General features: G+C 50.5%; 7 protein-coding genes and 1 pseudogene across 11 annotated transcripts; 3 read left to right on the top strand and 5 right to left on the bottom strand.

Moving 5' to 3' along the window:
- The first annotated feature begins 16,351 nt into the window (after positions 1-16,351).
- Positions 16,352-28,099, top strand: LOC127238379 (cytochrome P450 2F2). Its single transcript, XM_051206967.1, has 10 exons — positions 16,352-16,415; positions 17,682-17,872; positions 17,973-18,135; positions 20,172-20,321; positions 23,659-23,819; positions 24,289-24,465; positions 24,841-24,982; positions 25,666-25,853; positions 26,944-27,085; positions 27,667-28,099. The coding sequence occupies exons 2-10, from the start codon at positions 17,702-17,704 to the stop codon at positions 27,846-27,848; spliced, it is 1,476 nt and encodes a 491-aa protein (XP_051062924.1). The 5' UTR covers positions 16,352-16,415; positions 17,682-17,701; the 3' UTR covers positions 27,849-28,099.
- Positions 28,100-36,735: 8,636 nt separating this feature from the next.
- Positions 36,736-39,959, top strand: LOC127238924 (cytochrome P450 2G1-like; annotated as a pseudogene).
- An 80-nt stretch (positions 39,960-40,039) lies between these two features.
- Positions 40,040-47,474, bottom strand: Egln2 (egl-9 family hypoxia inducible factor 2). 2 transcript variants are annotated; one of them, XM_051206969.1, is made up of 6 exons: positions 47,390-47,474; positions 45,454-46,523; positions 43,588-43,707; positions 43,075-43,211; positions 42,796-42,863; positions 40,040-40,568 (listed from the first exon to the last, which is right to left on the bottom strand). In XM_051206969.1, exons 2-6 carry the CDS (start codon positions 46,288-46,290, stop codon positions 40,513-40,515), a joined length of 1,218 nt encoding a protein of 405 aa, XP_051062926.1. In that variant the 5' UTR covers positions 46,291-46,523; positions 47,390-47,474; the 3' UTR covers positions 40,040-40,512. The 2 variants fall into 2 exon arrangements, with proteins under 2 accessions (XP_051062926.1, XP_051062927.1); XM_051206970.1 differs by lacking the exons at positions 43,588-43,707; positions 47,390-47,474.
- Positions 47,475-49,139: 1,665 nt separating this feature from the next.
- On the bottom strand, positions 49,140-59,565 carry Rab4b (RAB4B, member RAS oncogene family). Of its 2 annotated transcripts, XM_051206974.1 has the most exons (8): positions 59,337-59,557; positions 57,630-57,710; positions 57,257-57,371; positions 54,781-54,843; positions 54,533-54,687; positions 53,511-53,606; positions 53,273-53,403; positions 49,140-49,519 (listed from the first exon to the last, which is right to left on the bottom strand). In XM_051206974.1, exons 1-7 carry the CDS (start codon positions 59,350-59,352, stop codon positions 53,288-53,290), a joined length of 642 nt encoding a protein of 213 aa, XP_051062931.1. In that variant the 5' UTR covers positions 59,353-59,557; the 3' UTR covers positions 49,140-49,519; positions 53,273-53,287. The 2 variants fall into 2 exon arrangements, with proteins under 2 accessions (XP_051062931.1, XP_051062932.1); XM_051206975.1 differs by lacking the exon at positions 54,781-54,843 and having other exon boundaries at positions 59,337-59,565.
- An 865-nt stretch (positions 59,566-60,430) lies between these two features.
- On the bottom strand, positions 60,431-62,279 carry Mia (MIA SH3 domain containing). Of its 2 annotated transcripts, XM_051206976.1 has the most exons (5): positions 61,573-62,279; positions 61,354-61,487; positions 60,860-60,970; positions 60,670-60,741; positions 60,431-60,528 (listed from the first exon to the last, which is right to left on the bottom strand). In XM_051206976.1, exons 1-4 carry the CDS (start codon positions 61,694-61,696, stop codon positions 60,709-60,711), a joined length of 402 nt encoding a protein of 133 aa, XP_051062933.1. In that variant the 5' UTR covers positions 61,697-62,279; the 3' UTR covers positions 60,431-60,528; positions 60,670-60,708. The 2 variants fall into 2 exon arrangements, with proteins under 2 accessions (XP_051062933.1, XP_051062934.1); XM_051206977.1 differs by lacking the exon at positions 60,670-60,741 and having other exon boundaries at positions 61,573-62,276.
- Positions 62,280-67,703: 5,424 nt separating this feature from the next.
- On the bottom strand, positions 67,704-77,766 carry Snrpa (small nuclear ribonucleoprotein polypeptide A). The gene is made up of 6 exons (XM_051206971.1): positions 77,622-77,766; positions 73,054-73,226; positions 72,122-72,298; positions 69,791-69,964; positions 68,972-69,060; positions 67,704-68,070 (listed from the first exon to the last, which is right to left on the bottom strand). The coding sequence occupies exons 1-6, from the start codon at positions 77,692-77,694 to the stop codon at positions 67,911-67,913; spliced, it is 846 nt and encodes a 281-aa protein (XP_051062928.1). The 5' UTR covers positions 77,695-77,766; the 3' UTR covers positions 67,704-67,910.
- A 1,275-nt stretch (positions 77,767-79,041) lies between these two features.
- Positions 79,042-86,074, top strand: Actmap (actin maturation protease). 2 transcript variants are annotated; one of them, XM_051206973.1, is made up of 6 exons: positions 79,042-79,432; positions 81,765-81,833; positions 82,196-82,320; positions 82,921-83,050; positions 83,142-83,212; positions 84,166-86,074. In XM_051206973.1, exons 1-6 carry the CDS (start codon positions 79,125-79,127, stop codon positions 84,501-84,503), a joined length of 1,041 nt encoding a protein of 346 aa, XP_051062930.1. In that variant the 5' UTR covers positions 79,042-79,124; the 3' UTR covers positions 84,504-86,074. The 2 variants fall into 2 exon arrangements, with proteins under 2 accessions (XP_051062930.1, XP_051062929.1); XM_051206972.1 differs by lacking the exons at positions 82,921-83,050; positions 83,142-83,212 and having other exon boundaries at positions 84,166-86,072.
- Positions 86,075-91,301: 5,227 nt separating this feature from the next.
- On the bottom strand, positions 91,302-110,450 carry Itpkc (inositol-trisphosphate 3-kinase C). The gene is made up of 7 exons (XM_051206963.1): positions 109,232-110,450; positions 102,088-102,190; positions 100,307-100,520; positions 97,231-97,435; positions 95,861-95,962; positions 95,215-95,286; positions 91,302-91,681 (listed from the first exon to the last, which is right to left on the bottom strand). Exons 1-7 carry the CDS (start codon positions 110,363-110,365, stop codon positions 91,478-91,480), a joined length of 2,034 nt encoding a protein of 677 aa, XP_051062920.1. The 5' UTR covers positions 110,366-110,450; the 3' UTR covers positions 91,302-91,477.
- Positions 110,451-111,388: the final 938 nt, after the last annotated feature.

Below are 111,388 nucleotides of genomic sequence, written 5' to 3'. Positions count from 1 at the left end.
TTCAAACATAAGCTTAGATGTTGTTGGCTATTTTCCAGAAAGTTGGAGTGTGGGCGTGTTGAGAAACATTAAACCTGTGTCTTATTTTTCTTAACAAGATCAGAAGTCAACAAACACTCCAGCTGGACCACCAGCACCTTCTTGTGAGAAGTCTGAAATTCTTTTTATGTTTGTTTTTGCAAGTGGGAGGGGCGGGGGGGGTAAAATGCACAGGCGTGGGCATAAGTGTAGGTGTGGGTGAGTGTGCACATGTATGTACATTCATGTGGAAGCCAGGGGTTGACATCCTGTCTCTTCCTCAATCTCCAATTTTTTAAAGAATTTTTTTTTCATTTTTTTATGTATATTTGTGTGTGCGCACCTGCGTGTGAGCATATGTGTGTGTGTGCTCACGTGCACATGTGCATGTGTGTTCCACATATGTATAGATATGTGCAGACACCAGAAAAGAGCACCAGATCCTCTAGAGCTCCAGTTACAGGAGCTTGGGAGCTGCCCAATATGGATGCTGGGAACTGGACTCCGATCCAGATGCGCTCTTAACTGCTGAGCCGTCTCTCCAGCCCTGATCACTCTCCACTTTATTTTACCAAGATTTCTCACCAAACCCAGAAATCATCAATTTGACTAGTGTGGCTATCCAGCTTGCCCTAGGGATCCAGTCTTCTCTGCCTCCTGAGTACTTGGATTGCGAGTGGGCTGCCCAGCATACCCACCTTCACCTGAGTCCAAGTTCACTCTTCGCAATGGCACATACTTACAGAGAGCACTTTACCTGGATTCCCCCTCCCTGTGTCTGGCAACCATTGGTGCAGAGGCATTTCTGTATTGGAAATATAATGAATGTTAGCAATAATCAAAACCTGAGCTGCTGAGATCACTTCCAGGTCAGCAAGTTGGCTCAGTCGGTAAGGGCTTGCCATCAAGCCTGGTGGCCTGAGTTCCATCCCTGTGACCTGCATGGTGGAAAAAGAGACACAGCCCCCACAAATTGCCCCCTGACCGCCACATGTGTGCCGTAACACATAACATATGCACCCACACACATACAAACACACACACAGACACACAGACACAAATAAATAAATGTAATAAAAATTCTAGATAAATGTAATGGTGTTTGTTTAAAGAAAAATATTTTAAATCATGACCCTTGCAGAAAATGAGTGTTACTGGAAATTATCACATAAAGCAGAATATTCCAGACCCACAGAGACACATAAGTACTAGCTCATATCCTAGATTTTAATTTCCATTTATCTGTTGGGCCTGCTGCAGATCATGAATCTAGAAAAGAACAATGAAGAGGAAAAGAGGCCTTGGGCATAGTTAGAGAGGAGAGAGAAAAGAAGGGGAAGAGGGTCACTGGGAGACAAGGGGCAAAAGGGGAACCAGTTGGAGGGGGTAAGGAGCTCAGGGAAGCAGTTCAACAAAAACCAAAACAGACTGGAGAGATGGCTTAGCGGTTACGAGCACTGGCTGCTCTTCCAGCAGACCCAGGTTCAAGTCCCAGCGCCCACATGGGGGCTCACAACTGTAGGTAACTACGGTACTAGGACACCCAATACCCTCTTCTGGCCTCTATGGTCATTTACATACAGTGAAGGCAAAACACCCATACACGTTAAATATCAAGTATTAATCTCTGGACTGGATACGGTGGTGCACACCTCTAATCCCAAGCACTGGCAGGAGGATCCTAATGAATTCTGGGATCCTGGTCTACATAGTGAGTTCTAGAGTAGACAGGGATGCATAGAGAGACCCCCCATCTCCCTAAACAAATAAGTAAGTAAATCTCAAAAACAAAGTAATACGTAAACACCTGAATGAAACCCAGCAGTTTATATAAAAAGGGAAAAACATAATAAATGCATAAACTTTTAAAAGAAAAATATATCATCTTCCGCTATAATTTTTTTTACCCACTCAATTAAGCTGTGTTTAGTTTTCACGATGCAATGATAAAATCAGAGATTCTTACAATGTTATACTTTCAAGACAGAATTTGCCTTTTGTTTTTTTTTGTTTTTTTGTTTTTTTTTTTCTTCAAGAACAGTTGTCACATCCATTTGGTTTTGAAGCCAGGTCTTGAGATATGTCATTCTGTAAATATGTTTCTCTTATTGGTTAATGAATAAAGCACTGTTGGCCAATAGGAAAGCAAGATAGGCAGGACTAGGAGACAAGGAGGATTCTGGGAGAGTAGAGGAGATTTCAAGATGTAGGGACTAGAGAGAAGAGGTCCGGGCCCTCTCTCCAGTAAGATAAGAAATGGGTTAATATTTAAGACAGAGCTAGCCAATAAGAAACACTAGTAACAGACCAACAGCTTTATATCTAATACAGCATCTCTGTGTCTTATTTGGGGTTGACACAGCTCTGGGACCAGGCTGGTAGGAAAACTGCTCTTAACAAAAGCAATTAAGAGCAGAGGTCTGAATTCAGTTTCCAGCACCCACGTGGGTAGCTCTCCACCATGAGTAACTCCAGCTCTGGGGGGATCCAATGCCTTTGGCATCTGTAGGCACACATACTCAGACAGACATGCACATAAAGCATAATCAAAAATAAGTTAAATGGATGGGTGGTGGTGGCACACGCTTTTAATCCTAGCACTTGGGAGGCAAAGGCAGGTGGATCTCTGTGAGTTTGAGGCCAGCCTGGTCTACAAGAGTGAATCCCAGGACAGCAAGGGCTACACAGAGAAACCATATTTCAAAAAACCAAAAAGTAATAATAATAATATAAATCTAGAAAAAGAGGAAGGAGAGAGAGAAAGAGAGAGAGAGAGAGAAAGAGAGAGAGAGAGAAAGAGAGAGAGAGAGAGAGAGAGAGAGAGAGAGAGAGCTATGTCTCGGAGGCGAGGGGGTAAAACAGTGCCCGGAGTTACCCCACCTCCGCCTTACTTTTTGCTGCCATCTCTGATTCTGCACGGAGCAAATACAGTCAAGGGTGAAGCCCTTGACTCCCTGGGGAATGAGGGTCTCATGTGGGCTCTGTAAACAAGCTGCTTCCAGGTCTGTTCCCGGGGCTTCAGTTTTGGACCTGTGCAATCCCCCTGCCTGGGCAGAGGAGTGAGAGGCCGGCAGAGAGCCTGGGTCACGTAAGTTCCTTAGCGAACGTAATGATACCAAGTGCTCCATCAGTTTTCGACTGTGCTCCAAGCACCAGGGGGAAGCCCTCTGCCCCCCTCAATTGGTTGTGGTTATTTTCACTTATTCTTTGACAAGTTCATACACTTGCATAGTATATGCCGATTAAATTCACCCTCTAGTGCCCTTCTTACTCCCTCCCAGTCCCCTTGTCCCCTCCTGATTGCTCTCCTCCTTTTCTTCTTCTTTTATTTATTTTTGTTTTGGTTTTTGAACTCACAGTTTCTCTGTGCAGCCTTGGCTGTCCTAGAACTAGCTCTGTAGATCAGGCTGGTCTCAAATTCATAGGTCCACCTGCCTCTGCCTCCTGAGTGCTGGGATTAAAGGCGTGCGTCACACTGCCCAGCTTCTTATATTTTTGATCTTGTTTTAAAACAAGCTATCGCTGTGCAGCCCTGGCTGTCCTGGAACTTACTGTGTAGACCAGGCTGGCCTCCAATTCACAGAGATCTGACTGCCTATATGCTGTCATCAAACGCCAGCCAGGTTTACGTAGTGAGAACCCTACCCTATTCAAAAAAAAAAAAAAAAAGTTTGTAGTTTTGTGTGGTGTGTGTGTGTGTGTGTGTGGTGTGTGTGTGTGTGTGTGTGTGTGTCTGTGTCTGTGTCCGTGTGTATGTGTGTATGTGTATGTATGTGCCACTACCATGGCACTCAGGATACTAAGGCATGAAGATTAGGAATTTTAAGCCAGCCTGTATTATACAGAGATCTTATCTCAAATATATATGTTACACAGCATATTATACACACACATACACACACACACACACACACACACACACACACACACACATATATATATAACAATAAAGAAAGCAAGCCTGAATCCAGCATGTGCACTTTGGCCTGCCCCACATAAGGAGTCATGTTCTATTTTTGCCACTTGAGTTGATGTAATTGATAATTCCAGAACTTGGGGAGGGTATTGTCAAATTCTGTCACACCCTCGTGCCAGATCCCAGTGCCACCTGAGCTCCAGTTAGATAAATCCGGCCAGTGGCATTTCCTAAAAGAGCCCACGATCTCCCTAGAAGCCGTATAAGCATCCTCTCCCCCCCCCACCCCATGTGAGATTATGACAGTGTGCAGAAGTTGTGAACTGCTGAAAGAATTCTGTAGTAAATTGTCATCGGTTGACCGTGATGGACCTAAATGTTATCACAATCGCTGTGTACCATGTAACCACATTTCACTGACCAAACACTGTCTCGCAGCATTTGTCTGGAGATATGTAAAAATTGACATTTTCCCTCGTACTGGGACTGCATGACTAAAATGGGTTTATTATGGGTTATCACAGAGACTGCAGACACCTACATTTTCTCCATCTCCAACACCCTGCTTACTGAGACCCCACTTTACCTAACGCTGTGGAGTTTATGTGAACCTGGGTTCAGAACACCACCCAGTGTTAAAGCAGCCCCAGGCGTTGGGCTCAGACAACACAAGGCACACAGAAAAGAAAGGGTAGCTTGTTTTGCTGCAGTGCAGTCTAGGGACTAGAATAGCTAAGTGGTGGTTTGCTCTGAAATGGAGTTACTCAGCAAGGAACTGGAAGGCCTGTGTGTCGGTTCTGTTTATGCTGCTGTGATCAAATACCCTGGCAACAATCAGCTTGGCAGAGAAAAGTGTTTGTTTCAGCAGGTTACAGCCCATTACTGCCCAGCAGTCAGTGTGGCCAGAACTTAAAACAGCCAGTCACATCACAGCCACGGTCAAGAGCAGAGAGAGATGCATGCACTCATGTCCATTTGTCTGCCTGTGCCCCGCTCAACGCCTCCACTCTTACAGTTCAGGACCACTTGCCTAGGGAATGGTGCTGCCCACAGTGGACTGGGAATTCCTACATCCATTAACTCACTGAAGACAATCCCCACAGACATGCCCAACAAGCCAGCCCAGAAACAGACAATCCTTCTTGAGTCTCTCTTCCAGCTGATTCAAGGTTGTGTCAAGTTGGCAATTAAAGCCATATTGTCTCGCTGCAACCATACACACAGTGGTAGCCCCACATGGCTGTGATGGGGCTGGAAAGTTCTGATCCCCCACTTAAAGTTATAACACGTTTCCTGTGCTTGGTGAGATTGGTATAAATAAACCAAGCGATCTGCCAGCCACAAAAGCATTATATCCCAGGAGCTAGAGGCAGGGCTTAGTGGTTAAGAGCACTCATTCATCCCTCTTGCAGAGGTCCCAAATTTGGTTCCCACCACCCCCTTTGTGGCTCACAATTGCTTGCAACTCCAGTTCCAAGGGATCCAACATTCTTTTCTGGCCTCCTCAAGCACCAAGAATACATATAGTGCGTGTGAAAATAAGTAAACATTTTTAAAGGAAGTATCATAATGAAACCCATCATCTTATACAATGAATGTATGCTGACGAGAACAAAATATGCAGAGACTCAACTGGACAAAGTTGAGAATAAGGTGCTATTGAGTGCCCAGCCCTAAATGGGACATCTATACACACACACACACACACACACACACACCCTCAAAAGCTCAGGGAACATCGTGAAGGAGGAGTTGGGAATAATGTAAGAACTTCTACACATGACACAGGTGTTGCATGCACCCATGACCCCACTGCAATAGCAGCTACCAGAACAAGACGGGCGCACCATGAGGCATTGGGCCTGTGGATAGTCCATCATGGAACGGGGCGCCATCATAAGATCCCGCTCCTCCCAGAGGAGCTACAGGCACTTCGGCAATGTAGTCTCTGATAAATTGTCCATACTCAAGTAAATAGCTCCCCACCCACACTCAAATAAGAAATCCTAATGAAATGCAGTGGGTCACACACACAACACACACACACACACACTCATCAAGACATGAAAGTAGAAGGGGAAACAGTTTGGAGGATGAGGATCGATGCACAGGGAAGCAATAGAAAAGATGTGATTGGACTGGAGAGATGGCTCAGTGGTTAAAAGCACTGATTACTCTTCCAGAGGACCCGGGTTCAACTCTCCAAGTACCCATACGACAGTTCGCAATTGTCTTTAACTCCGGTATCCAGGGAATCTGACACCCTCCCACAGACATACCTGCAAACAAAACACCAATGAACATAATTAAATTTAGAGATGTGGTCAAAGGGTGTGTAATTATGAAAAAAAAATAAAGTTTTGCAAAAGAAAAATAGCATCTCTGACGGCCCTGCTGTTAAAATCGGGGACACCTAACACTTTAGAACTGAGATTATTGTGTGCTCATGTTCACAGGCAATGCCATAACCTCTCCATGGAAACGAGTCTCTCCAAAGAAGCTGAGGTTTCTCTCCACCCATCCTGGTAAACATTTGCAACCACAGCTTGCTGAGGGAGGAGAAGGTGGAGCCAGTTTATTGGAAGCTTGTTTTGTTTGGAAGAAAAGGTTTCTGGTTGGCAAACTGCCTCCCAGGGGAGGTGATAGAGAAGAGAGAAGAAAGGTCAATCCCTATAGTCCAAAAGCTAGCAGAGAAAGTAGGCGCGGCTGCACACAGCACCAGAGAGTAACAGAGAGCTCGCCCTTCAGCTCCCAGATAGTACTTGTCCAAACCAGTGTTGTTTATTCTCATTCAGCAGCGGAGCCAAACTGGACTCTCAGCCAAAGCCTCTGGCATTCCTAGGGCTCAAAAGAGATGAGGTGTAGAGTTTTGTTGGGGTTCTGCATGTCTCCTTATGTAATCGTACAAATGATGATGAGTGTAGCTCAAACATAACGGCCACACGGACACACAGCAGGTGGCTGCAGAGGCAGGAGCGGTGTGTATGCTGGGTGCACCCCACAGGTCAAGCGCTGCTCTGAAAACATGTCAGAGGCAGAGCCTCAGGGCAAGAGATGACGCAATGATGAAGAGCGCGTACTGCTCTTGCAGAGGACTGGAGTTCCTAACCCAGCACCCAGGTCAAGCAGCTCACATATGCCTATAACTCCAGCTCCAGGGATCTGACACCCTCTTCTGGCCTCTATGCATGCCCGCACAAACAAACAAAAACCAAATCAATATTTTCTAAAGAATCATTCATAGTGGCCTCTGCCTCCTACATACACTGGGATTAAGCACAGCACCTAGCCTAAAAACTCAGCATTTCCTCACTTAGTCCCAAAGAACAAACTCAGATCCCTCAAATTCTCTCTTTGCTTCCTCTTTCTCTGGGAAGCAGGGTGGTAGACAATGGGGACTTACTTCTGGCTCAGCACCAACCACCAAAGCCAGTCGCCCCCCCCCCAAGCCCAGCAGAGCACCTGGTGCTCACATCGTTGACATTAGCCAGGGTTTCTGCAAACAAGCCAAGCCCAAATATTACCCCAGCTACTTTAACGGGAGTGGGAGTGGGGGGGGTGATCCTATTCTCCATGACTCTCTGTGACTTCTCCATGAACTCACGGTTGGGCAGCCCAGGTGTGACTGAACCCAGAAACCAATCGAATGGGATTGTTGGCAACTGCCTTGCTCCGTGCCAAGTTACAGATGGTCTGAGGGTCTCACCCCAAGACCTCCTTGGTTTGCTCTGCAGACTCAAAGCCAAGCAGCTCACCAGATACTCATGAAAATGCAAGCGTTCACTGTGCTAAAGGCAACTGCTAAAAAGAAATAGACTAGTCAGGCGGTGGTGGCGCTCGCCTTTAAGCGCAGCACTTGGGAGGCGGAGGCAGGCAGATTTTTGTGAGTTCCAGGCCAGCCTGGTCTACAGAGCAAGTTCCAGGACAGCCAGAACTGTTACACAGAGAAAGCCTGTCTGGAAAAACTAAAGGAAGGAAGGGAGGGAGGGAGGGAGGGAGGGAGGGAGGGAGGGAGGGAGGGAGGGAGGGAGGAAGACTATTTTCAGTCCAATTTAGAGACTAGATATAAATAAAAGAGCCCACATCTAATGAAGTGACACAAACGAGGGGAGTTTGAATAGAAAAAGAAAGACAATACACAGGAAACACAAAATAAATCCAGGGGCAGTGGCATGCGCCTGGAACCCCAGCCCTTGATGGCTGAGAAAAGTGGGTCAGGAGATCAAGGTCAGCCTGGGCTACAGAATGAGCCCTTACCTAATTCAACTAAGAGCTTTTCCAATACGAAAGAAAGCACACAAGTTTTTAGGGATAAATCTATGTGCTTCTGTGTTTTGTTAATTTTCAGGGTGGGGGGGATTGTTTGGTTTTGGGTTTTTTTGAGACAGGATTTCTCTGTGTAGCTTTAGAGCCTGTCCTGGAACTTGCTCTGTAGATCAGGCTGACCTCTAACTCAGAAATCTGCCTGCCTCTGCCTCCCAAGTGCTGGGATTAAAGGCATGCGCCACCACTGCCCATGTATTTTGTTAATTTTAAATGATTACAATCACCAATGAATGAACTCCAATGGGAAATTGTGTACTAGCCTTTGCTGAAGGAAATGCTATTTCTATACTTATGAAACAAAACTTGACATGATTAAAAGAAAAATTACCAGCAATGGCCAGTGATCTTGTGGGGGAAAAGACAATATGCAAGATGATATAAAACTCCTTACAGTCTGGGAAAATGACTCAGTGGTAGAGCCCCTGCCTAGAATCCCCCAGTGAGGGGCTGGGGGTGTGGCTCAGAGGTAGAATATCTGCCTAGCATGCGCAAGACCTGGTTTCAGTACCCAACACCACACACACACATACACACACACAATAATAATAATAAATAAATAAAAACAGAGAGAAAGCCTGTTATTCTCTCGCAGTTCTGTTAGGTTGTCAACCCTCTGAAGAACTGTGTTGCAATATGCTTTGTTCCCTCATACCTAGTGGATGGAATTGCCACAAAATCAGTACTGTGGGAATTTTCACAAAAGAAGGCCTCAGCCCTCCCAAACTGGATCCCACTGAAGTGCCAGAGAAGTATTAACTACCAGGGAGATACATTCAAAGAAGATACTAAGGGACTTATTTACTGAGTGCCATGTAGCTTCTTGCCATGTATAAAGGAGGAAAAGAAAATGACCTAGGTGTGTCTTCAGGAAGGGAGGCAGAGAGAGGCAATTATGGGGTTTATTTAAAACTTAAAGAGTTTGGCTCGGGACCAGGCCAGACTCTTTAAGTGTTTTGGACAACCTAGATCCCTTTGTCAATGCCTGCCTTTCAAGGCTCAAGCATGGGCTCAGGCCTGTTAGGAAAAACATAAAGTTGGCAGGTCACAGAATGGTCAAGCCACTCCACACGTGGTTGTAAAAGAGTAATCAAAGTGAGGAGTTTGGAATATAGCTCAGCGGTAGAGCATGTGCTTAGCATGCAGGAAGCCCTGAGTTTCACCACAAGCGCAAAAGGAGGAGAAGAAAGAGGAAGAGGAGACATGAAGGGAGGAAGGCAGACAAGTAGCTGTGAGCTAGAGGTACCTGCTCTGGCTTTCACAATCTCCCATAGGTGCCTCTTCCTGCTGAGAAGGGGAAGGTGGGGCCACCTGTAAATTCCTTTGGCCTAGCTGTATGAGGGCACTGCAAACACAGACCCAACACCTACAGTCAACACAGGTGGTACACAGACCAAGGACCAGAGTAACCCTAAAAGGCTACTATGAGGGCTTGCCATGGAAGACACCGTCCTGGGAAACATGGCTTCCTTGTAGAATTCCATGAATCGTCTTCTAAGTGGTCCATCAGCTTTAGTTGGGATGTTGCCTGTGGGATGTATGTATGTATGTATGTATGTATGTATGGATGGATGGATGGATGGATTGCTTTTGAGACAGGCTTATGTTCCATAGCCTCTTGAGCACTGGGCTTCCAGGCATGAGCCACTACGGCAAGCTTGCAGTTGGTTTTGCAAATGATGACGATGTTGGCTAACTTCAGTTTCTTTGGGGTGCATACACAACACTCATTTTTCTAGAGGGCCTGGGTTTCCCTTCATTATAGCTGCCAGCACGTCTGAAGCCTGTAGACTTTAGTTCCATAGGACTGCTCCTGCTGTGGCCGTTTCAGTGTCCAGGGCATCCAAACCATGCTCCATTCCACTTAAAATTGTGGGGATGGCTCTTTGAAGGACTTCCACACTCTTCGTGACGTCAGCAGAGACAGCTGGAGACCCAAACACAGCTAATGACCTCAGCAAGTGCAGAGGGGTGAATTTGCATCCATCATGCATTTAGCCCTGGACTCTTCTGGGCACTTTCTTGGGAAACTCAGAGCTGAATCAGGGCAGTAGAACTCAACCACTCAGCACAGACTCCAACAAATCAAAACACAGACCAGACTGCTCTCGCTCTCTGAGCTGCCCTCCTATTTCCCTTTCTCTCTCCTTCTTACTCTCTCCTGTCCCAAGAATATAGGATTGTCACGTTTATAGGCTATCTGTACCAAAGCTTCATGAGAGCTAAATAAGACAGACATGGTTTGAGCATTAGTTTTTCACTCCTCCAGCCTTCAGCCAAGACTGCACCACCGCCCTTTGGTTTGTACCTTAGGCTTTCCCTTACATATCTTTATCCCACCCACCTTTTCTCTGTTAGCCCAATGCTAATCTGTAGCCGAACATTAAGGCATTGCTTCTCGACCTTCCTAACGCTTCGGCCCTTCATGTCGTGGTGACTCCAACCATAAAGTTATTTCGTTGCTACTTCATAACTGTAATTTTTGCTGCTGTTAGAAATTGTAATATAACTGTGTGACATGCAGGATGTCTAGTGTATGACCCCTGTGAAAGGGCCATTCATTCCCCTCCACAGGGGTCATACCCCACGGGTTGAGAACCACTGCAATAAGGGCTTTTGTTTGTGTGTCTGTTCGTCTGTTTGTTTGGGATTTGGTATGTTCAATTGTTGATGTTCAATCTTTGTTTGTTAATTATTTTTTATGTGCCTGGGTGTTTTACCTACATATGCCTATGCACTATATGTATTTGGTGGCCTTGGAGGTTGGAAGAGGGCAGTAGATTCCCTGGAACTAGGGTTACAGATGACGGTAAGCCAAATATGGGTGCTAGGAATTGAACCCAGGGCCTCTGGAAGAGCAGGGTCATCTCTCTGCCTCTCCCTTTTATTCTTTCTCTTTTGTTATTGTCTTTTCACTCATAACTAAAGCAACTCAAATCTTAATGTACACAGCACCGCCAGTAACTGTAGTGAGATATTCACTTTGTCAGCATCTGTGTCACTGACCACGCCCATTGGGGGTGGAGCCAGGGGCGGAAGTGACCTGGGGGAACTAGGTCTGAGCAGGAGCCCAGGAATGCTCTCTGGCTGGTGGGATATGGAGAGGAGAGCATCTGGTGGAGCCTGCTGGTGTTCATCTGTCTAGGTTGTAAGTTATTTCTCCCTGAATAAACATGTGTTCAGCCTATTTGTTTATCCTGGCCCTTATTAAACCACAATAAGCACATAAAATGCTTGGCACACACACACAAAATAAATGATTCAATTTTATTGTTTGTCTCTGGCCTGTCACTATGTTCTTGGCCTTTGGTAATCACGAGTGCAGGTGCCCTCAGAGTTCAGAAGTGATGGCTGAATCTCCTGAAGCTGGGGTTATGGGCAGTTGTGAGCAGTTGTGATCCAGCTAACATGAGGACTGGGTACCAAACTCCTCTACAAGGGCAGTTCGCATTCTAAACCACTGAGCCACTCAAGCCACTTCCAGAGTCCTTCTTGAATAAGTGCAAATACTGCTTGTGAAATAATAGTGGTGATTTTTAACAAATAAATATTTAAAACTTAATAAATTCAACCAATGACCAAACTCCAGATAGCCATGTCCCAACACAAAACATAAGTAACATGAAAAAAAAAAAAAAAAGGCAATCTAAATCCTTCAAAAATTGTCAATACCACAGTAATGGCCTCCGGTGAGAATGATGGAATCTCAGACAAAGAATTCAAAAATAATTATTATAAACATGCTCAAAGAAAGAAAATTAACTTTAGAATGAATTCCAAAAGGACACAAGCAGCTGGATGAAATAACAAGTCAATGCAAGATATAAGAGAGGAATTCAACAAAGAGCTCAAAATCTTGATGAAATGCAAACTGAAATATTGGAAATGAAAGACACAGTAAGTTGAGCAAAAGCTCCATGGGAAGCATCACCAACAGAATGGATCCAAGAGAAGAGAGAAGGTCTGAAACTGAGGACAAGAGAGGGGTTAGAATGTTCCACCAAGAACAGACAGAATGATAAGGAGCTGCAGGGGCTTTGAGTCCTTATGGAAAGAGCAAATCCAAGAAGCATGGGTATAAGACACAGAAGGACCTCATTCTAAACTCACAGAAAAGCATTTGAAACAAAATCATGGCAGAAAATTCCCGAACATTAAGGAACAAGATGCCAAGCCAGACATGGAAGAGAGAATCGCCCCTCGTCACGTTACAACTAAACCATTAAGTACAGAACAGTGAACATGTACACTAAACAGCAGGAAGAGGACTGGCGTGGCGGCGTGGTGCACGCCTTTAGTCCCAGCAGAAGCAGGCACAGGCAGATCTCTGTGAGTTCGAGGCCAGTACGGCCTCCAGTGTGAAACCCAGGACAGCCAGGGCCAAACAGAAAAACCCTGTCTCAAAAGAAGAAAAAGAAAAAAAAAAAAGGAGAAAAGAAAACAGAGAAGCACACAGCCAAGTGTAGAGAAGTCCCATCAGATGATTCAGCTCTAACTTCAAACTCTAGCAAGGGCTTACGAAGGGTGCATTTCGAGTTTTGAAAGACAACTACCAATCCAGACTGCTGTACTCAGCAACGCTCTCTGTCACAACTGATGAAGAAAGGAAACCAGGTCAAAGGAATTCATAGTTGTCCAACTCGAAAGAAACTCAACTACTTTTGTAGTCTTTTTGTTTCATTTTGCTTTTGGGGTTCTTTGGTGGAGGTGGGTGTTTTGGGTTTTGGGGGTTTTGGTTTGTTTTGGTTTTGTCTCATTGATCTTTTTTGCCGGTTTGTTTTGATTTCTGGTTTTATGGGTTTTGTCAAAAGGTGGGGTTGTTTCTTACTTCTTTTTTCTCGTTTTTGTTTTTGAAGAAAGAATGTAAAGTTGGATGTACAGAGAGGTGGGGAGAATCAGGGAAGAATTTGGGGAGGGGAACAAACATGATCAAAATATGGTGCATGAAAAAAAATTAATTAGGAAAAACCCTTCTGTTGCAGAGGACTAGCACCCACATCAAGAAGTTCCTGTAACTCAGCTCCAGGAAATCTGATGCCTCTGGCCTCTGCAGACACTTGAATTCATGTACAAACACACACACACACACACACACACACACACACACTCAAAATTAAAAATAATAAAATAAATATTGTTAAGGCCAAATTGCCAGGCAAAGTGGTGCGTACCTTCAATCACAGCACATGGGAGGCAGAGAGAAACAGATCTCTGTGAGTTCAAAGCTAGCCAGGGCTACCTTTTGAGACCCTGTTTCAAACAAATAAATGATCATGAGGTCTTAAATAACCTAATGATGCACTTCAACCTCTTAGAAAAACAAAAATAAGTCAGTTCACCAGTGATGGGCTGAGTGCATAGCTCATTGATAGGGTATTTTCCTAGAATCCCCCAGTGAGGGGCTGGGGGAGTGGCTCAGTGTAGAGCTCTTTTCAGTAGAGTTCTTGCCTAGCACACAAGACCTTGGGTTTGAACTCCAGCATCAAGATAGAAAAAAGAGGGGCTGGGGAGATGGCTCAGTGATTAAGATCACTGACTACTCTTCCAGAGGTCCTGAGTTCAATTCCCAGCAACCACATGGTGGCTCACAACCATCTCTAGTGGCATCTGATGCCCTCTTCTGCCTTAAAGGTGTATGTGAAGATACAGCACTCATATACATTAAATAAATATTTAAAAAGAAAAAGAATATACCTAGGGCTGTAGTGATGCTTTTGTAGATGTGGTTTAGTTTCCAGCACCCACATGGTGGCTGACAAGAATCCATAACTCTAGTTTCAGGGGATCCACCACCCTCTTCTAACCTCCCCAGGCACCAGGCATGCATGGGCTACGCTACACAGATGTACAAATGGGAGAAGCATATAAAATAGAATAAATCTAAAAGGAATGTTTAGAACAAAAACCCTCCAGGGCCACTTGGTGTTATCATGACTGGGTGGATGGAGAAATGGATTTGGCATCCAAAAACCTAGAATCTCACCACACATGGCACAGCCTTCCACGTGAATTAGTAGCCCCAAAACATCATCGATGCCAAGTTCAGAGACTACAGTATATCCCTCCCTGAGGCTGAGTTCCATTTGGAACAGGCTGGCAAGTCAGAACACAAAATCCCTGAAAACAGCCCTTCATAAATCCTGGGTTTACAATGCCCCCCTCCCCCTACCCCCCACTCCACCCCCATCCCTGTGAGGCCAGCGCCTGCCCGAGATGCCTCCCAAACCAGTTTCAGAGTCAAGGGACTGGAGTGGATTCAGCACTGTACCCCACCCCCACCCCAGAAGTAGAGGCTGATGCCATGGGAAACAGGAGGCCTGTAATCCCACAAGGAAGTTTTCACCCCTCTCCCAGGACCTGCCCTAACCAGCCTTTCCAGAGCTGTAACAATACCACCCGCCCTACCTCCATTCAACACGTGCCTAAGACCTGAGGTATTGACTTGCTTCCTCCCCCATCTCCCACAAGGACAGCAAAGATGGGTGCACTTCCCAGACCCTTGGCCCCATGGTACCTCTCCCTCACTCTGTCCTGGCTTTAGCTTTGACACTCCTTCTGACCCAGACACAAGTTGAGAAACTTAGGCCAGTGTCCAAAATGAGAGCCAAGAACAGAGGTGGGTAGTGGAGGGGGGGGGGGCTCGGAAGAGCTAAAGGAGGGCCCTACGGGCCTTATATAAGATGGGGAGGGGTGAGCACAAGTTGAGTCCTTTCACTGTGGCCCTGCATTTCTTCCTAATTGTCCTTCATCCTCAGCCAACTGTATTCACCATCACAGAGACATGAGCCACAGAGATGAAGAGAGACGAGAAGAGGCAGCAGCCTAGAAGAACTCACTGGGGGATAAGGATGGGAGAAACGGAGAGAAAGAAAGGCATGTCTGGGGACCTGGCTATGTTGGTGGAGTGTCTGACGTGTGTGTGTGTGTGTGTGTGTGTGTGTGTGTGTGTGTGTGTGTGTGTGTATAGTGAATGTGCATGCCTTAGTATCTACCATCCATCCAGAGGTGGGAGATGATGAAAGACTCGGAGTTCAAGGTCACCCTTGGCTACATCGCAAGTTCTAAGACAGTCTGGGCTACATGAGACCCTGTCTCAAGAAAAGGCACAGGCTAGAGAGACGGTGCGTGTGGTGGTTAAGAGCCTGGTCCACTCTCACAGAGGGTCCAGTTTGGTTCCAACACTGGCGGCTCACAACTGCCCGTAATTCCAGCTCCAGGGGATCCGACGTCCACTTCTGATTTCTGCGGACAACTACACTCACATGCACATGCGACATCCATACTATACATCACCAAAAGTTTAAAACAAATCTTAAAGAGAAGGAGGCCTCCAAGAGCTTCCTTTCCCACCCTCCCAGAAAGACAGCAAAGTCGGACACACTTCCAACGGCCTCCCAGATCCTTGGCCTTCCCTTTTATTCTCTATTTCTTCTTCTTTTTTTTTTTTTTTTTTTTTTTAACTTAACAAACAGTAATTGTGTGTGTGTGTGTGTGAGAGAGAGAGAGAGAGAGAGATTTTAATACACATCTTTTAAGATCTTTTATTGTGACGGTGAGAGAGAAAGGATAAAATTCATAGAGAATTTCAGAGACAAACCACAAGACATGGAGGGCCACAAGAAGAGTCCGGTGAAATGAGGACTCTATGGGGAGGGAATAGACCTTACGCAATGCCTCTTGGCTGGGGTGGAAAACTGGACTTGAACCTAGAAACATAGACCAGAAGAGCCCAAAACAGGCCTCAGTCCAGGACTGGATCCATGCCCTCCCTCCCTGGCCCATTATTTTATTGGCCAACACCCCATAACCTCCTCCTGGAGGACCAGGCCCCGAGTTGAGAAGCCTTTGCCTCTTTCCTAGGCAAATAGCAAGCACTGGTCACAGGGAGAGCATTTAAGGTCAATTTTGGGGCCCTGAGTGACAGAGGTCTCTAGAGGTGTGGCTCTCACTCACCTACCGTGCCAGCTGGCTGAGAGCCCAGGGTCTACAGGAAAGGTAGGATGGGATGATAGGAGGGGATTAAGCTCACTGGAAGAATAAGTAAGTGGGCAGGACAGAGGAGGGGCGTGGAAAAGGACGACTTAAGAGCAGGAACCCCCCCATTCTCCCCAGCACACACAAGAGCTCCAGAACAATCGTGTAGAATACTGGGACACAGGTGAGGGGTAGCTTCCAAGAGAGGTCACCGGCTCTGTCCTTGAGGACCTCTTCTGGGACTTCTGGTCTGTCTCAACTTGTGTTGACCTTGCCGTCTGTCCTCCTCCAGGTCCTGTTAGGAAGGAGCGGGGCTCTCATTCGGTCATTCCCCCATCCCTCCCTCCATTTTATCGCCTATTTTTTCTTCTTTTTAACTCGACAAACAGCAACATCACGTGTGTGGTTTTAATATGTCTTTTAGGAACCTTTATTTTGCAGTACGTGTCTCTGGGTGGTTTCAGGTTTTTTGGGTTTTTTGTTATTGTCTGGTTTGATTTGAGCTAGTTTGTTTGAGTTTGTTTGGGGGGGTTGTTGTGGTTTTTATTCGAAGGGGTTGTTTTGTTTTGTTTTGATGCATAGCTCTTGACTGGCTGGAAACCCGCTATATTAGGTTAGGGTAGCCTCGAGCCTTTAGGGATCGCCCCTCTTCTGCCTCCCCAATGCTGGATTGCAGGCATGCAGCTCTATGTTTGGCCTGTCTCTGATTTTTGGTTTGCATCTCTGCATGCCTGCAATCCCAACACTCAAGAAGCTGGGGCTGGAGGATTAGCATGAATCTAAAGCCAGGATGGGCTACAGAGTGAGACCCTGTCTTAATAAACCAGCAAAAAGAGTGTGTGTATCTGTCTCTTCAACTCCATCTCTCTTCTCTGTCTGTCTCTGCCTCTGCCTCTCTCTCTCTCTCTCTCTTATCTGTCAGTCTTTCTCCTGTGACTTTATCTCTAGGTCTTCATTTACCTGTACCTGTCTGTGTGTCTATCTTTTGTTATTTCTCTTTGTGAGAGCCAGTGCTTTGATAGATGGCTTAAATAGATGATAGATCATTGATAGATAATAGAAATAGATAGCTAGATGATAGATAGATAGATAGATAGATAGATAGATAGATAGATAGATAGATAGATAATACAGCTACATGAACAGATACGATATGGATTTCACTGTTTCCCATTTCCTTATCTGCGCGTTCCTCTGGCTCCGTTTCTTTGCTAGCTGTCTATCTCCACCTGCCTCCACATTCCTTTCTCATGTTCACACTTTGACAATCTGCCTGCATCCTCAAACAGCCTTCTCCTTTTCCCTCCTCCTCCTCTCCCTCTTAGCCTTCTGACCTCACTCTGTGCCTCCTTCTCTCCTATACCCTCATTGCCTGGACCCTGGGGAAAAATTCCAGAAAAATCTAAGTAAAGGGATTGCACTCTCTCCCTCTCCCTCCTGGCCCTTCCAGGCACTGCGGCTACCTTCAGTATGGATGGTGTGAGTACAGCCATCTTGTTTCTCCTCCTGGCTGTCATCTCTCTAGCCCTGACCTTCAACTCTTGGGGCAAGAGCCAGCTGCCTCCAGGACCCAAGCCTCTCCCCATCCTAGGAAACCTGCTGCAGCTTCGCTCCCAAGACTTGCTGACCTCACTCACCAAGGTGCAAGGGGGGGGGGCCTCGCCTTTGGTAAAAGGCGATGGGGAGGGAAAGGGGCCCCATGAGCACCAAACCCCCAGCAAACTCTTGCTTCTGCTTCCAGCTAAGTAAGAAGTATGGGTCTGTGTACACGGTGTACCTCGGGCCCAGGCGAGTGGTGGTCCTCAGCGGATACCAAGCTGTGAAGGAGGCTCTTGTGGACAAAGGGGAGGAGTTCAGCGGCCGTGGCTCATACCCTGTCTTTTTCAACTTCACCAAGGGCAATGGTAGGTCCGCCCCCATCCCCTCCATCCTCTAGTTTTTTGCAGGCGGAGGAAGGAAGCAGGAATGAGAGAATGTCATCTCCGTGGCATTCAGAGAAGCGGGTCTCACGAATGGCCTCCTCCAGGAGGCCGACAAGCAGTGCTGGGGAGGGAGAGGGATCTACCCTGCCCCCACTCACGTTCCCACCTCCAACAGAGCAGCCCTACCAACCTCCACGTCGGCTGGGTCCAACCTCATGTTCACCCCAGTCCTTACTCTATCTCAGCTGCATCTTCAAACTTCCACTCAGTCAAGTAGCCAAGTATTGAGCTCTGTCCACACCTGTGGACCTCAACCCGACCCCAGTCTCTATCAGGCTTACTTACCTCCATGCCCCCATGTCAAAGCCCATCTCATTTGGAGGAGAAGGGTGTTTATTTGCATGTTGTTTGAGACAGGGTCTGTCTCCACCTATCCCCATGCCCCGATACTGGGAATACTGTCATGGTCACACCCAGCAAACGTGGGTGCAAGGGCTAGAACTCAGGTCCCCATGCTTGTGTGGCAGGCTTAACCACGAAGCCATCTCCTTACCCTGGTCCTCCTCCTCCTTCATCTTCTCTTTCCCTCAATGGCTAATTCTTCACTATGTCAAAAGAAATCCAAGACTTTATCCCGTGATTCCTAGTTCAATGAGAAACACCGGCCATCATGAGACTGTGACATTCCAGCTTGGTTAGAACTGGGGGGGTGGGGCTGCAGAAACCCAAAGGAAGTGCCCGACCCAGCCAGGGAGGGATTCCTGCCGGAGAGGCGCTCCTAACTGGTTCTTAAAATGAGGAAGTCAGGTCAAGAGGGGGTGAAAGTGTTCTAGGGCTGGGGAGATGACTGTGGGGATAAAGCGCTTACTGCAGAAGCTTGAGGTTGGGAGTTCGGATCCCCAGCACTCACATAAATGCCAAGTGGACATGGCTGCTGTCTATAATCCCAGTGCATGGGAGGCAGAGATAAGGGGCCAGAGCTGGATAGCTAGAGTAGCTGGGTTAGCAGACTCTGGACTCAAATGAGAGGCACTGCCTCAATAAACAGACGGGAGGGTGATTGGGGAAGACAGATGATTACTACTAATAATAATAACAACAACATAGGGCCAATGAGATGGCTCAAGAGGTAAGGGTGCTTGCTGCCAAGCCTGACTGATTGAGTTCAATCCCTGGAATCCACGTGGTAGAAAGAGAAAACTGATTCCTGCAAGTTATTCTCTTGGCCTTCATGGCACATATATACCCACACTCATACAAACAAACCCACACATACACACAATAAATACATGTACTAAATAATAATAGTAAAGGTAAAGAAGGCCAGGCATGGTAGCAAACGTAATCCCAGCAGTTGGTGGGCAGAAGCACAGGAATCTTCAAAAGTTCAAGTCCAGCCTGGTCTACATGATGAGTTCCAGGCCAACCAGGGCTACATAGGGAGACACCATCAAGAGCTAAAGTAAAAGGGGTGTTTGAGAATTGGCTCAGTGAGAGAGAACTTGCCTGATGTCTGTGTGGACCTTGGTTCAATCAACCTCAGGACCAAAACTAAAAAAGCAAGGGTACGGAACTGACTATGGAGGGTTGTGCAAAAGCTCAGAGATCAGGTTTGCTCTGGGGTGATTTCCTGGTGTCTAGTATTTATTTTTCTTGCTTATCTCTCTTAGTTGTGTACTCGGTAATCAATAAACAATCAGCAGCTGGTCCACTAACAATACCAAGGTCTCAGTGGCATCAAATACAGGTCTTCACCCTGCCTTTCTGATAGCCTAAAGTGACCAGGTCTTTTCAGGTGAACATGGGGGCGCAGTCATCAGGTAACAAACATCCAGAGTCCTGCAGAGCCCAAAGGAGGCGCCTGGCCTAGTCCCAAGGTCAGGAAGGATTTTCTGGAAGAATGGGAAGAGCTTCCAAACTGAACTCTCCTCCCAGCAGGCCATCAGGAAGAGGTGGTGGCTGTGGTTTGGGATGGGTTGATTGGCAGTTAAAGTTGCCATTCTCCTTCCTCTTCCCAGGCATTGCCTTCTCCAATGGAGAACGCTGGAAGGTCCTCAGAAGGTTCTCGGTCCAAATCCTGCGCAACTTTGGGATGGGAAAAAGGAGCATCGAGGAGCGGATCCTGGAAGAGGGCAGATTCCTGCTGGAGGTGCTACGGAAAACGGAAGGTCAGACACACCCTAGGATGGCATCCATTCTTCTTACAGGTTCCAGAGCCTGAGTGTGGACAGAAACTCCCGCTCACTCTGTCCGTGGTGGGAACTGTCCCTCCTGGGGGTTCAGGCATGGGGTTCTGGTCACAGCTTTGTTATGTTGTCTGTAGCGTTCAGAGCCCAGATTGCTTGTTTCTAGTGGGTAACGATGACAACATTCTCAAAAGCTCACCACAGGGCTGGAGAGGTAGCTCAGCAGTTAGGACCAGTTGTTCATGCAGAGGACCCAGGTTCAATTCCCACCACCTACATGGTGGTTCACCACCATGTATAACTCCCATGCCAAGGAATCCAGTGCCCTCTTCCAACTTCCACAGGCATCAGGCACGCTTATGGCGCTTATACATACAAACGCTTACACACAAAATAAAATGAATAAATCTAACTGAAAATGTTGGGGAGGGGGGTAGGGAATGCCTGTAAGCCCAGAATTTAGGAGGTGGAGGTAGGGGCAGCAGGAGACCAAGATCATCCTTGACCAAATAGTAAGTCTGAAACCAGCCTAGGTTACATGAGATCCTGTCTCAAAAAATAATAAAAACTCAGGGGAGTTGGACTGGAGAGATGGTCCAGCGATTAAGAGCACTGGCTGCTCTTGCAGAGGACTTGCGTTCAGTTCCCAGCACCCATGTGGTACTTCCCAACTTCCAGCTCCAACATCCTCTGTGTCTTTCTGTGCACACACACAGAAAGACATACACAAACATATACTCAGCTAAAACTAAACAATAATTATTTTTGTTTTTAACCATTTTATTTATTGGAGGGTTTATAATCTAATAATGATAATCTAACACATGGTGATGAAGGGATTGCATGAGTTGCAAGTGAGACGGAGCTGCTTATATTGGTTTCTTAATGCTCTGACATCATTACCGCAACGGCACCAGTGAAATGTCTCAACAGGCAAAGGCACTCACTGCCTAGCCTGATGGCATGAGTTCAATCCCCGAAACCCACGTCCGCATGCCGGCACGCACAAAAATGTAGGAGCTTAATATAACACAAATGTTTGTTTGTTTTAGCTAGGTTGTCACTCTGTAACCCAGGCTGGCCTCAGATTCGGAGTTCTCCTGCCTCAGTCTCCCATGTGCTTGGATTAAAGCCGTGAGACTCCATACCCAGCCAGGTTCGTTCTCTTACAGGGTTCTACAGGTCTGAAGTAAACAGTGGGTCAGCAGGGTGGTCTCTTGTACTCTCTCCCCTCTCCCTCCCTCCCTCCCTCCCTCCCTCCCTCCTTCTCTTACTCTCTTCTATCTTTCTTTCTTCTTCCTCCTCCTTTTTTTCATGGCTCTGGCTGTCCTGGAACTCGCTCTGTAGACCAGGCTGGCCTCAAACTCACAGAGATCTGCCCGCCTCTGCCTTCCGAGTGCTGGGATTAAAGGTGTGTGCCGCCAACACCTGGCTAACACACTTTGTTTTACACCCCCTTAACTCTTACTTATAAGGACCTTCCTGGGGTCCAACCCAGGTAATTCAGAATAGCTTTCCTACTACAACATTAATTTTTGAGATTTTTAAGATTTAATTACAGGGGGCGGGGTGGAAGTATGTGCAGGTGAGTGCAACTGCCTGAAGGGTCCCCCTGGAGATGAGGAACAGATAATCATGGGCTGCCCAACATAGGTACTAGAAACTGAACTCATGTTCTTTGCAAGAGCAATACATATTCCAGACCATTGAGCCATTTCCCCAGCCCCCATCACAAATTTCTTAATAACATCACATCTAAAGTAAGATTCTGAGCGTGGAGATTTGGACACCCATGGTGTCTATTTACCACAGCAGTGTGTTTTGTGATGGCCCCAGAATGGCTAAGGCCTCAGCTATGGATTTCCCAGTTCCACATTCCCTAACTCTTCACAACAGCTTCATGAGGAGGGGACTGTCACCAAGCCCATTTCACAGATGAGAACTGAGGTTCGGAGAAAGGGAAAACATAAAGACTAAGTTAAGTCCACACCAGAATCGAAGCAAAATCTACTTTCAGATCCTACTTTCTGGGCTGTGCCCTTACGTCTTAGATGTTATGTTAAATATGGGGCTTGTTTGTTTGTTTTCAAAACAGAAACCGTGTCTCCCAGGCTGGCCTGAAACTCATAATGAACCTCCTGCCTCAGCTTTCCCAAGTGCTGGGATTACAGGCCTGCACTGTTGCTTTTATTGTATCCTGTAGTATGTTTGGCTGTTAGCTGATTCGAGGCTAGACTCGAATGTTTGTGGTCTATACTGGAATAAGGTTGTCTGTCCTTGGGCATTATGTGTGGGATTACACTTTGTCATCTGCTGAGATCCAATGTTGACTTACTGTGTGTCATCTCTTCTGTGGCGTAGATGTGTGCCTCACGATGTCACAGAGTGTTCTGCCCTATCCAGTGAGCTGCCAGGAATTAGTGTTGTGTGCTGTGAGGCAGGAGGATGGAGCCATATGCTGACATCACAAGGCAGTACATTGTGATTATGTCTTGGGATGTTTGTGGACCAACGGTGTTGGCATATGTTGTGTTTGTCTGGTTGGTTTGGAATGTTTCCTTTCCTGTCTTTAGTGGAGACGAGGGCCAGAGGTGATCTGGGACTCCTGATCCCTGCCTCCACCTCCCAAGAGTTGAAATTGCAGATGTCAACCACTATAACCAATTGTTTATTTTGTTTTTAATGTAGCATTTATTTATGTGTACATGTGTTTATGGGAATGCATGCCAAGTGTGTGTGCTGGGGGTGCCAGGTGTCCACGGAGGCCAGGAGGAAGTACCTGATGTCCTGGAGGCAGGCAGTTACAGGAAATTGCTACCAGCCTGATGTAGTCTGCCTGAGTCAATGCTCCAGTCCCCAACTGTCTGATTTTGAGACGATTTTTGAGCATATAGCCCAGGCTGAACTTAAACTTGCAGATCCTCCTGCCTCGGCCTCTCGCCTGGGTTTACAGGTGCTTGCTGCCCTTGCAGATGCTTACTGGTGGTTTTGTGAGCGAGTGTTTGTTGGGATTCGTAGTGATGGCATGTGCCGTGTTGAGGGTTTGATGAGTCCGAGAACAGCCTGTCCTTGTGTTATAAGTATTCTTGTTCTGCAGGACATGGTGAGTTCTGTGTGGTGGGTGACATTGCCAAATACTTTGGAAGTGTTGTCATATTGCAGGCTGACTGGCCACATGTGAGAGTTCTGGGCTGCAGGACACAATGTCATGGGTGGGTGAACCCTGAGTAAACGGGAGTTGTGACATCACTCGGTCTGGCTGTTGCAAATGTTGTACTGCCAAAGCTGGACACTGACCCACTCCATCTATGCACCTCAGGCAAGCCCTTTGACCCTGTGTTTATCGTGAGCCGGTCAGTGTCCAACATTATCTGCTCCGTCATCTTTGGAAGCCGCTTTGACTATGACGATGAGCGTCTGCTCACCATCATCCGATTCATCAATGACAACTTTCAGATAATGAGCAGCCCCTGGGGTGAGGTCAGTACTCGGAGGTCAATCAGATGCGGGTTGGGGGTGTCCACTGGGTCCAACCATGGAGAAAGCAGCTGCAGGGGCTGGGGAGGTCAAACGTGCTTATCATCTCAGCACCGAGATCGAGGCTGGAGGATTGCCATGAGTTCCAGATCAACCTGGAGAAACCCACCAGGGAGGGCTGAAGAGCCTTACCATGTCTCAGAATAATAACTGAGTAAAACCAGCAGAGATGAGATTGAACTGGCCTGCCCTGCTCCGCCCCCACTCTTGCTTGCCCCCAGCTCAGCCCACCCACACCCTCCACCCTGCCCCTCCCTCCCACTCTCTTTCCACCCTTTGCAGAACTTGGCTGCCCCTGCCAAGACCTGGTCAGAGCCTATGTGATCTGCTTACCTTACTTAGCCCGTGAGCCCCCAAGCACACACCCTGCTGAGCAGTGGCTTCATGAAGCCCCTCCAACTCTGGTCCACAGATGTACAACATCTTCCCGAGTCTCCTGGACTGGGTGCCTGGGCCGCACAGACGCATGTTCCGGAACTTTCGAGGCATGAAAGAGCTCATCGCCCGCAGCGTCCGGGAACACCAGGACTCCCTGGACCCCAATTCTCCCCGGGACTTCATTGATTGCTTCCTCACAAAGATGGCACAGGTAGCTGCGAAATGAAAATCCTCCCTCTGGGCTGGTTCGAACCTCTTCCGGCTGCCCGCAGGCCTCAAACCTGCCGGGATCTCAGCTTGGGCAGAATCAGACACTTGTTCCCAGAAGGGTAGCTGCGACACCTGGCCCTGCTGAACTGCAGCCACCGCCAATTAACAACCCATTAAGCTGTTGTGGTTTGCCAAGTTGTTCACCAAGGGCCTTGCCCCTTTTAATCTCTCCCTTCACATTCTTCTGCTCCCGGAAAGAGAAGTCAGCTCCAGACAGGGACAGAACTGGCGCCTGGTCCGCAGCAGTTGAGCGGGTCATACAGGCTCCAAAGTGTAGGATTCCCAGAGACCCTGGCTCAGCCCCATTCTTTGACAGGAGAAGAAAGACCCACTGAGCCACTTCCAAATGGATACCCTGTTGATGACCACGCACAACCTACTGTTCGGTGGCACAGAGACCGTGGGCACCACGATGCGCCACGCCTTCCTTATTCTCATGAAGTACCCCAAAATACAAGGTACACAGGCAGCAAAGGGGGCTCTCTACACTCCCTGTTCCTTCTCCCCCCCCCACCGCCAACTCCCTGTCCAGAGGGTATATTAAACCCTCTACTAACGCAGCTTCTTACATATAAGACACACCCACTGAGAGGCCGACCCACACACACACACACACACACACACACACACACACACACACACACACGGTCCACACCCTGAGTGGTGATGTCTTTCAGATCACGCCTGTGTAGTTTTGGCAACACACAAGGTTGTCAGGCCTCTGAGTCCTGCTCCCTCTGCCCTCTCAAAGCCCCACCCACCCCTGAGCCCCAACCACAAGGCCAGCTAAGGACACTGACCTCTCCTGCACAACACCACCTCTAGTAGCCCTGAAGCCCACCTTTATAAAACCCACACCCAGAAACCTTTGCAGCAACCATTATTTGCGCTCTCTCTCTCTCTCTCTCTCCCTCTCTCTCTCTCTCTCTCTCTCTCTCAAAACAAGCGCTTAGAAACCCCATAGTAGCCAGAACTCGCAGCTCTCTTCCTGCCTCAGCTTCCTTGGAAAGATTTTAAGTCACCGCATGCAGATAAGGAAAGCTTTGAATTGAGCCTTTCCCGTGCACTCGCACAAACCTCTTCCGGTCCCAGCCGCTCCTCTGGAGCCATCGTCCACACTGCCTTCCCCTACCACCTCTAGCCCGCGTGCAGGAAGAGATCGACCGCGTGGTGGGGCGCTCGCGGATGCCGACGCTGGAGGACCGCGTGAACATGCCTTACACAGATGCCGTGATCCACGAAGTGCAGCGCTTCGCAGACGTCATCCCCATGAACCTGCCGCATCGCGTCATTCGGGACACGCCTTTCCGTGACTTCCTGATACCCAAGGTGTGCTGGATTCCCAAAACGACATGGGGTGACCTAGGAAGAGGTATCTCGGGCTCTTGTACTTGGCTAAAGAGTAACCCTGGCCTTAGCAATCAGATCCCAGAGTTCAAAGCTGCAGAGGTGAGAAGTTGCTTGTTTCTGGAAAAAAAAAAAATTAACACTTTTTTCCCAATTTTATTTTGTATGTGTATGGCTGGGTGTTTTACCTAAAAGTATGTCTGTACACCATTATTATGCAGAGTCCGAGGGCGCCAGAAGAGGACCTTGTGCTCTCTGGACCTGGAGTTACATATTGTTGGGCACCATGGTGTGGGCGCTGGAACCCAGGTCCTCTTCAAGAGCAGCCCGTGCCCTTAACACCTGAGCCATCTCTGCAGCCCTGTTTTTTACTCTTTTGAGGCAGACGTCTCTTGTAGCCCAGGCCTCATATTCCCGGTGTGACTAAGGATGGATCCTCCTGCCTCTACCTCCTGTGAGCTGGGATTGCAAGCGTAGGCCACCACCCCGGATCGGCTTAACCATTTTAGACTCTTAAAAACAGAATCCTTTCCCAGAACCCCATCTCATACCAGAGGGGATTGGAATGCCATACTCATTCCCTATCTCAAGCCCCTTCCTTGGACCCCCTGTCCAGAATCTCCAGGGTCTGGGACTTCACCAGAACATCTCTTAAGGCCAAACTGCCATCCTTGGAGGACTCCTCCCTTAGAAATCCTGCATCTGCTTCTACAAAGCTCAAGGCCAAGGGTGGCCCCCTCCAATTTCTCAGACCCCAGCCACAGCTTCTAGCATCCCTGCCCCACCCTGGCCTCCTTCTCGAGCTCCTAGAAGCCCCATCTTTGCAGCATGGAAACTCGAGTTCGAGGGAAAGAAAACAACCCTCTTCCAGAATGGAGAGGTGGTTTAGCAGCTTCCAGGGGACACAGTTTGGATTCCCAGCATCCACAATCGACTCACAATCTCCTTGGACATTGCACCCATGTGGTGCACATATATACATACAGGCAAACACTCATACACATAAAAAAAAAAAAGTTTTTTAACTCCTCAGTGAGTCTACATCATTGACTCTGTCCCCTCACCCACACAGGGCACAGATGTCATCACGCTTCTGAACACCGTGCACTATGACTCGGACCAGTTCAAGACTCCTCAGGAATTCAATCCCGAGCATTTTCTGGATGCCAATCAGTCCTTCAAGAAGAGTCCTGCCTTCATGCCGTTTTCGGCTGGTAAGAGATGGAGTCACTCCTTTGGACTGTAATCCTAACTCTACTCGCCAAGCCCTCTCGACCCCATCCCCTTCTTAGCTTTGCGTGCAGAGATTTCTCTTTCCCAGTTTGGCTGTTAACACCCAGGTGGAAGCCAATTAATTAAGGGTGATTATTTTCAGGCTCGCCTCTAGGTGGCGAGGCTGGGTCTGGTTTTCCTTAAACTCTACCTTGCCCGGCTGGCACAGAGAATCCTATTTATTCAGCCGGGAGGAGGAAGTGAGGGAGAATGTCAGGTAAGTTACCTTTTGGGTGCCAGAGGCTGCCTCTGAGAAGGGGCAGCGGCTGAGAGGTGGGCTCCGCAGCCAGACCATACTGGATTGCACCCCAGCTGTGGGAACCTTCAAATATAGGATTTGAACCCAGGCAGTTGCTCTCGTATTGGCAGCTACTTCGGCTTCATTTCCCCCCAAAACTTTGATGTCTCTGTCGGTGACATCCCCAACCGTTATCTTCAGCCCCACATTTCTCCCTCTGAGCACATGGGGGTGCAGCCCCACACTCTTATCTCACGGTGGCTCTTGGCCCTCCCGCCCACGCAGGACGCCGACTGTGTCTGGGGGAGCCGCTGGCGCGCATGGAGCTTTTCCTATACTTCACCTCCATTCTGCAGAACTTCACGTTGCATCCGCTGGTCGAGCCCGAGGACATCGACCTGACCCCGCTGAGCTCAGGGCTGGGCAATTTGCCAAGGCCTTTCCAGTTGTGTGTACGCGTCCGCTGAGTACCGCACCCAGGGACTGCTCTGTCCCTCTTCCCGCTGGTTGCTGGTTTCACTGTCGTGGGCCTCCATCAGTATCTCTATCATATTCCCTAAACCCTAGGCCTGCCACGTATCGGTCCTTTACCTATCTTAAGCCTGCCTCGGGGGAAAGAATGACGTGACAAAGGTTCTTATACCCACAGAACCTATTCTGTAATGTACTCATTTCCAGGCTTTTTGTACCATTTCCTAATAAATACCTTGACAACAGATTTGTACCTGACTTGGCTGAATTAATAGAAGAGAAAAACCCCTCATGGCAGCAGTTCTCAATCTGGGGTTTGAACGACCCTTTTACAAGGGTCGCCTAAGACCATCTGTGCATCAGATATTTACATCACAATTCATAACAGTAGCAAAATTACAATTATGAAGCAGCAACGAAAATAATTTTGTGGCTGGGGTTATCACAACATGAGGAACTATATTAAAGAATCGCAGCATTAGGAAGGTTGAAAACTACTGCTTTACGGTGAGGCAGTGGAGGTCTGGAGTGGAGACAAGCTCTCCTTAAGACCCGCCCATCCTAAGCTCCGCCTACCCTAAACCCCTCCTGGAGTCGAGGGTTGCAAAATCAAAGAGTTCTGCACTTCAGATTGAGTTCAAAGCCACCTTAACTAGACCTTGTCTCTTGGTTAAGTTTTTGAAAGAGTGTTGAAGATATAGCTCACTGATATATCTTGCCCACATGAATGATGCCCTCGGTCGGGTCTCCAGTACAGCAAGCAAAAGAGGGAGGGCTAATGTTTCCTGAAGACCAGCTCGAAAGCAAAGGGGTCCTAAGAATAGAGAGGCAGAGAAGCCAAGAAAGAGGGGAGAGCCTACCAGGACAGATACCAAGCAAGGGGCCTGTGGGATTGAAGCCTGAGATGCTGAGGAACAATTGCAGTCGCTTACACAGCGCTTCCTAGGGAAGCAGTTCCAGGTGACACCTTTAACCCTCCCTACGGCACAAAGACGTGTTGTTATTACCTGTTCACACACCTAACTGAGTCTCAGAAAGGCGAGGTGGTTTGCCCCAGATCACGGAGTCAGAAATGAGTGGAGCTGGGTCTGAACACGGCCACAGAGATTGCTGTTCTAACCACTGCCTTTCAGTAAATCAGAGGGCTCAGAGAGACAAAAGAAAACACTGTCAACCACGGAAGAGAGCAGAAATTTAAAAAAAAAAAAAAAAAACAGGGGCTGGAGAGTTGGCTCAGCAGTTAAGGGCACTGGCTGCTCTTCCAGAGGACCTTGGTTCGAGTCCCAGTACTCACATGGTAGCTCACATGTTTGCTCCAGTTCCAGGGGATCTAACACCCTCTTCTGGCCTCTACAGGCACTAGCCATGCACATGGCACACAGACATAAACCAGGGCAAGACAGCCATACACATAATAAAGATTTTTTGGTTTGGTTGGCTTTTTGTTGTGGTTGTTTGGCTTTTTTGGTTTTTTCCAGACAGGGTCTCACTGTGTAGCCCTGGCTGTCCTGGATTGAACTCACTCTGTAGAGCAGGCTGGCCCCCAAATCACAGAGATCAGCGTGCCTCTGCCTCCTAAGTTATGGGATTAAAGACGTGAACCGCCATGCCCCACAAAGATTTAAAAAGAAGAGAGATCGAGAGCTAGGAGAGAGGGAGAACACCAAAGAGAGGCAGGTGGAGGAGGAAAGAGCAAAGAAAAAGAAAATCAGACCTGGACCACCATCTCAGTTACTCAGAAACTGGGCAGGAAGATCGCCCCTCAAAGCCTGCCAGGCTACGGAGTGAGATCGAGAACCACCCTGAACAACAAACACAGTGAGATCTTGTCTTAAAAAGTACAAGGGCTTGGAAGTGTAATACTCCATGTCTGTAATCCCAGTACTCAGGAAGTAGAGGCAGGCAGATAGCTAGGAGTTCAAGGCCAGCCTGCTCTACACAGTGAGTCCCAGACCAACCAAGGGTTACATAATAAGACCCTAACCCCACCTCCCAGAAAAAAAAAAAAAAAGTTTGAAATGTTACTCTACAGTACAGAGCTTGCCCAGAATCTACCAGTGAAGGGCTGAGGTGTGGCTCAGTGGTAGAATACTTTGCCAGAATCCACTTAAAGGGGTCTAGTGTCATGGCTCAGTGGTTAGCCTCTACCTAGCATGTGCAAGGCTTTAAGTTCAATTCCTAGTACTGGAAACACAAGATAAAGAGCAAAGATGAGAACCATGTGTGGAAGTGTTGATATAAGGGAAGACAGACTCTCACCTCTCAACACACACACACAGAGAGAGAGAGAGAGAGAGAGAGAGAGAGAGAGAGAGAGCCCAATTCGTTTGCTCTGCTATTTCTCCCAGCAGGGTGGGGTTGCCATCTCAGACATGAAGCTTCACAGCTTAGCGCCGACCCTGACAACTTGACATTCTGATGATGACAGCTTTCCTCCCAAGCTGCACGCACAGCGAGGCTGGCTCCCAGCCACAGGCAGCACACAGGTAGAGAGGCCTCCCTTGAACAGAAGTCTCCCCAAAGCCATCAGAAGTCAGGACACGCACTGCAGAGCCTGAGGCTGGCCTGGGTGAGGCCTCTAAATGATCTTGACGTGAGGCATTGAGTTCTTAATCTTTACAGGGAGATCACAAGGTCCAGTTCAGAACCTGAGCAGGCATGAAGAAGCTTGGGGAGAGATGACAAAGAGAAATGCATGAAGGTAAACATGACCGAGGTGTGGTGGTCCACACCTAGAATCTTGGCACTTGTGATGCCAAGGCAAGTGGTCCTGACCTCAAGGCCAGTGTGGGCTACTAGAGTGAGTGAGGCTCAGTCTCGGAAGCCAGGTCTGTTGGTACAGGCCTACAGCCCCAGAAATGCGGGAGGCTGGGGCAGGGTCACAAGTTCAAGGCCAGACTGGGCAACATAGTGAAATCTTGTCTCAAAACAAAAAGTAAAAAGAATGCTGAGCCTTTGCCTAGAATCCCCCAGTGAGGGGCTGGGGCGTGGCTCAGTGGTAGAGCCCCTGCCTAGAATCCCCCAGTGAGGGGCTGGGGGCGTGGCTCAGTGATAGAGCCCCTGCCTAGAATCCTCCAGTGAGATGCTGAGGGCATGGCTCAGAGGTAAAGCACTTGCTTAAAAGCCAGATGTAAGGGGCTAGAAGGATGGCTCAGTGGAAGAGCACTTACCTAAAATTTACTGGTGAGGGGCCCAGACATGACACAATGATGGTGTGCTTTGAGGAACTGGATGACTAAGTAATAGAGCATTTGTCTAGATTGTGCAGGCTCTAGGTTCAGTGCCTAGTACTGCAGTGGGAGGGACTTAAAAAAAATGGAGACAAGAAGTCATAGGAATAGCAGAGAGAGACATTAGTTAAGGAAGTCTGCTATTCTGGAATGAGAAATCTAACTGCCACCACTCCAAGGCCAGTATTCAAGAGACAAAAGTTGGTAGAAGACACGTTTACACAAGGGACAGAAATATCTGGACGAAGCAGGGCTGCTGCCTCAAAGCTCCATCTTGAGGTGCTCAGGGACACAGAGGGTTTTGTAGAGGCTGAAGGAGGTGCAAAAAGAAGGCTGTGTCACTTAGCCAAGTCTTGGTCATCCAGGGCCTACGTTCATCTTTTTTCTTCTTCTCCAAAACATGGCGAGGGACTTTAACCCTGGGGCCATTCCTGTACCTTCTTCAGACAGACATAATCACACAACAGAAGACGTGACGACTAATATTTTTATTTATTTTTTATTTGGTTTATTTATTTTATTTGCTTTTGTTTCGTTTTCGAGACCAGGTCTCACTCTGTAGCACTGGCTGCCCTGGAACTCGCTCTGTAAACCATGCTTGCCTGGAGCTCACAGAGTTCTGCCTGCCTCTACCTCCCAAATGCTGGGATAGAAGGCGTGCACCACCGTGCCTGGCTCTGATGACTAATCCCAATTGTGGAATTAATTACTAAAAAAGCAACTTGCTGGGCAGTACTAGTACACGCCTTTAATCCCAGCCCGCTGGAAGCAAAGGCAGGAGGGTCTCTGTGAGTTTGAGGCCAGCCTGCTCTATCTCTTCTGGCTTACAGTTTGAGGGGACACATTCCATCATGGTTGGAAAGGCATGGCGGCAAGAATGTGAGTCTTGCTGGTGACATTGCATCCGCAGGCAGCAAAGGATAAACGGAAAATAGGGCCAGGCCACAAAACTTCAAGGCCTGAGCCCAGTGTCCCACTTTCTCCAACAAGGCTCCAATGCCTAATGGTGATACATTTTCCCACACAGCACCGCCCCCTGAAGGCCAAACATCGAAATATGCGGGAGGCTACACATTCAAATTGTAACTGCCAATTCGATGAGGTTTCTAACAAGTCCCAGGAAACATGCCTTTGGGAGTTTCCAGAGATGTGAGAAGCATCCCCATGGGCCGCGGTCCTACACTAAATAAAGCGTGGGGAGAGGTGGGGGAGGGCGCCCAGCACCAGCATTCATCTCTTCCAGCTTCCTGACCGTGAACACAGTGCGACAGCTTACATCATGTCATCACGTTCCTACCACCATGACGAACTGCGAGCGTCTCTCAAACTGTGGGCCAAGCCCCGTGGCCAACAGTCTGGTCTGAGGAAGAAACCTATTCTGCATCTAAGAGCATTGATTCTCAACCTGGGGATCCAATTACCCTTTCACGGGTGTGGCATATCAGATGTCCTACATGTCGGGTATTTACGTTATGAATCATAACAGTAGCAAAATAATAGTTATGACTCAGCAACAAAAAATAACTTTATGGCTGGAGGTCATGCCAAGGAGAGGTGTTAAGGGTTCTCAGCATTAGGAAGGTTGGAAATCACTGATCTAAGAGCATTCGGACAGTTGGCACACTAAGGACAGGAACAGGGAGAACTCCCCAACAGCCTTTCCCCCTCCAGGAAGCTGGAATGCGCTATTTCTTTTGGGGGAGGGGTGGGCCTTGAGACAGGGTTTCTCTATGTAGCTTTAGTTGTCTTGGAACTCGCTCTGTAGACCAGGCTGGCCTTGAACTCACAGAGATCTGCCTGCCTCTGCCTCCCAAGTGCTGGGATTAAAGGTGTGCGCCACCAGGCCCAGCTGAATGTGCTATTTGTTAAGACCTAAAGGCTTGTTTTGTTCCTGTGTGCCTTCCCCGCTAGACTGCCTTGTCGTTCTATCAGTCATGGAAACTAGAAACATAAGACGGAAGGTCAGTAGCGCGGAGCAGGGTTAATGCTGTGACAAAATGGGGACCTGTGGCTCAAGGGCCTTGTGAACTGCTTTGTGGGAGAAATGTGGGAGAGCCTGGAGCGGAGCCTTCCTGGAGGGAGTTTGGGAGACAAAAACAGTAATGGAGGCTGAGTCCACAAAACTTTGTTACCAAGCTGTTGGTTTGGGGTTGTTGTTGTTTCAGTTTTCTTATGTTTATTTATTTTGCTTTAGGGACGAGTGCTTTGCCTTCATGTGCCTGTGCACAGCATGTGTGCCTGATTCCCATGCAGGTCAGAAAAAGGCATCGGGTCCTCTGAAACTAAAGTCAGGGATGGTTGTGAGCTGCCACGTCCACAGCCCCAGCAAGTTCTTTATGGCAAAGCCTGGACTCCAACGGCCCCCAAAAGCTAGGTTCAGCCTGGCATAATGGCATAATAGGGCCTTTAACCCCAGCACTTGGGAGACAGCAGGCGGATCTCTGTGAGTTTCAGACCAGCCTGGTCAACATAGTGAACTCAGAACAGCCAGAGCTACATAGTGAGACCTTGTCATGGGGGAATAAAAGGGGGAGAAAGAAAAACAGGAAGGAAGGAAGGAAGAAAGAAAAACAGGAAGGAAGGAAGGAAGAAAGAAAGAAAGGAGGGAAGGAAGGAAGAAAGGATGGAAGGAAGAAAAGAAGGAAAGAAAGGAGGGAGGGAGGCAGGCAGGCAGGCAGGCAAGCAGGCTCAGCCACTGTTCCACAATTATCAGAGTGAGAGGTTTACTCTGTGTGGCCGCATTGGAAAGAGGAACAAATAAAGACTTCACGTCGCTGGCACACTGACTTTAGCTTTAGGCGGAAAAAAACCCTCAAAGACCAAGTTAGGGAGACAAAATTGGCACAATTATAGCACGATTAACCTGGCCAAGGTGTGGTCTTGTTCGTAGCTGCTTCAATCCTCACTCTGCAAGGCAGTCAGTCCTAAAGACCCAGCCTCACTGCCATGCCTGCCTGGAGCCATCTGACACTTCAAGATTGATCCGTCAGTCACTGCTGCCCAAGCGCAGTGCTCTCCAATAATCACTGTCCTTTGAAGGATGGTCCGTGCGTGGGACAAGGGTGCGAAGACAGCATTAACATTCAGCTATAGTGTGAAGACTTCACTTACACATACCCTATCTCAGGGGGTAACAAAAGATTGTAGGGGCTTTGGGGGATGAACTGCATTTTACATTTTGAGGTAGACAGGAGACTTCAGGGACACGATATCGAATGTTCTGACTTAAACATTTGTCTAGGGCTGGAGTTAAGAGTGGACTAAGTTCTGTTTCCAGCACCCATATATGCTGGCTCACAACCTCCCGGACCCCAGCTCTAGGGGGTCTGCTCCAACGCCCTGTTCTGGCTTTCCTTTCTTAAGTTGCTTCATGTTTGGTTACATGGGTGGTAGAGTGGGTGGGTAGAGTGCTAGCCTAGCATCCACCTGTGAGAGCACTGTTTTAGAATGCATAAGGCACAGGCTGGAAAGGTGGCTTCAAGATTAAGAGCTCTTGCCACCTTTTCAGGGGACCTCAGTTTGCTTCCCAGCATCATGTTGGGTGGTACATAACAGCTTGGAACTCCAGCTCTCGGGGACCTGGTGCCTCTTTTGAACTCCATGGTCACCCGCACTCACGTGACGCACATGAACACACACATACACGTATTTTTAAAATAACAATAAACTGTTTAAGATTTATTTTACAGGTATGAGTGTTTTTGTCTCCATATATTTATGTGCATCGTGTGCATGTCTGGTGCCTATAAAGGCCAGAAGAGGAGTCAGATCCCTTGGTATGGAATTGCAGGCAGCTGTAAGCCATGTGGATTCTGGGATCCAAACCTGAGACCTCTGCAGTGCTCTTAACCACTGATCCATATCTCTAGCCCCCATAAACCTGAGGGGGGGGGTCCTAGACTCTGTCCTTGGTGTGGGAAGAAAACTCTAAGGATTATTACAAAGGATTATGAAGGGTACCAAAAGTTCTGGGTTTAGCACATCTAAAGATTTAAAGACTTAGCAGTTAACATCTTAAACACCTAGGTTGGGCTCCCCTTCAGCCAAGGGATTAGTCAGGAGCAACAACCCTGCAGGACTCTGCCAAAAAAAAAAAAAAACCATTCCCCAGCACAGCTGCCCTGTTATACTGGGTGTGAGCTGCAGAGGGAGGGTAGCCAGAGGGCAGAGAGGCACTGAGAAAAGGGAGGCAGCGATGCCTAGGGAGAAGGGAGACAGACATTCTAAACAGAGACCAAATGATGAGAAGGACCAAGATGAAATGCAGTGGTTTGGATGAGGTGTTCCCCACAGGCTTGGCCATCTGATATTTGCTTCCTCCGTTGGTAGTACTGCTGGACAAAGCTTGGGAGGTGCGGGCCCTGCTGGGATAAGTGTGTCACTGGGGTGGGCTTTGGGAGTACCAAGACTGGCACCAGTCCCAGTGTGATCGCTAATTCTCACTTCCAGTTCAAGATGCGAGCGTTCTGTTTCTGCTCCAGACGCCAGGACTACTGCTTGTTGCCATGCTTCTGTGCCAAGGCCGTCACGGTGGCTTTTATCCCAGCAACAGAAGAGTAACTGATAAGGATGGAGACTGGAGAGGAAAAGGAAAGGGATACAGACGCTCTGAAGCAGAGAAGTTGAGTGTAGAGTCACGCAAGAGACTTACTTTGCACTGAGCCCTATTTTGGACACTCGAGGTACAGAAGTGGATGGCACCAGCCTGGCACAATGGATCGTATTTGTGATCCCAGCCCTTGACGGGCTAAGATGGGAGGATGGAGAATTCATGGCCAGGGTAGTTAAGAGCCCTTGCTTTTATAGAGGGCTCAGGCTCGATTCCCAGCATTAACTTGGCGGCTCACAGCCATCTGTAACTATAGTTCCACAGGGTACGATGCCCTCTTCTGACCTTCCCAGGCACCAGGCACACATGCAAGCAAATCACACACATAAAATAAGTATCTGAAAGAAGAATAAAAAAGATAAAACTGGAGACACAGAGAGAGGGGGAGAGACATGTTGTGGGTGGGGCGATGAAGGAGAAGGAGAAAGAAGATGAAGACAGAAACAGAGGCCGCCAGAGAGAGATAAGCAGGTACAGACAGCAGAGGAACACGGAAATCGGAGGGAGACTGAGAAACGAACTAAAGACAGAGATGCTGAGTCTCTCCCAGAAACAATCAGCCCCAGCCTCTTACAGGGCCCCTACCTTACCCCCCAGGTCTGGGCTCCCTGCCAGGCAGGAAAACTGGATCCAACCGGCAAGGGAGGGGCAGGAAGGTGGACCACATTCCCGAACAGTCTGTCCTCAAGAACTGACAACGGCCCCACCCAGGGGCTACTGGAGGCCTGAGTGTGTCCCTCCAGCCTGTGACCCTAGCACAAGGAGGATAATAAGGGGACTCATCTGCTATCTTGGCCTGGTCTCAGATAGGACCCTCCCGTGGAGCTGGAGACTAGGTGACACAGTAAGAGACTTGGGACCTTGGCAGGGCATGTAAGGCGGAGCCTGGGGACAGAGGTGGCCCAAGTCCTGGGGCAAGGTGTAAGCCGAGCTGCATGTGAGAAGGCACCCAGAAGCTACAAGGCTGGTGGCACCAGGAGCCTAGGGAACAGCAGTAAGCATCAGGGGACAAGTACAGGGACAGTATACAGGCGTCTGGGAACAATGCAAAGAGCCAGGCATAGTGGGGCACACCTTTAATGCCAGCACTTACGAGGCTGAGGCAGGAGGGTCATGGATTTGAAACGTCTGGACTATATGATGAGGGGGAAGTGGGAAGGAGAGTGGCAAGGTGGTTAAGACCATTGGCTGCTCTTCACCCAACCAACCGTGGGTGTTCGATTCCCAACACCCGCTTAGCAGCTCACAATCATTTGTGACTCCATCCAGTTCCAGGGGATCTGATGCCCTCCTCTGGCCTCCCTGAACAGCGGGAACACATATGGTACATAGACATATAGGTAGTCAAAACCCCCATACACATAAAATAGAGAGATGTGTGTGTGTGACAGAGAATATATATATATATATATATATATATATATAGTGTGTGTGTGTGTGTGTGCGTGCGTGTGTGTGTGTGTGTGTGTGTGTGAGAGAGAGAGAGAGAGAGAGAGAGAAGCAATAGAAGTGCCAGGTGTGAGTTTCTAGGGCCTCTGGGCCCAGAGCACAGGCGTGACAGGCCAGTAATCAGGAGCGCATTCAGGAAGCAGGAGATACACCTGTCTGTCATTCCAAGCCTTGTATGGTTCAGAACACAGAGGCCTACAGGTACTGGGGTCTCAGGAGGATGCAGCACCTGGCTAAGTATCTACATGAACAGCCTGCCCTGGAGCACACACACACACACACACACACACACACACACACACACACACACGGGGGGGGGGGTAGTTATTGCACCTGGAGAACAGATGTGAGGAGAGCTAGAAGTATTCCTGGGTGCAGGGTGGAGATGTGAGTTTAGGCATCAGGGAACAGAGAAGCCCCAGACACTCACCCCTCCCACACCGGTCTCCGCCCGCTTCTTCCCCCCTCCCCCCTTAAAATTCTCTGCAAATCAAACAGCTGCCAAGGGCTCCAGGCATCGAGAATCTCAGACACGATGGCCACCTGCGTGGCAGCGCTGCTGCTGCCAATTCTAACGCTGATGCTTGTTTGGGGAGGTTGGGTGGTGGGCTGAGCTCAGCTGCAGAGTTTTACCCCCTGGGCTCGAGCCGCTGCCCTTGCTGGGGAACTTGCTACAGGTGCAGTCTGGACGCCTGGACCGTGTGCTCCTGGAGGTAGCTCCTGCGGTGGGTTGGGAGAGCAGAGCTCTGGATTTGGGAAGGAGCTACTGTGCCAAAAGAGGGGGTAGGAATCCTGGTTCACCGAAAGGCAACAGCTGAGGATAGGGAGCCTGGACCCGTGTCTGGAGGGAGGAGGGTGGGGCCGGACCCGTGTCTGGAGGGAGGAGGGTGGGGCCGGACCCTTGTGTCTGAGGGAGGAGAGCTGTGGCTGGATCCCTTAGTCCGAGAGCAGAGGACTAGGGTCTAGACCCCTGTGTCTGAGAACTGGGGCCTAGACTTCTGGGTCTAAAAAGAGAGTAGGGGTTTAGAATTCCTGAACCAGTGAAATGAGGGACCGAGACGGAAACTTGGGTCTGAGGAAGATGAGGACTCTGAGGTCTGCACGGAGATCAGAAGCCTGGGCTGAGTCCCATAGCTCTCCAGCAGTGCTCACTGCGTGGCTGGGCCTGTGCCCAGCAGTGGTGCTGTGTGGCTACAAGGCACTACCGGATGCATTAGTGCGGCAGGCGGATGCATTCTCCGGCTGTGGGGCCATGCTGTCTTGGAACGCTTCACCCACAGAAACGGTGAGGCCCAGGGTGAAGGAAGGGAATGCAGGGCAATCCGGGCAAGATGGGCAGGCCCCAGTAGAGACCGCCGCTAATGAGGGCGAACCTTTAGGCTGAGGTTCAATCTCCGTTCACAACACAGCCAACAGGAGCCTAAGTACCTAAGCCCTAGCGAGCAAGCGCTGGTCAGGAATCAGACCCGCAAAGGCAGGTCACTGCACATGGGCTGGGAAACCAGCAAGGCAATTTAGAAGTCCTGAGAGTGGCGAGCGACTGGGCCCTGTGCGGCCAACTTGAATTTTGGTTCCCACTGTAGGCATAGTGTTTCTAATGGTTGCACTTGGGGTGCTGTGGGAGCATGGTGTGGGTACGAGGACCATCGAAGATCACATCCTGGAGAAGGCAGCATGTGTCCTGGATGAATTTTAAGCCACCATGGGTGCGGCCTGGCAGAGAAAGACTAAGTACCTGGTTGGGGGGTGGGGTAGGAAGTGACTGATGGATCATCAAAATGCTCTGGGTGCAATGCAGATCCCAAGAAGCTGGGTGGAGGGCCACAGCTTCTGTATGAGAGTATCAAAGCTCTTATTCAGAGGTTTGAAAGTAAGGGTTCGCCTCCACAGGTCTTTCTATCCTTAGGGGACCACACTTATTACCCACAGCTGATCTCACCCCCAGGAGGTCCATTTAACTCCCGGCAGCTATTGGAAAATACTGTAATCAATGTCATTTTCTTCTGTGGTCTTCAGAAGTGCCATAACTATGGGCACCTGGAGTCCCTGAGGCTCCTGGGCCTCTTCAGTGACAATTTCCGCATCATGAATTCCCAATGGGGTGAGGTGAGAGGATGGGCTCCAGTTTTTGCCCTTTAGGAACAGCCTGTGTCAAACCCCAGGGGCATAAGTACCCTACCTGCAGTGGCTTATTAAGATGAAGTCTCAAGACTGTGGATTGAATGATAGAGTTCTATAACCCACAAAATCCTCATTTAATCTCCCCATTGGGAAATCCAAGGCCTTATTAAGACTATTTCAGCAGGGGGTGGTGGCACATGCCTTTGATCCCAGCACTGGGAATCACTAACAAAAAACAGAATAGAGTGGGTCTTGGTAAGATGCTCACACTAAGTCTGTGTGACCGCCCCCCAAGGGCACATTCCCCTGCTTGTGTCTGCACACCGGGATCCCATGCAACTCAAGGACCCCCATTTCACTCCCACCAATTTCCTGGATGCCCAGGCCCAGTTCCAGAACGATGCCTTCATGCCTTTTGCCCCAGGTCTGGGCCAGGTGGAAGGGAACCCAAGTGGCTAACGATGGGGCACTGGCAGGAGTTGCTAGCTCATCCCTCACCTGCACCCATGTCCACGGGGAAGTGGGTGTGCCTGGGTGCTGGCCTGGCCCGCTCTGACAGACATCTTCCCAGTATTCACTGCCATCCTGCAGAATTCTGCCTGCTCCCTGTGGGAAGTCCCGACGACAACCTTACTCCACAGTGCACTGGTCTGGCCAACGTGCCACCAGCCTTCCGGCTCCACCTGGTGGCCCGCTGAGGTTGGGCTCCAATACCCAGATCTCCTTAGCTGCCCTAACTGTATGTGTCAATCTCTTTACTGAGAGGAACACACGTGTCTGCAGCTCTGAGGTAAACTTTTATTTCTTGGCTGGCAGGACCTCCATACCCATGCTCCTCATGGCACCTTACTCTGCCCAAGCAGTGGCAGCCCAGTCCATAAAGTGCCTAGCCAAAGGGGTTGGGGAGTCACTTCACATCCAGGCTGGAGGGGTGGGACCTTTGCCAGCAAGAGGCCATGACTCACCTCAACCCCAAATCCTGCCTCCTCTCAGCTCAACAAGCAATGGACCAGACATGGCAGGACAGCAGCCACTGCCTAGGTCACAACCCAGCCCCGATCGTCGGGCAGCAGAGGCCTCTCCTTGTTGGTCCTCGGTGACGCTTATACCCTCCACAGCACGCAGTACGGAGGCAAGCCAGAAGCAGCAGCAGCGCAGGGAAAGGCGGGCACTGAGGCTAGTGAGCTGCAGCTGGGCCCGGGCTCCCCTGAAGGCAGGGAGCTGCTGATCCACACAACTCTGGGCTGGCCATTAGGTGGGTGTAGTCGGCTGTGATACAGGAACCTGGACACCTTTCTGTCCCGACGCTGAGGATGAAAGGAAGACGAGACCCTGAATCACTAGGAAGGGGCAGAGAAACCAAAAGAACGTTGGGGAGGAGGAGAAAACTGAGGGGGGAAGGGGAGAACTGAGGGGGGATGGGGAGAAAACTGAGGGGGATGGGGAGAAAACTGAGGGGGGGGGGAGGAGAAAACTGAGGGGGAGGGGGAGAAAACTGAGGGGGGAGGGGGAGAAAACTGAGGGGGGATGGGGGAGAAAACTGAGGGGGGATGGGGGAGAAAACTGAGGGGGGAGGAGAAAACTGAGGGGGAGGAGAAAACTGAGGGGGGAGGGAGGAGAAAACTGAGGGGGGATGGGGGAGAAAACTGAGGGGGGATGGGGGAGAAAACTGAGGGGGGATGGGGGAGAAAACTGAGGGGGGATGGGGAGAAAACTGAGGGGGGAGGAGGAGAAAACTGAGGGGGGATGGGGAGAAAACTGAGGGGGGATGGGGAGAAAACTGAGGGGGGATGGGGGAAAAAACTGAGGGGGGAGGAGGAGAAAACTGAGGGGGGATGGGGAGAAAACTGAGGGGGGATGGGGAGAAAACTGAGGGGGGGATGGGGAGAAAACTGAGGGGGGAGGAGAAAACTGAGGGGGGAGGAGAAAACTGAGGGGGGAGGAGGAGAAAAACTGAGGGGGGATGGGGAGAAAACTGAGGGGGAGGAGGAGAAAACTGAGGGGGGATGGGGAGAAAACTGAGGGGGAGGAGGAGAAAACTGAGGGGGGATGGGGAGAAAACTGAGGGGGAGGAGAAAACTGAGGGGGGAGGAGGAGAAAACTGAGGGGGAGGAGGGAGAAAACTGAGGGGGGATAGGGAGAAAACTGAGGGGGGAGGAGGAGAAAACTGAGGGGGAGGGGGAGAAAACTGAGGGGGGATGGGGAGAAAACTGAGGGGGGATGGGGAGAAAACTGAGGGGGGGATGGGGAGAAAACTGAGGGGGAGGAGGAGAAAACTGAGGGGGGATGGGGAGAAAACTGAGGGGGGATGGGGGAAAAACTGAGGGGGAGGAGGAGAAAACTGAGGGGGGATGGGGAGAAAACTGAGGGGGAGGAGGAGGAGAAAACTGAGGGGGGATGGGGAAAAACTGAGGGGGGAGGAGAAAACTGAGGGGGGATGGGGGAGAAAACTGAGGGGGGAGGAGAAAACTGAGGGGGGGATGGGGGGAGAAAACTGAGGGGGAGGAGAAAACTGAGGGGGGGAGGGGGAGAAAACTGAGGGGGGAGGAGGGAGAAAACTGAGGGGGGAGGAGAAAACTGAGGGCGGGATGGGGAGAAAACTGAGGGCGGGATGGGGAGAAAACTGAGGGGGAGGGAGAAAACTGAGGGGGGGGGGAGAAAACTGAGGGGGGAGGGGGAAAAAACTGAGGGGGGTGGGGAAGAAAACTGAGGGGGGGAGGAGGAGAAAACTGAGGGGGGGATGGGGAGAAAACTGAGGGGGGAGGAGGAGAAAACTGAGGGGGGATGGGGGAGAAAACTGAGGGGGGAGGAGGGGAGAAAACTGAGGGCGGGATGGGGAGAAAACTGAGGGGGGATGGGGGAGAAAACTGAGAGGGGAGGAGAAAACTGGAGGGGAGAAAACTGAGGGGGGAGGGAGAAAACTGAGGGGGAGGAGAAAACTGAGGGGGGATGGGGAGAAAACTGAGGGGGGAGGAGAAAACTGAGGGGGGGATGGGGGAGAAAACTGAGGGGGGAGGAGGAGAAAACTGAGGGGGGGATGGGGAGAAAACTGAGGGGGAGGAGAAAACTGAGGGGGGAGGAGAAAACTGAGGGGGGATGGGGAGAAAACTGAGGGGGGATGGGGAGAAAACTGAGGGGGGAGGAGAAAACTGAGGGGGGGATGGGGAGAAAACTGAGGGGGGAGGAGGAGAAAACTGAGGGGGGATGGGGAGAAAACTGAGGGGGGAGGAGAAAATTGAGGGGGGGATGGGGAGAAAACTGAGGGGGAGGGGGACAAAACTGAGGGGGGGTGGGGAGAAAACTGAGGGGGGAGGGGGAGAAAACTGAGGGGGGAGGGGGAGAAAGCTGAGGGGGGCCTCTTTTGGGCAGGAGGCGCCAGGAAAGCAGGCAAGTGAGAGGGCCATGGATAGGGCTGCCGGCAGTGCTTGCCTAGTGTGCCAAAGGCCCTGGCACCACTCAGCGCCAGAAGAAAGGGTAAGGACTGAGGCCTGCAGCGCACAGGGTCTAGGAAGGATAAAGAACGCAAACGGGTACCTAGCTGATACTTGTCTCTGGCTGCTGCCCGCTCCTTGGCATCAAAATACCAGACAGTGATGGCGTACCTAGGAAACCAGGCAGTTAGAGTCTGTTTTCTGCATTTCTAGTTGCCACGTGCGGTGACACCTCCACCCTTTTAGGCCACTTGATTCTGGATCCCACTTGGGTCCTCTCAGCATCTTGTCAATCCCCTACCACTCTGACGGTTGGGGGAAATCTAGGAAATCTCTGGCACAGGGGAAGCAGCTGGGCACATTCCTAAAGTACAGGTCATACCTGGTGGCATAGGCTGGTTTCACCTCATGTGGGTTCCGTCGGTCAGACCAGAAAATGAGCAACCGGTCAAAGAGTGGCTCGATGTTGGCTACCACTGGCCGACCCTCAGGGAAGATCTGCAGCAGGCCACCATGCACCTGGGGGGCAGGCCAGATAAGGCTACTGGTGAAGCCTGTAGCCTCTGCCTTACACTGCACCCACACGCCCACCAGGGGGAGCACTAGCTCGCATTACTCCCTGCCACCACTCAGGCGCTTAAGATGAATGGCAGCCCAGAGTCTACATTACCATGGAGATGGGCAGGAAGCTACTAAAGACAGGAAGTGTGTGTGTGTGTGTGGGGGGGGGTTACAAGTCTAGGTGGGGCTAAGGACAGCACCATTCCCGGAAAGTAGGGAGGGCCCACAGTCAGCTGAAGAGGAGCCTGTAGATCTCACTGCCCTGTGAGCTGAGGAGTGGAGGACAGGGTCCCAGCTGGAAGATAAGCATAGCATCCCAACCCCCAAACCCTACCTTGACATCCCAGTTCTGATTCAGGTAATAGATACAGGTGATGCAGCGCCCATCTCCATGAGGGTTGTCAACATGCCTCACGTACCCAAGCCCATTGCCTGGGTAACACGCCACCATGGCCTGGTGGAAATGGAGGAAAGGGGTTTACTGAGACCACAGGGACCCCTTGAGGAAGCAGGCTTCAACACTCCTGCCCCTGGTCTGTCCTGGACCACTTTAGGCTATGTGAGCTACAGCGCAGGAGACTTTTCCTGAATCCAGCCACACTCCATTCTCTCCGGCCTCAACAATCCACGCTCCCACCTCCATCCCCAGCCCAGAAGCAGAGGGACTCAATGTGTAAACCATGGCTTATAGTTTCTGAAGAAATCCTAACCCTAGCCAGGTGTAGAGGAGCATGGTGCACACCTGTGATTCTAGCACTTAGCAGGTAGAAGGAGAAACACAGGTTTGAGGTCAGCTTCAACTACTCAGTGAGAGCACAGAATCTCCCAGTGAGTTCTGAGAAATGGAGGCTCCATGGGGAATTCTAACGTGAGGTCATGCTGACAACTGCTACACTCGACTAGATACTCCAACTACATAATCCGTCCCATACACACCTGACAAGAACCTGACCTAGAGTTCCAGCTCCAAGCACCCTGCACACTGCTGGCAGACCGGTGCCAGAGCAGCCCTCACGCTCCCGCTGTAAACGGGCTGACAAACCTTCCGTCCCCAACAGTAACTACTCTTGAGACACGGTGTTGCCAGCATCTCAGAGGCAGGCCTCTGTCAGGCTTGGTTTCTGTGGACGAAGATCTGGCCAAAGTTCCAGATTCCCCTGCATCTCAACCAGGCAGCCAGGGCCCTATCAGGACAAGGTCCAGCCGCCTGTGCAGACCCAATCCACAGGGCCAAGTGCCTGCAGTGAGTGGGCTGTGGCCCTGGGGAAGTAAATTAGGTAACACCGCTTCACCTCACAGGCTGCTGTGAGAAGGGGACCGATCATGAGTTATCACAAAGACACACTGCCTGTTGCCACAGGATAGAGAACTGGAGCACAAGCTGAAATGCCGGCCCTCTACCCAAACCCACTGGGAGAGTGCATACTAAGCACAAGCCCTTTGGTTTTTGCCCACCCAGCAACCATCTGACTTGAGCCTGCCATCCAGGTACCCCTGGTTCTTGGATGGACAGCCTGACAAACACCCACAAACACCAGCCAAGTGTGCGCCTTTCCTGAAAAGGTCTATGGCTTCTGGCAGATCATCTGACAAGTCTTGGCTCCAAAAATGTCAACAACTACCATTCTGCAAGAAGACAAGGGAACGGAGAGGAAAAACATAAAGGCAGAGTGTCAAGGAAAGGGACCAGAGGAAAGCAGGTAGGACGTGACCAATGGGGAAGGATGTGGACAAGGGCTCTACCTGGGCCAGCACACTGTCACACGGTGTCACCTCCAGGAAGTTGCTCTTGACGCAGATGCCAAGAGTAGGCTCACAGGGCAGAATGTCGCCCAGGCCAGGTGCTCAACTAGACAAGCAGCACGCCATCTTCAGCCTAGGCTACCTCAGCATTGCCACCCTTCCCTTCCCCTCCCGGCCTGCCATCTTCGCACCAGCAGACAAGAACACACGACCTTAACCACCCTCGGCCTAAGGTAGGTTAAGACAGCAAAGCAAGCAGCTCCTGTCTCTCAAGGGCAAGGGCCGCTCCACTCCGGGCTGAACTACTTTTAAGGTACAAAAATCAGAGCCCAGTGGGCGGATGTAACTGTAGGCCCCCTACAGGGTGGAGCTGCCTACACAATTCCACAGAACCCCAGAAACCTGTCTCCAAACCCACATGCCGGAGCACTAGGCACTCACCAAAACAGTGCCTTACCTTGGTGCGCCCATTGATGACGTAGTTGCCCAGCCGCCCTGCACAGTGGCGGATTACTGTGTCCACATGAGCCATGAGGGCACCAATGCTCCTGCAGCCCGGCTCGTGGCCTTCCACCCAGGCAATCTGGTCCCCACGAATGCTGCGCGGTGGGATGGCCCGCTGGCTCACTAGCTGCCCATCGCGCAGGCGCCCGCCCCACTTCAGGGCCTCCACCTCAGCCAGCACGCGGCCACCCAGTGTGGCCCCCAAGAAGTTGTCCTTGACGCAGATACCATAGTACCGCATGCAAGGCACAATGTAGTCCAGGGCCAGGCGCTCAGGGGCAGAGGGCTGGGCGCCCTCCCTCAGCCTAGCACCTGCCTCGCCGCTGCCAGTGCCGCTGCCGCAGCCCACGTCACTTTCCCCCTGGGCTCCCTGGTTCTCTGGCCGGGCCCACGGTCGCTTGCTGGGTAAAGGGGCGTCCCCACCATCCTTGGCCCACTTGCGCTTGGGGGCCTCAGGCCGGGCACCCTGGGCCGCCAGTCGCTGGCACTCCTTGGTGACCAGCGCGGCAGCACCTTCACTCTGCAGTGGCCACAGTTCGCCACCATCCTGCCCACCAAAGCCCTCCCGAAGGGGGCTGGCAGTGGTAGCGGTGGCTGTGGTTCTGGGAGTCCCACTGCCAGCCGAGGCCTCACCAGATGCTCCTGGGTGGCGGTAGGAGGGTAGCAGAGGGCAGGGCAGGTAACTCTCCACCCCCATTCTGGCTCGGCTAGGCTCCAAGGACTCTGACACAGACCCTGGCAACTGAGGGAGAGACTGATTCAGGGCCTGCGGCTGGCACGGGCTGTCCATGGTAGCAATGTCTTCATCCCCCGGGCATGGAGGGCACGGCCCGGGCCCATGGTGCCACCCTCCTCCGCCTTTTCCTCCTCCTCCACTTGATGCAGCCCGGGGCCGCTGGGCCTGGTGTGGGGCAGGGTGAGGCAGGGCAGGCAGCAGGGGCTCCTCTCGTGCCCCGGGGGTGCTCGCTGGTCCCCAAGTCCACAGTTGTCCCTAGGAGCTTGAGACGGGACTGGTGGGGGTGGCTAGAAGAGAGAAAAACAAGGACTTAAGAGGAGTTAGAGACAAGCAGGTGGGAAGGGGTGGAGGTGTACCAGCCGTAAGCAGATGACACATCCACGGCAAACACGTAACACACACTGAGGCAAGATGGGGCGCAGAACCTGGGAATCTGAGAGCGAGCGGCTGGCAGACAGAGGACCACAGGGAAAGTGCAGAGGAAAAGCTCTGCAAGCAAGGCCCAGGGGGAGGAAGGCAGTAACACCAAAGAGATCTGAGCAAGAAAAGCGACAGTGAGAAGCGGGAGACGGGTACCTGCCTGAGGGTCCCATAGAGACTCGGAGAGACGAGAATGACACACAAAACGGGACCGAGGAGTGGAGGGTAGAGTCGGGGCTGTGGGGAGCCAGCGGGCACTGCCGCCGCGCACCATCTGCGGGAACCAGATCGCCCGAGTGGGAGGCCGGGGCCAGGGCAGGCGGGGGGACCGGGAGTCCGGGGACAAAGAGCAGGGAGGAAAACAAGACGGCGGGGGGCGGGAGGGCCGCTGGGGTCGACCTGTGCCCTACGGGAGGAAGCCTAGGGGGCCCACACACACCCAGACGGAAGGGAGGTCCGGCCGGACAGACGGACGGACGGGAGGAGGCCGGGCGGAGGGTCGGACCCGACGGCGCCCTCCCTCCCAGCCCTCCGCCGCGGCCCCGCCCCGGCCCCGCCCCTCGGCGCTGGCCGCGCGCCCCCGCCGCCCCCGATGCCCCGCCCCGCCGCGCCGGGTGCGCGCTCCCCTCCCCACCCCCACCCGCCCGGCGCGGGGTCGCCGCCCCGCGCCCGCCCGCCCGCCCTCGGGCCCTTCCTCCTCCCCGGGCCCTTCCCTTCGCACGACCCTCCTCACCGAGCTTTTTCCTCCGGCCCCGGCGCCGCCGTCTGTGCCAGCCGCCCTGCGCCTCACCGCGCGCCATGCCCCGCCCCCCGCCGCCGCCCCGCCCCCGCCCGGCCGGCACGTGACCGCGGCCCGGCCGAGGGGGCTGCGCATGCGCGAGCAGGACGTGGCCAGGCGCCTCGGGACGCCCTGCGGGAGGAGAGCCGGGACAGGGCGCAAGGCTCGTTTGCATCGTGCGCCCCGCCCCCCCCCCCATGCCAAAAGACCGGAACGCGGACTCGGGAAAAGGCGTCCTGTGAGCTTGTAAGACGGCCGCTCAGAGGTCGGGGGGCAGATGAGGCCTCTGACGTGGAAAGGCGCACCCCGAAGAGCAGAAGGTGCCAGAGGACGGCTAGTGGCTGGGCTGTTGCTGTTTGCTATGCAAATATTTCATTTACATAGGCAGCTCCTCCACACAACCCGAGAGAGGATATTGAGAAATGACTGCGCAGTTAGTTGGAAAGTGTATGTAAATTCCTACGTCAGTAATTTACATAAGCGCTTACAAAAAAAAAAATAACGGTGAGTACGGGATGTCCTTAGAGAAGCGAAGAATGAGCAAATATGTACTATTTACATGACCCTCTCCGCGCTGCTCCCTCAGGGCAACGTGGGAGTCAGATTAAGCCACCTGGGACAGCCTCCTCATGGAGAAGACCTTTGGAAAACCCGGCTCTTCTATAGTCCAGGCAGATTATTTTTTGTTTGTTTATGCAGTACTGGGAACTGAATCCAGAGCTTCGCACACGCAACGCTCTACCATGAGCTACACACAACGTTGATGCCACTGTTCCTGGGAGGGCTATGTGGACAGGCTTACTTGAATGCCCCCATCCCTTCCACCAGTCCCTGGGCCTTCCAGGTGGACAATCAATGGGTTGTCGACATTTTGGGAGAGCAGCTGAAGCTGTCCCGAGGTGGCTGCACTAATCCCCAAAAGCCCATATAAAGATTTCAGGGCACGAGGAGACACACATCAGCAAAATGAGCAGGAGTCCGGGTTACAAAAAAAAAAAAAAAAAAAAAAAAAGCCACAAAAATAAAAACAAAGAAACCCACATTGGCACAAAGAGGAAGTTTACACACACACACACACACACACACACACCACAGCACACACAAATCTCAGGAGCACTTGTTCCCAGGAACACACAGTGAGCCACTGTCCCTGCAGACAGGAGACATATATATAGGAATTGAACCAGGCCCAGGGTCAAGCCCCCTTATAGTTTCCAATTCCTTGGTCTTGTTGCACACAACAGCAGCCTCACAAACACAGTCTCCAGGACAAACCACTCATGTGCCACAGAATCACTTGTCCCCACTAAGACTGCCCCATACACAAATCCCAGACACACACACACACACCCACACTCCACATGCCAGCTTGGATCGATTGTGCACTGCCATGCAGTATGTACACAAGCTGGGCATACACTTGTGACCCCAGCATGTGGGAGGTTAAGGCAGGGAGACTTCAAATTCCAGGTTAGTCTGGGCTATAACAAGGCCCCGTGTAAAAAAAAAAAAAGGGGGGGGGTGTAGGAGAAACCAAAGACAGATACACAATGACAAACCCTGGTCTCAGTGAGATGTGTATACCCCAATATGTCCACAAACCGAGCCCCACCAGAAACATGGTCCCTCGCACAAAGACCCACTCATATTACTTCCATTAAGGACCTCTTCTGTCTCCTCATCTCAGAATGACAGAGACCAGAACACAGGTGTAAACGATGCTTTATGGAGGGCCGGGACAGAATGGAGCAGGCCTCCAGGTAATAAATAACACAGACTTGCAACAGCAGGGCCAGGCAGGAAGGAGGGGCCAGGAGGCCCTGGTCTCGAGCTCTGGGAGTTCTTCAGGTATGGTTAGGGGCTCAGGAGGAATAGAATTAGCCAAGTCAGAGGACACAGCAGCAGGTATGGGTTCCCCCTTCCCCTCTGGCTCAATCTTGCCCCAAAGCCAGGCCCCACCAGGCCAGGGAAGGGATGGGTGATGGGCCAGCTTTTCTGGGGCTGGGGCAGATTGGGGCCTAGCCTTTTGGGGCCTGGTTCTGGGCCCCAGCCTTCGGGCAGGGCTGGTCCAGGAGAACAGGTGAGCTGAAAGAGAAGGGTATTATGACCTGGAGGGGTTCTGGGTCTGTCTAGCTAGACTCTCATCTCCTTGCTAAGGATCTTCAGGCTCTGTGTCCATCTGTACCCTTTTTCTTTCCCAGTCTATGCACTGTCTGACACTGTTGGCCTCTGCAGGGTTACACAGGGTCTCATTCTCTGAACATCTCCCTGTTTGCCTCAGATAGCTGTATGCGTCTGTAAAGGGACACTTTGTTATCTAACAACCATGGCCCTTGCCAGGTGATGGTCCACACATAGAAACCCAGTATTGAGAGGTACAGACAGGAGATGATGAGTCTGAGGCCAGCCTGAGGTACATAGTGAGGACCTATCTCAAAAACACAAAACATGACAGGCAGTGGTGGTACATGCCTTCTAGCACTCAGAAGGCAGAAGCAGGTGGATCTCTGTGAGCTTGAGGCCAGCCTGGTCTACAGAGTGAATCCCAGGACGGCAAGGGCTACACAGAGAAACCCTGTTTCTAAAAAAAAAAAAAAAAAAAAAAAAAAAAAAAAAAACAAAACCAGAAACAACATAAAAAGGAAAATCCCAACACAAATCATAAACTAAATACATGTCCCCACCTTTGTAAATGTTTGTGTCCCTTTTTATCCCTAATGGTCCAGGCTAAGCCTCATTCCAATGCTTTTCAAACTGGAGAGATAGAATACATTAGTGGTCACAGCTTTGACTGCTTACGGCACTACCTAGGCATGTCTAGAAATTATCTGACGTAAATCCTGGCACCAGTATGTTGTAATCCTTCTTCCCACCTTATTCTAATGGGTGCTATTTTAAGAGAGGGCAATGTTGGTAGGCCCAGACTAACTTTTTGTCTAAATGAAGTAAAATCAGAGGGTACGGTGGCTCATACCTATAATCCCAGCACTCAGGAAGTAAATTAGAGGCCTCGAGTTACAAGCCTGTGTTACATACTCTCAAAAAAAGAAGAAAAAGAAAAAAGCAAAATGCAGCTCAACTCTCAGCTGGTATTGCTTGCTTAGCCTGCATGTGGCCCTGGGTTCCATCCTCAGCACTCCATAAATTCAGTGCAGTACTGTAATTCCAGCACTTGAGAGGTAAAAGCTAAAGGATCAGAAGTTCTAGGTCACCCTTGACTATTACTACATAGTTAAGTCTGAGGCCAGCCTGAGCTGTATGTTTCGGAGTTTAAAACAAAAAAAAAAGAGGAAGAGGAGGAAAGGCTTCGTGCTGTGCAGGGACAATATACTTTTCTTATAAAACTTTTAGAATAAAAGGAAACATTAGGCCAACATGGTCGCACTCTACTCCCAACACCGAAGAGGCAAAGCAGGAGGATCTCTGTGAGTTCTCGGTCAGCCTGGTCTACAGAGTCAGTTCCAGGACAGCCAGAGCTATGTAGAGAGACCCTGTCTCAAAAATAATATAAGATTTATTGGTAACCAGGCATGGTGGTACAACTTAGAATCTTAGCCCTTAAAAGGCTAAGGCAAGAGGACTGATGCAAGTTTGAGGCTATCCTGGGGTATATACAAGTTCCATGTTAGCCTGAACTACATAGCAAGACCCCTCCCAAAAAAATTAATACCAAAGGGAGGTTTTTAAAAAAGTAAAAGGAATTTTCTTTGAGTTTCTCTGTAAGTGTGACTATGATGGATAAGTATATGATATAATGGTCAACAGAGTCTGTACACGCATTGGTTACAGGTGACCCACTGTGGAAACTGTGGAAAAGACACTATGCTAATTTCTGGGACACCCGTTTATCTCCACAAGGCCAAATGTTCCTTTTGCTTTGTTTTGTTATTTTTTTGTGGTGCCAGGGACCACACCCAAGAAGGCCACCCGCATGTGAGGCAAACACCCTACTACTGAGCTACACAGCCAACACACATATCCTCCCTGAGTCTTTAAGACGGGCAAAAAGCAAAGTGGCGAACAGCCCTGCGGATCAAGCTTTCAGCAAGTGTTAGGTTCTGCTCTAAACACTCTACATGTCACTCTCCTCCACACCCATGAGGACCAATAACTGACCCCACTCTACAGACTCGGGGTTAGGAAACAGGCTCAGACCAGCATGTGCAGAGACTAAGAACACTGTCTAAAGGGCTCACCTGGGACTTTTCTCTCTTTCAAATCCTATGATGGTCTGGGCTGGAGAGATGGCTCAGTGGTTAAGAGCACTGGCTGCTCTTCTAGAGGACCCAGATTCAATTCCCAGCGCCCACATGGCAGCTCACAACTGTCTGTAACTCAGATCCAAATCTAAGGATTTTCCCCCATAGCATCCTAGACCTGCCAGCAGCTGGGAAGGGATGGGAGGGGGTAGACTTCCTAAAATACAGAGGGAGAATTAGCAAGGACACCGATAGTCACCGAGGTAAGAAGGGACCAGGCCCTGCAGGTCCTGCAGGTCTGTCAAGGAGTCTGGACCATGCATGGAAAAACCAACAAGGCTTCTGGAGGGGGAGGAGGTTACCAGGGCAAAGGGGAAGAAAACACAGGCTGGAAAATAAGACCCAAAGAAACAAAGAACTTTCTGTGACTGGGGCACTCAAAGGAGTAGGGAAATATGTAAGAGCTGTTTGCGGGCAGGGAGACAGGGTCCAGGCCTTGCAGAGGGTCAAGCACCAGGCTCAACAGCTTCAGCAGAGTCCTATGGACCCCAAGAGCCATGAACAGGTCTCAAGAAGGGACATGAATGAGCTTTAGACAGAGCCACTGACTGCCACATAAGAAGTTGGGACTGGAGAGAGGGAGATTAGGAAGAGAGAACCTAGCCACTTCTCGGTGCTCCTTCTACTTCCCTATGCCCAGCAAGGGATGCATCTCAGGCTGGCCTCCAACTCGCTCCCATGACCACCACCAGTTAACACAGCTCAGCATGGAAGCTGGTGTATGCACACTAGGCAAGCACCCTCCTCACACCAGTCCCCAGCACCCCCTTCCCCAGCATCCAGCAATCAGCCCTGATCCGTCTCTTCCTTCCATCTAGCTAGAGGAATCCTGTGATGCTGGGAGTCTAATCCTCTCCCTCCTCCACTCAGAGGTCCCCTCTGGCTACTGTAGCATCCAGGGTACAGATGAGAGGCCTTCTCAGAGCCTTACAGACTTCCTAGCCAGTTCCCCGACCCCATGCTGTACCCCCAGTGCACACACACACCCCTGCTTGGCCACGCCATGAGTGGTCCTACGCCAGGACCTCTGCACGCACTTTTCACCTGCCCTCTGTGACTCCCCTGCTCTGGATTTTCACTTTAATGTCACCTTCTTGGGTGTCCTATTTAAAAGGGCATTCTGCATTCTAACCACCCTATCAGACTGTTTTTCTCCATGCTCTTTGCCCCTAACTACTATATAATTTATGTAAGTACCTCATCTATGGTATTTCTCCCAAGGCAATGTAGGTACGGTACAAACAAGGATTTTTTTTTTGTCTGGTTGGTTTGTGTCTGTTCTACCCACTGCTGTTTCCCTAGAGGTGTCACCAGGCCTGAGCACACAACATGGGTTCATTACGCCAGTGAGAACCATGAATGAAGGGTCAAGTGTAAGCTGAGGCTGGCAGCGGTCTGGAGTGCAGAGGGCCCCTTGGTCCCCTGGGGCTGGGAAAGTGGCTCCTTTGCTTCGTGAGCTTTTGTGTCTCTCTTTGTCACCGTTTTTCTTGTCCTGTTTTCCAGGTCTTGATGGCTGTTCTGTGCCCTGTCCCGCCCAATACGAAAAGCCCTCTTGCCTCCTGAGCCCCCAGCATCCCACCTGGCTCTGCAGGTCTCAGCAGCCACAGGGCTGAGGGGCCACGGCCTGGGCGCTGCGAGGCTGCCGCAGCTGTCGAAGGGATACATCACCGTACTGAATTCCTGAGCCCATCCTCTCGGGGTCTAGTTCACCTGTGGTTGGGGAGAAGCCAGAAGTGTTCCTCGGTGGCCAGGCCACGGAGACGGCCTTTAACCAGCCCCGGCCCCCCAATCTCTCACACGGAGCAGATGGGCCTCACCTGAGTCGATCTTATTGAGGATGGTGCGCGCGCACTTCAGGAAGGCTTCTTCCACGTTCTCACCCGTGAGAGCGCTGGTCTCCAGGAACATCAGCTCTGGAGGGGCAGGGCCTCTATCAGTTCCCCCCTCCACTCTGAGTCCCTCAAAAGCTCTACCCATGCTTGCCCTCACCTCGGGCCCTGGACACATCTTCCCCTGCAGGGAATGCTGTCTCCCTACCTACACAACTCATCCACCTCTCCCTTCCCAACTCGGCTCCCACGCCCTTCCCCAGAAAACCCTGATGGCCAGCCTGAGTCAGGACACCCCTCTGGACTCCAAGAGTCTCCTGTGCCTCCCCTGTGCTAGCAGTGACTTCCCTGTGATGTCGCTGTCAGCAAATGGGTCTGCCTCCCTGCCCCTACCCCAGCACTGTGAGCCTCATGAGTTTCTCAGTGACGCCAGACTCACTGAGCACAGTCCTAACCTCCTCAGCTACCCAGAGGTCACATGACAGGGCCTCACACAGAAGTTACCCGTAAGATTCAAACCCACAAAGCCTCTTCTAAACCTGAGGTCTGAAAGGCAGGAGGCCATGAACTGGCCATGCCTGTGCACCCTGAATAGTCGTCATGGAGGCAGAGACCACACAGAATGTCAGGAGAGCTGGGTCAGCCTGGGCAACATAGTGAGTCTGAAGCTAGCCTCTATTCACAAAGCTCCCTCTCTCCACTGCCTCCTGGGATTGCAGGAGACACCTTAAAATCCTGCTTTATGCTGCCTGCCCACTGTGTAGACACCAGCAGCTACCCTGTACCAGGAGCAGCTAAGGGTGTGATGGGCAGTTCCTGTGGCCAGCACACTGCTCATCCTCTTTCTAGCTGAACCTGAAGACCACTCAGTGCTTCAAGTTAGAGGAGGCCTGCTGAAGCCTCCATGCTTAAGGTCCCACCATCCCACCCACAGCTAAGAGGCACGGGGCGGGCCACAGTGGGCTGGCCCATCCCTCCACCCGTCACCTGGTCCACAGCACAGCCCTCACCATTCTCCTGGGCAAAGCGGGAGGCCTCGAGGAAAGTAACCTCACGCTCAGGATCCAGGTCCTTCTTGTTGCCACACAGGATGACCACGATGTTGGGGCTGGCCAGCGTTCGGGCATCAGTCAGCCATGCAGCTAGCGAGTTGTATGTCTCTCGGCTGAGGAGGACAGAAAAGGGAGGCAGCACAGGACTGGGACCATCCATGCCCGGCGTCTCCCCCTCTCCCATGCCACCCAGACCCTGCACCCACCTGGTGATGTCGTACACCAGCAGGGCTCCAGCTGCCCCTCGGTAATAACTCCGCGTCACCGACCTGTGGGGCCAGGGGACCCAGTCACCCCGAAGGCTGGGATCTGCCCCGGGAATTCCCCCCTCTGTGGAGAGAGGCTAATGGTTCGGAACCCCCCCATACCCCTAAAGCCTGACCTTGGTCTTCCTGAGATTTAACTCCTCCGCCTCACAGTCTATCTCAACCATTGTGACCATTTGGGTTTGTTTTTGAGACAGTCTCACTCTCTAGTCCAAGCTGGCCTGAAGCTGACTAAGCAGCCCACCTGGGTTCAGCCACCGCACCCAGGGGCCTGGCACATGCTGGGTCGTGCTCTACCCAGAAGGACACCCCTACCCTTTAGTTTAGTTTACTCTGACGACATGCTAACTTACCCAGGCTGACTCCCAATTCACTGTATCCCAGGCAAGCCTGGGACTTTCTTTCTTTTGTGTACCACAGAGCATATGCAGGGGCCAGAGGACTCTTGTAGGGACTGGTTCTCTCGGGTCCTCGGGTAGACACCAAGCACTTTTCCCCCCTGAGCCATCTCTCAAGAGCACGTCATGAACTTGCAATCCTCCTGCCTAAGCCTTTCAAGGAACTGAAATTATAGGCATCTACCGCCACACCCAGCATCATTTCCCATAATTTCCTTAATTTTCTCTCCTGTCTGTCAGTCTTTCTTACCCTGTCTCTCCCTCCCATGCTCACTTTTGCCTTCCCTCATTCTTCCCTTCAGTGAGTCGGTCAGCATTTTCTCAGTGTCTCCCATCTGCCTGTCCTGGCTACCTGCTAGACAACTTCTACTTGTCTCTCTCTGCTATCTGATGCAGGCCCCCTTTCCTGCGGGGCCAACTCCCTTTATCACCAATTTGGATCCCTCTGGAATGCATGCACTAACTGCAAAACTAGGCCATGTCTCTTTCACCCTCTCCCTGACTCCTGGTTCTACATACCTCCCATAGGCAATCTGCACATGAATTAACTAGCAGCTGCTGTGTGCTGAGGCTAGATTCTCCATGGACTGAATATTCTGTCTGTCTGTCTGCCTGTCTGTCGCTTGCTCTTTCTGTTTCTCACTCTCAGAGTTTCTGTTTCTGCAGACTTACTAGGTGCCCCAGCCTACACATTGCCCACCCTCTGCAATACACTCACCACTCCTTCTCAACTACAGTTGTCCAACCCTTCCAGAACCTCTCTGCTTCTGACCTATTCCTTCAGTGCCCATTCGCCTTCATCTTCTTCTCCCCTGTCTATGTCTCTCCTTCCCTCCAAGGCTGTGAGGTTTCAGTGTCTGTTTTAAGATCCCTCTTCAAGCCAGGAAGAGGTGGTGCACGCCTTTAATCCCAGCATGAAGGAGACAGAGGCAAACAGAGCTCTGTGAGTTCGAGGCCAGCCTGGTCTACAAAGCAAGTTCCAGGACAGCTAGGGCTGTTATATAGAGAAACCCTACCTCAAAAAACCAAGGGGATAAAAAAGAAAGATCCCTCTTCAAACACTACACCACTCCTTGGGGCTGGAGAGATGGCTCAGCAGTTGGTTAATAAGGCTTACTGCTCTTGCAAAGGACATGGGTTACATAGCCAGCACCCAAGTGGCAGTTGACAACTACCTATAGTTCCAGCCCTAGGGTATCTGATACAGTCTTCTGATCTCTGGGGACTCCTGCACACACATAGTACACATGCATGTACTTAGGTATACACACATATTTACTTAATTTAAAAAAAAAAAAACTCTACTCCTTATTTATACCCTTAAGCCTTTTATCTATTTTTTTCTTCTTTCTGTTTCTGAAGATGGCACCAAAGGTATTGCACAAGTTCTGGGGAACTCTAGGCAGGGGCTCTACCACTGAGCCACACCCCACCCCCTCACTGGGGGATTCTAGGCAGGGGCTCTACCCCTGAGCCACGCCCCCAGCCCCTCACTGGGGGATTCTAGGCAGGGGCTCTACCACTGAGCCACGCCCCCAGCCCCTCACTGGGGGATTCTAGGCAGGGGCTCCACCACTGAGCCACGCCCCCAACCCCTCACTGGGGGATTCCAGGCATGGAGTTAGCTCTGAGCACTACTACAAACCAACCTTCCATTTGCTCCCCCTCTCCATCTCTTCTGAATTGGGAATCAAACCCAGGGCCTTACACTACTTAGGCTGGTGCTCTCCCTCTACACTAGATTCCAACCCTTCTTTCTTTCATTCTCACTTTAGTCCAGACTGCTCTCCAACTCACAGTCCTCCTGCCTCAGCCTCCTGTGTGTTTGGGATTGTAGACCTGAACCAACAAGTTCTCTCCAGGACTTCCTCTCTCATCAGATTCGTATGCCCTGTGAACAGAGGGCCTGTCTCTACTTCCTGCCCTGCCCTTTCTGCACCTCCCTGTTCTTTCGTTCCTGAGAGACTCCTCACACCTTGCCCTCCCCTCTCCCTTCCTCAGGAACCCAGGCCACCTACCGAAACCGCTCCTGGCCAGCAGTGTCCCAAATCTGTAACTTCACAGTCTTCCCCCCAACGTTGACCACCCTGGATCCAAACTCCACGCCGATGGTGTGGTTGGAGTCCTGTTTAACTGGGAGTGGGAGGGAAACAGGAGGCAGTGAAGGGGCTCCAGAAATCCCCCCGTCCTGCAGGCCTCCTCCTCCAATTCTGCAACCCAAATCTCACAGCTGGGTTGACAGAGAACTTACCAAAGAGCATCCACCAAGGTCAGAGGCAAACCTACAGCACTAGCTTTACACAAAAATGGTGCCTGCAGACTACCCCACCTACTGCCCACTGACCCACACCATGGCCACATCCACATTTCCAGGTCCTGCCATAAACTCACACTTATTCTCAATGAACTGATGGAGGAGACATGATTTGCCAGTTCCAGCACTGCCAATCACCAGGAATTTGAAGAGGAAGTCTGAGCAGACGGTGCCAAGATCAAGGATACCCACAGGGAGAGAAAGACGGGAAATAAGAGGAAAAATAGGAAGTCAGAAGGAAATATACACACAAAGGCAGAAACAGCCATACATAACGAACAGTAAAACATTGGGTTTTTTTTGTTTTTTTTTTTGTTTAAACATCTACAGTGCTGTAGATAGAACATTAGGGCATCCATCCTGTGTGCTAGGCAAGTATTTTCCACATTGACCCATAACCCAGCCCAAGATGACACTTTTACCCATTATTATTATTATTATTATTATTTTTTTTTTTTTATTGAAACAAAGTTTCCCTATGTATTCCTAGTGAGGATTGACCTAGCTGTCCTCAAATTCCAAGCAATCCTCTTGCCTCAGCCTCTAAAGGAATTCTGGGATTACAGGTATATGCCACTATAGCCTATATTTCTTTCCTTTTTCTTCTAGTCAAGGACTCACTGTGTAGCATCATATGGCCTTGAATTCCAATCCTCCTGCACCAGCCTTCCTACTACTGGGATTACAGAATGTGCCAGCACATTCCACTTTTCTTCCTTTCTTACTTTAAGAATTTTACTCTGTAGTCCAGACAGACCTCCTGCCTCAGTCTCCCAAATGTGAGGATTGCAGCACACAAGATTATTCTTACATAGTACTTACTATATATATGCCCAACACAATCCTAAAATCGTTATGTATGTCCACAGATCATTTAATCCCAAATAAAGATCTAAAGAGGGAAGTATATTAAGTACCCCTACTTTTCAGAGTAGGAGAATGAGGCCAGAAAGGTTAACCAACTTGCCCAAGGCCACACAGCTAGGCAGAACTAAGATTCAGACCCAGACTAAAGTTCTCCACAGTGCAAGACCTTAGCTGATGCATTTCAAAAGCCATTTCAACAATGATTAAATCTGGCCTCCATTCCTCTTTACCTCCTACAACCCTCTCATTCACTCTGTCAAGGCCTCTGACATTTGTCCTATTTCCTAAACTGGTTCCCTCCTCGGGGTCTTTGACTTTTCTATGTGTGTTGAATGAATGTAGCTGCCTCTGATTCTTGTCTGAGGTTTCTACTACCCTCTGATCTCCCTCCACCCACATGATACTGTTCATCCACACTGACTTTCCAACCATGAACCTCTTTCTCCCTATCCTCTGCCCAGAGCATCTGGCCACTATCCTTAAACTTAAGCGGCATCCTTTGACGCTAAGTTTCAAATCTAACTCCAGGACACCACTCCAGACCCCGAGAACCAGATCAGCCCCACGGGACGTGCAGGGTTCACAGCATCTGTGCGAGGGTCTCTCTCTACTGCCATTCACCGTCAGCCCCGCCCTATCCACTCACGCTCCGCCCAGGAAGGACTGCTTCCCTCCTTGAGGCCTAATCCCCTACCCTAATCTACCATCACCGGCTCCCCTCAAATCCCGCCCTAAATCTTTTTAACTCCCACAGCGGTCTCCCAAGCTCCACCCAAATCGACTAAACTCAGCCCCAGACCCACTTAGCCCTGCCCCGCACCGCGGCAGACCCCGCCCCCTGAGCAGAAAGCCCCGCCCCACTTCCACATCCGCATCCTCTACGGGCCCAGCCCCCCCCCTCGAGCCACCAGCCTCACCGTAGGTCTCGGCCATGGCTCGGTGGCGACCGCTGAGGGCCGCAATATGGCGCCGCGGCCGCGCCTGCTCCTCGGCTGGCAGCCGCTCCTCTCGGGCTGCAGCCTCAGCTCCTTTCCACTCCCGGACCCGGCGCCGCCACTTCCGCCTTCACCCCCCCCCACCGCCGCGCGAGCCTCCTGAGCTGCGGATGCCAGGCCACGCTTGCCCAACGCCGGGATTGGCGGACTCGGCAGGCGGTGGGCGGGACCGACCGCGCAGGTTGCAGGCACCAAAGGGGCCGAGTCGAAAGGGGCGTAACCCAGACGAGCGATTGGCGGAGCCTGCGGGAGGGGGCGGAGGCAGAGATGCTGCGCCCCGCGGAGGAACGGATTTGGTCAGGATTCTGGGCGCAGCGATGGGACTCCGGATTGGCTAGACGTGAGCCTGGGGGTGGGGACACGAATGCCAAGAAGTGACAAGGGCAGGATGGGCAGAGTTGGAAGATCGGATCTCAAGCCCCTGGGTGCGATTTCTAACCTCACAGGCAGGGAGGAGGGAAGCTGAGAGGACACGCGCACGTTGCTCCCCATCTGCAAAGAAACCCCTGCCGGTCCGGCACGGTGGGTTACGCCTTCAACCCTAGCACTCGGGAGGCAGAGGCAGATGCTTATCTATGAGTTCGAGGTCAGCCTGGCCTACAGAGTGAGATCCAGGGCTACACAGTAGACCCTGTCTCAAAAAATAGAAAAGAAAAAAAAAAAAAAATTAGAAGAAGAAGAAGAAGAAGAAGAAAAGGCCTATTGTGCGATCTATGCCCTCGTCAGGAAGGATCCAACTGGCTTATTACCAATAGTTCAACTCCTTCTCAAGGGAGGAACGCATACATTGTACTGTTTGTTTAATTTATTCCCTTGCTGGCCGGGGATGCGGGGGGAGGGCACACGGGACCCCAGACCTTACCCAGCTTGGAGCAAAAGGTTTACAACAGTAAAACTCTGCCTAGCAACCACTGACATTACCACATTTCGGGGCACTGATTGGCTAGATTCCAGGACCCCAGAAATATTTCCTTTGCACATGTCCACCCAACCTCAAAAACCAAAGAGACAAACAGTTTGCAGTTGGCTGTTGTATTTGCATAAAACCAAAGCCAGGAAGATACACTGCAGGGACAAGAATAGGCTGAGCTCACTGGCAGTAGAAATCCCATTTCTGAAAAAAAAAAGGGGGGGGGAACAGTAGATAGATCAGATTTGACCTCACAGAAGTAAACAAATTATCTTCAAGCCCTGTAACCTCTGCATGTCCCAATTAGAAACCACTCTGCATTGAGCAGAGCCTGGTTGCACATGCCTGAAAACGAAGCAGCCCTCAAGAGGCTGAAGCTGAAGGCTAGTGATTTTGAGGCCAGCCTGGGTACATACCCTGTCTCAAGAAAAATATATATATGTATTACTAACAACAACAAAAATAATTACTTCTCATTTTCAGGTGAGAAAATGAAGGAACCCTTCCACTCCCCCCTCCACCACAAGATACTCACGTCCGTCTTCATATCAATTTTGGCAGGTTTCAGAATCAGGTCCTCCCGAACAATGCTACTGGGGAAATAGCCCAGGCGGGCAGCCAGGTCTCCATAGTAATCTCCCTGAACCTGGAGAAGAACTTATAAGTCCATCTGGGGAAAAAATGGTACTCATGCCCGCTGAACCTCAGGACACAGTCTTCTCTAACTTGAGCCTCAGCTTAAATGTCATTTGCTCATGGACAGAATGCAGCCACCATAACTAATCTCTACAATGTTTGCTGCCACTTTTGATGCCGGCTGCCTGCCTTATCCCACAGAATTGAAAGGGACTGACTGGAAAAGAGCTTGGAACCAGGCTGCCCTGTGATTGCTAATGCAAAAATGCAAGAGGTGATAAAATATCCTTAGCCCCCAAATTTTTGTTTTCCCCCTCCCACCCAGATTTTCCCTTCAGATGTTAAATAGGGTGTACCTCTCATACCCTTCCCTCTAACACTCTGAAGACTCACACTGCCTCCCCAGAAGAGTCTCCCACGGCCCTTCAGCTTGGAGAAGACATACACCACTTGGCCCCTATATATGTTCAAGAAGCGGCAATCAGGGGCCATGTAGTCCTGAAGGGCCACAGCCACGGAGATAGGATCTGGAGAAGGAGGAGGTAACAGCAACTTCAGCACGGACCAGCAGTCCAAGCCCTCCGCCCCTTGCCCTTCTTCCCTGAGTCTTACAGCTGCATTCCTCATCCGCACACAGCTTCCAGTCAGCCAGCTTGGGCATGTCACGTTCAGCCTCGATAGGCCCTGGGAAAACAGACAAGATGACCCCAAGGAGCACTGGGAACCACACCATCATGGACCAAGAATGACCAAAGTGAGAAATGGGGTCTCCAGACTCCTTCTGCCCTCCCTCTGTGCTGAGTACAAGGAGAACTGTGTTCTTAATCCTGTCTCCGCCCCAAACCAAATTACACCCCCCACTCACTCCCCCAAGGTTGTTATTCAGCCAGAACCATTTTAGAGACAGAATAAGGGCTATGGGCCAAAGAAAATGCCCACTTGAGCCCAAAGCAACCCAGACCACGCCAAACAGCAGCAACCCCTCAATAATCAGAGAGCCGGACAGGCAGGCTGATCTGATTCCTTCTTTAAGTCATTTTAGGTACCAGGATCCTCCAGAGACCTAACAAGAGAGGCCAGCATAGAAAACCACCTTGGAATTTCCTGTCCTGAGAAGCCTGAAAACAAGGCAGCTCTTTGATTAGCAGGCACAGCCACAGTTCCCAGGTATGGACCAAACACTGAATATCTGGTCTCAGGCTATGCACTGTCCCACGTGGCTCACTGTGCATACCCATAGGCTCTTTCCCCAAGGGAAGGCATGAGCTAAGCTATTCTAGTCTCAAAGCCTCAACCCCCTCATCTGCAAAGACAGCAATAAAAGCAAACATCTATCAAATGTTTGTTATTGGTGGAGGGGTGGGTGTTTGCCTTAGTCTGTATGAGTGTTTTGTTGCATGTATACACTGCATGTGTGCCTGGTACCCTTGAAGGTCAGAAGAGGGTGTTGGATTTTTTGGAACTGGAGCTACCAACACTTGTGAGCCATTAGCCACATGGGTGCTGGGGATTAAACCTGGGTCTTCTAGAAGAGCACTAGTGCTCTGCTCTTAACTGCTGAGCCATCATTCCAGCCCACCCTTTTTTGAAATATGGTTCTACTATGTAGTTCTGGCTGGCCTGGAACTTCTTATATAGACCAGGCTGGCCTCAAAGTCACAAGAGATCCTCTGCCTGCCTCTGCCTTTCTGGTGATGGATATGGCTGTTGTGCCCACCAAGAGACCCTCAAAGCTTCAAGGAGTCAGGAAGCCCGAATGCAAGCACAAGGTGTTTATTTAGGAAAACCGGCTAACTAGGGCTTCACTCTGCTGGGAGAGCTGAAGCCCCGGGACTGCAAATGCAAGGCATTTTTAAAGAGCAAAGAACAGAAAAGTATAGGAAGGGGGTCATGCGTCATTACAGAGAGTTCTTAGTGAAAAAGGTTACTAAGTTTCCATACAAGGTAATTGAGAGACAAAGGGTACTTAGCAAAGGTGCCTTAACTGTTGTCTGCTCACGCAGGGTTGATTCACATATCTTGGGGTCTGGGTGAGGTTATCTAGTTCCCTGTTCCTTTAAGGACATCCTGGGGTCTGGGGGATTTATGACTGGTGGCTTGGGAGGCTACCTGGTTCCCAGTTTTCTTAAGAAACAATGGGGTGGGGAGTGATGTTTACACAATTGGTGATGAGCTCAGGCTCCCCTCTCCTTATGGGAACTGTTTATGACTTCCTGTCCATAGCCTAGAGTCAGGGGTCCCTTGCTTAGTTACGGGTCTTTTTATTTTCCTCCTTACAATGGCACCACCATGCAGAATTAGAATCAAGTGTATTCTTTCCTTAGCTCATTACCTCAGGAGGGGCAAGCTCAGTTGTAGTGACATTTTTATGATCTAATAAACCTTAGCTGGGGATCAGAATTCAAAGCTAGCCATAGCCATAGGGCCAGGCAGTGGTGGCACACACCTTTAATTCCAGGACTCCGGAGACAGAGGCAGATGGATTTGAGTCCAAGGCCACCCTGGGCTACTCTAGACTGAATCAGTCTAAAAGATAAACAGAGCTTACACCTTTGATGCCAGCACTAGAGAAGCATATAAGATAGGAGCAGGGTCTCGTATTCTGGGCAATTAGTCTACAACCTTGTTGAGGACAGGATCACCCCAGTCTTGATAGAGATAAAAGCTCCCTAGTGGTTTGGCTGCTTTGCTTCACTGATCTTCAGCTTGAAACCTGGTCTCTGTCTCTGGGTTTTTATTATTCGTGCTACACCCAGTTCATGAAGAAATTGAAGTATATAAAGTTAAGGAACGTGTGTCCAAGAAAAGGGACAAGCGTTGTCTTGAAGCACAGCCCTCAGAAGAAATAACCCATCAACAAATAAGCAGGGGTAGAGGCCCAAGGGCCGTGTTTACTGACCTCACAAGGATACAATGGCTGTAGCAGCTTGAATGAAAATGGTCCTTAGAGGCTAATATAGTCAGTGTTTGGGTTCCCATTTGGTGGACTGTTTAGGAAGGACAGGGAAGGGTAGCCTTGTAGGAAGATGTCACTGGGGGGTGGGCTTTGAGGTTTTAAAATACCCAAGCCAGGCCCAGCTCTTTCTCTGTACTTTCATCTTGCAGATCAGTCGTAAGCACCAGTACCATGCCAGGCTGTTGCCATGATCTCCTCCATAATGGCCACGAGCTAATCCTCTGAAACAGTAAACAAGCCCCCAAATAGTTTCTTTGTAAGTTACTTTGGTCATGGTTCTCACACAGCAGTAGAATAATTAAGACATGGTTGAGTGCCTGCTAGTCTTGGGTTTAGTCCCCAGTACAAAAAATAATGCATGGTAATGTATAATTTATATGACAAGGGGCCTGGGATGGAGTTTGTCAAGTATGTACAAAGCCACAGGTTCAGTGTTCAACACTGTTGAAATAAGTGCTTAGGTGTGAAATAAATGCTTAGGTTGTGGAGATTTACTGCAAAAGCTTTGGTCAAAAACTGCTAAGTGAATTTAAAATGTGAGTGTTCTCTGTGCATACAATAGCTATTTTACTGTGAACACTACTTTCAAATCTTAGCACTGTGAGGATTCATCGGGGAATGAACATCTGAAGACTTCTGGGAGACAATTAACTAATAAAGGGCTGCAGATACAACTCTGTTGGTAGAGTCCTTGGTTGGCCTGGTATCCACTGAGCTCTGGGATCCACCCACAGCACAAGCAATGCAAAGACAAGAGGACACACATTCAAGGCCATCCTGTTACACGGCAACTTCTACGTTAGTGGTTAGAAGCACTTGCTGCTCTTGCCAAGGGGTGACTCACAACCATCCCTGACTCCAGTTCCAAGGGATCTGATGCCCTCTCCTGACCTCTTTGAGCACCAGGCTTATAGGTGGTACCTACACATATATGAAGGAAAAGCATTCATGAACATAATGTAAAATAAACCTAAAATTAAAAACAAAACAACCTTCTGATGCAGGTAACTGTAATCCCAGAACTCAGGAGGAAGAGGCAAAGGAAGGCAGATCTCTGAGTTCGGGCCAGCCTGATCTACAGAGCTAGTTCCAGAACAGCCAAGGCTACATGTGCAAAGAAACAGACTTGGGGACACAGAGTAAATAAATATGTATATATGCATCTGTGGTAAAACATCTATCTGCTTAAGCATGTGTAAAACTTAAAAGTAAAACAAAAAAGTATTTAGAAAGCACATTCACCATATTGCCACATTGTGGAAAGAACCCAAATTCTTTAAACACCAATGCATTAGATACTCCAAATGCAGTAGCTTGACCACAACAGTGGGTGCTTTTAATATATGCAGTGTCAGAATTGTTCTCTTGCTATAATTATTGCCTAAGAAATACAAAACATGAGACTCAGTGCCCACGTGGAGTTTATTGATAAAGGGCAGAGAATGGGGGGGAGGGGTAGCTGGTGGCCAACCAAAAGCAGAAGAGAGCAAGGGAAAGAGAAAGAGAGAGAGGCGTGCTTGGTGCACTTGCTTTAAAAGGGAAACTTGCGCAGCCAGGTAAGTCATGACAGCCATGAGCATCCCACCCATCATCAGGGACGGGGTCAGCAGACTGCTTGGTTCTGACAAGAATGCTTACCTGATATGTACAAGGATGACTATAACAGCAAGGAAAATTACCATTAGCATTTTGGTGGGGCAGAAATCTGACTGAAAGGTGGAGCTCCATCAGAAGGTTGGACTTGGTGAGGATCTGCCTCCAAGCCCAGACAACTGCTGAAGAACGCAATTGCTTTAGGAATAGGACTGGATAGATTGTTTGCATTGACTATGGCAGGTGGGTTCAGGGAGGCTGACACAAGGAACTTTTGTTGGCCTTTTTAATTCTACTGTATGGGTATACTGTCTGAATGTGTGATGTGTGCCTGATGCCCTTGGAGTCCCTGGGAGTGGAGTAACAGTTGTGAACTGTGCTTCCTGTGAATCAAATTCCAGTCTTTTTCAAGAGCAGCCAGTGCTCTTAACCACTGAGTCATCTTGCCATCCCCCAAAGCCTACAAAAGTTAGCCCTGGCTGACCTGGAAATCACTCTACAGACCAGGCTGGCCTCAAACTCACAAAGAATGGCTTGTCTCCACCTCCTCCTAAGTGCCAGGATTAAAGGTGTGTGCCACCACAACCTGGCTTTTTTTTAAGCCTTTATAATATTACATCTCATCATTTTTTGCTATTCAGAAACCCTCCATTCTTATGCGTGGTTTGGCTTACTATGGTTTCAGATAACCTAGAAATGTTAAATGGAAAATTATAGAAATATTTGAATTTTAAATGAAATAAGTCATTTTGAATACTGCAATGAAATCTCACTTAGCTCCATTTCTGCATGCCAAGGATATGAATCAAATTTTTGTTTGGTGTATCCACATTGTATGTTAACCACCCTCATTCATGTAAGCAGACCAAGACTTTGTCCCACTGTTTGGGTCCAAGCTATGCTTATCATACTTCATAGTGGACCCGAAGCACCAACTACTGATGTTGCCAAGTAAGCTGACATATACCTATAGTTCAAGAATTTGGGAGTCTGGGGCAGGATTGTGAATTTGGAATCAATCTGGAGTGTAAAGAAGACATCAGGAAAAAAAATTATTTTTAAAGATTTTATTTATTACGTATACAGTGTTCTACTTTCATGTCTGCCTGCATGCCAGAAGAGGGCATCAGAACCCATGTGGTTGCTGGGAATTGAACTCATTCATGGCTTCTGGAAGAGCATCCAGCGCTCTTAACCTCTGAGCCATCTCTCTAGCCCTTTTTTAAAAAAGACTGAGGCTCCAGAGGTCAGTCACTTGTCAGGATCAGAGCAAGTGACTGGGGCACCCTGAGTTCTGAGCTGGCCAGGCACAGCCCCATGGCAGGCAGAGAACGATCAGATACACACTGCCTTAGTCAGGGAGGAGTTTGTTGGTGTGGAGATGAAACTGAACACCTCTACAAACCCAGCACCCAACAGTTCTACCCCAAGACAGACACCTCCTCATAAGAGCTTTGCCCTGATCACCCCAACTGATCCTAGCTCTACGGGCCCCACCACAGCAGCTCGGGCAATCCCTCTGCCTCAGCCTTCTGGATACGAGGACCACAGCCTGTCTACCAGCTTTGATTTTCACTCCCAAGTTGTATTCAGGTAAATCTCCTGATGCTGGCTCAGTGCCTGGTGGTGTTTGTGGGAACACACATGACCAATATCATGGCAGTAACACGAAGAAAACAACCCTAACGTGCAGACACTAACTGCCCACTGGCTGACAGCTAGGGAGGCCCCCAACTGCAAGCCTGATGTGGGCTGACCACAGAGCCCACATGTCACAGCCACCAGGCTAATGTGGTGAAGAGTTTCCACTCGCCTGTCTGCAGTAACATGGGAGTCTCTTAGTGAGGCAAGCAACAGCTTTGTCCTCCTCCTGCAAATGCCATGGGGACACAGACTTCACTCACTGAGCCATCCCTCTGTAATAGAGTGTAAAAGCAGGAGCACAAGAGACTTGATGTGCCCTTCTGAAGCAGGAATATTCTTACGCAGACCACCACCGGCCCAAACGTACACGGGGGTCTTGTTTCTTGCCAAAGTTGTCAATGTACCCTAAGTGTGGTTAATATTGACACCCCTGTGCGTTTTCCAAGATTGTGAACCCACAGAGGCCACGGGATCCAAACTCTCCATGTGGACGGAACCAAGGAAGACAAAATAAGACAGACAATAGTGGTAAAAAACCAAACCGGGAAAAAAAAAAAAAAAAAAACCACTTTAATCACAAGCTACCAGCGCCAGGTGCAATGTCTGGGGACAGACTCTGGGTACAATGCTGTGTGGCAAGCACACACTCACACGCGGCTCTGAGAAGGCCCCCAAGGGGGACTTACCTTCAGGGACTGAGCCAAGGGGGGAAAGGGACAGCCCCAGAGTGGGCTGAGATGCCCCGTGGGGGGAGGCGCTACTTCTTGGCAAAAGAGATCTTCATGGCATTGTTCTGTGTGATCTTAAAGCCTTGCAGGGCGTCTCGTGCTGCCCCAGCCTGCACTTCATTGTCAAACTCCACGAAGGCGATGTCGTGCCGCCCAGGGACCAGACGCACCTCCTTGAAGCCAGGGAACCTGGGAGGGAATAGCAGACCTCAGAGACCCACCTCAGCATTCCCCTACTATTTTGGCACCAACAAAATGATAGCGCCCAGAGACGCTGAGCTCCCCATAATGCACAGCACAGATCCCATACTGAAAGATGACCTGGACATAAACACCGTCAAATCAAAGTCTTAACAGCCAAACAACCACAATGTGGATCAAGCACTAACTCCTTTCCTTCCCATGAAGTCTGCCCCGAATCACAGAAACTGTCACCAATTGATACTTTCACACTTTTTGTTTTGTTTTTAGTTTTTTTCAAGACAGAGTTTCTCTGTGTAGCCCTGACTGTGCCGGAACTGACTCTGTAGACCAGGCTGGCCTCAAACTCCAGCTCAGGAGCACATACAGACACACGTATAATCAAACATAAAGCAAAGGAAATCTTTAAAAGCCCTTCCATGCTCCAGGTCTGACTGTCCCTTCACACCACAGGTCACACGCTGCCCAGGCTACACAGTAGAGAAGGAACCGATTTCAATCCCCCTGCTTCAGCTTTCCAAGTACGGACACGACATGTGTTCACTGCCGCTATGCCCAGGGTCGATAAGACATTTCTGTAAGAGGTGTGTGCGGGAGACATGGCAACTAGGAAAACTCAGCCCCACTCCACGGAGCAGCCCCAGAGGTCCCAGTGTCCCCAGTGCCCCTTGCCACTTTGTGAACAGGCTAGCTCATGCCAGTCTGAACCGGCCCCACACTTTGCCACTCTTTTACTACTATTCCCTTGTTCTGCACCTCTCAATGTCATGGACACAAAAGGCAGCCCAGGACCCAAGACACACGGTGCCCACAGCACTGCATGTCCCCAAGGCCCATCTTCCTTTCCCCCCGTCCACACTTCACCCGCCCAGCCAGAGGCTCCACTTACTGGTTGAAAAGCATGGACAGCATGAGCTCATTGGTCTCCTCAGGCAGGTTGGTGAGGAACAGGATGTGATTGGGTGGATTCTCGGAGAGCTGTGGGGAGAGACGGCTACAATGAGCAGGGGTCCGCTGATGAGGATGCCTGGTAATGCACTCTGCTCCCTAATGGACACACTGCCATCCATCCCCCCACAGCCAGTGGCCCCAGAGACTGCAGGCCCAAGAAGGCAACAGGGACTTTTTGGCTTTTGCCACTTGTGGGAACCCACACAATTCGCCATTACAAGATGGCGCCAAAGACTGTTGTAAACAGCCTCATTTTGGCACGTGCCCTCCTCGAGTCTGCCTGGCAACAGCTATGCACCAATCCCAGACTGACTGGTGTCCTTTCAGGAAGGAACGCCCATCCTGCCTAGATATAAGCCGCTCCTTTCCTTGCTTGTTGGCCCCTCATCTCCAGCTCTCCCTCAATCAAGAAGCGCTTCAATAAAGTGTGATCAGAGAAGGATCCTCGTGTCGGTGGTCTTCTTCCCCTGCGGGTCAGGGGCGCGCCACAGCCACTACTGTGTGCTAGGTCTAGGACATGTCATGGTACACAAACGGTGCCTCAGTGCACACACCACACCTGGGTGCAGACGCTGACTTAGCCTCATCCTGCTCCCCCAGAACATACCAGTCAACCCCTCTCTGTCCCAGGAGGGCTCACCACACATGGAGCTCAGCTCCAGCCCTACCTCCCACCTGACCTAAGTCCCATGTAACCTCTCTACTTCTAATCGCAGACTATGCTTGGAAGACCTCAGGGTGGTGTGGGGTCACTTACAGGCTGGGCAGGCGGCATCTGTCCAGGCATGAGCTGCTGTGGGGGCATGGCCCCAGGAGGGATCTGGCCAGGAGCAAGGCCTGGTGGTGGGATCATGCCAGGTGGTGGCATGTAAGGCGGCTGGCCTGGCATGTGGTGCATGATACGGGGTGCCTGAGTCATCGGCGGCATACCCTGTGGGGAAAAGGGAGGCGAGGTCACAGCTCCCACAGTGCAAAGTAGAGCTACGAGATAAGAGACGGAAAGAGAAAAGATAAAAAACAAACACCCAATGAACAAAGAGAGCAAAACTGAAGACTTGAACTCAAGGAAGAATACTAAACCAGATATTTGCGAAAGTTAAAGGTACAATCAGAGTATAGCCCAACTTTGTTCAAATGCATAAAAAAAAAAAAAAAAAAAAAAACCAGAGAGGATGGAGAAATGGCTCAGTGAGTAAAAGAGGGGATAACACAACAGTCTGGTTCCCAGCACCCAGTCAGCTCCCAACTTCTGTGATTCTACCTCTTGAGGACCCAATGCCCCCTTCTGGCCTCCACAGGCTCTACACTCATGTGCACACATATCCACATACAGTCACAAATAAAAACCAACCCCCCTGCCTTTGAGACATGGTCTCACTATGTAGCATGGCTGGCCTGGAACACACAAGGCTCTGCCTACCTTGTGCTGGGATTAAAGGTGAGTACCACCACACTTGGCCCAAAATTAGATCTTCAAAGGAAAAAGAAGAGAGGACTGGAGAAGAGGCTCAGAGGTTAAGAGCAGTGCCTGTTCTTCTGGAGGACTAGGGTTCAATTCCCAGCACATACATGGCAAATCACAAATATATATAAAGTATTAAAAACAAAACAAAAAACCCCCAGCAAACTTATAAACTAGTAACCCAGCTCAGCAGGCAAAGGCACCTGCCTCCAAGCCTGACGACCTGTGTTCAACCTCCAGGGTCTAGCTGGTATAAAAGAATTGACCTCGACAAGTTGTCCTCTGACCTCTGCTCATGTCCCACGGCATGAACATGCTCAACACACACAGGGAACAAATTGTAATCTAAAAATGGAAACAAGCCAAAGGCGGGAAGGAAGCAGGGTGAGAACAGAAGGAATTATCAGTTGGGCACAGACGCCACCACTAGCTGCAAAGTGCAACCCAGCCTGAGAGCCACGAGACAAGACTCATGAGAGACTGAGACTGAAGGAGGGGACAAAACTCAGCCATCTCCTCTTCTCCGCACAGCGCTCCACTTCTCCTGCACTCACCAAGATCACAGAGTCACCTTGGAGGGTCCTTTAGCACCTTTACTGGGTCTGCTGCTCTCCAAGATTCGGCCTGACCTCACACTCCTGATCCCTGTCTCAACCTCCTGAGTGCTAGAACTGCAGGCTACCACCCCTGGCATGAGTTAACTCTGATACACAGTACGAGGTCAATTTTCCTTCTTTCACTTCTGGTGCTAAGGATTGAATCCAGGACCCTGAGAGAGCTAGGCGAGCAGGCTACCACTAAGCCACATCCGTAGACCGAGGTAGGGCCACACTTTTCTCTTATAGATGCAATTGCCCTGCATCAGAACTACAGGCATTCTGTAGGACGTTTCTAGACTGTTCTGCCTCATTAGCCTCTCTCTATATCCATAGGCCTATGACAGGTCATCTCGGAGGCTCTAGAACCCCCTCCAGTCCTGGATAACTCTCCAGAATTGGTTCCCTCCTCCAACCACAGAACCCAAGGACCGAACTGGAGTTGCCAGGCAAACACTTTTCTGATAAAAGAAGGGCTATCCTGGTCATGCTGGTCTGTTCAGTGCTCACTACACCTCCTACCCAGCTATGGTGGTTTCACCTTTGGATTTACCTGTGTGGGACATCTTTGCTTAGTAACACCAAAAAACAACTGGTTCTTCTTCATTCTTCCTCCCGCTTGAAGTACTAAATTGATTGTTGTACTCTATAGTCCACTAGTCTCTCTAAATTAAATATGCCTGCCTATTATTTCTAACAGGAGGGTAATAACTTTTGACTTTCTATAAAGTCATGGACTCAGTGCATGCGCATTCTATCTCCCTCCCTTTCTCAAGTAAACATACACACAACAAAACCAAAACCAAGGAAAGGGAACCAGGAGACAGATGTGGAAAAAAAAAAAAAAGAAAAGAAAAGAAAAGGGCAGACTTTCAAAAACAATCAAGTGTATGCTGGGGAACAGGCACTCAAAAGAGATTCCCTCCCATCTACATAGCTCACCAACCCAATGAGACAAGTCCCCTGCCTACATCAGGCCACATGGCTGATGGCCTGACATTGAAGGGCCCATTCCTGAACCCCAGCTTACCGGTACAGGCTGCACAGCGCCCACCACGGGAGCAGCTGCTCCACCCTGAACAGCCTTTTTGGCAGCTGGTGTCTCCTGACTCTTGGGCTTCCTCTTCTCTCGTTTGCGGTCCCTCTCCACAAAGGTGCCCTTCATCTTGGCTATGATGTCTGAGTCAGTCTTGGCATATTGAATACGCTACCAATCAGAGCAGAAAGGTCAAGGACATGGAAATCAGAAGAAAACGTCAAGAGTTCAAAATGAGACCTCATGAGGAACTTGCTTAAAAAAAAAAAAAAAAAAAAAAAAAAACTATACTGCTTGGCCACAACTTCCTCATCTGTAAAATGGGGGTATTTTCTCTACTTGGTAGTATTGTGGTAGAAACTGAATAGGTCTAAGTGCCTGAAAACAGCAGTCCCTGGACTACAGTAAGCAGCTGCTAACTGCTTGGTGCTTACAACCCTCCAATGAAGAACCCAGATACATGCTCAGACACATAAAAATACTTAAAAAATAATAAATTAAAAAAAAAGAGAGAGACAGGGTTTCACCATGTGGTTGGCTGGTCTGGAATTCCCCATGTAGAACAGACTGGCCCAGAGACCTATCTGCCTCCCTAAAATTAAAAGTATGCACCACTGGTTCCCAGCAATAAATCATTTTATTTTTCAAGTCCCAGGCTAAGAAGGGGACCTGATGTGTTGCAAAGAGAACCTTTCAGATCTAATGCTTAGGAAATGGGATGGGTAATCATCCTGCCGCAGCCTCCTACATATAGGCATGAGCCATCATGCTCAGTTTCCTGATTATTTTGCATCCCCACAGCCCCAGTATAAGGAACACTGAACGTAAAGGACCAAGCAAGAAAAAGTAGCATCCTTAGGGAACACTACAGGGCACAGGTCCACACGCACCCAGTTTCCTTCAGCCTCCATATTTGAGATGCTCACCATGGGCTTGTCGTAGAAGGGGAAACCCTGCATGGAACGCAGGGCATTAGTGGCACTGCTGACCTCCTTAAAGATGACAAAGGCCTGGCCCCTCATCTTCAGGCTCCGAGACACCAGGATATCCAGGATCTGGCCAAACTGGGAGAAGATGGCATACAAGGACTTCTTGAGCTCTGCATTCAGGGAAAACAAGACACACCATGACAAAAGGCCTGGGCACTGTGTCCTGGGATCTGCACGGTCCTTAGAGAGGATGGACAGCCCAAATGAGGGGCCACTGCCAATAGACAGAATACACAGAATTCTACAGCACAAGAACCCACAATAGCTGGGTGGTGATGGAACCCACCTTTAATCCAGCACTAGGTAGGCAGAGGCAGGCGGATCTCTGTAATTTCAAGGTCAGACTGGTCTACAGAACGGGAGTTCCAGGACAGCCAGGGCTACACAGAGAAACCCTGTCTTAAAGGTCAAAAAAAAAAAAAAAAAAAAAAAAAAAACCACAAAACAACCAACCCACCCACTGTAACAGCCAAGAACCACCCACATGGACATGTTTACAGGACTCTACAAGGCCAGCTGTCATACCTGCCTGCTCTACACTTGCTGTTCAAAAAGCACAAGCCCTTCTTTTCCACCTCAGGTCTCCAGCTGAGCCGGCCTCCTGGTCCCATCCTAAGCCTGACATGCCCCCACCCTTTTTCTGAGACAGGGTCTAATTACACAACCTCAAACTCTGAGCAGTGTCCCTGCTTCAGTCTCCTAGTCCCTGATCACATCTTAGCCTTCACACTCTCTTCATGGACTGTCCCCTTCCAGCCACTTCAGCTCCGGAATAAATCTGCCACCCCCAAAAGGCCCTCTCCAACTGCATCGTCTACATGTCCCCTCATGTCCTTATCCTGCTTGTCCTCTCCACCTGAGGTCAGAAGTTCACTTACAGAGAATCTGTCATCAACTGCTACAAGCCTGTGACTTGGGCATGACAGCATACAACTGAATGGGGGAGGGGGAGGCTGGAGGCAGAAGGAATTCTCTGCTACACACTTAAGTTTGGGGCCAGCCTATGCTATATGAGACCATCTATAAAAACAAAACAACTGGGTAGGACGCCATGGGTTTAATCCTAGCACTCGAGAAGGAAATGCTAGCCTGATCTACACAGAGATCCAGTCCAGCCAGGGCTACATGGTAGGACCCTGCCACAAAATAAATGAGGTTTTTGAATTGTGCTCAGACGTCTTGGTGGCCATTTGTGGCGGCTACGGCGGCAGTCATGGGGGCTCTGGCTCTGCCCCTGACCTGGCAGCTGTATCTCATGGACCACCGCATCTCCACCTTTAAGAACTGGCCCTTCCTGGAGCTGCCTGCACCCCAGAACAGATGGCGGAAGCTGGCTTCATCCTCTGCCCTACCCAGTGTTGTTTCTGCTTTTAAGGAGCCGGAAGGCTGGGAACAGATGATGACCCTATGAAGGAGCATAAAAAGCACTCGCCTGGGTGTGCCTTCCTTACTGTCAAGAAGCAGCTTGCAGAGCTGACCCTCAGTGGGTTTCTGAAACTGGACAAAGAGCCAAGAACAAAACTGCGAAGGAGGCCAACAGCAAGCAGGAAGAATATGAAGAAACCGCGAAGACAGTCCGCCACTCCACCCAACAGCTGGCTGCCTTGAAGCCAGCCTTTGCTAGGACAACTGGACCTGAGTGACGTGCCACATTTAAGCCACGTGTGCCAGTTTTCCCAGCCTGGGCCTCTTAGCAGCGTCTTAATGAAAGAAATAACGGTATTTTGAAACTGGATGTCAAGTATTATTTTTGTCTTCACTTGGAAGTGGCTCAGCCTGTGTGCCTGCCTCTCTTGACTTGGAAGTGGCTCAGCCTGTGTGCCTGCCTCTCTTGACTTGGAAGTGGCTCAGCCTGTGTGCCTGCCTCTCTTGACTTGGAAGTGGCTCAGCCTGTGTGCCTGCCTCTCTTGACTTTGTGGCGTTGCTCTGTTGTGACCTGGGCTGAGGCCGTGAGGAGGGCAGTGTCCAGTGACAGGACCTATGGGGGTAGGGACCTGGGAAAGGTGCTTCTGATCTTCACGCTTCCTACCAGAAGTTGATGAGCCCTGAGCACTATAGGTGTGGTTATGTGTTATGCTGGCGATTCATTTGTCCTCTGGTGTGAGTCTTCAAATGCAGGGTAATGGAATATGATCACTTAAAAAGTGAAAAATGAGTAAATGAATAAATAAATAAGAAAATCGCTGAGCGGTGAGTCACCATGAACTACTTTTGCAAGGTAACTGACTTCATTAAATCCTTACAGCGCCAGGAGGCAAAACCACTTCAGAGTGAGCCCAAGGCCATTTCTCCAGCTCAAGCTCCATACCTTCCCTGCGCTTCCGCTTCCCAGACTGTGTCATATTAAGTTGTCCAAGCCAGGCCTGGACTGTTCTGCAGCCTGACCGGTGTAAAGTAGGGCCTCTGCCTGTGGGGGCTGCCCCCACAGGAGCTGGATTTCGTTCCGTGTCAACAGGTCCAAGCACAACACACAAGCCCTTTCCTTTCCTTTCCTTTCCTTTCCTTTCCTTTCCTTTCCTTTCCTTTCCTTTCCTTTCCTTTCCCGGTACCCATCACCACCCAGCAGCACCCTGCTGCCCTTCCCCAGCCTAGGGAACAAAAGGAACCCTGTTTTGTTTCAGACCTGTTTGCTACAGTGAGAAGCAGTTTGGTGGGGTGGGTGGTGCTGGATCCAGATGGAAATTGAACTGTGGACCTGGCTTGGCCAAGGCTCTCTGTGTCCTCACATACTTGCTCCAGGTGAGGGCACATTTGTGTGTGGTGGGGGTTGGGGTGGAGATGAAGAGTGGAGTGGGAAGGTGGGCGAGCCAGTGGGAACACGAGTGAAGGATGACTTAAGAGTCAACTCTCCTTCCGCCATCAGAGCCGGGAACTGAGTCTCCTGTCTCAGCATTCAAATGCCCAGAACTCCTTTCCTGAAATCACTACCCCACTTTGGGTAACCTGAACTCAGCTCCCCCTCCCCAAGCTCACCTGGCACACACATGTAAGTCAGAGATAGGATACTATCCTCTCCTCCCACCGTGGGTCCTGGAAAGTTAGGCTTGGTGGCAGCCCAACTACCTTTCAGAATACACTTCCATTAAAGTTGTACCCAAAGGCGTCAGTGAAATGGTGGTAAGTAAGAGCCTCCACATCACAAGCCTGGTGACCCCACAGCGGAAAGAGACAGCCTCCCTAGAGCTGTCCTGATCAAACATGTGTATCCATGTGGATTCATAGACACACACAAAACACATAAAAATACTTGCTGCTGTTTTACCTTTTTTTGTATGTGTGCCTGAATTCAACCTTTGCAGAAAAGTAAACATTCTACCCCAGGACCTTACTTCCGGGCAAGAACTGAATTATTTGGTGGGGGATTTAAAATCGTATAATCTTTATATATCTGTGTGGTTACAGCCTAACTGTCCTGGAATTAGCTCTGTAGACCATGCTGACCTCAAACTCAGATCTGCCTGCCTCTGTGACCCAAGTGCTGGAACTAAAAGCGTGAGCCACCACCAGCTGGCCCAAAGTATTCTTATTTTATGCGTGTGGGTATTTTGCCTACAGAAGTCAGACAGGATGCCATATCCCTTAGAGTTACAGACAGTAATGGACTCCCCTGAGTGCTGGGAATCAAACTCTGCTCCTGTGGAGGAGCAGGTAATGATGCTCTTAACTACTGAGCCATCTCTCCAGGCCAATTAGGTTCTGAGTTTCGTAAGTTCAAAACCCAGACCCTTACCTATGCTAGGCAAGACTAACACCACTTGTATTCCTCAATCCTTCTGAAGGCAGGGTCTTGCTATCTATCCTAGGCTGGTCTAGAATTCAAGATTCTCCTGTCTCAGTCTCCTGAGTACTGGGATTGCAGGCCTGCATCACCACGCCCAAAGAAATTGTCTTTGGTTTCTTTTTCACTTGTTCTGATCATGTAGCCCCCTGGGAGTTCTCCTAAGTAACTGAATTATAGCCATCTGCCATCCAAGCAGTCCAAGAGTTTGCTTACCTAGAATCCCACACTTAAGTCTCAACCACTTTGGGGGGGGGGGGAGTATCTGATCTCAGGCAAGTTATGCCACCAAAATTCCAATTTCTTAACCTGAGAGGCTTGTGAGAATGAAATGCATGTAAGACTATAGAATCCTGTTACACAGTATTCACTACTATGTTCTTTGCAATGGAGCTAACCACTAAGACCAAGGCCCAGAGGCCAGTGGACAGAGACAGTCTCATGATAACAGACTGCACTGGGCTTGACGGGGAGAAAGATCCCAAAAGGTGTCACAGAAAGGGGCAGTGAGCTAAAACCTTTGAGATTATCAACAAGGCTCCAGTTAAAGAGCAGAGTGTAAAACGGTTAAGGGTGGGCAGAAAACCAAGGACTCGGAAGATACAATGGCCAAAGTTAACTCTTAACGGGCTGAATGGGCAAGGCTGAGGAGGAAAAGTGGGAGCTAGAGATGGAGGGGGTCAGCTCATGTGAGATCACATGGGTCCAGGCTACGCCCAGAACTTACCATCCTTCTTGATCTTCTCATTGAGATTGTTGATATAAATAGTGTGGTTGGGACGGGTCTCGGGAACTGCCATAGTGTCAGATGCTCAGGGCGGCTGAAAGGAGAAAAAGAGGCGACTTCAGTTCTAAATTTCCCGAAATTCTTTGTCCAAAGGGCTAATCGGCTCTGCTCGGGGATCCTTCCAGGAGGAAGCTGGGTTAAGACCGGAATTGGGGAAGGACAGCACAGCCTGGCAACAAAGGCAGCGTAGGACTCCGCTTCTCCAGCCCGCGTGCTAAGGGTTACTACGAATCCCAGAATGCTCTACGAGGCCCGGCAGGCGGAGCGTACGCAGTGGCGATTCCCATTAGTCCACGCGCGCGAACGGCGTCCGAAGAGGGGAAAAAAAGAACCCGGATGCGGGAGCCAGTTAAGAAAGTAGGGACCGACGGGGGGCATCCTAGTCTCTCAAAGAGGCCGCCCGAAGTGACGGCAGCCGGAGGCCCGACGCAAGCGCCCCACCCGCCTCCCCAGACGCCCCGTCTACAGCGCGGGAACCCACCACCTGAACCGCCGCGCCGGCCTCGCTACTCCGCTCAGACACGCAGCCGCCTGTCCCGGCCCCGCTTGCCCTCCGCGAGACGCTCGCGGCGGCGCGCAAACTCGGTAGGTTCCGCCCGGCCCCGGCCCCAGCGCCTGCCAATGCGAGCGGCGCTGGGTTCCCGCCTTGGTGGTAATCCCCGCCCCCTGCCCGGGTGAGCAGACCAATCAAAGAAGGCTGTGAGCTTTTGGCCAATCGGGACGTTGCTGGAGCGCCGGTGAAGCCACGCCTTTTCCCCTTCCGCCAGTGGCCTCGGGTCACGTGGTCGACGCGCAGCGTCCTACTGGCTGCGAGTTCTACCACGTGGGGTGAGGAAGGACGGCGGTGGCCGGCGGGGAGGGCCGCTGCCATTTGTTCCCCGGCGTGAAGGTGTCTCAGTGCCTGAGTTCCGTCCCTAGTCCGCCCTCGACCGCAGAGCTGCTGTAACTCTCATACTGATTCCAGGCTGATTCCAGGACCTTGCCCCACCGCTAGGCTGTTTCCCCAGGCACGCGCCTCTGACCTCTAGCTCCCAAGGTCATATTAGGTTCCAAACTCCAGCCAGAGATGTGATGGGGCAGGTTACCCCACACCTCACCCCAGATCTTTGCGTCATTATTACGGAAGCGAACAAATGTAGATAGATAGCTCTAAGTGGATGAGGTGACAACATTCCCTCCTGATGTAGCTCCACCCCCATAGCACAGCCCACCCTTGGGGATCCTTCATCATTTGATCTAGCCCAGTTTCTGTTTCCACTGTTTGAAGTACTAATCAAGTTCTCCCAGACCAACTTAGTTTTTACTTTATGTTTTTAATTTTTTATTACAGATTTCTATGTGCGGATCTGAGTACCACATCCTCTGAAAACTGAGAATCTCCATCCTTGAGAGATTTGGGAGGATCCTCTTTCTCCTCACATCAGTTCTTCCGGAAGACCCCACATGACTTCTCCATGTTCTTTCGCCATAACGCCCACAGTCCCCCCAATAGTCCACGAATCCCAAGACCCCACCATTCCACCTCCTTCACCCCCAAGTCCGCCGGACTTACTGTTGCCATCCCCTCCCTGTAGTCTCCAGGGTTCTGGCCCTCCCCCACCGCCACCTCCGCCCTCTGCTGTGGAAGTCGTTCCCCCTCATGTCTACGGCCTGGAGAAGAGCCGGCTCCTGAAGGAGGCCCTGGAGAAGGCTGGCCCAGTGCCCAAAGGCAGAGACGATGTGAGGAGGCTCCTGAAGCTGCACAAGCACAGGTAGGGTTTCCAAACCCCCATCACCCCCCCAGGTTCCATCCAGCCACCTGTCTCCAAATCACGTCAGCTACCCCCATCTCGGCGTTTCCCACTTCCTTGATCTCAAACAGCCAGATGCCTTAAATCTCCTACCTAGCTCTTCGCCGTTTGGCCTCTGGCAATAGAGAGAGCAGCTCCTGCTCATGCCTGGCTCTGAGGCAGAGGCCATGCCTCTGCCCCTCTAGACAGTGACTCCCCGAGTAGCCAGGATGTTAATGGGGCCCAAAGGGAGTGTGTAACTCAGTGATGGCTTCTGAAAGAGAAGCAACTACAAACACTAGAGAGAACGTTACGGAGGCCTCTGCTGTGAGAACAGACAGCATCTGTGCCGGTCTGTAGTAAAGACATGTTGTTTTCAAAGAGGAGCTGGGAAAATCAGCAAACAGCAGCCACACAGCCTGTGACAGGTTGAATGGAGGAATCGGGACTGTCCTGGGTCTCTAATGAGCCAGGGAAAGGCTTTGCTCAGAAAGGGACTACAGTTAGGACTGGAGATCTCAGGAAGAAAGTGATGTGTATGGATACAGAGGGTAGAGAGGAGACCATAGGCCCCTGTCCAAATTGATAAGGAAACTCCCAGTGCCTGGCATAGGGGCACATGCCTGTAATCCCAGAGCTGAGCAGGCCAGACTGAGCTACATAGTGAGACCTTGTCGTAAAAGGAGGGTTGGGAAGGAAGGAAAGGGGATACTTTAATTCTCCAACCACACTTGGCATACTAGGTGCCCCAGCCACCATCATGCAAATTGAATGCAATCTGTCATACCACATAGGTAGTATATGTCGGATTAAAAGTATTTGTTTACTTTGTTTCTTGGCTGTTTCCAGTTGGGTTTTCTTTTTGGCGGGGGGGGGGGGGGGGTAATGTGTTTGGTTGAGATAGGGTCTCATATAGCCCAGGCTGAGCTCACACTCTATGTACTGAGAATACCTGTTCCTTCTTTCTCCACTTCAGGAGATGGTCGGTGTATATGGCCATCACCAGCTGTTTAGTAGTGGTTTGAGACAGGGTTTCTCTCTGTGGCCCTGACTGGCCTGGAATTCAGCGATCCACCTGTCTTCCCCTCCAAAGTGTTGTGATTAAATGTGTAGGCCAAGAAAGATGACTCAGTGGTTCAGAGCACTCACTGCTCTTGCAGAGGACCTCGATTCACTTCCCAGCATCCACATGGTGTGACACAACCATAACCATAACTCCAGATATAGAGGATGCAGCAGTGTCTCTTCTGGCCCCTGTGAGTGCCCACACAGGTGGCATAGACTTATGCAGATACACTTAAGTCAGAGGAAATCTCAAATGAAAGAAACCTGAAGCTCTTAACAGCAGTCACTCAGCCACAGTTGGAAGAGGGAGAGGTCCCCATTTGAACTCCAGTAGGGGAGTTGTTGCCTCTGAGTACCCTGCTGTGCTCAGGAGTTCTCTCAGCCTGAGGAGCTGGAGCTTTGTGTGTGAGCTTACCTCCCAGTGGCCTTGGAATAGGAAAAGCAAGCATATGGCCCTAAGCCTCCAGGGACAAAGATCGCTGGATCCATGTGGCTCCCTCGGGGCAGGACTGATCAGGCCTGCTCAGATTCATCATTGAGGTGATCTCTTGGCCCTTAAGCATATTGTCACTGGGTTTTACTCAAGGCTGAATTAATGTGTGTGTGTGTGTGTGTGTGTGTGTGTGTGTGTGTGTGTGTGTGTGTGCGCGCGCGCGTGCTATAGTGTTTGTGTGTGAGAGGTCAGAAAACACCTTTCATGAGCGAGCTCTCTCCTTCCAACATGTGGGTCCTAGGACTTGAACTCAAGTTGGAAGGCACCTTTATCCACTGAGCTGTCACATCAGTTCCCACGCACCTCCCCACACACACATACCCCCCCCCCCCAGACCTGGTGGGGAGAATAATCAGGCACTGGTCATGGTGGCACACCTTTAATCCCAACACTAAGGAAACTAAGGCAGGAAAATTGCCATTGAATGGAGGCTAGCCTAGGCTACATTTGGAGATAATGTCTACAAAAACAGAAAGAAAAAAATCTTAGCATTTGGGTATAAAACCTTCTAGAAACTTCCTCAGATTAATCTTTGGGACTCCTGGTTGCATAGGTTCTGCTTGTGCTCTTTGCCTTTCAAGGACTATGAAAAGCATCAGGAAACAGGCAAAATGGTGACTCCACTACCAACACCACCAAATGGGAAAGCCGAGGGGAGGCAATCAGCAGTGCCTCAGCAGGGGAGTAGCTCTGAGGCCTTAGGACTGCCCGCTCAGTCCCCAGGGTATATCCTCAGAGCTGCTCCCTGGTGCCCAGGTTTCGAAGTGACTTGCAATGGATCCTCTTTTGTGCCGACCTGCCATCACTCATCCAAGAAGGCCCTCAGTAAGTGCCCGTCACACTGATGCAAGAGGCCCAGAAGTTTTCCAAGGCCGGGCTGGTACAGTGAGAATGGTATCCCCACCCCCTCCCCAGGCATCCTGGGGAGGGGGGAGAGAAAGCAGGGCGATTTCCACATCGTGGTGAGTGTGAGTGCGCGTGCGTGAGTGTGAGTGTGAGAGGGGGTGGGGAAGGGAGGGAGAACGGGAGGAGCGGGAAGCACAGGTTTGTCCCCACCTTCCAGCCTGTTCTCCCGACCTGGCATGGGAGGGGAGGCAGTCCCTAGACAGCACACCTCTCCCTCCTCTGAGGTCAGGGGAGTTGAGTAAAGACGAGGCACATGCTACAGAGTGGCCTGCCTCTCCCAGGTGTGGACTGGTGGCCCTGTGGATGGCAGGTACCCTTCTGTCGACCCCTGACAGCGTCTCTCTGGAGAGACTGGTGCAGGTAGCCATGGAGAGAGGCTACACGGCGCAGGGAGAGATGTTCTCTGGTGAGTCGGCTGGGAAATACCTCAAGCCCGGAGTTCCTCTGGCTCCTCTCTAGGCCAGCTGAGGCACTGCAGGAGCAGGTCTCATTCCCTTCTGCTCTGTCCCCTTATAGCAGGAGACTGTTGTTACCAAAGTCAAACCACCTTAACTACTGACCCTCTGTGCCTCACTTTTTTTTTTTTTTTTTTTTTTTTTTTTTTGTATTTGTTTTTTGTAGTACTAGGAATTGAACACAGGGCTGTAAGACAAGGGCTCTACCACAGAGCTCCACCACTAGCCTTCCACTGGGGGATTCTAGGCAGGGGCTCTACCACTGAGCTCTATTTCCAGCCATTGTTTTCTTTTGAGACATGGGCTCACTAAATTGCTCAGCCTGGTCTTGAACTCACTGGGTAGCTCAGGCAGGTTTTGAACATTTGATCCTCCTAACTCAGCCTCTGAAATAGCTGGGATTGCAGGTCTCTTTCCTCAGGCCCAGCTTGTGCCTCATTTTCTGAACTTGTACAAACGCTAAGTCTTTTGAAGTGATTCTCATTCATGTATTTATTTAATCCACACCTTCTCCCTCTCTGTCTTTCTGTCTCCCCCACCCCCTTCTCCAGTGGCTGACATGGCCAAACTGGCCCAGGAGACCTTGGACTGCCAGGCTGAGCTCCTGTGTGGCGGCCTGGGTGGTCCCAACAGAGAGCGGGTCCTGCAGCATCTCACCACTGGACACCCCTTGCTCATCCCGCATCCCGTGGTCGGGGAGGGAGCAGGGCAGGGATAGTGAAGGGTGGGGTCCAGGGCCACACCACAGTTTGGACCTTAACACCAGCTCCAGCTATGATGAGGACTTCAACCATGAACCGTGTCAGAAGAAAGGCCATAAGGCGCACTGGGCAGTGAGCGCAGGTGGGCCCCCCCACCTTCGCCCCTAGATCTCTCCAGCCACTGTTACTAACCCCATTCATACTGTGTCTGCACTGAGGGCCTGGGCAGGAGCCTGGCCACCTCTTTTCCATGCAGTACTTAGCCGAAAGCCCAGCAGCACCAGGTCCCTGGCTACCAATTAGAGTTCCCAGACACAGGCTCAGAGCACCACCTAGGGGGTAAGGGGCTAAGGGGCTGGAGGCCCAGCCCAGCCTCTTTAAACTCCGTCATTTTGCCTAAGGCTCTTTACTTCTCTGGGCCTGTTGCCCATGTGGAAATCGAGGAAGTAGGGGAGGGTATTGGCTTTCCTCACAGAAGCACCTTGAGAGGTCCAGGGGATTCTTCATGGAAGGGATGGGGTGGCAGCTGATGAGTCCATAGAGAGGGAGGAGCTTGAGGTACAGCTTGTTGCTGTAGACCAGGAAGCAGAGAGCTCCACCCAGAAATGGAAATTGGACTATAACCCTGCCCTTAACACTTCAACCCCACCCCAGTGGTCCACTTCCTCCAGCAAGAGACAGCACTGCCAACTGAAAGGTGCAAGTCCCCACCCTGAACCCTAAGGGCGAGAGTGCACACCCAAACAGTAATGGAGGCAGCACTGCCTCTGAGTGCTGCCTGGCAGGGACGCAGCCCTGTAGAACATTGTCGGCACTGCACGTGTCTCACCAGCAGCCTGCCTGGTCCAGATGTGGTTCTGGCTCTGTGTGAGGGTCTTTCTGGGGTCCTCATTTCAGTGCTGTCCCCCCCTTCGGTGTGCTGACAGAGGCAGGACTGTGGACACCTGAGACTTTGGAGCCAGAGGCCCTGCTCTGCACCCCAGTCCTAACCTTGTGGCAGCCAGGCAGCACCTGGCCAGCAGGGTCACCAGGGATCCAGGAGCCCTGGCATCCAGCTGTAACCCAGGCAACTCACATCCTCTTCCTGTCCCCCAGGGGTCCTCATAGGTGTGCAGAGCGTGCCAGCCCCTGGCTACATGGAAGACGCTGAGTTGCCAGGCCTCTTCCACCCAGTGCCTGGCACACCCCAGCAGCCACCATCTTTCCCAGAGGAAAGCTCCCCGGGTGCCACCTTCCTTCTCTCCAAGCAGGGCAAGAGTTGGCATTACCAGCTGTGGGACTACAACCAAGTCCGGGATAGCAACCTGCAGCTGACAGACTTCTCTCCTGCCAGGGCCGCGGATGGACGGGTGTACGTGGTACCCGCCGGTGGGGTACAAGCTGGCCTCTGTGGCCAGGTCCTGTTGCTGAGACCACAGGGGTGGAGCCCTTAGCTGGGGCTGGGGCACGGGCACCTGCCCTGAAGTTACCTCTATCACCATTAAGAGTGCCTCACTTCGTCCCCTGCGTGACGTCTGTAGTCCAGCCTGTATCTTGAGAACGTCCTGCAGAAACCTATCACAGGATCACTCCATCTGTGGAGTCACAAGCGTGACCATTGTCCACAGTCTAAATTCATTAAGGATTAAGCACGCCTTTGGTTAAGGGAGACTTGTTTTTGTGGAGGCTTTTTTTTTTTTAAAGCATGATTTCTGCCTGGGAGTAGCGTCACATGCTTCTAAACCCAGCACTGAGAAGGTAGGGAACAGGTTCTCAACCTGTGGATCATGACGCCTTTGGGGGTCAAACAACCCTTTCACGGGGTCTCCTAAGACCATTGGAAAACAGATATTTCTGTTATGATTCAGAACAGCAAAATGATAGTTAAGAAGTAACAACAAAAATAATTGTATGGTTGGTGGTCATCATACCATGAGGAACTGTGTTAAAGGGTCTCAGCATTAGGAAGGTTGAGACCCACTGAGGAAGGGATGGGAGGATTCTCTATGAGTTCAGAACCATCCTGGTTTACTCCATGCCAGCCAGGGCTACACAGTGAGACCCAACAAAAAAACAGATCTTAACTATGAGCATTGGATGACCGCCCTATGTAGTAGACCAGGTTGACCCTAACCTCACAGAGATTACCTGGCTTTGCTTCCTACATGCTGAGATTAAAGGTGGGTTCCCCCATACCCAACCTAGAGGAAGACTCTCCTTTTTTTTCTTTTGGTTTTTTCAAGACAGGGTTCCTTTGTAGCTTTAGAGCCTGTCCTGAAACTCACTCAGTAGATCAGACTGGCCTCAAACTCACAAAGACCCACCTGCCTCTGCCTCCTGAGTGCTGGGATTAAAGGTGTGCGCCACCACCGCCTGGCTGAGGAAGACTCTTGACAGTAACCCAGACCCTCATCGTGGTCCTCCCCCCTGAATGTGACATCCATTGGTCTCTCTTTGGGGGCATCTTTTAAGACACTTTGTTTACTGGACATCTACAAGAGCCTGGACCCCCTGTTACCCATCTCCAAGTTTGCTCACAGGACAGGAATGAACCCAACTCCCTTCTTGGCCTACCTCACTCAGATACTGCTCACCTGCATGGCAGCCATGGTGGCCTTTGAGAAACCAAGACTAGGTGCCAACACCAGCTGTGAGCTGAATATGACTATCACTCTCCCTGAGCTGGCAAGACGGCTAATGAGTAAAAGTGCTTGCCAGGCCCGATGACCCAGGGACCATGTAGTGGAAGAACTGATTCCCACTTGCTTCCTGTAGTATATCCGCGTTCAACACAAACTCAAATATAATTTTTAAAAATGTTAAAGCTTATTTCCCCTAACTTTTCCATCTTGGCTCCAGTATCGTTTCCCCTTTAGAGTCCACATGAGAAGAGGAATATGTGAGTTTTGGTTTTTTAAAAAAAGATTATGTATACAGTGTTCTGCCTGCACACCGGCAGAGGGCATCAGATCTCATTACAGATGGTTGAGAGCCACCAAGTGGTTGTGGGAATTGAACCTCTTAGAAGAGCAGCCAGTGCTCTTGACCTCTGAGCCATCTATCCAGCCTGTTTGTTTTCTAAGACAGGTCTTGTTACGTTATGGAGTCCAGGTTAGCCTTGCACATGCCACATCCTAGCCAAGACCAGGGTAGTGGTGCAGGTCTATAATCCCAGCATTTGGAGGGTAGAGGCCAGAGAATCAGTTCAAGCTCATCATTGCTGCATGACAAGCTCAGGGACAGTTTGAGCTAACTATGTAAGACTCTTATTAATGACATAGGAAGCAGTTGTGGGTGCCTCCTACTTTATCCTAATGAATAGGAAAATAATACACCCACACAGAAGAGGGGAACAAGTCTAGGTTGCCGTGGTGCTCCCAGCACTCACAGATCACATTTTAGAGATCATGCAGTACGTAGTAACCAGTGAGTGGGGTGGGCAGCAGTCTGTCTGAACCCTGACCCTAATATCTGACTGCCACTGCCGTGGTTCATTGTGCTGGAGCTCCAAGGACTGGCCTGGGAGCCGTGTATCTTTGCATGGTCGAGTACAGAGCCAGGCCCAGGAGAACAGCAGTTCAGGCTAATCGTAGTGGTATATACCATGTCAGTATCCGAGAGGGTGAGTCAGTGGGTCACAGTGAGTTTGAAGCAAGCCTGGGCTACACTGTGAGTACTAAGAAGGTTTGGGCTACAGAGCAAGGCCCTGTCTCAAATCAACAAGAACAAAAAACAAGAGAAACTGGGTGCGGAGGCACATACCTGCAATGCCAGCACTCTGGAGCCCAAACTAGAGGACCTCAAGTTTCAGACCAACCTGAGCTATGGTGAGACCCAGTCTCAAAATTAGGAGAAGGGGCTGGAAACACGGCTCAGCAATTGAGACCACACGATGCTCTTGCAGAGGACCCAAGTTTGGATCCCAGAACCCACACCAGGCAGCTCACAACCTGTAACTCCAGCTCCAGGGGCAAGGGCCCCAATGCCTTCTTCGGCACCTACACAAGTAACTAAAATACACATACATGCAATTCTTTTTCTCTTTTTTGTTTGCATGTGTGTCTCTTCATGACAGGGTTTCTCTGTGTGGACTTGGGAGATGCCATTCTGTATATGTTTCTCATACTGGTTAATAATAAAGCACTGTTGGCCAATAGGAAAGGAAGATAGGAGGGACTAGGAGACAAGGAGGAAATAGGAAGTAGGAAGGAGGAGTCAAGATGGAGAGTCAAGAGAAAGCAGTATGCCGCCGGCTCCCCGGTAAGAGAAATACATAGATCAGCAGAAATGGGTTAATAATTAAGGCAGAGCTAGCCGATAAGAAACAAGTAACCAGGCCAACAGCATTGTATCAAATACAGAGTCTCTGTGTATTATTTGGGGCTGGCGCGGCGGCAGGACAATACCAGGCAGAAAAACCGTACACCTTACAGATGGTGCCCATGTGGCTAGTAAGAACTTCCACTTAAAATTTAACAAAAGCTTAAAAAAGGGTTTTAGAAACTAAAGAACAGAGACAAGCAAGGTTTCTTAGTGCAGCATTTTTCTCAGTTGAACTCTGCTTTGCTAGAGACAAGCAGATATTCGCGCGGCTCCTTTAAGGGAAGATTCCTGACTCAGCTTAAGCGGCAAAAAACCGCACAGCTTTCAAATAACTCTGCTAACAATTTATTGGTGTGTATGAGAGATGGCAATGGCAGTGACCACATCTCCAAGCTGGCAGCATGCTTTCTGGGTGGCAGCACAGACCAAGGCGGTGAGCACAGCTTTCTGTGCTGGCGGTAAAAGTACCTGCCACCATCTTTGGTAAACCGCGGCTGACACAGCTATGACTTTCATTTTATCAATGTTGTTTACCAGATAAAAGACTTGTGGCCAGACAAAGATAAAGATTTACAGTAAAGACAGATTCATATTAAGAAAAACCTCTAAAGGTTTACAGTGTGTTTTAAAATATACGTAGACATAAAAAAAATGGTTTTAAAGAGACAAAGAGGAACTGGGTGTTGTAGCACACGCCTTTAATCCCAGCACTCAAGAGACAGAGGCAAGCAGATCTCTGTGATTTGTAAAGTAAACCTGGTATGCCGAGTAAATTCCAGGACAGATAAGAGTTACACAGTAAAACCCTATGTCAAAAAATGAAAAAATAAAAGTAAAATAAACAGAGTAATAATAAAGCCACGTAAAGATGAAAAGCTCAGAGAGAATCTGGTTACTGTATGCTATTGTGTTGTCTCTGCATTGTTTGACTGCTGAGAAAATAACAACTGATAAAGGAAATGCTGCTGCATTAATTCAATTTATATATTTTAAAAATGCTTTGACTCCAACATTTAAGTTCAAGGACAAGTTACTGGGGAAAAGGATTTCTATTTTTGTTTCCACAGAAAATAACAGGCTGTGGATTCCTTACAGACTAATGTGGTTTGATCAAGCCAGGCCCCCTGAAACAGTCGCTGATGATCCAACATTCAAAACAGCTTGGACAAACCAGCCTTGCAGACTACAGCCAAGATTTCTGCAACTTCTTAGGATCCCCATGACAGCGCCCCCTATCAGCAGGAAGTAGTTTGGAACGAACGACGCCCAAATTCCCAAATATTGTTTATAAATGTTTGGTTTCATTTAAATGGACTTGGTTATAAATGGGTAATGATCGCAGCCAATTATTTTTAAAGGTAAAAAGGGAATTATGGTATTGATATGATTACTTTGTATTGGAATGGATTTTCATTTATTGATACAATTTAAGGTCAATTTTGTGATGTATATATTTCTCCTTTTGTTTAGGTATTGTGTTTATATAGTTCATTCAGAAACATATTGTATAATGTACTACAGATTATAGATAATTACCTATGATAGTCAAAGCTTAGAGTTAAGTTAGTTAGGTTTTTCAAGATACACAGAGATGTATTTGAGATAGATAGGCATTCTTCAAACCTTTCAAAGACCTACAGAATATGGCATTTAAAATGGATTAGGGTTTTACTTGACAATGAGACATAATTGCTCCTGGTAACACCACCTGCGTCAAAAAGGAAGATGGACATTAAAGAAACACGTTATGGAGTTTACTTCCAATATGGCAAGACTAGCCATTTGGACAAAATACTGCTCTTGTCTGGACTGTTTGACTTTGTGCTATATAAACTGGACATGCAGGGCCCACAGAAAAGTGACTGCTGATTCAAGATGGACATTGCTACAGAGTTCCTGCTTCATGGAAGAGTCTGCGAGACAGTATGCAGGACACAGAGAAAAGTGACTGTCAAACTGCCAATACAAAAAGACAGTTTAAAGTTTCCTGCGTTGCTGAAGAGTCAGCTAGACACACTATGGCCTATGGGCTGAAGATGGAAGATTACAAAAGAACTTCGGGTGACCAGGCAGTGAGTTGTCTCTGTCATTTCTAGAGTTTATATATTATCCTTCTGTGGTCTTTGAAGGACTTGAAGACAGAGAGTTATGGTTACAGTTTTCCTTAGTATTAAAGATAAGTTACTTAGACTTTAGACACACAAAGATATGATAGATGATGGAATATTTTCTTCAAATCTTGCTAAATGTTAATGGACTAAATAGTGTTAACTGTGATTCTTATTTGATAACTGTTATGTGATATATTTTGCTATGTTAAGGTTAAAACCCTTCTTTTTATTTAGACAGAAAAGAGGAGATGATGGGAGATGCCATTCTGTATATGTTTCTCATACTGGTTAATAATAAAGCACTGTTGGCCAATAGGAAAGGAAGATAGGAGGGACTAGGAGACAAGGAGGAAATAGGAAGTAGGAAGGAGGAGTCAAGATGGAGAGTCTGAAGAAAGCAGTATGCCGCTGGCTCCCCGGTAAGAGAAATACGTAGATCAGCGGAAATGGGTTAATAATTTAGGCAGAGCTAGCCGATAAGAAACAAGTACCTGGCCAACAGTATAATATCAAATACAGAGTCTCTGTGTGTTATTTGGGGCTGGCGCAGTGGCAGGACAAGACCAGGTGGCGGCAGGTGGAAAAAAAATGTACTCCTTACAGGCTGTCCTGGAACTGGCTCTGTAGACCAATCTGGCCTCAAACTCAGAGATCCACCTGCCTCTGCCTCCTGAGTGCCTGGATTAAAGCTGTGCACCACCACTGCCCGGTGATAAGTATTTTTTTTAAATCTAAGCAAAACAACAAAAATGGCATTTCTGTGTCTTGACCATACTCTCCCAAGGTGATCACTACTCCATTATCCCACCCCAGCATGAAGGTCCAGAGTGTGACTCTCAGCCCACGTACCCAGATGCCAAGAAAACAGCCACAGCATTGACTTCGTCCTGTTTATTGGGGGCCACTGTGGGCGGGAGGCACAATAAAGTCACTTTGCATCAACTCCCTGACGCCACCCCAGCTAACAACCTCATGTATAAATATATATATATATATATAAAGTCAGTCAGTAGAAAAGGAAGACGTTAGGGCTTAGGAAGAGGTAGGTTCCCACCCTCACCAAGCCCATCTGTGTGGGCCAGGAAGCCATGGTTCTGGAGAGCGCCGGAGCACAGGGACAGCAGCATCTGCCCCATTCCAGAGGCCTGGAGTCTTTGGTTCAAACCAGGTAGTCCATGGTTAGGGCCAGAAGCCCCACCCACTTGTGCTTCTGGGCAACCTGGCAGTTCATTCTGTGTGTAGGGAGGGGCACTTGCACAGTGAGGCAAGGCAGCTCTAGTTCTCAAGGAGAAACCTCTTCCCCTGCCTCGGAAATGCCTTCCTGTCCCTGGACTCTACTGAGACAGGAGAGCCCAGGGGCCGGGCCGGAGGAGGTGCCGCTGGTGCACGGAGGAAGGAAGATGGTCACAGTGCTGGCACAGGTGCCGGTGGCTGTGGTCTGGCTCTGCAGCAGCCACAAGAGTCCATGCAAAGGGGCCTTGGCAGGGAGGAGGTAAGCTGTGCCCCTACGCAGTGGCATCCATCAGGCCTTGGGCAGCATCAGCAGGTGTCCCGCGTCGTCAGACCCTCTTCCTCTCAGCACTTGGATGGCCTCCAGGTGGGGCTGTCACTGCCCCAGGTGGACGAGTAGCTCCTGCAGGTCTTCACAAATGACGCCTGACCCTCTGGGGAACAGAAGCCAACCCGCTGAGGCTCTGGGCTCAGGAAACCAGCTCAGGGAGGGGTCCACGGTTCTTCCAGCTCTCCTAGCTGACCAGGGTGCCCCATTCATGTTCTGCCAACTCTGTCGCGCCACCTGGCTTGTTCCACGTATCTTAGTAAGGGAGCCCAGTGCTGCCCCAAAGGTCCCCCAAAGCTCCTCAGACCACACTGGTCCGGTGACACCTTGAAGCCCCTCATCTTCCATAGGCAGGTGGCAGGCCCGACAGCATCTTAGGGCTCCTCTAGCCAGACACGTGCTAGCTTGCAAGTGAGCCTAGCAGCAGCAGCTGAGATCAGCTCTGGGCCAGCCCCTGAAGGAGGCGGATCAAATTGTCCAGACCCCAGAGGTAGCCATCTTCGCGGTTGCCCTCAGCCCAAGGCAGCCTGTGACTGAGCATTTGGTGGTCAGGCAGGGCCACTGTCTTGCCGAAGTCAATCATCCAGACCTTGGCCAGGCCGGTGTGGTCATGCACAAAGAGAAGGGAACTGCCCACTACCTGTAGCAGTCAGTGAGAAGAGCAGGCATTAGCCAAGTTAGTCCCCAGTGAGCAGTAAAGCAGAGTGGCAGACAGTAGCAATTCTGGGATGAGGCTGCCCAAGTTCAAATCCTGACTCGACTACTTGTGGGCTGTGTAGCCTTAGGCAAGCATTTACCCTCTCTGTGGTACTGCTCCCACATATACAAACTGAGAATATCAGTATAATTTACATAATGTGTTTCAAATGGGTCTCAGAACACAACAAATATATGATAAATGTTAGCAATGATTGTGTGTGTGTGTGTGTGTGTGTGTGTGTGTGTGGTTTTCTGAGGATGACCCAGAGCCTCCAACAAGCTAAGCAAGAGTTCACAGGCTGAACTACATCCCTAGCCCATTGCCTTTTTTTTCTCTCTCATTTCTTGTTTGTCTGACAGGGTCTTATGGAGTCCCAGATGGCCATCTCTACAGCCAAGAATACCCTTGAACTCCAGATCCTCCTGCCTCCACCTCCTATGTGCTGGCCTGAACTCCCAGCCCAACTGCTTCCTCCTCTGAGATGCTAGAATAATGCAAGCAAGCACACTGGGCTATTTGCTGTCATCATTTTTTTAAGCCGCAACACAGACTCAAATGTCGTCAAAGCTGTGACTGGGTCAGCGGACTCAGATGGGACAGAACTGGAAAACTTTCTCCAGAATAGGGCAGTGGCTTCTGAAGCCTAGAGGACTGTGGCTGATGACGTTAGGCAAGTGGCTTCCTTCCTTTGCCCTTGGCGTCCTATCTGTAGAATGGGGAAGTTGGTAACACTGTACCTCCTGGGGTCACAGTACCCTACAAGCCACAGGCTCATCAGTGTCTGCTTCGAGGCACACCTCAGTGGGTGTTGTTAATGGCACTTCAATTGGATTGTTTTTGTTTGTTTGGTTTTTCAAGACAGGATTCTCTGTAGTTTTGGAGCCTATCCTAGAACTCACTCTGTAGACCAGGCTGGCCTCAAACTCACTGAGACCCATCTGTCTCTGCATCCTGAGTGCTAGGATTAAAGGTGTGCGGCATCAACAGCCGGCTTCAATTTACTTGTTTTAGAGACAGTCATTACTGAGTATGTCTGCAATCTAAGCATTTGGGAGGCAGGTGCAGAAGGACAGCCACAAATCTGAGGCCAACCTCGGCCATGTAGTGAGCTCCAGGCCTGCCAAAACTCCATAGTAAACTTGTCTCAAAAAAAAAAGAAAGAAAAGAAAAAGGCACTAAGCCAGTCATGTGACACATCCCTTTAATTTTAGCACTCAGAAGGCAGAGGCAGGCAGATGTCTATCAGCTCAAGGCTACAAAGTGAAACTCTATCTGAAAACCAAATGGCCTGGTAATATTGCTCAAATCACCAATCAAGGCACTTGTCACCAAACCTGATGACCTAAATTCAATTCCTGGGACCCACACGACTGAAGGAGAGAAATGACTCCCACAGGCTGTCCTCTGACCTCCACAAGAGTACCATGGAGGGATATATAGACCCCCATTCAACATTCACATACTCTAAGTATGATTCCGAAAATAACACAACAGGAGTTACTCTTTCTGACAAACTGTGGTTTATAACGCCCTCCCCATCTGTCTTAAACCAGGTTTCAACCCCACCCTGCTCCCAACCCAACCCCTGGACAGGTGGACAGGTGGACAGGAGCCTGTCTAGAGAACCAGAGATGCTGCCACACCTTGGTCTTAGCTACTTGGGAAGCTGAGGCAGGAGGATTGACAGTTGAAGGCCTATAGCTTCGACTACAGGGTGAGCTCAAGGGTAGCCTGGGTAACTTAAATCCTGTCTCAAAATAAAAGAGGCTAACTTAGTCTACACAGAGTTCCAGACTAGCCAAAGATACATAGTAAGACCCTCTTTTTTTAAAAAAAAAAAAAAAAAAAAAAAAAAAAGGATGAAAAGTTGGGGCTACATCTCAGTTGGCAGTGACACACACCCATTGTCCCACACTCAGGAGGTGGCGGCAGGGGGCATCACAAGTACAGGCCACCGTCCTCAGCTGCAAATCCAGGGCAGCCTGGGCTATGAGACAGGGGAGGGTGTGAGGCTGGGATGTACCTCAGCACCTCAGCAGTAGGTAGAACACTTGCCCGGGCAGACGTGAGATCCTAGCTTCAAATACCCAGTACCAAACAGAAAGAGAGAGGCAGACACCAGCTGTGCCTGGACACTGTTGCCATACGGCTAACATCCAGGATTGCTGTGTCTCTCCAACTGTCAGGGAAATTGGAAATGACGATGTCTATGTGAAATTTCATATTTCAAATGGAGGCAAGACACTAGGGCCAGCAAATCCAAACACAAGGAGAGAAGAGGCCTCTCCTTCCCACGACAGTCTTAAGATAGTAACAGGGACAATGGTGACATTTGACCAAAGCAAACATTACGATGCCAGCTGGCATTCGCGATGGCTTACACGGGCTGGGCTCTAATCTATTAGCCTACTTAACCTTTATCAGTGCCCAAGTGGCTGCTGGTGTCCCTCACACTCCAGGCGCCAGAGACCCTGAGGCCTCCTGGGGTGGCTGCCTGAGTTCAGGAGACTAAGGAGAAGCCAAGCTGGGGTTGACACTTGTATAGGCAAGACTTCCAGCTCAGGACTTTCTAGAAAAGTTAGACATACCGCTGAGAAGAGGCGAAGGGGCTGAGGGGCAGAAGGAGGGGCTTAGAGGAGAGACAGTACCATCACTTCTCTGACTTGCAAACAGTCTCAGAGGAAGCAAGTCGCCTAAGAGACATGGTGACAAGCATAGTGGCAAACTATAATCCTAGCACTGGTGAAGGCTGAGGCAAGAAGATCAGGAGTTCTAGGCCAGCCTAGGCGACACGCAAATTTGAGGCCAACCTGGGCTATGTGAAACCTACAAAACAAAACGAAAACCCCTGTGGTCTGAGGAGATGGCGCAGTGGGTTAGGGCACTTGCTGCCAAGCCTGGTGACCTGAGTTTGCTCTCCAGGATCCACATGCTAGGAGAAAACACCCAGGGAGGTACTCAGAGGCACACCATTGCACAAGCTGATTCTACGAACCCACAATAATGAGCATGAATGCCTCTGTAGGCCCTGGAGGCCACTTTCCAGGGCCTTGCAATCCTCAGCCGTCCTAGGAATCCTTGTCAGAGTACATGAAACCGTCTGTGTGGGACAGACCGGGCATGGTGTCATCTCTGCATGTGGGAAGCTAAGGCGGGAAAAGTGTGAGTATGAGGCCACCCTGGGCTGTATGCAACTGTGTCTCAAGAATAAACAAATAAAAATGAAAAAGAAACCATGCCTCTCTCCCAAAGAAAAAAGGCAAGGATTGGGGATGTGCTCAGCCTGGTGAGTGAGAAACAGTGGTTTTGACTCCCAGCCTTAAACATGAAAGGAAAGCGAGGAGAATCCAAAGTCCTTAAATCTCCGGGCGGCCCGGCTTGAATGCATGCTCCCACGCCTTCCCTTCCGGAACCCCCTTTGCCAAGGCCCTAAACTGGAGCCCACATACACCTATGGCACCCAAGGCTCGCACCTCATGGGTCTTGAAGAAGGGAGAGTTCTCCAAAGCCTCGCGGAGGTCCTCCAGTCGCGCCACGTACTTTCTCTGAGTGTGAGAGGGAGGGTAGCTCATTAGCGCAGAAATGCAGCAAGCCCTTGGTGAGCCCAAGACCTCACCCTATCATCCTAGACAGTCAGTCAAGCTGAGATAAAGGGAACCAAGGACTTGGGGGATGAGGGAGAGCTGGCAGGAAGCCAACAAGGAAGTGCTCACAAGAGTGAGATACAGTAAATAGATCCCCGCTGATCCCCACAGCTCCCCACGCGAGGTGGGGTCGGCTCCCCCTCCCCTGAGCTGGGGGCCCTCATGACAGGACCTGTTCTGCCCACTGGAATGTGGCCATGTTAAGCCTGGACACCGGGGGTCTCATACGGAACTTGCTATCTTAGCTTCCTGTTCCCACGGTGACTATATCAGACACCCAAGTCCCGAACAAGACCGTGAACCAAGGTAGCCGTAAAAGCCATGCTAGCCGGGACCAGTGATGGCAGACTGTCAGCAAGGCTGGCCAGGAGCAGCCCAACCCAGCCCATCCCAAAGCCAAGGAGCATGACTCAGATGCGACAATAAACCACCATTGCTGTCTTTAGTGGCGTCAGGGGACCAGCGTCCCACTTACCAGGATTCCAAGGTCCCCATCTACGAAGTCTTCCAACACCTTTGTCACCTGCTCCAGCGCTTGAGTCTTCTTGAAATTGGTGTTGCAGGTCCCATCGGCCTTCTGCGAAGCAAGATGCAGAGTACCGTCGCGGGTGCTGCCTCACCCCCAAGATAACCCCTATTCAGGGGACACAGTCCCCTTGCCTGGCCAACTCAACCCCGCAGCGTATCCTTCCACATCTAACAACATAGCCGTGGATGAGCCCATCTTGCAAAACAGGCTGTTAGGGGACCGAGATTTGGCTTCAGCCATGATTCGGCTACTGTCTAGCAGACTGGTCTTAAGCAAGTCCATCGCTTTTTGAGACAGGTCCTGTGTATCTGAGGCTGACTGAAAAACTCCCTACGTAGCTAGAGCTGGCCTTGAACGCCTGGTCCTCTTGCCCGCTTCTCCCAGGGCACTGTGTCACTCAGCTAAAACAAGTCCTACTCTGAGCCTCGGTCTCAGACGCCTCGCCTGCGGGTCTCTACCGCCTAGAGCTGGTCCGAGGAGGATTCGAGGCTCACCACATAAATGAGCAAACGTTCTTTGTGCTTAAGCTGACGTCACACTCCTGACCCCTTGCTTCAACTCCCCAAGTGCTGGGATTAGCCATGAGCCGCCACACCTGGCCATTCATTCTGACTTACTATGATTAATTATTCAGTTATCAAGCAGATGTGGGGTGGGGACCCTGAACCGAGGGTCTCCCTCACACACGCTAGGCAAGTGCTCTATACTATACTGTAGCGCCGGTCTTTATTTAGTTGTTTTATCTGCCGTGCTTAGTGCTACTGAGAATTAAACTTAGGGTCTCACACATGCTCACAGCCTTCTGACACGGAGGTCTCTTTCTTTCTTTTTAACTTCTTCTTTTTGAGACAAGGTATCCCTAAGTTGCCCAGGCTGGTCCGGAACTTACTCAGACTGAAGCTGCGATCCTCCTGCTTTAACCTCTTCGTGGGGACAAAAGGTGTAAACTACCACATCCAGCTTTCCAAGTATATTTAATTTATGAAATAAAAACTTAAAAGATCCTTCCAATCACCCAATCACTGCATTCCACAATGGAGGGAAGAAGATCAGGTTTGGGAGGCCAGGGAGGCTGGGACAGAGAAAAGGCTGGACTTGGGGAAAGAGAAGTTGGTGCATGAAAATGCCCCAGTAGACACACAAAGAACCCTTGTCTCTGCTAGACACGGGGTTGGGAAGCGGAGCCGTCCCCAGACGAGGCTGTGGGTTTGCTTCCTTCTATCGGCCACTGTCACTCATGCTCCATTAGAAGCCAGCCACTGTTCCAGTCCTGGAACCCTGAGTGTCAAAAGAACTGGCTGGCTCCTGGCCCTCACCTTGACGCCTTCTACCCGGAAGCCTAGGGTGGAAGTGGAGCTCAGAGTCTCCCTCCACTGCATGTAGCGAGGCTTGGTGACTGCGCCCTGAGCATGCTCCTCTGCAGTAGGGGCCCCGGGGTCCACTGCCACCATCTTCTCATACATGTCTTTCCGGGGCCTGGGCCGTTCTCGTGCCTTCACCAACTCCTCTTCCAGGTAGGTCCTGAGCACACGGGATGTGACAAAGGAAACCATTAAGCACGGAGCTGGAAGGCTCACCCTTCCTGATGGGGTGAGGTGCCAGCCTTGGAGCCCAGCACTTGGAGGCAGAGGCTGGTGGACCTCTGGGGGTTAAGCAGAGCTAGATAGTGAGACTTTGTCTCGAAACAATAGAACAAACAGAAACCCAGTAAACTCTACACGTTAAAAACAACAAAGCTTATAGAAGAAAACAAGAGGATAGTTTCATGCTATTATAGTAGGCAAAGATTTTTTTCAAACGCAAGGCCATTAGCAACGACAATACCAAAAACAACCTCTGACAAAGCAGAAAGTACATCTGCTTACTTGGCTGCCACTTACCTAAAACACTTGCGACCAGGAGCTGGAGAGGAGGCTTAGTGGTTTAGAGCACTGTGCTCGTTCAGACGACCTAAGTTCCAGGCTCAGAACCACAAAGTGGCTACAAGCGTCTGCAGCTCCAGTGCCAAGGGATCTAACACCCTCTCCTGGCCTCCTTGGGCATCAGACACACAGATACATGTGCAGGCCCAATATCCACACACATAACAAACAAATATCCCCAGCACCCACATGGCAGCTCAAACTGTCTGTAACTCCAGTTCCAGGGGATCTGATGCCCTCTTGCACTTGGGCACTAGGTACACACATGGTGTAGGCATGTAACAGGCAAAACACCCCTACATATAATATTTTTAAAAGTAAATAAATAAATAAAAGGAAACTTCAAATGAATAAAACATACTTGGAACCAAAAGTACTTCTGATTTTGAAGTTTTCAGATTTTAGAATTATTGCATGAAGATTCAGATTTTGAAAAACACAGTTTTTTATTGTGGCAGAGGGAACACACTTATATGGCGGTAAGGGGAGAGTTTTCAGGAGCTAGCTGTTTGTCCACATATGGGTCATGAGGTGGGACACAGGCTGTCATGTTGGGTGGGCAGCACGAACTTTTACCCAGTGAGATGCACCACCAACCCCAGGTTTTCCTTATTTTATTTAACTTTGAGACAGGGTCTCACTGTGGAGCCCCCCTGGTCGGGAACTCACTGTATAGACCAGGTTGACCTCAAATTCATAGAGATCCAACTGCCTCTGTGTCCTGAGACCTGGAATTAAAGGCAAGACCATTACTTTTATTGATTTTAATTTGCTATTTATATGTGTGAGTCTGTGTGGCTATATGGACATCAGGTACATAAAGGAGCCCTTGGAAGCCAGCAGCAGGCATTAGGTTCCCCTGGGGCACGAGTTGCAAGCCGTTTTGAGCCACTACATGGGTGCTAGGAATCCAATGCTTGTCCCCTGGAGGAGCAGCCAGTGTCTGTCACCAAAGTCATCTCTCCAGCCCCAGAATTATTTTGAAAGAGGAACAAAGTTGATTTATCAAGAGAAAGCGGGGAAGCCCGCAGACTGGGAGAGGGTCCAGGGAGAGAATAACAGAACTGCACATTTGTTGTTGTTGTTGTTGTTGTTTAGGGTTGTTTAATGGCTTTAAGAGAGTGAAATGGCAACTGCAAGGATGTGGGTTTAGTCCTCAGTTCCAGGGAAAGAGAGACAGAGAGTGAAATGGGAAAGTTAGAAAATATACACATACCACTGTGTGTGTGCGCGCACGCCTGTCTAAAACTAAGGATGCATAACCAGACTATGTAAATGATAAAAACCGAGAGAGAAGGAATGGGACATGGTGGTTGTGGTGGTTTAAAAGAAAATGGCCCCCAAAGGGAGCCGCACTATTAGGAGGTGTGGCCTTGTGGGAGTGGGTGTGGCCTTGTGGGAGGAAGTGTGTCACTGTGGAGGTAGGCTTTGAGTTCTCCTATGCTCAAGCTACTCCCAAGGTCACAGTTGACTTCCTGTTGCCTTCTGATCAAGGTGCAGCCAGCACCATGTCTGCCAGCCTGCCTCTCTCTGTCTTCTCATCATGATGACAATGGACTGAACCTCTGAAACTGTAAGTGAACCACCACAAATAATTATTTTCTTTAGAAGAGTTGCCGTGATCATAGTGTCTCTTCGCAGCAACAGAAACTTAACTACGACAATGGTGTATATTTATAATGGTAACACTTAGGAGGCAAGAGGATTGCCATAAGTCTGAGACTAGTTGGGTCTACATATCAAATTCAACACCAGCCATGGCTATACAACAGATTCTGTCTCAAAAACAAAAGCAAAAAACAAAACAAACAAGACACAGCGCTGTGGATGTAACTCAGTGATGTAGCTAACAGGGCTTTCCTGGCAGGCACAAAGGCCTACATTCAACTCCCAGCTCCAACATAAAATGCCTGAGTAACCACAACCTCCAAAGTGAGTCCTTAACTCTAGGAACTAATAATTAAATAAGTACAACTCTGGCATGGGGGCTGGGAATGTGGCTTGGTTGACAGGCTAACAGCCTAGCGTGTATACAGCCGTCAGGGTTTGATCTTCAGCAATCACAGCACTTGGGAGCTGAAGACTGAGCCAACACACTCAAGGCTATCCTTGGCTGCACAGCCAGAGGGAGACCAGCCTGGGTTACAGGAGACACCCTCAAAAAGAAAAGAACAAAACAAGCCCCCCACCAAAAAAATCCAGCAACAACAACAGCAAACACAATGACATTCCATTATCTATCCAGTAGTTTAAATTAATGAACCGAGTAATACCAAGATAGAATAAGAATACCAAGAAGGAACAGCAGGCCGCACACCTGGGACCCTCGTGCACCACACCTGGGACCCTCACGAGACACAGGTAGGAAGGAGTACACAGTGATGCAGGTACTTTGATTTGACTTGGCCCTATTTTCAAAACCGTCCGTCCACCACCTACCCTGATTGTCCCACGGCTGTCCCCATCGTACCTGCTGCCCATCTTGCAGTCCATGATAGAGGGGCCCTCAAAGTCTGCCAGGAGGTCTTCCATCTGGTTGAAGGCCTGGCCGTCCCGATGCACCATGCCGTAATAAGCTGGCACAAAAGGCCGCAGGGGGTCTTCCATCAGCTGCTCCAGGCTGAGCTGCTCACACTGGCAGAAGCGTTTCAGGATCCGACCATCCTCGCCGGCCTGGAAGTTCCCTGTGGGAAGCAAGACCAAGGAGAGACTGCATCAGCTAGAGACCCCCCCACCCCCGTCTCCCTGTGCGCATCATGCCAGCCAATGTCACCCTGCTGGACACTCCAGCAGCGCTGTCTCTCCCTCCCTTTCTGGTGGGTTGTTTTGAGACACAGCTGGCCTTGAACTCATAAATCCCAGAAACTAGGAAGACTGACACAAGTTTGAGCCCAGTTCAGAATACCCAGTGAATTGCAGGCAAGCCTGGGCTTCACAGCGAGATTCCAGGTTTAAAATAAATAAATAAATAAATAAGTTTCATAATTCTGGTATTATCTGGAGTACATACATGGCTAAGGTACAATTCCAAACCCCTTCCCCTTCTTGTTTTTAGGGGAAAGGGATATTTTGTTTTGCTTTGTTGACATAAGGTCTTGCTATGTAGCCCAGGCTGGCCTCTAACTTGGCAAATCCCTACCTTATCCTTCCAAGTGCTAGGTCTATAAATATGCGCCACGCCAGGCGTGGTGGTGCAATATTTGTTATCCCAGCATTTGGGAGGAAGAAGCAGGAGGATCTGTGTGTGAAGCCTGTCTCGTCTACACCGTGTGTTCCAGGCCAGTCAGGACCCTGTGAGACCCCGTCTCAAACAAACAAGCAAATAATAGGAAAATAAATGTGTGCCACCAGCCTAGCTTTCAGGTTCTATTCTCCAAAGATGGTGGCAACAGTGATTTCTGTCCCACCTGAGGGACTTACTGTGTGCCTAGGCACACAAAGGCCGTGTGGCTTTGGTCTGAGGGTCTGCTATGCGGGAGACACAGGAGGGAGGTTTCGGGGACTCATCCCGCAGCCTATGTCCCACTCTCTCAACAGTCTGCTCTTAACTCCTCAGTTAATCCCGCAAAGGCACTAAGGTTTGTTCTGTTTTAAATGTGGGAAAGCAAGAGCCTGCCTAGGGTCACCCCAAATAAAGAGCAGGTGGGAGGCAAAGCAGCACCCACCCACTGTAAGCTGAGACTCAACCGCCCAACACAAGGCTAAGGAACCATCCCTACCAGACCTAACAGTTACTAGGCCTAGCCAGGCATAGTTGCACGCCTTTGACCCCAGCACTCAGGAGGCAGGGGCAGGTGGATCTCTGTGAGTTCAAGACCAGTCTGCTCTATAGAGTGAGTTCCAGGCCAGCAAGGGCTACATAGACCCTATCGCAAAATAAAATAATTACTAGGCCAAGTGTTTCTCATGGAAGCCCCATAGGGGCTGCGACCCAGACGACAGAAAACGCAGTGAAACTATACAGGGCCACGCTTCCCCTAGACAGAACACCCATGCCGACCTGTCTGTCTACAGATTCCCCTGCACGTCCATGCCAAGCCCGCACTGTCTGTCCATCTCCCTCAGCCTCACCAGCGTCTGTCCGTCTGTCCACTTCCCCCCAGCGTCACCAGCGTCCGTCTGTCCATCTCCCTCAGCCTCACCAGCGTCTGTCCGTCTGTCCACTTCCCCCCAGCGTCACCAGCGTCCGTCTGTCCATCTCCCTCAGCCTCACCAGCGTCTGTCCGTCTGTCCACTTCCCCCCAGCCTCACCAGCGTGTCCAGAGAGCTGGACCCAGGGGTAGTGGTGCTTATGGAAGGAGACCACGAAGGGCGAGTACTTGAGGACTGTCTTCAGCTTCCTCCAGGGCTTGCTCTGTAGGGAGGGTGAGCACGAGGTATGAGTCAGACAGAGTTACTGCCCTGGGGGCTTCATGGGATCATGGTCCCCAAGCTTCTCAGGGTGGCCGAACCCCACTTAGACCAGTGATGGTGAGACCACCTGGCGGGGAAAGTCTGCCTGTTACTTTCTTTGTTCTGTCTCTGTGTGTCGTTGTCTCATGAGGAAGGGTAGGCTAGGAGTGGAGGCTAGCCTCAGAGACAGATGGCAAAAGTGGCGGAGGCTCTGGCTGGTCCCCTTGCCGATAGACCCTTGTCTTCTGATTTACTTTTATTTTATTGGTGCTTTGCCTGAATGTATGTCTGTGTGATGGTGTTGGGTCCTGGGGTTACAGACAGGTGTGAGCGGCCATGTGGGTGCTGGGAATTGAACCTGGGTCCTCCGGAAGAGCAGCCAGTGCTCTTAACCGCTGAGCCGTCTCTCCAGCTCCCTTTGTCCTCTTGAACTGAGGTTACTGGCTTGTTGTAGCAGTGAAGTGTGGCTGGAAGTGTTACTTCCAGAGGGAAGCTGCAGAGCCAATTCAAGTGCTCCATACAGAAGGTGGGGAGCTGAGGGGGGGGACAGACCCCAACTCCGGGGTGGGGGGGACAGCACAGACTCCCAGCCCACAACCACCGCTCACTGGTGTAGTAGGAACTGGAAGTAAACTTCTGCTGTTGCTCTAAGTCATTCAGACTTGGGGGCAATGTGTTACTATAGCATATCTCTTTATAAGAACATTAGGCTTATTTATATTTATCAGTTTTTACTACATGTGTGTATGTGAAGCGTATGCGTGCCTGGGGCCCACGGAGGTCAGAAGATGGCATTGAGTCTCCTGAAGCTGGAGTTTATGGATGGCTGTGCATCATCCTGTGGGTGCCGGGAACTGAACCCAGGTCCTCTGAACCCCGCCATAGAAGACCTTCGTCTGCTTTGACTGACAGGGAGACAAAGAGACCTTAAAAGAAATAGAGGGGGACACGAGAGATGGCTCCGGTGTTCTTACATAGGTACTGTTCTCACAGAGGACCCCAGTTACCCACACTGGATACCCCCTAGGGCAGTTCACAACCACCTGTAACTCCCGCTCCAGAGCATCCCACACCCTCTGCTGGACTCCATAGGCACAAACTCATGTGCAACCTCCATCCCTACACAGGTATATGCATGATTTAAAAAAGGGAAAATCTCATGCAGTTACACTTTTAACCCCAGCACTTAGCAGTCAGATTCTGATTTCAAGGCCAGCCTGGTCTGCATATCCAGGCTGGCCAGACTCACATAGTGAGACCCTGCCTCAAAAATAAATAAATATGAAATATTAATTTCTTTCTTTCTTTTTTTTTGAGAAAGGGCTTCTCTGTGTAATACTGGCTGTCCTAGAACTCACTTATATAGACAAGGCTGGCCTTGAACTCATGGAAATCGCACACCTCTGTATCCTGAGTGCCTGGATCACTACACCTAGCTGAGACCCTGGTTCAGAGCGACAAAACTTAGGGCCAGCGAAATGGGGGGGGGGGGCTTGCTGAAGACTTCAGTTCAGTCCCCAGAACTCACACTCTGGAAGGGGAGAACCAATCCCCAGAAGCTCTGATCGGGCCTGAACACAAAAGAAAGACTACAGAAGGACCGTGGGAAGGACAGACGGACGGAAGGAAGGGAGAGAGCTGGGAGCGGAAGGAGAGGGAGGTGCCACACCACACAGGGCTCTGCACCTGACCCCAGCACCGCTCAAAATGAACATACACAGCAGGCTTCAACCAATGGAGCCACGCTGCGTCACGTCTGATGCAGGCGTGTGTGTGTGTGTGTGTGTGTGTGTGTGTGTGTGTGTGTGTGTGAGCTTGCATACCCGCTCACCCCAGGCCCTCGGTGGCCCTTAGTGTCTGCAGGGAAGGAAGCTGTGTGATCGTCCTGCATGGCCCCCAGGGTCAAAGGCACAGTTTTCTCCCAGCTCTCCAGCAGATAGCAAACTGGAGGGAGCCAGGTGCTAAGCAGGGAGTCAGGGTGTAGGACAGTCTGGGATCCAGGAAGGGCTATGTTCTCCCAGGGGAGGAGATGATTAATCAAGGTTCCTGTTTACTGAGCACCTGGAACATTCCAGGCACCATGACAAAGACTCTGTGTGCCATACCCTGTTTAATCCTAAAAACAGCCCCAGGAAGATTGCTGTATGTGTCACAGGGGAGGAAACAAGACTCAGAGGAGAAGCCACTGGCCTAACGTCACCAGGCCCTGTGCTGGGTTTCTGGTTCCACTCTGACCCCATTGCCCTGGGGCTTATCCCCTGCACTCCAGCCGGACTAAAGCTTATGGGAGGAGAGAGGACTGCTGGGTTACAAGTGTGTCTCTAGCACCTGGTGTGACACCAGAGGTCTCTCAAAAACACTGGAATAAAAGTTATTTGACACTGTCTTTTTCTATCATAAGCATGTGGTAAACCATTTCTCTCTCCTGTTCACCAGTGCTGGAGATGGATGGAATCCCAGACCTCCCACATGCCAGACACAGACTCATCACAAAGGCTCTGCCACTGAGCCACGCCCCCAGCCCCTCCTTAGGTGTCTTCCAGTGAGCCACACTCCCCAGGCCTTTCTCTTTTAATCAGGGCTTTCTGGAAACCATTCACCATGCTCTTAGCTCACATGTCCCCTCCTCCAGGAAGCCCTCTCTGATACGCTAGGTCTGACCAACTGTATACTAGAGACTACCACAACCCCCTAAGCTTCTCTCATCCTGCCCTGTTGCTAGTGTCTGGAGATCCAGCTGTCTTGAGGGAGGCAGCTCCCTGTGAGTTCAAGGTCACTCTAGTCAATGTAGGCATTCCAGGCCAGCCAGGACTACATGGTGAGACTCTGTTAAACCTGATAGTCATGAGGGTAATGTTTTGGTCTCACATTTGTCTCAGAAGATAAAGAAAAGGGGGGGGTCCCGTCTTGGTCACCAGTACCCCAGCAGCTTAGAAACAATTACTATCTATTTAGAACAGGATGGGGAAAAGGAAAGGCCACTTAGGTCAAGGTCACCTTCAGTTCCACAGTGGAGTTCAAGGCCAGCCTGAGCTATGAGACTTTGTTTTAAAAACAAACAAGGGTGGGTGGGGCGGGGGGGGGGGCATAGCTGGGACTCCGTGGTCAGATGTAATTTAAAAATGAAAGAGGAGGAAGCAGGGGACGACACGTGCGTGCGGACGGACTGGAAGGCAGCGGAGCAGGGCAGCGTGCACTCAGGTTAGCAGCAGCACCCCTGGGGCAGTGACCGTCTGAAGACAGGAGGCTGACACAGCCTTGTTCCCAATGGCTTCACTGGCAGAGTATGGCTACTGAGGGGGCTCCTGCAAACACGAAGAGACCTTAGGAAGAAGGCGAGATGGAGACAGGAGCACGGGCCAGAGGGGCTAATGGAAAGCTTGCAGCTCAGCTAGAAATAAGTCAAGACTTGTGCTTTTGACTTGACTTAGACAACACTGAGCTCAAGATGCCTTGCTGTGCCTCAGTTTTTCCATCTCTGAAACAGAGACGCGAAGCGAAGAATGCTCGCCTCCCAGGACTGCTGGGACTCAGAGGCACACAGCGTTAGGGCTGCAACAGCAGAGGATTCAAAGTTCCAGGCCAGGCTAGACCACACAGAGAAGCCCAATGTCAAAACAAATGGGAACAGAAAGAAGCGAGGGAGGGAGGAAGGGCAGGCAAGGAAACACTGGGTACAGACTCGGCTACTGGGGAGGCAGACAGAGGCAGCAAGACGGTAAATTCAAGCCTGCTGGGACACACACCAAGTTCAAGGCCTGGTAACATGGAAAAACCCTGAAAAACAGGACTAAGAACGCGACTTAGTGTCGCCTAGCATGTGCAAGGTCCTAGGTTCATTCACTTCCTCAGGTTCAAACACACGCACACACACACACACACACACACACACACACACACACCGGGCCTGTGAGATAGCTCAGCAGATAAAAAATGTGCTTGCTGCCAAGCCAGACAGCCTGAGTTTAATCCCTGGATCCTTCACAGTAGAAGGAGAAAACTTCCCCAACTTGTCCCGTGACCTTCATGTGCACGCTGCAACATGTACATATCTGCACATAGTACGTAAATAATACATGAAACAAAACAGCAAAGCAAAGAAGGGTAAAGTACTTTGAGCTGGGCATGGTAGTTTTATCCAAGCATTCAACAGGCAGAGGCAAGAGTATTGCCAAGGTTCAAGACCAGCCAGGACTATATATCTACACAGCAAGTAGCCTGTACTACTTAGCAAGTCTCAAAGACAGATGGGGGGGGGGGGATAGGTGAGAAGTGGGGGAGGGGATGGAGGCAGACATCTAGGCAGGCACTTAATAGTTTCTAGTGTATGCGGAGAGTTTGAATATATAAATTTGGGGATGGGTGAGGGGAGTGTTTCATTCTGCAGCTCAGGCACATTTCAAATTTAGGCTTCAGCTAGGTGTGAGCCACAGCACCAAGCCCAGGGGCAAAACCTTTGTCTGTTTATAGATAGGGTCTCACTATATCATCACCCTGGCTGGAATTCACTGTACACCAGATCTGCCCGCCTCTGCCTAAGGGGTGAAAGGCGTGCACCACCCCTGGCTTCTCGGGGGTCAAATCTTCAGTGTGTGACCCCCCTGGAGGACTGACTTCATCTCTTGTGCCTCAATGTCTTCATCTGTGAAAAAGGGTTAACAACAGTACATGTGTCACAGGGCTGCCCGTGGTGTGGCGAACCAGCGGGAGCGTGCATGACAGTGACGGCTGCGGCCATCCATGTTGCTGTTGTCTTTAGTCATCCAGTCCCAGCTCAGCTGTTCAGAGATGAGAGGGACGTCACAGGGACCAGCTGTGGCAGAAGGCCCGGAGGGTCAGCTCTGCTGCGTGGGCATCAGCACGTCGAGGCAGGTCTGTTTCTCACAGCTGGGGACACTTGTGTGAACACGTCCCTGAGGGAGGTACGCTAGCTAAGGGGGGGCCAAGGTAGGTTCCATGGGCCCAAGCCCAGTAGGAGGACGCCTCAGACAAGCTGGCAAGCACACGGACTCTGAACCCCACCCGGGGCTCTATTCCACACTGCCTCTCCCTCCCTGAACCTGCCCTGCTCGCTCACCTGATTCATCAGAAGAGAGCCACACCCAGGCTGGGGGTGAGGGTGGAAGATGTAAATAAGAGTCTGAAGGGGCCCCTCGGGGAGCAGAGGATTACAGGGGGGACGAGGTGGATGCCTGGGCAGGGTGAGGATCCCGAGCATTGTGCCCTTTGAACATCTAATAGAAAGCTGGAGATAGCCAGCCTTGTCGCTCATGCCTGTAATTCCAGCACTCTGGAGGACTGAGGTAGCAAGATCGTTATCACAGGTTCAAGGCCAGCCTAGGTACATGGTGGGTACCTGAGTAGGCTGAGGCTGAGGATTTCTGAGCATTTTGCCCTTTGAACACTTTTTTTTTAAAGATTGTATTTTTAGTGACGGGTATGTGGGTGTGGGCAGGTGACTGCAGGTACCTACAGAGGTCAGAGGCATTGGATTCCCCTGAAAATGGAGTTACCGGCCGTGGCAAGCCGCCCTACAGTGCTGGAAATGGAACTCTGAAGTCTTCTGCAAGAGCAATAAGTGCTCTTACCTCTACAGCCACCTTTGAATAGTAAATGAAAGCTGGTATAGATGGGTTTGTCGGCTCATGCCTGTCATCCCAGCCTTTGGGAAGCTCAAGGTAGCAAAACTGTCATAAGTTCAAGGCTAACCTAGACACATGTTGGATACCTGGCTATTCCTGACTATTGGGTTGGTCCTTTGCACATCCAATGAAAGATGGAAGTTGTGTTGGCTCATGCAGGTAAGTCCAGCCTTGAAAAGGCTTACTGGGGTGGGGGGGGGGACCAGAGAGATGGCTCAAAATACTTGTGCTCTTGCAGAGGACTGGGGTTCAATTCCCAGCACTGACAGTGGCTCATAACCATCTGTAACTCCAGTTCCAGGGTTTCTAATCCCACCCCACTCGACCTTCCCAGGTAGCACATGCATGCACACAGTACAAATACATACACACAATACGTACACGCAAGCAAAACACTCACACACATAAAATATATTTAAATAAAAAAAATTAAAGGCGTAGGGCATCAGGATGGTCACAAGTTCAAGGCCAGCCTTGCTTCATAATGAATATGGACAGATAAGTGTGGCGGCACGCCCCTGTCCAGAGGCTGTAGCAAGATGGAGTCCAGTCTGCAGGTGAGGCTGGCCTACACAGCAAACTCTCAACTCAATGGGGGTAGGGCAGCACAGAAGAACATGTCCATAATCCCAGCATTTAGGGCAGCAGAGACTAGAGTATCAAGAGTTCAAGGTCAGCCCCAGTTACATAGGAAATCTGAGGCCAGGTTGGATTACAAGAGAATGTCTAAAGAAAAGAGCTGGGTGGTGGCGGCGCACACCTTTAATGCCAGCACTCGGGAGGCAGAGGCAGGGGGATCTCTGTGAGCTGCAGGACAGTTTGGTCTACGGAGCAAGTTCCTGGACTGCCAGGGTGGTTACACTGAGGAACTCTGTCTCGAAAAACCCAAAAGAAAAAAAAGGACAGATTGGCCAAGGGTTCATTGAAGACATCTGAGAATGAGTGTGTACCCTTCTACCTTCAGAGCTGGGTATCAGACCCCCCTCCCCTCCCCAAGAGGACTCAACAGAAGTCACAGATCGTTCCGGTAAAATTATGTGTCCACATAGACCCACACAATAGTACAATGTCAGAGGTTCCTAGGCAAGATGGAGTCGGTCAGAGTTCTCCACTACAGGCTCTTCCCAAGAACAAGAAACTGAGGGGGAAATGAAAGAGGAAAGAATGGGGGACACTAAAAAATGGTTAGTATCCTGGCTGTCAGAAGAGGGCAATGGATGGAAGAATCATCTAGGGATGTAATCGCTGGCAGTGGCTAAGAGGACCCTGAAAGGACAGTTTCTACGCGAAGGCAGAAAGGATAGGAGGGTAAGAGATGCAGGGTGGAGAGCACGCTCTGGGGATGACAGGGTCCTACTCACTCCAGATCTGTCCTCCGGATCGCTGGTACCTCCGCCCCCAGCAACCAAGTCATCCTCAGATTCATCAAAAGAGGAGGCAGAGGAGAAACCGCCTGTGCCCCCCTCAATCCGGGACGGGGGTCCCACCGGCTGCGCATCAGGCTCAGGAGTCTCAGGGGTGATGATAAGGCGGGGCACGGGACACAGGGAGCTGCACTCCAGCTGTGAGCACAGGTTAGTCACCAACTCCCCTGGCTCCGGCTCCTCTAACGGATCATCTCCATTGGATTCCCCCAAAGCGCTGTCAGCCCAGGGACCATCAGTGCCAGGTTGAATCCAGGCACCTTCAGGGTCTTGAAAATCACCCCTTCCAGGCTGTTTCCAGGCTCCCTGAGTACTCTGTCGCGTGAGGGAGCCATGGGTTTGGGACTCTGTCCAGGAGCCGTCGGTGTCATGTGGTGTCCTGGAACCGTCCGTGGATGATTCTGTGCAGGGGCCGTCAGCCCTTGGTTCGGGTGAGGGGCAGACTCCGTCTGGGTGAGTTTGGAGTTTGGACGTGCTGTGGTGGGTCCGGAGGTGATCCACCCAGGGCTTGTCCCTCTCTGGCAGAGTCTGCCACTGCTCGAGTCTTTCCAGTCCGGCCCAGGACTCATCAAACCCTGGCTGGGTACGGAGGCTGGCTCTCTTTGGCTGAGGCTGGAGGTTGGATCTATGAGGGTCGGCTGGAAAGCCATCTGTCCAGGAACCGGCCATGTCCATGTCTGCCCGGGGGCCGTTCCTTTCTGGATGTGTCTGGAGGTTGCAGCCGTCTAGCTCCTTACGTTGGCTGCGCTCCTCCGACTCTGCCCCTGAGCCAGCTGCCTCGCACACCGCGTGTCCGTCCCCACGGGATCCTGCTTGCGGACCGTCTGGACACCGCACAGGCCCGAGATCGGTCCTCTCCGCCTCCGAGTGCAGGCTGGACCCCTCGGTCCAGGCCTGAGGCCCGCCCCCCTCTGGCCGTCCCGTCGGGCCACCCGCTCCCGGCCCAGGTCGCTGCAGTCCCGGCTGCCGCCGCCGCCCACCTCGCAGCGCCTCCAGCCCCATGCGGGCCCCGGCGGGCAGCGCGCCGGCCTCCGCCTCGCTCAGACTCCCCCGGCACGGGCAGCGCCTCATGCCCGCTCCCTCGGCTCGGGCTTCGGCCGGTCGGGCCCCACCTTCCCCTTTAAATCCTACGAGGGGTGTGGCCGGGGAGCCTGGACCCGTGGGTTCCGGCCCGCGGAGGCGCCGCGCCGCGCCGCACGGACACGGAGGGGTTAACCGATACTCCACCTCCCGGGGAAAGCCCAAAACACGGCCCCCGCCGGATGTGACGAACGTGGGGCGGGACCCCGGCACCGCAGGTCTCGCTGGGAAGGGACCGCGTCTGGTGCTGGTCCCGGTTGGCGCACGGTGGACCCTTTCCCCCGCATCAATCACATCAGCCTCACTCCAGCCCAGGGACTTGAGCCTCGCACCCATTCAGCATTCAGGGGCAAGATGGGCTTTTCAAAGACGTAGAGATCCCACAGGCGTAAGTGTGAGTGCCTCCGCAGTCGCTTCCCAGCCGTAACCGGGAGCGAGGGTCACCCTCCACTAAAATTACCCCGAGAAGCCTGATTGCCTCGGGGCGCACGGAGGTACAAGCCTGTAAACTCAGCCCTCCCGAGGTGGACGTGGGAGGTTCAAGGTCATTTTAGCTACAAAGTCACTTCCAAGTCTGGTCCACAAGAGACCCTCCCTGTCATAAAACACACACACACACAAACGGGGCGGGGGTGGGGGGAGGAGAGAATGAGATCATTCAGCAGGTCAATCAAGCCTGGACCACATAGCAGAAGGAGATCTGTGCTCCCACCACACAGGATAAATAAATGTTGGCTCGTTTTCTTAAAAAGAATCCCAGGGCTGGAGAGACAGCTCAGCAGGATTGTAGTTTGTTTTCCAGCACCCTATATGGGGACTCATAGTCATATGTAACTATAATTCCAGAGGACTGAACATCCTCTTCTGGCTGTCTCAGGGCATGCATAGGGTGCACAGACATGCATGCAGGCAAAAACACCCATACACACAAAACAAAAATAAGCCAGGGGGTGGTGGTGCGAGCCTTTGATCCCAGCACTCAAGCCAGCCTGGTCTACAGATCAAATTCCAGGG

Source organism: Phodopus roborovskii, unplaced genomic scaffold (genome assembly GCF_943737965.1).
Source record: "Phodopus roborovskii unplaced genomic scaffold, PHOROB, whole genome shotgun sequence".
Lineage (NCBI taxonomy): Eukaryota > Metazoa > Chordata > Mammalia > Rodentia > Cricetidae > Phodopus > Phodopus roborovskii.
This window is presented reverse-complemented; position numbering and strand designations above follow the sequence as displayed.

What these genes read in the sequence shown, in the direction of transcription:
- LOC127238379 (XM_051206967.1), top strand. Translation starts at nt 17,702, where the DNA reads ATGGATGGTGTGAGTACAGCCATCTTGTTTCTCCTCCTGGCTGTCATC. An exon ending in GTGACTTCCTGATACCCAAG is followed by an intron (nt 25,854 to 26,943) that starts GTGTGCTGGATT and finishes TCACCCACACAG; the next exon opens with GGCACAGATGTCATCACGCT. An exon ending in CTTCATGCCGTTTTCGGCTG is followed by an intron (nt 27,086 to 27,666) that starts GTAAGAGATGGA and finishes CCGCCCACGCAG; the next exon opens with GACGCCGACTGTGTCTGGGG.
- Egln2 (XM_051206969.1), bottom strand. Translation starts at nt 46,290, where the DNA reads ATGGACAGCCCGTGCCAGCCGCAGGCCCTGAATCAGTCTCTCCCTCAG. An exon ending in TCATCAATGGGCGCACCAAG is followed by an intron (nt 43,708 to 45,453) that starts GTAAGGCACTGT and finishes CATTTCCACCAG; the next exon opens with GCCATGGTGGCGTGTTACCC. An exon ending in ATCAGAACTGGGATGTCAAG is followed by an intron (nt 43,212 to 43,587) that starts GTAGGGTTTGGG and finishes CCTGCCCCCCAG; the next exon opens with GTGCATGGTGGCCTGCTGCA.
- Rab4b (XM_051206974.1), bottom strand. An exon ending in CCGCTTTGCCCAGGAGAATG is followed by an intron (nt 53,607 to 54,532) that starts GTGAGGGCTGTG and finishes CTGCCCCTCCAG; the next exon opens with AGCTGATGTTCCTGGAGACC. An exon ending in CCTCAATAAGATCGACTCAG is followed by an intron (nt 53,404 to 53,510) that starts GTGAGGCCCATC and finishes CCCCAACCACAG; the next exon opens with GTGAACTAGACCCCGAGAGG.
- Mia (XM_051206976.1), bottom strand. Translation starts at nt 61,696, where the DNA reads ATGATGGTGTGGTTCCCAGTGCTCCTTGGGGTCATCTTGTCTGTTTTC. An exon ending in TGCGGATGAGGAATGCAGCT is followed by an intron (nt 61,488 to 61,572) that starts GTAAGACTCAGG and finishes CTCCTTCTCCAG; the next exon opens with ATCCTATCTCCGTGGCTGTG. An exon ending in AAATTGATATGAAGACGGAC is followed by an intron (nt 60,742 to 60,859) that starts GTGAGTATCTTG and finishes TTCTTGAGACAG; the next exon opens with GGTATGTACCCAGGCTGGCC.
- Snrpa (XM_051206971.1), bottom strand. Translation starts at nt 77,694, where the DNA reads ATGGCAGTTCCCGAGACCCGTCCCAACCACACTATTTATATCAACAAT. An exon ending in CCTTCTACGACAAGCCCATG is followed by an intron (nt 72,299 to 73,053) that starts GTGAGCATCTCA and finishes TCTGATTGGTAG; the next exon opens with CGTATTCAATATGCCAAGAC. An exon ending in AGATGCCGCCTGCCCAGCCT is followed by an intron (nt 69,061 to 69,790) that starts GTAAGTGACCCC and finishes CTCTCCCCACAG; the next exon opens with CTCTCCGAGAATCCACCCAA.
- Actmap (XM_051206973.1), top strand. Translation starts at nt 79,125, where the DNA reads ATGACTTCTCCATGTTCTTTCGCCATAACGCCCACAGTCCCCCCAATA. An exon ending in CTCATCCAAGAAGGCCCTCA is followed by an intron (nt 81,834 to 82,195) that starts GTAAGTGCCCGT and finishes TGCCTCTCCCAG; the next exon opens with GTGTGGACTGGTGGCCCTGT. An exon ending in GGACACCCCTTGCTCATCCC is followed by an intron (nt 83,051 to 83,141) that starts GCATCCCGTGGT and finishes CACCAGCTCCAG; the next exon opens with CTATGATGAGGACTTCAACC.
- Itpkc (XM_051206963.1), bottom strand. Translation starts at nt 110,365, where the DNA reads ATGAGGCGCTGCCCGTGCCGGGGGAGTCTGAGCGAGGCGGAGGCCGGC. An exon ending in ATCCGGAGGACAGATCTGGA is followed by an intron (nt 102,191 to 109,231) that starts GTGAGTAGGACC and finishes CCCTCCCTACAG; the next exon opens with AGCAAGCCCTGGAGGAAGCT. An exon ending in TCCGGGTAGAAGGCGTCAAG is followed by an intron (nt 95,963 to 97,230) that starts GTGAGGGCCAGG and finishes CTTGCTTCGCAG; the next exon opens with AAGGCCGATGGGACCTGCAA.